This window comes from Plectropomus leopardus, chromosome 24 (genome assembly GCF_026936395.1).
Source record: "Plectropomus leopardus strain MGB_pleo_1.0 chromosome 24, ASM2693639v1, whole genome shotgun sequence".
Lineage (NCBI taxonomy): Eukaryota > Metazoa > Chordata > Actinopteri > Perciformes > Serranidae > Plectropomus > Plectropomus leopardus.
Window position 1 is genome coordinate 12,321,461 of NC_142199.1, and position 144,179 is coordinate 12,465,639.

The 144,179-nt window shown below is 39.5% G+C and overlaps 1 long non-coding RNA gene across 1 annotated transcript; it reads right to left on the bottom strand.

The window, feature by feature from the left end:
- Positions 1 to 24,409: 24,409 nt before the first annotated feature.
- On the bottom strand, positions 24,410 to 103,714 carry LOC148185506 (uncharacterized). The gene is made up of 4 exons (XR_015775865.1): positions 103,646 to 103,714; positions 91,016 to 91,153; positions 30,847 to 30,951; positions 24,410 to 24,540 (listed from the first exon to the last, which is right to left on the bottom strand). It is a non-coding gene; the product is annotated as an uncharacterized LOC148185506 (long non-coding RNA).
- Positions 103,715 to 144,179: the final 40,465 nt, after the last annotated feature.

Below are 144,179 nucleotides of genomic sequence, written 5' to 3' on the forward strand. Positions count from 1 at the left end.
GTACTTGCATATGTGAATTACCTAAAATGCCCATCGGTAGTAATTATCCTTTTTATAACCACATTAGACACTTTACCTACAATAGATACCGATGCTTCACAGGGCATCAAAGCACCTGTATCAGTCCCTGTACTTTTTTCTTGTACATGATGAATCATCCAGGTAGATGCAATTGTGACTCTAGGTTTAATCTCAACTTGTTAACTTCACTTTGAGTTTATGAATTTCCTGAGGCAGGAGGTTGTTGAATTTATCACGTAAACTTCCAGCGGACATCGGGAGCTCTTCCTGATTTTATCAGGAGCAGTTGTTCTTAGGGGTCAAGTGTCAGTGGGGGTTTGCTGCTGAACAGCTAGCATTAGCTGAAGCCTGTGTGTGATGCTCACACGGTTCAGTAGTGTGAGTGGGCAAAATGAGTTTACCCAGCGCTCCACTGCGCAAACAATAAGAGGACACAAAGACAATTTACAGGTCACCATCCGCAAATAATGGAGGTGGTTCCCTGTAATTCACCCTCTGTTACAGAGGATATGGTGGATAGTATGGGCAGACTTTTCTCTGTTGTTGACAGAAGCACTGATACCAGTCATTAGTGCTTCTCTCTATAACTGCAGCCATGAGATACGCACTATGCATAGATGCTTATGTATAACTTTCTTTTTCTAAAATTGTTTAATACATTGTGTTGCATGAGAGGAGGAATCTAAACTTAAAAAAAAAAAAACGGGTTCCTGACTGACTATAATTATCTCAATGTGTTATCATAACCAGTTTCAGAGTGTTACATCCATGACTCAATTATACCCATTGCATATTAGAAAATAAAAAAAATCATGAGTCACAATATAAGGCCATCTTCGCTTCTCAAAAGGAGTAAACCGAGCGTGAACTGTGACATTTCTTGATATGTCGATGTCTATAGAGAGCAATTATCTTCAGTGTCACTGGAACTACTTTTCATCTTTTCATACACAGTACATCGTTTGCCACAGCTCTGTTCTTAAGTGACCTGTCTACTTGTTTCCGACACGACACGAAAGAATTAATTCCTTTTTGGCCAACTGCAATGGAGGTATGCCTTCAGATTGTGCATTTACTTAAATACAACTAAAACTCCCAGGACCTAAATTCTAACCTCTTCCACCAACTTAATCCATTTTGAGCCAAGTTCAGCAGTTAAACATGCTTACTAACCCTCTTGTGTCCACATACAACACTTTGTGTGACATGATGTTTTTCATTTCTGTTATTGTTTTTAATCTCTGTGAGGCACTTTGTGTTACTCTTTGTATGAAAAGTGCCATACAAATAAAGATTTGATTGATTGATTGATTTCAAACAATCAATACAGTAACTTAATGTCTCTTGGGATTTTGCTGCTCAGCTCAAATGTACCGCAAAAGGTTGAGGCCCAACTATTATATTAACCTTTGTCAAGCGAAGGATTTGCTGAGCTTGTGTGTTGTCTTTTCTACACAACCTTGGTTCACATACACACCACTATATTCACACTTGAGACCTGTGAAGGTCCAGCAGCTTAAAGGACTCGGGCCTTTTTTTTGTCTCAAGGGCACCTTGAATAGACTTTAGCAAGAAGCAGAAACTGTTGGTTCAACTTTTCCCTATGGGAGTTTGAACCACTGACCTTCCTTCACTAGACCACTACACACTCCTTTAGGCAAACACTGTCCCACTTTCGTACATTGCTGTTTGTGCTGCTAACCATGCACTTGTATGGGCAGTCTGGGGGCTCTGCCTTCCCCAGGGGATTTTCACAGCCTAGCTACAGCACAAAGAGAGAGACAGGACTCCTAAAGACACAGCCTCTGTGCTCCTGGGAGAGCTGTGCATGTATTCTATATCTATGTATCCTTGCTGCAGAAATCACTCCACAGGACAACACAGCAACCAACAACAAATTCCTTTTCTACAGACACATTTCCAGCCTGCGTGTACAACGGCTTATCAATTCTAATCATATAATCACTTTCCTCTGTATAGACCACAATCAGCGGTCAAAACTCAGACAATTAAAGAATAATGGCCAATAGTAAATAAAAAGAATTGTGAACACAATCGCGGGTACAACAAGCATTATAATCCACATGCATTCAATTTGACACTAATTATAGGATCAACAGTGAAAAAAGCACCAGCCACACCACACATTCGCTGATGTAAAGGAGATATGATGCAATTTTCAAACACTGCTTAGCTCACAGAGTGGGTCACAACAATAACAATAATCGTGTTTGTAGTTTAAAGTTACTCAAGTAAAAGTAGTGTATCTTTAAATGACTTTTTACCCAAATAGAAACAAAATCACTTTGGTATATCTGTACTTAAATGATAGTAAAAAGTAGATTATCTGAAATGCATTTGGACAAAGCTCAGCCAGTTCAACAAAAATGACCAACAATACATTAAAAGAGCATCATCATCGTCAACAAAGCAGACAACACAGAGATATACAGTTGAATATGCAGCCACAATCACTGGCACAGACACAGCAAAAAACAGTTTGTTATTGACTTACCTTGCAGGACAGGGATGAGTACAAGAATATTGTACTCAAGTGAAAGTACTGTTTCTTTTGTGTTGTTTTTATTCAAATAAAAACAACATTACTTTGTTAAAATAATGGTAAAATATAGGTAATCTAATATGCACTCAGACCAAAGTCAGATAATTCAACAAAAATGACCAACACTGAAAAGAGCTTTGGACACCATGGCGGGTGCAACAACCAATAATAATCCACATCTTTGAAATATGACACTTCTTCATCAACAGCAGGATAAAACATCAGCAAAGCATGATAACAAAGAGATGTGTAATAAACTCCACAGCAGCTGTAGCCACATTATGCTCCTCCTAAGCAAAGGAGAAACTGCAGTTTTTAAAACACACTCAGCAACAGATACTAGCTTACTAGTCAAAGCAATAGCTGTTGATTCTCACATCTGTACAGTCAGTAAGTTACAGCAATATTTAGTTTGTTATTTTAGCCTACCCACCTGCAGGGTTATCCTCAAGCATGTATACTGTTACTCTATAGGATTTTTACTCAAGTAAAGTTAGTTTTTTTTTTTGAATAAAAATCACTTTGAGGCTGAAAAATTAATTGCATTAAATACCAATGCATGCATTAGTGAAATAACATCACAGCACAGACCTCTGATGTCAAAACCAAAAACAACTTCCTCCTCTGCAGTCTGTGGATACAACTAATTATTAATTATAGCTGTACAAAAACCAGCCTTCCTTTGTAAAGCCTGACTACAATCAACCAGAACAGACACAAAACTCAGACAGTTTCAGAAAAATGATCGAAAACAAATGAGAAGGACACCACAGCAGGCGCAACAAGCACTATTAGTCCTCATATATTAGTCCTCATATATTAAATATACCACTAAAAACACTCATCTGTACAGTTACAACAAGAAGCAAGTTTGTTATTGAACTCCCCTGCAGATGTATTATATACTTACAGCAGCTGCAGCCACACAAAAGCATTAGTGACCTCAGAACCCTAATGTTCAAACCAACAAGTTTCTCCTCTATAGACAGACATTAGCAGCCTGCGCACAATAATTTACCAAGTATAAATGCGCAGCCACCTTCCTCTATACAGCCTGACAAGAATCAAGTAGAAAAGAGCCAGAACTCTTCACAAAATTAAACCACATAAATCAAAGATGATACTTAGCATATACAGCAGACACACAGCTGAGCCACGCAAAGACAGCTTTAGTTAGCTGAAACAATAAATAACTGTGTTTTTGGACTCACTGGTCTGAAGGTCGCTCTGAGTTTCCATACACCTTGTAGCCCTCCACAGTCTGCTCCTGGGCTCCTCCACTGTCTGCCGAAAAAAAACAGTCCACTTAACCTCTCTGTGCCATTAAAACCAGTCCATTTGTCCCGTCTGTCCCATGGTAAGAAGTCCACTTGCCGTTAGTTTCTGCGTCACACGACGCTCTGTAACATTTTCCGCTCTGCAGTCATAACTTTGACAGACAGTGTCAGTCACAGTCTGCAGAAAGGCCTCACGCACCTCAGTGGACATAAAAGTTCCTCAATGAACACAGAAATCCCCCAAAAAACGGATGCATTTTCGCGTTTAGCTAAACACAACTTGCGTGTGTCACATAGCGCGCGCCCCCCACCAGGTGACTCTTGTCAGGTAATTAACTTATCAGCTACATTTACAGGGGCTTAGCGCGTGCCATATCTGCAGCAACCGCGGCTGCGGGCTCGACATATTATTGGTATTGACTCTGTCATCATGCTGCATGTTATCATATTTCGCTCCCCCTCTCACGCTTAGTCCATCCTGTCATTTTAAGACCGAAAAATAATGTTACTAAATAAATAAATAAAATAATAACAATAATAATAAAATGCATTCCTATAGTGCTTTTATAATAAGTGTTTCCATAATAACAATAATAGTGATGATGTTGTTGTTATCGTCAATTTCAGTTTTAATAATACTCAAAAAGGAATAGGCAAAAAAAACAAACAAACAACAATAACAATAACAAAAACACTTAATTCAGTTCAATAATTAATGAATTCAATACTTTCCCCTGGCAGTTACACCACATCCAAGACATCCCTAAAGACATAAAATAATTATAATTGATTAGTTTCTGTGGTGGTAAAATAATGTTGTTTATTGCTACAAAACTTATTTTAAGCTACAAAAATAATGTTTGCTTACTTTTCATATATGCTGGTGGGTGGCTATGCAAAAGCCTCTCTCTCCATGCTGTCGCAGGCAGAGGGAAATCAGTCCTCCAAATGTCCAGTAGATGTCACTGTTAGGATTCAGAAAAATAACCATATAAGGACCCGTACACAAATGTCACTGGATAACGGACAGTAATTGGGAACAGAATGACTATTGAACTTCTCTCTAGATAGATCTGGGGTGCGTGTGTGTGTGTGTGTGAGTGTGTGTCTAAGAAAGAGGCATTTCCGAGGAGACAAATCAATTGATTATTATCAATGGTAATTTGCAGTATTCATGTATTTCAGCATTGCTGGGGCTTCATAAAACAAAAACTGATCATGTCAATCTATGACATGCGATATCCCATCTCCTCATATCTGCTGATTTCAACTTTATTACACTGAGCAGAATACATGAATGGAATGCAGCAGCTGTACGTAAACGCATTTGGATCTCCATAAAGCATTATCTGATGCCTCTGAGTCACTATCTATTAAATCCTCAATTTGGTTGGGGGACTGTTACTCACAAGTCATTGCTGTAATAGAGATCATAGTTGTGTCTGTTTGAGAATGGGCAGAGAAAATGTGCTAGAATAAGTCATAATGCTTGACTGCAGTCGTAATGTTTCATGAGTGTTTTGAAAAGATCAATATGCAATCAGGAGCTTGTTGGTCGTTATTTATTTTTATTCCCAAAGGGAATTCAGTTGGTGTATTTGTGTGTCAGTGGAAGATCTCAGCCTGGACTCCCATGCTTATTGTAGGTAATATTCAAGTAACACAGCATTTACAAACTGAAGGCAATTTTAGCTCAATGAGTGAAGTGGAACTCCTTCAGGTCTAGTGAGGAGGAACTTTATCATTCCACCCAATCAGTATCATCATAATCAAATATTAAGTCTAACTGAGAGGTGACTCATTTGAATTCACACTGGTGCAGTTCACTCATGTGGAACAAATCTTCAAAAATTGGGATTCTGGCTATATGTCTGTAGCAGCATGCTGCCCTTTAAAGGTGTCCTTGAGCAAGACACTGAATCCATACCACCTCCACACATGCTTTGTGTTGGGTTGTGCCTTTTATCCTCAGGGGTGCATTTATCACTATCATAGTATTATTAAACATTACATACTGAATAGCCACTATTTGAGAAATCCCACACCCACTCTGACAATATAATTGCTAGTGTGAAGGTAAAATTACCATTATTATGCAAAAGTTATTAGCTATTGTGGCTAACGGGTTCCAGGTTAATGATTAGCAGAGAGGGTGAAAGGGGCTGCAGCGTGAGTGGAGGGTGTTATGGTCGTCTAATTTGCCACCGAGGGCAGTCGACTATCTTTTTTGATACTCTGTTGCTATTCTTGCTGTTACTATTCCAGCTACTGGTCAAGCATCTCTGTGACCACAACAGCTGTGCAGTCTGCTGCCAGCAAGAATCCTTGAAGGCCAGGGTGCTGACGCTTCAGGACTTGGTCCAGATCTAAAGTGACCCTCATTACTTGGCTTAAGTACATCTGGGAGTCTGTTGTAAGGCTTTTGGCTGCTAGTTTGGCCTCTCCTGTGAGGAGGTGGAGTAGCCACAAGGGCCCAACGGCTGTTTGGACAGTCAGACCTACTGCTGACTTTGCGAGAATCTTCCAAGAAGGCTCAGAGCTTGCTGCAGCTTTATTCTCCAGACGTTGGGTTGGAAAGCTAAAGAGAGAGTAGCCCACTTATTTAGCCCACAATTAGCCCTCACTCAGTCTGTGCTAATTGCAGGCTAGTTGTTGGGGGATTTGGAGGTTGCAGGTATTCCATTGCTGCCTTGCAGCTTCTGATCAATGCAAATTTGTCTTTTCCTTTCAGGTATGAAGCTCATAGCAACACTTGCTTCTTAAAAATCTCCTTACTCCAGTCTCAATTCCAAGCTCACCATGCCCTGAAAGATATAAGGTCATTAATGACAATGCGAGGTGCCGCAGCTTCTTATCAGGTATCCCCTTACCTCCCCGAATAACGCTCAGCTGTACCCCCTTCTTGCCAAAAACTATTTTGAATCTTGTGATAGCATTTTTTCGAACGAGACCCTTCATTTTGTCTTTATTGCATTTGATCTTAATCAGACACTTGTTATGTATGCTCCAGCCTTGCATTCTAATCTGTTGCACCAGACAAGGCACCAAAGGCTTTTGTGATGAACAATTTAGTGTATTGATCAGAAAAAGCCTGGGGCACAATTAAGGCCCAAAGGAAGGAATGATCACTTTACTAATGATGGGGCTTTTGGAAAGTTCAGCAAGGAAGTAGAAAGTTAAACTCCACAAGCAAAATTGATGCTTTATGTCTAAATGCTGTTTATTGTCATGCGTGTGATTCGCTCTTGCATCCTATTTCCCTTCATCTTTTGCCATCTTTTTCTTCTCCAGCAAACTGTATTCCTCACTTTTCCCTTTCTTGTGTCTTCTCAAAACCCACTCACATGCTGCATTCCTCTCCCGACCTTCTCAATCACTCACTCAATCCTTCTTTGATAGTCGGGCAATTTTTTCCAGACAGCCAGTCAAGAATCCAATTAGTTTGCACCTCTCAATCATAAAATCTTCAGTGGGGTTGAAACAAACTTGGACAGACATGCTTTTACCGACTCGCTGCCTAATTAAGAGACGATAATTTATTGCACTCCAAATGGGCAAGGGCTTTTGTGCACTCAAGTAATTGGAAAAAAAATATATAAGGGGAGACAAGAGAGGGGAGCAACCAAGCGACGAGGAACGATAAAGGCATGAATTAAAAGGTAGCAGACATAGCCAGGGTGTTAGCTAGGTGTTTGAGCCAGTTCTGCTCATTTCTCCCTTGACTAAGTCCAAACTAAGAGGTGGACATTTTTCTAAAGAAGTGCTAGTGGGGCAGTGTGCAACACCGGTCCTCCAAGGACTCAGGTGCTTTTCATCTCCGTGTTTAAAATTCAGGAGAGTGGCGCTTGTATCAGCAACACATCGCCTTTCATTTTTATTGGGAAAGTACTAGAGAGCATCTCTGACCCGGCAAGGTGGAAGAACAAACACGGCTGTAAGTCTTTGTGTGTATGCGTTTGTGTGTTCTTGTACTTTTGAGAAACAAATTGAGTTTTAGACCTTTGGAGTGACAACATTCCTGAGACGTGAGTATATTTCTTTTGGTCCTAATCTGTGAAAATTATAATTAAAGGTTGACTCCATACAATAAATATTTATTCCATTTACATTCGGTATTACCATGCAATCTGTATCTGAATATGCCCTCCTGATAAGGAAAAATGCATGTTCAAAACACTTTGTAATGTGACCTTATCAGCCAGACCACATACTTCCCCACTGCTGACAGTAATCAGGAAAAGCCTAAAACACCCAGTGGAAAATGGAGAGAGAGAGAGAGAGAGAGAGAGAGAGAGAGAGAGAGAGAGAGAGAGAGAGAGAGAGAGATGATTTCAGGATACATTTCAACTCCAGGATTGGGTTAAACCTCATGTATAAAATGAGTCGATTGCCCCTTTAAGTTTATCAGAAGGGATGAATGTGGTCAGTGGAAAGACCCCTTTAGGACTGAAATATAACCAATTCAGCCATGTCTTTGCCCAAAAAATAGGTATTTTTAGTAGATGCTAGGACATGTCCAGTCATGTTTGTGGCAACCATATTTTTAAAATTTATTTTATTTTCAATAGATTCTAAGACATATCGTTTTGGCGACAAATCAGGTATTTTTTTGTTGTGATGGCACCCGAAGTGGGCATTTTCATTTGTCTGTTAATGAGACATCAGGACATTTCAAACTGTGTTTGTGATGACTAAACAGTTTAAACTTATGTCATAACGAGGACATTTCCCGTCATGTTTATGGTGACCAAATCGGGTATTTTTAGCCAAAACATTATGTTTTCCTAACCCTTGCCACATTGTACGTACAGTATTACACCATCATATTGTCACAACTTAAAACTGAAAGTTGAAACAAATGGCAATTTAAAGTTTTACCATATCAACTACATATGAAACATGCTATTAAATGTACAAACATAACATATCTGTGGTTTTCAGAAATGTACAATGCCAACATTTCTTCTGGCGATTGGGTTGGGGAGAAAGAACGTGAGAAGAAAGAATTTGAAGAAGAGCAGAGAGAGTATGTGTGAGATTAGGTGTATTTGTGTGAGAAGGAGAGAGGAGGAGGGAGAAAAAGGTGAGAGGAATGTGCATTTGTGTATGGATGTGCCAAGTGCATGTGTGTGGGTGTGTGGGTGTGTGCACACTTTTGGCGGCGTTTGTTCTTGCCTGAGTGCATTTGCACAGAGGAGAACGGATATGACAGGCCTGTCTGTTGTCTCCCCAGAATAATTGCTTATGGATTACCTGAGGCGAGTCCCACTGGAGATACTTAGAAATGACACTCCCAGGTGACTTCTTGAATCATGTTCATATCCGGTCTGAGCGAGAGTTTGATTTCGCTTTGCCTGATGTGTGCGTATCCCTTTATGCACTTGTGTGTGTGTGTGTGTGTGTGTTTTTGTGTGTGTGTGTGTGTATGTGCAGATACAAAGGGATACGTTGTCTCCTTCATCTAGCTGACTTACACAGAAGTAACTCCAAAGACGTCACAGCTGTTTATTACACACACTGACTGTGTGAAAACAAACACCTACTTCCTCCAAATCCATCATCTATGACTCAGCTCAATTCCATGTAGCTGACAGACGTATTACATTGAATATTCTTGGTGCTTATTGTGTTGACGTACAGTACGTCCAGGTGGTTTGTAATACATTTTCCTGCTCGAAGCCTTTTCAACAACAGTCTGCATGTTCCAGTATGCATTTTTGAGTCAGTTCTCAACTCTAAACCCTGAAGGCCTGGGGCATCACGATTCAGGAGGCCAAAATCTGAACAGGGACCTGAAAGATAATTGCGGTTATTAGTTGTGTCACAACTGCTGTTTTGTTGTGGAGGGGTCCAGGATTTCTTGCTCAAGCCATCCAAGCTTGAGAATGAGTGTTTACCTGGCTGCTAGAGTAAACTCTGTCACGCCTGCCTTCTGAAAGCAAGTGTTTCTGCTTGCCTGACAAATACACACAATAGAGTTATTACATGTGTCGTACCATTAAAATTCACAAAAAGCAAACAATAGCCATTGTTTTTATTTGGACAGTTGGTGAGATACTGAATAGCCCCAAAATTACCTTACTAGCTACTGTCATTACTAGCAGGTCTGCTATCCATTCTAGAAATCATCAAAGAAAGAGGAAAAAAAGAGGAAAACTTTTTCCCCCCGCATGCATCCAAGGTGAAATAGGTCTGAAAAAAAGAAAAGAAAAAAAGAAAAAAAGACAAGAAAAAACCAATTGGAGTGAAAGGGGACCTGAAGTGAAACTTAAGCATCATTAACTGCACAGAAAAAAAAAGAAAAGCATTCATACTCGGGTATGGGACAGGGTTATTTATCATGATTAAATGCGATTAATCTTGATTAATTGTGATGAACTAATTCTAACTAAAATTCTGCAATTAATCATGATTGTTAAAAAAAAATATTTGACAGCCCTAGTTTAAGCAAAAAATGCAGATGTTTTTGTGTACTGAGCAAATGTCTGGAAATATAGATTATACTGCATGAGTTGTGTTAGAGTGTGTAAATGGATGTTTTGATATAGTTTTGTTGTTGTTAAACACGGACCCTGTTTCCTTAAGTTCATTAAAAATCATCAAAAAAGTTTTTTTGGATTCTCTGTTCACTGTTGAGGTGTGTGAGAAAAAAAATGAGCCTCCACTAATTCACCATAACATGGGGTGACTAATTGATATACAAATGATTATTTGCTGTATGAAGTATTCCTTTAGTACAGCAGATAAAACATAGTTCCAGACAAAACACTTTTTTGTAGGCTGTTTTTCCTCCATGCATTGATGTAAACATTGCACACAATTAATTCTTTATGATGTAATTCCATTAAGCCAGTAGAAATATGTAACCCGCACTATACAGGAGGGGAGAAAATTCACACTCAAAGTATGGATATTAGCATATCACACCAAACGCTCTGATCCAGCTCGTACTTTACTGTGCAAGCTGTTGCTTTCTTTTCTATCACAGCTGTCATTTACGGGCGGCGGAGGGAAAATATGGCCAAAACATAAAAATAAAGGTTGCTGCAATTTTCTCAGGCAGCGATAAGCTTGTTTTCTGATTTATAGCAAATTAGGATTTCAAACAGTGACAGTTGCCGCTATCAGCAGTTACTCCCCAGGAGGGTTTTCAAAATCCCCATGTGTAGAGTAGAAAGTGTAGAGGTCATTTTGCTGATTCAAATAAAACGTTTTTGCAATAATGACAAAGAAAAAAACATAATCCGCCTTGGTATAAAAGTGTAGAATGGAGGTCTTTTTTTTTGCTGGAACATTTATTGATTTGATAGTCAAATGTGTCCTCTTGAAAGTACCTTCCTTATAATTGACTGGACTTAAATAAACGCCCCTCAACTGCAAGGTGAGATAGGGAAGTGAATGACAATGTGTAATTCTTGGTGAAGTTGTCCCCGAGTTCACACATTGTATTAAACACCATCCTTAATTTACTTGAATGTACTTTGCAGAAAAATCCAGGCCTTTCTTGGCTCATTGTAACCATTCAAAATCTGAAAGAGAGAGGGAATTCTGCAACAAATGGAAGGTGATAAATGTTCTGCAACAAATGTTTTTTATTGTCACATAAAAGCTGAGGGAGTTTGGCAGAAATCCCCTCATTGAGGCTACATGACAGAAAGAAAATTGTTCTAAAATACCTTTCCAACATAGACATATCACTCAAGAACTACCTTGAGTAACCTTAGCATTGCTGACCCAATTTGAAGTCAAATGATTATGGTGAAGTGACCCCAAAAGAACCTAAAATCTGAATAAATCTGCTTCTGTTCTCACAATATCGAAACAGCTATCATATTATCTCCTCATGTTATCAAAGATAAAACCAGAAAATCACAGCTGATATGAATGAAGCGAATGATGCTCATACTGACGGATGCCTTTACACCCACAGGAGGCTGTTTGTGAGTGGGGTGTTTGATAGAGTTTCACTGCTCACAGGATCCCAGCGAGACTGAAAGGTATAGGTAACATTCAATTACATACCTCTCTACACACAGTATGTGTTGAACCGTGGCGGGCCTGAAGTAGATGAGGGGTGACAGGGATATGCTCAAAACTCAGTGGTCCTTGTATTTTTCACTAGCACAGGAACACAGTGGGGTTGTGTGGTTGATGCACTGGCCTGTGCCAAAAGTGTGGCCTTTGGTGACACCAGTGAGTGAGACCTGAAACTTCTGTATTGTCTTGGTCACACTTGAGAATTGAAACATGAGATCTAGGTTTGCAAATGTCAACATCTTCTTGTAATGTGAATAAATAGTACTGAATACTCAATTCCAAATTGATAACGTAAATTCCGTATTTCACAAATGACAAATGGGGCAACAGCCAGTACACTTGAGGTTCCAGTGTAGCCAAGGTAGGGCTGTACCCGACTCCGCTGAATGCCGCTGACAACGGCATTTATGCATAATAGTTAACGGCACTGGGAACGGGTCGTAATTGTGCAACAACGTTCTTTTTTCTGCATGTCCGCAGCTCCAAAGAGTAGCAATCAAGTCAAGAGCACTCACTCTGTTGCAAAATGACTTGCAAAATAATAATAACATTTTCAAAAAAATGACTGATCAACTTGAAGCAATCTCAGTCAACTGGGGGTCTCCGATTGACGAATCGAATCTCTGACTTTCAAGGAGCAGCCCTAAAAAATGAAACCCAGATAATAGATATAAGGGTATCTTGTCCAAGACTTCCTCTTTTGGGTGCCACTCAATGTCACTCAACAGTCCAATTAGCAACTGTGAGAAATGAGAAAAGTTTAGCGATGACCACTTAATGGAATTGTTTCACAAGTAGCCAGCTGATAAAGAAACCCACTTGCACTCCCAACTTCTCAAATACCAACACTTGGTCAGTGACCCTCAGTGGCAGACATAGATGCACAGAGGCCCCCCAACTCCAGCTGTATGATACGCACCATGGTTTCCTACGCTGCAGACCACTGTCATAGTATCAAGATGGAAAAAGTCTGTATAAGGTGGGTGTGAGTGGAAGCAAATGGGTCAGACTTTAACCCTGGAGACCACTGTTCATGTCCTGTGTAAAACCAAAAGTCAATCAAGTTATTTTAATAACAACATAGCGTGCAAGTATGTGTGGCATGCTCTGCTAGTGACGTTCCATTACAGCAGTAACAAGCATAGTTTTAAGTCAAACCATGATGTTTCTTTTCTACAGCTAACCACCTACTTTTGTTTTCTACACTTAAGAAGGTAAACCTAAAAATTGACTGTTTTACCTACACTGTAAGTTCATTTTGAAAACGACTATATGCATTTACCAAGCAGAAACTTTGTATTTCCTGTGAAAATGGAAGTGTATTTTGAAAAGACACAATACATGTAACAAAAACATAAATGGACATACAGCCCCTGAATATTCAAAACTGATGCAGGAGGTTATCCTATTGGCTCACATTTTGACATGTAGGAATGGATTGAGAGAGTGTATATAGGCCAATGCATCCAGCCTCTTTTGCTCTCCAGATGGGGCTGCTTACTAGCAAAGCCTGCTCAAAAGTGACGCTCAATAGTACTACTTTGGACTACTAACTAAAGCCAGAATACTTCCGATACTCACCTGCATGTTTGCATTTTGGCTGATAGGTGGGTACACAGTAACCACTCAGAAAAAGAGGTGGGTGTAGCCACCATGCCTGCGTATCCCCTTCACTACACCACTGCTCATGCATATGTTTGAGATTACTGAAACTTTTCTAAGGCATATTATTAACCATTGGGTTTAACTGATGCTGGCTTTACTTCTAGAATTTGCAAAAGCAATGATTTCTTTTCAATTAAATTTTCTCCTTTTCCTCTGATTTACACCCAAGAGAGGTAGACACATATTTAAGTGTAACACTTTTCTTTGACACAAACTGAGCTTGTGGATTTAATGAAGATAAAAAAAAAATCAGAAAGTTCCACCAAAACACTGGAAAAACAAAATAAAAGGTTTCTGAAACAGTTTAAAATCCTCCATCAAGCTGCTGGAGTAATTTTAAGTATGGCTTTTTGGGCCATTAAATAGTGCCCATGCTCACCAGGACCCCAAACAGAAGATTGAGGTCAGTGTCAAGCACAAAAAGAACTGCAGATGAATTCAACTAACACTTGTGAGAAGAAAAGGGCAAAAAGTGCACTGCTAGGATTGAGAATGACACAGAGACAATATGGGTCATTGAGTGGAGCTGTAGCACTGCAGTTCATACAGTCAGCCAGCAGAGAGTGATACACACACTCTAATGGAGCTTTTCCAGACTGCGGCTTTGGGGGAAAGCTGCAAGCTACTCTCCAACCCTCTGCAATGGAGAGGAGCTGAAAACTGTGTCTGTGTGTGCACACCCGTACATGTGTGTATCTGTAAGCTTCAACCCTCTCCAGCACACTGAGAGCTGGAAGCTGCCGCCTGACATTCACAAACAATGGCCACGCAAGACAATACAAACAAGATGCCTGGGATCATTTCCCTGTCCCCGTGTGCAACAGCTTGCAAAGCTTTTGCTTCCTCCACCCACCCCTTTCTAGCTCCAACATAAGACATCGCCCAAGGTGTGGATTTATGTAACCACGTACGCAGATCCCTTTTCCAACCATCCTTTAACCAAATCATCCCACATTCAAAGCACCTTTATATCTCTGCTCCAAATCAGACATGTTAACGCTATAAGAGCAATCGGGGGTTTTTTTTCAGAAAAGCCCTGCAATTACTCCAGGGTGGTTTGAAGCTGGCTGCATTTTGCAGTGCAGCATAAACATCCTAAGGGTGTTGTTTGAGTCAAACATCCATTTGGCTTAGTAATTTTATGGGTCAACTGCACACCAGAGGAAGGGCGTAAATACTCTGGCAACACCTTGAATAGTAATGCTCACTGGGCCTCCTCCAAAAGACTGTTCATATATGTATGCATGTGGGTGCATGTGTGTTTATGCGTATTTGTAGAGGCAAACAATCTGTCCAGTAAACTTTTGAAATACTGCCATGCACGATTAAAGCTGAAGCGCTAGAGTTTCAATTCGATGAGTCATGGTGCATTTAGAGGTAAAAGACGCACTGGATGGTTATTTGTTATGATAGTATAATTTTGAAGAGCAATTGCTGCTTAAAGCGAGATGGACAGTGGGATACATGAGGTTAGAAGTCTTCCAGTTCATTTCCACAAAGCTGTGAGGAAATCTGTGCCGACAGTAAACAGTTGACTGTTGAATTTGAATAATTCCTTCCAACTACATTTCGATTTGCTGTGTCATTATGCATGACAAAGCAGAATTTAACTATTTTTTGGTCAGTATTTTGCCAGGCATTTAAATGTCTGTCTGTGGAAAGATTTTATAGGTGTGTAATTCACATTACAGTAAGGGGAAGTTTAAAGATTTGTTCTGATCCTAGTAAGAGCGTTGGAAGTAGGGGGGTGGAAAGTAGGGGAGGAGCCACTGCCCCAGCCTCAGGGTCACAAGCGAGCTGGTGGTCAGTGGCAGCGCTGGGACAACACTGTGTCAGGGCAGTAACATAAAGTTTTCTGATCTGGCAGGGAATCAGGGCCATCCAGTATTAAACCCCTGGCACTGGGATTTGAACTGGCCAAATTCAAGTTTATCAGCCACTGACTGAAGGTCTGTGAAAGGACTGGCGAAGTGTGGCTACAGGGAACCGTGGTTTGGATTGTTGTGCATTGTATGGAACAATTTTTTTTTTTTTTTTAGATATATTTTTGGGCTTTTTCAATGCCTTTATTTGATAGACAGATATAGCGTGAAAGGGGGAGAGAGAGAAGGGATGACATGCAGTGGCCACTCCGTATGGCACCTACAACATTATAATTTTATGGCACTTCCAAACACACCAAATACGAGCAAAAACAAACAAACTAGTGAGAAAATCATTCTTTCAACAAAATAACACACACACTGCACTTACACGTCTTTAAATAGCTGTGGTTATAACAGCATTCACACACCATGTTTACTCTGATGTCTTCTGATTTTGTGCCACATTCACAGCTTTAAAAGAGCAACCCCCCCCAGCTTTAGCTTCAAAGTGATTTTTTTTTTTTCTGGTTGGAATGCTTTGTGTTGAAGAGCCTGCAATCAATCTTAAGAGATCTACTGCAGCATATTTTTACTCTATATGTTCTTTTTTGATTGTGGCAGTGTAAGGCATTAAAAGATACTAAAGCTATTGTCATTAACACAATCAGTGGATTCTGCTTTGTTACTGCTTTTGTGCTTCTGGATGTGCAGAAATACAGTGTACATAGGAAGATACAGAAATATCCCACCTTGCATGGGTCTCAGGCAGTAACACGTATAAAGAAACAACATATCTACGTATGATGTATCTTTTATTTTTAGAGTTTGAATTATTCCGAGCAAAAGTAATAATTACATGACCAACTTGGATAGCAGCAAGTTCTCTCCAGTTGACATCTGAGTGTGTCTGCTGCCCATCCTCGAAGGTGTTACTATGGGGACGAATACTGTGGAAGTAATGTAGACTGAAGGCACATTTCAATCCGGTAAGTCGGTGTGTTTTGAGGCAGAATCGATGCCCTTATATGCTATGCTCAGTTAAGTAATGGAATTATTGCCCTGATGGATTGTAGCTCGTGGCGCATAGCTCACAGCGCCATGGAAGTGCATTTCAAGGTAGAGATTTGGGGATTTAGGAGCATTTCAGGGTAAGAAGTGGAGGGAATAGTCATCTGTGTAATGATGGTAATATTATTACGTTGGGGGGGGGGGCTAAATTGCAGCGCAGCCGGCTGGAAGTGAAACTCAAGCCACAGAATCGGATAGATTTTCAAATGCAGGAGCATATTGGAGTCAATTAAAAGTCATTTTGGGCTATTTAGGAACTTTTCTAAACAAGATTAAATGAAATAAGCAGCATTCAATTACTATAATGATAATGATCATAATGGACTGATCATTATCAGTTGCACCCACATTTCTAATCAGCTGAGTGGATTTAGAGCACATGCAAGGCAATTATATAGAATTCAGGTTCAAGATTGTACTTATGTGCAGAAAGGTGTAAGAGTGTGCACGGTGAGGTATTTTCGCATGTGGCGGACACGCGTCTCTGGGCTCCTCCCCTGTCAGCATGTCTGGAGATCTGTCTCCTGCAGATTGCCAGAGCTCTGGGTAAGGCACTTCAAAGCGCTGTGAGAAGTAGTCAGACTGAGAGTAAAACAGGGGGAATCAGCTCCTATGCTCCAATCAACCGGGCGCAGCTCATGAGCCCTGCTATATTCCACTCTACAGAGCCAAAAAAAAAGAGGGATTTCAGCCCCTCATGGATACCTCGCAGCTTGTAAAACCTGCCAGAGTTAGCTACCTTCAGAATACCCATGAAGCATGATAAGAAGAGAATATGACAATTTAGGGAAATAAAGACAGAAAAAAAGCCTTTCATGCCAAAAACATGGCCTGACTTGGGGTTTATTCACCACCTCCCCTCCTGCTTCGTTGCCTTTGAAGAGAGGCAGCTAGCCGCTGGTCTTGGTTATTCTCCAAACACAGACTGCTGTGAGTTTGGAAGCCTTAGAACTGAAGTTTTGGAATCCACTTCTTGTTGGGATAGATCATCTACCCTGCTTTTCCTTTCTCCCCTGATATGTTTGCTTTTTTTTTTTCTTTTTCTAAAACTTTACTTGGAAGATTGTTGAGAAAGTGTAAAAAATTAAGCTCTCCCCCCCAAAAGAATATTGGAGCAGGAAAGGAGCGAAAAGGTAATAAAAATACAAATAAAGGCTTTCAAAAATGCTGAGTATTAATTCAAGCTTTTTCTTTTGTAATAACACCACAAAAGCTTGGCGAAAATGAATAATGATGGTGAATCGTAGTCATTAGTCATTACAAGAAATTTGACAGTGTATGTTTCTGCAAATCACAAGTACATTACATTTGCATGTTCGTAACATATCATATCAACATATCTAAAGTGACGTATACAAGCTGACTTTGTCATGTGTTTTAGACCAAAAAAAACCCCAAAATGGCTATGATTTAGTGAGTTATTGTTGTGTTTCCACTGCCTTTTAAGGTATGTGAAAAATCTCTTTTGATCATAACTTCACTGTTCTCTTTGCTGGGATTAGTACCCCCAAAAGCAATTGTTTTTACCTAAACAGCAGTGCATTTCATGTTTAGGTATCCATGAATAAAGACAAAAAGGGTGTTTGTTTTTCACCGGAATTTTGCTGCTCTGTCTGCCGGGATTACTGCCACAAAAAACAGTTGTTTGTTATTGAACATAGCTGCTTTTCCTGCCAGGATAATGCCATGAAAAGCAGTTGTTTTTTACCAAGACATCGCGGCTTGTCCTGTGACGATATTGCCATGAAAAGTGGTACTTTTTTGACTCAGAAATCACTGCTCTTCCTGCAAAGATAGTGGTGCAAAAAGTGTTTTCCTTTTACCCAGGCATCAATGCATTTCCTGTGGAATTGTGCCCCAAAACTGCTTTTTTTAAGCCATTTTTATTGTGTCAAAACCAAATCACACATTAACAACAATGTTTTTAAAGCATATAGTTTCAATTTGTCTGACGTATAATAATGTGCAAAAGTAACATATTTGTGGTTTGCAGAAAGGTACACAACAACATTTTATTCTGGAGACTGGATTGTGAATCATCACTCTCTGTGGTTGCAACATCAAAAAATAAATAGATAAATAAAACAACAACAACAAAAAAGCACAACTGACTTAAAGCCCAAGGTGGGTGTGTTTTGAAAAACCTGTTTGTATAAAATGCTCATCAGCTGCCATCATTTTGCTTTGTGCCGTAATATGATTGGCCTTCTTGTGTCCCATCACAAGAAAACAAGGACCAATCCGCACCTTTTGATTCCGCCGTGGACCTTAAAATGAATCCATGCAGATTCAAATTGGAGGTCCAATTTGTCTTCAGCTCAAAATGGAGCAGGTGGATAATCACCGGCGCCCTACAAAAGCTAACTTTCATTCTCTCTAATGATCAAATCTATGTGGAGGCCATTAGCCTGCTATTCTACTGAAACTCCATCAAAAATCCTGTCAGAGGCAACCGAATATTATGATTTCAATTACTATGGTTAGATGTGTTGAACACTGTAATAACACTGAATATGTTTGTGTGTGTGTGTGTGGGGGTGGGTGGGTGGGTGGATGATGGGTGGGTTGTACAATCAACTATTACTGTCTTCTCATCACAAAACTACAGTATTCAGCCAATGCACAGACTTACAGGGACAGGATGATGCAGGTTGTAGCTAAATCCCTTTCGATAACATGAAAAAGTGGATTCCTGTGGCTGTTGCTCATCTCAATGGCACTTTTGCTCAAAGTGGTTATCTATGTAAAATCTCAAAGGAGAATGTAGTGGCTGGTATGTAAAGTGCTAGCTTTAAAATGCTGAAAACGCTAATGCCAGTCTTGCTTAATTTATTGCTGACAGCCTTGACAAGCCTGTGGAAATGTCAAAGGGGGGTTGTGGAGTGTGTCCATCAAGGTGATACAGTTGCACTGAATTCCATAGCAACGTCATACCGGACACAGCAGGTTACCCCGCTCACCTGCACATGGAAATTAACACGTCAAAGATTTAATAAGTTGGACAAGCATTTCTTAGCCTGTATTACATCAAAAATGTCTGCTTCCTGTTTCGATGTCCTTATATGAGGTGTCCAATCAAATCCAATAGTCCTAGCGCCAGCCTTGTTGCCATGACCATTCCTGAGGGTTTGGCAAACAGGCTGTATACAGTAATGTAAGATTGCCACCTAATACTAAATTTACTCTGAGAGAATATTAACATCACCAAAGGTTAAAGACAGACTTAATTGCGCAATTTTTGTTGACTATTTCTGGATTGTGACTTCAATTATTGTGAAAAATCTAATCTGTGGTGAGAAATAAATAAATAAAACAAACACAAAAACCCAAAGCTGCATCTATTGTTGCAGTCTCCGATTTTGCCCACTCCAGTGTTGGGAGATAGGTAAAGGGGGAGTAAATTTGAACAGGATCCATTCCAATTGAGACTTTGCCGTGTTGTTTTCAATCAGACTCCCCTGATGCAGTTGCCAGCCCTTCACATTAACCCTCCCTCCCTGTTCTCTTGACCCCTCCATACCTCCATCCCTCCACCCTACCCACATCCCACTCTCAACCCCAGCTTGCCTCCAAGGGATCAATTGTACAACAAATTCAATGAATTCTTTGGCAGGGCCTGTATTTCCTCTGAGAGCACCAGTTGCTCTTGAGCTTTGAGTGAAAAGGCGATGGGAAAAGGATAGATGTGGAGAAACAAGTGAGTGAGAATGAGAATGAGGTAGCGATGGGGGCACCTTTGAGGTCACTGCATATTTAGCAGCGGACTTTGGCGAGGCTTGGCAAAGAGAGGTGCTGCGTTGTGGCGTCTAAATGAAAGGAGCGAGACGGAAATTAAAGCGGGCAAAGGATAAGATCGGGAAATACAATAAGGGGCTGTCTTGTAAACACGCCTCGATGCCAAAAACAGATAATAAAAAGAACAGGCTGATGAAGCAGTACTTTTATTTTGCTTGACAGAGGGGTGTGTACAGGTCATTATCTTTTGGGGATGGGTTTGGGAAGTGTTTCTAGCATTACGCTGACACTGACATTATTTATTTGAGGAGCTAAATAGCTCTTTGTAGTTTTGCAATATTTCCTCCCTCTCTCTTCCTCCACCTCTATCGCCTTTCACAATCTTTTACTGTTAAACTGCAGAAAAAAAAAGACCTTAACAATATAATCAGAGAGAGACGGAGTACTTGTTATTCAGTGCTGTGCTGTGAATTAAAAGATCCCCCTGAGCCACACACACAAAAAACACACCAGCTAATAACATTCATAATGCGTATGAGCAGAATAGGTAAGTAAAGATTTAGCATTATTATTGATTTTATTCATACATTCTGTAAAAAGGCCATCATCACAGTTAATTAGCTTCAGTTGGCCTTATACATTATGTATCTTCTCCGATATAGAACAAAAGAGTAGATGGTGTTTCAAAAAATATGCCTCCAAATGCTTAACAGTGGTATGAAGGGTAATTATACACGCTTGTGTGTGAACTCTCTACTTTTGAAATTAAGATATGTGTGAACTTTCTTTCCCCGGAGGGACTACCAAAATGGCAGGCCTCGGTAACTGGACGGAACATATCATGTATACCAAAGGATGTTCCAGCACGCTAATGAGGAGAGGGATCACCGTAACCCTCTCACACAAAGGAAAGACTTAGATCAGAGGAACATTGTTCTAATTGCATCTAGTTAATATACAATAGGGTTTCTATGTAAACATATTATACTCCGGCTACAGCATCTAACAAATAGAGCGAGAGGATATTAAAGGGATAGGTCGCTGCCTTGAATAGTTAGTTTGTTTGTGTTGTTGTGTGACTTTGGAGTTTAAAAAAAAAGTTTGTGCAGACTCACAAGAGTCACACAATAACACAAATAAACTGTAACTAACTGATCAAGGCAGATTCAATGCTTAATTACTTTAACACTTTATTAACATTATGGAAGCAGGTAATTTTTTTTAACTGTAGTTCATTTAATAATTTTGCATTTTAGTAGTTTACAGTAGTTAAGAGGAGATTTCAAAATATTATGATACATATTGTGTAGTGGGATATAGAGTAAAAATATCATGATATTATTTTAAAGCGATATCACTCAGCCCTAGGTGAGTCATAAAATATAATCAAAAAGTCATTTTTGAGATTTTTCTGATACCACATGACTGCAGCAAAGGGCTGCGACGGTAACTCACATGTTTGCTACTTGCCTCTCAACAACGTAAGATCTTTGGACACTGGCAGCTCTGTAATAACCTATTGAGCTCATAGAGCCTGCCAACATTAAAGTAGAATCCTGAATCAATGCGTTAAAATAAATATATTATCTTCACTGATGTAAACTTATTCATGATGAGCAGTCATGCATTAAAGATAAATTTTGTCACCAGTGGATGTGCATAAACAACAGGGGAGTCTGATACACTGACATGTATCAACTCAAAGAAACCAATGCTGTGAAAAGACTCAGTCCGCCCATCAATGACACACAGACTATGAATAAGTACCTTATTCAAACCCACTTCAAAAATTCCTAACTATGCCATTAAGAAATTATCCAGATTACAGACATTATCCAGATTTAGGACATAGATTAATGTGTCCTGTTTGGATTCATGCTGTTTTAACACTACTGGTGCTGCGTTCTTTAAAACCACAACCGAAACAGCAGATGAATAAAGCTGTATCTTTTCCCTCTTCATGCCATGTAGTCGCAGTGCACAAGTCGTCCATCACAACAGACAAGATCAGCAGTGGCTGATATGTAGAAAAACATTTGCAGTCATGGATGGCCAACTCTGAATTTGATGTAAACATCACACCATTGCAAGTAATGTGTTGAAAACCAATTTTAATGTTCAAGCTCCGACCGGCCACCAGTAAACACTACGCCTGCTAAACTACAGCATGTTAACACTGTCACTGTGTGCCTGTTTCCAAGCTGCCAATCCTTTTATTCATACCCTTGCCTTATTTTGACTGCATACACAATAAATAAAATGAATGTGACAAAGATTTGCAAAACTCAGGTTTAGCCTTTTTTTTTTCCTTTAAGTCTTATCGTTCAATCAAATAATAAATTGCTAGGATCAATATATGCCATAACTATTTTAATTCAAAGTTTAGCTGATTCATACATTCTTAAACAATTTACTTCATGTCCTAAAATGATATCATTCTTCTTTGTTCAAAGTCCGTTCTTTACACTTAATTATTATACATTTTATATTGTCAAATATGTTCAAGCTGTGGTGGAATGTAGTGATACTCATGTACTCAAGTACTGTACTTAAGTACAATTTGTACTTTACTTAAGTCTATTCTTTTCATGCCACTTTGTACTTCTACTCCACTAAATTTCAGAGAAAGATATAATACTTTTTATTCATTACATTTATTCAAAAAATTAGTTTCTAGTTACTTTACAAATTAAGATTTGTGTATAAACACGTATGGAACAATTTTTTTTGATAAACATTACAGTCATTTTCTATTTTTTTTGATACATTTTGTATTTATGTTGACTTTTCTGGAAAGCTTTAGTTTGTAGTTACTTTACAAATTAAGATTTTTGCATAAAAACATACAGAACAATAGAACATATATATATACATATATATATATGATGCTGTGTTATAAATTAAAATATCAGTCAAAAGAAGTACAGTTGAAACAATTAAGCCATTTATCAATTAGACTGACAGAAAATAAAACAGCTATTATTTTTTTCTATAAACATTACAGTCATTTTCTATTTTTTTTTATTTTTATATATTTTTTTCATTTATTTATGTATTTATGTTGACTTTTCTGGACTGGGTACTTTTTGTTTTAATACTTTATGTACATTCTATTGATTATACCAACTTAATTTTACTTGTAAGTCATATTTTCAGTGCAGAACATGTACTTGTAACAGCCTTTTTCACAGTGTTCTATTAGTACTTTTAAATACGTAAATGATCTGAATACTTTGTGCAACACTGTCTTCAAGGGATGTTAACACGATAGATACCATTTTATTGTATTTTCTATATTCATGCACTACATTTAATTTCCAAATCAGAACAAAACTATAAATTCTAAGCAGCTCATATCATGTCGAGGGGACAAGGAAATTACTTTGTGAGCAGTGAGCAAAATGAGGGAACAAAATTAAATTATGAGCACAGAAATGAGTAATTTAGGGCACAGATTTGTAATTTTAGAGAAATAAAAGATTTATCCAACCCTTCTGATCTTTGTAGAGAATGACTTTGGAGGCAAGGCTCTGTCTACCTTATGCTGCTTTGTTCATCTGCTTCACTTCACTGAATTGTCGGTAATATAAAGGACTTGCCTTCCAACAGTTTGAGTGTTGCACAGTGACAATTGCCTCTGTCTGTGTATAGATAGAAACTTTATGGCGATATGAAGATTAGCAGATGGTCAGCACAACCTGGTGGAGCTGACCACCCACACAGCCTTGAGTGACGCAGGTATAGAATATTTCTGCTTCTGCTATACATCTTCTAATCAAAACTGTACTGTTGAATGTTGGCATTTGATATTAGTACCGCCAACAAATTTCATATTGTGTGGGAAAAAAATGATCTTGTCTGTGTCATAGGTGGAGAGTGGGCTTAGTTGGAAAGGGAGTTGGGAAAGCAACTATGCCATTCGCAATGCTCATACTCAGACACACTCTCTTTCAACCTCAAAGCGGAGACCATCTGACTATTACTCACATTTATTCACGGTTTCGGAATTGACAGCATGTGAGTGATTTTCTTCTATATTTTTGGAAAGCTGATTTTTTTTTCAGATGAAGCTAATATATCTGATTTTTTTTGTTGAGTCCAATGTATGTCTGTTCTCATTAGGAGGGTAGGGCAGCTACCCTTTGGGCGGTTGGGAAAGTAACTTAAATGGTTCCTACCTTGAAGATGAGATGAAATGAGAAGAGTGAGCTGAGGATCTGGATGTGAAGAGGACTTTGATGAGCTCATCCTGGGCTCTGGATGCTATGATTGGAGGTGAATGGGGTGGACGAGGGCGCGATGATTATGCCTAAAATGTCAGTTGACAGCAGACAGGAAAAGAGATTTAAAGTTCAATAGCAGCAACAGACTAGACATAGTGGCAAAGATTTATTGGTTAAATAGGAGAGTGAACGTCACTAATCAGCTGATTGGGGGAAGCAGTTGGTATGAGATGGAGAGAGAAGTGTGAATGCATGAAGCATGAAGCTGAGCTTCATTTACCATTTAGGCTGTTGGGACAGAAATCTTTAAAGGTTCCTACCTTGGTGCAAAGCAACAACAAAAAAAAGTAGACAAAAACAAGACAAATGCTTCCCCCTTATTAAACTGTAAAGTCACTGAGTGACGGTTAAATCTATTACAAGTTTTCAACTGCTAAGGTGATTTAAGACACAATGCAAAAAAAATCCAAGAACTTTATTTTGGCTTACATGTCCCAACCTACAGTAACCACTATCCGACCTTTGCCTGGGTGGCAGAATTTGGGAAAAAAACTGCACTCCTTGTACATTTTACAAAACTGTGCCTTTAATGTTTTCGTTTGACTCTAAAAAATGTGTTAAATTGTACAGTGTACAGTGTTTTAATTACTTTTTAAATTACAAATTCTTTGTCCCCTTCCTAACTGTGATAAAATGAACACAACTGTAGCTGTAAGCTGAGATCCACAGCTGGGACAACTGTCAAGCCCAACAGGTATAAATGAAAACCAAAAGGATTTGAAAAGACTGAGCTGACCTGCTTAAAAAACAAAGGAAGAGTAAAACAAAACATGAAATGCTTCTGTTGGTTTTTGTTCTTGATAGCCATCCTCCCCAAGTTAGGAATGAATATAGTACAGTCTAGTAATGCTTGATGTGTAAGTGAATCGCCCATTTCATTGCTCTATTTTGTTTGGTCATTAAGATAAATGTATGGCAAGATCAAAGATACAACTTACTACAGCATCAAAAGGAACGGTCTTTTGTAGCATGCAAGTTGTACTGTATCTTACTCTGTATCTTATACATTTTTAAAAGGACAGCATGCTGTGTGTTGTGGATTACAAAGTTACCAAAACACCCCGCATAGATCTACACAGGGTAGAAGCCGATAGAAATTCTACTGTGAACGCAGAGGTTATGTATTTTACACCGATAAAAGCTGGGTTTTATGAAATTCTTTCCAGGAAGGATCGATTTATATATTCATAAAGCAGCAGATCAAAATAAATAGTCTAGGAAACACAATATGGATGTACTTCAGAACATGCAGAGATGATACAGAATTGATTTATCTTTATGATGCTTCAGAGAAAAAAAAAAAAAAAAAAAACATACATGAGACTTCTGAAAGAGAAACTGCTTCTGAGGATGCTGACACCACACTGAAGCCACACGGCGGTGACAAATGAAGCAACCCACGCTACGCCGGACAGCTGGGCGTGATACATGAACCTCATTGTACACTACAGGCAACCGCATTCATTGCCGATTTAATGGTGTGTTTAATTAGCTTTTAATCATATTTTGATTCAGCCTCTTTCACTTCTGCGGAGTAAACCTGGATTTCTCCCGGAGTTCATTAACCTAAAGACGGATGCCCCGTCGCTTTCGATGACATTCCTTGGACCTCAGGTGACCGTCTTATTTCGATCAGTCGTGAAGATTTCGAAAAACACTGACAAGCCACATCGTGAAAAACATCAAATCAAGTCATCCGCATGAAAACGCTTCAGTAACCATGAACCCAAACACCTCTGCCAGCTGTATTTCTCCACTTACTGCTGAACCCCAGGTAGGTGCCAGACCACCATGCATTTCAAATTTGCTTTGTCTCCGGGATGTATAATGCAGGCAAGGTGTCGAAATGAGATAAACGTCATGCTCCGGAGGTAATTACAAATTCTCTTTCCAAGTCTAGGTCATTCCTCCAAACTCTCATAGAAGAGAAAAAAATATATAAATAAAACATTTTTAAACTTGGGCTGAGCCTGTCCTTTGTGAGAGTGGTTGTTAACTCCCCAAAGTCACTTTCCCTGTCTGTCTTAAGAACGGAGTTAGCGGAATCATTTCCGCCTCATTTCCTAGGCAACCTCTGAAACCGACTCCTGTGTCAGGCCAACCTGTGCTGACAGCCCCCCGCTGGAACGCACACACGCGTGCACGTGCACGCGCCTGCAGTCTGAAATCCAGCATGATGTCTTGGATCTTCTCCCTCTCTTCTCAAATCTTGATTGACTAGCTTCTGCTCACAGCCTGCCAACCCTCCAGGGTCATTTATGCTGCCGAGAGAAGAAAAGAGTTGGCGAAACGAGACAGATCAGAAAGAAAAGCCCAATAAGGGGAATGAATAGCAGAGGTGAAAGAAAAAGGAGAGGCCAGTCTCATCTCGAGCTGTCAACAGCCGCTGCTTTGAGAAGCTGAAAAGCTTGTCTCTTTTTCCTCTTGATTTTATTTTTTACTTAAGGAAGCTTCCTCTGAGGTTTTGTCATTAATTTATTTCTGTGCTGCTTGAAACAAACAAGAGTTTGTCAACCCCGGAGCCAGGGCCACACAGGAAGACGCTTTATATGGAGATTATTGTGCGAGATTTCAAGGGCAGATATAGTTTTTGTTTGAAGTATAAAAGAAAAATGATCACTGAATAAAATCTTTTCAGCATAATCAGCGTGGAGCCCTCTTTGTGCTCGTGATATCCATGCTTTAGTCAACGTTCGGGACTCAAAACTGGGTTCTGTAACTGATTATTCCCACACTCTGATCTCCAGCTCTCTCCAAATATGTTCACTGTGGATGGGCCACTCCAAGACATTCACAGAATTGTTGTCCTGAAGCCTCTCCAACCTCGACTTGGCTGTGCGCTTGAGGCAATTGTCCTAAAAGTTGAATCTTCATGCCAGTCTCATGCTGTGGGTGCTCTGCAGCAGGTTTTCTTCAAGAACCCTCCTAGATTTGACCCAGTTTACTAGCTAGGCTGAGGGTGCGGGGTGGTCTGACCCGCAGTTTGAAGAGTAAAAATAATTTTGTCAGACGCAGAATGAACAGTTGAACCACTGCTGCAGAACAACATCATCAGTAAATGTCACATCTAAGTAATTAGCGAAACCTTGCATAAACCACAATACAACATGACTCAAGTCACTTGAGTTCACAGAATAGTTTTGGTCGCACACTAAAAGAATAAGCAAAGACTAGGGATCTTGCAGGGTCACGATCCTCAAGACTTCATTTATTTTGAGATTATTTCTCATCCTCGCTGTTAGAAATATGACATTTTAACCCTTCCTAATGTGCACGCAAAAACACATAACTCCATAAACGCAATATAAAAGGCATCATATCTCAACAGTATTTGTCCTGTCGATTTGGCATCAATATAATCTATAAATATAAATGTGTTTAGAGTACAAACTTCATATTTTGGATTTTGTCACCTCAACTCAGTTATTGACTCTGTGCCAGCTGGCCACCAACATTATTAGACATTTAGATTTGGTTTAATTTACGTTAGGATGTCTAACGCTAATGTCGTTTTCACTCAGAATGCTGACAACAGATGATGTTGATGTTTTGTTGGTTTTCAAATTATGTTGTTTAGTAACAAAACAACTGTCAAATCACTTTCATGAGTTGCTTGTTGCAAGGCTGGCCTAATTCCAAACTCATTTTTTTAAAAATAAGGGGTAGGAAAAGGTTATAATTAACAGAAAACTAAAATAGAGAGATGGACTGTTGGTGTGCACGGAGAAGATGTAAATAATTATTGTGGGGAAGTGGCTGTGTGGAGATAGTTTAGGCAAAAAAGTATTTGAGTCACTATATTATTTGCTGTAATATTAATAATAAAATCAGTAACAACAGATGGATGAATGAAGGGTGTGTATGCCTGTGCTTCCATTTGGATGTCTACTTCTAAACTTTATATGTTTGCATTAGGTGTGTTTGTGTGGTCCTCTTTGTGTTTCTGTATTTGAATTAGCTCACTGTATATTGAAAAGATTTGAGACCCAAAGCTTAAAACAAAAAGCCATACTAGTCTTCAACCCCAACCACAGCTGACTCAAGTGACATCGCTTAAGGCAATATATCAAGATTTTCTCTGCAGCCACAAAAGGCTTTTTAAAACTTGTGTCACATATGCTCCTCAAGACCTGTAAACAGAGTTTGATGTGGAGCAAATGGGGCCTAAAAGCACACGGTAAAAACTTTTGCCAAGTTTTCTCAGAGGCTGCTTTACAAGCTTTAGGTGAGTGCTCTGCCTTTCACTCAGGAGCTGCTTCAAATGGGTCACTGCGCCATAAAGTCCTGATTGATTAAGAGCTACAGATGAGTTTCCCTCTGGCAGATTATTCCATCTCTGCAGACAGAGGGATTCTGAAGCTTGGTTAAAGTTACCATTATGTTCTTGATCACCTCCCCAGTTTGAATCATGGTGTTTTCCAGTCTCCGCCTTTTAACAACGGAGCTGCTGTGGTGGGAATATTGCCCCAGCAAATCTCTCTACTCCTCCTGGAACAATACCTTGACGTGATTCTATCTTGGAGGTTTCAAAGCTTTGTGTTTGCTGTTAGATGAACCGAATAAGCGTGGGCAGAATTTAGAAAAGTGTGTTCCTTTCTATATCTTGTCCAAGCAATTGCATTTGTCCCCAGTGAACTGCAGTCAAATTCTGGAGACATTTTAATGATCAAAAGGAAACAGGATGCATCTTAGATCAGCTGAGAGAGTCATAGTGAAGGGTATGTGAATGAGTTATTTCTGGGGAATTGAGGCTAGACTCACTTCAAAGAGATGCATTTAATACATTCATAATGAAATGTGAAACAATTTAAAGGCATCGGGATGGCTTTTGCGTTTTTTATGAGGAGATTGTCTCATTTAAGACTCTTTCATGACTTATTTTGATATTAAGGGTTTCTTTTCTCACTTGTTTTACACAAGGACATTGGACTCTGCATTTTGGTTTATGCGGTATAACTTCTCAAATAAACTCAGCGATGGAAGTGTTTAGATCCGTCAATTTAGTAAAAGTACTAACCCCAAATTTTAAATAAACTTCACCACAACTACTGCATTCAAAACCATAATTAAGTACAAAAGTATAAGCATCATAATATACTTAAAGTACCAAAACTAAAAGTGCTCATTTTGCAGGATGATATATCTTGCTGAGCCACGTCTATGATGCATTAATGTGTTCATTATTTTAGCTCATATTAAGTATTGATATATTTAGCTTAACCTGTTGCCATATATCATAATGTATGGTTGTATAAAAAAAGCAAGAAGCTGTTTTTTATACATTGGGGCTAAATAAAGTAACGGGGTAGGGGTTATTTAGGGAGTGAAAGACAGGTTTTCAGAGAGGGCATCTAAGGATCATTTCATCATGTTAACGTGTCTCTTTGCTTCCCTCACTCACTTACTTTCCTCGTGTCTTAGTCCTGCCCATGGGAAATGCAAGCAGAAATGTCCAGGAAGAGAGGTGAGGACGGAGGAGCTGAGGCTGCTAAATAAGAAATCCTTGGCTGCATAGCGTTTGTCTTAAGCGACTGGACCGAAACTGGGGTAAATCTTGGAAGGACATTTGTGCAATGCAGGGAGCTTCCGGATGTGAGAGTTAAAAATTGACATTAAGTTGGCATTCTTCTTGTTAAATCAGCCGTAACAATACCTCTTCAGTGAAAATAAAGATGTTGTGCGTGTTGACGATATTGATGTCAAAAAATCATTTGTGGGTAGCTGCTAAGCTTTAAGAAAAATGGAAAGTGATCCAGCTGGTCTTTGCGACAGTGGCTTCAACAATATTACCACTTCGCTAGTGGTGGGTAGGGTTGAAAAGTTGAAAATGTATTGCTTTCCATTTTAAGAAGAAATTTAAAACCAATTAACAGGGTCTTTTCTTAATATAAAGGAAATCTGTTGTAGGCCTAAAGAAAAGGCCTTTAATTAGTTAGATATGTGGTTACTTATTTACCTGCATTGTGTTATCTGCACGATAATACACCACCTATGTATGTGTGTATGTGTAAGGATGTGCATACTGTAAAAAAACAAAACAAAATTAGTTTAAAACTGCTGCTTTGTGTGATGTAACAATACTTTGCAATGAAATTAACCCATATATAATTTAGATTGATCACACACAAGGTGATGATGCATTAATTTGCAACTCACCGTGTAACTGTCTTCTATTATATTATCTATAAGTACTGTGAGATCAACGGTGTAAATAAAGAATAATATGGAGGAGTGTGTTTATACATCACTGAATGTTAAGAAAAAAACAAAAAAAACCTTATTGTGACTAATGGAGAGATTGATTAAAGACTTATGTGTCAGAGAAGACTTACGTTTCCTTGCTCAAACCTCCTAAAGAAGCCTTCTTGCTCCTCATCTCCTGCAGGTGCTTTTATGGGGTTGGCAGATTCTCCATGATGGCAGAAAGGGTATGATTTCTGTGAGAGACAGAGAGGAGGCGAGGAAGCATAAGTTATCGTACTAAAAAAGCACCCCTAGTGGGGAGAGAGTGAATGCCAAGGACTGAAAATATAAATTTGCCACTTCCACAAAACCAAACAATGACGGCATCATGCCACACTTGTCTGTGATTTTAGACAGTATGCCGGCATCACGGACACAAAAGAGATGTGATGGGCATGATGAGTAACAAAACAGTAATGGCCTCTAGTGTGACATATACCATACGCAGCACTTTCTAAACAATAACAATGGCAAAAACAACCAAAACAAACTTAAGATGACGGCTTTTTAGCAAGCACACAAGCCCATTATGACATAACTACATTACCAAGCACTTGAGCAACACTTTAACGGTGACAAGGTGATAATGTAGCTGGTCCAGGTCTTTCATTGTCTTTCAATGTGTGAATGCAGCATAGAACAAACATCAAAACATCTGTCCCATTAATATAGATCCCTATAGTTAATACCTCTTTTGCAGGCAAGGCGGCATGACGGCTCAATATTCCTGCCTTAAACTGGCAGTGTAATTGTGGCTCTAGTCTGATGCTGAAGGAGGAGAATGATCTTACAGTGTAACCAAGGAAGATTTTCTCTGGTTCTTCAAGATTTCCTGTTGCAGTTTCACAATTTCAGTCTCATTTACACAGCTGCTAGACGAGAGAAAGATGGAAAGATGTGATATAGCCAACGGTAATGCTTTTGGTGATAAGGCAATGAATCTGTCAGCAGCACAGCAAACATGCAAAACACTATTTAGGGTATATTAGGTGTCATTAAGGGCATCTTGCTGAGCAATTTTGCTGAAAGTGTCACCTATTTTATCTCACTCCCACAGTAGCACAGAGCTAAAGTACACGACACACATACAACCGACACAAAGAAGAAGAACCAAAATGTGTGCTATATGTTACAAATATTAATAATGTGTGGAATTAATTTGTGAGCGTTAATTTCGATGGAATCACATGTTTACTTTCACGTCAGCTCTCATTTTCATTTCCTCCTCCCTTTTATCAAGCTACGCCGGTGTCCTGCTGATTGTTCACGCTTTGAAAAAAAACCCCAAAATAAACAGAGCGAGAAGAGAGCAGCACATGGCAAAGATTTCCCTCCATGTGTCTTTTATTTTCTCAGCTGACACACACCTATGTTGACATACACACACACACACACACACACACACGCATATTGAGACTCAGGCTGATTAATACATAGAAACTCTCAGGGAGTATTTATTGTTAATTTCAATACACACACACATGCAGCTCCCACACTCACACTACTCCCACACTAATATTCATAAACACAGCCTCGCTTGGATCTCTTTTGGAAAGCCGAGTGTACTTTTAAGTCGTCATGCGAGTTGAAACTTTGCCCGTTCTTCACGCTCATTTGCCATTTCTCATTTGTACAAACCTCGAGACCAGCCTATCTGAATAACACAGTTGCTCCATTAAACTGCAAAACTAACACAGCGCGCATATTTGCTGGATTAAGTGCATTCTCTTGCTTCATAGGTATTTTAGAATGTACTTTCTTCTCACTGAAATGAATTTGAATTTGGCACCTCAGAGTCAAATAGGAATACGCGGCTGAAAGGAGTGAAAGGATGATAGCGAGGCAGCCGACGTCTTCTTGGCTGTTTAAAATGTAACATGAATTCTCATTAGGGTTGGAAGGGGCTGTTGCAGATGGAGTAATCCTTGGCAGCAGCAAGCGCGCTAATATTTCCAAAAGCATTAATACGTCAAGCACATTTGGGTATGTGTGTGTGTGTGTGTGTGTGTGTGTGTGTGTGTGTGTGGGTCTGGGAAGTAGGACGCCCGCAGAGGGAAGTCGACACACACAAACACTTGCGGCGCCGATGTGAGAGAGACAGACACCCACCTGAAGCTGAATCATCCGAAAAAAAGCGCCACTGTTGAGTTGCAACAGCCTGCGCGATTTCTTAATGCAAATTCAGGCCTAATCACACCCACGCTGACCTTGTTTAGAAGAGGAGGGGAGACATGGAGAGAAAGGTGAAAGGAGAGGAGGAAATCAGAGCGGCGTTGTAAGGAGGAGACGGCTGGGAGATAAATGGGAGAAGAAGAGGGAGAGATCTTATTTGCAGTTAGAAAACAGAATTACCTTACCATAGGGGAAGAGAGGAGAGAGTGACAAGGAAAAGGGATGAGTAACTGTGATGTCTAGCTTTTTATAAATTGTATATCCTACACAACACTGCAGGATTAAACCAAGAAGGGAGGTGGCCTCAAGCTAATACTGTGCAATAATGGGAAAATATGTTTTGCACTCATGCTTGAATAACCAAAAATTAATTCTCTGTTATTGGAATTAAAAGTTTTAAAACACAAAGGAATCCTCTGTTATATGTAATCTCTCATGCTGAACACTTCCCCTTCTCTTTTTGTGTATTTTACAAACTGTAATAACTTGTTAGGAAAATATCGGAGCATTTCTTTTGCAACGTCATCTTGTACCCGCTCGTCACATTCCTGGAGTCAGCAGAAGCCCCAGGTGTTGCTAAAATGATGCTGGGGCAGCCTTTTGTATTCTATCTTGACTCAAGAGGGGTAAGTGGATGTCAGAGGTTAGGTTGAGGCAACAAAGTGACTTGATTATGGTTTGGAGAAGATTGTGGTTAATGTGAGAAGACTCGTGTAAAGAGTCTGAGGTGCAGAGATCCCTAAAAAACACCTGGTTTTGCATGGCACAAAATGTAGGCTAGAAGGGCACATAAGTTACGTTAATGCAAAGAAATTACTTGGATATGGTTAGGATAAGATCTTGGTTGATATTTGTCACGTGAGGTGACATAATCAGCTGGCAGTCAGGGTTTGGAAACAAAACTACTTGGTTATGGTAAGGAAAACACTGTGGATGTGACAAAAAAAACCTTGTTCCCTCACCTCCCTCTCACTCTGAGTGGACTTTCATGCTCTTAAAACTATGTAAGTTGCTCTGAGCTTCTAAAAAAGACGCTGGTGCATTTCGCACAGAGGCTAAACGGTGCTGGGGGCACTGCCCAAGCGGCATATTTTGATGCTCTGGGAGTGAGATCAGGCTGTGTGTGTTTCCTGGTGAATTTCTGACCTTTGAAAATAAACAACCAGCTCTTAGAGCTGTATATGGCACCGGTCCAGGTACTGAACTCTGTGGCCTTGGGGAAATGCTAATCAGCCAGTGGGGACTGGTGAAAGGCCAGTATACAGAAGCTACGCCTGAGCTACTGTAGCCTCCAGCTAGCAGATAAGTCTACATTAGATGCTTAATATGATTCAAAACACTGATATAGTGCTCTCTGAGCCTGGTGCTGCTCCCTCGGCCAAAAACTCATGGAAATATACCAACAGGATGTAGCCTGTAGGGCATAAAGGTGACCACTGCTGATAGAGACTGATGACTGGAAGGGGATTGAATGCACAGGGTGGCCAGTATCTATGTGCCTGATGGGAATGTAAAGTTATAGTATGATATAACACATCATTTATATATGCTTTTAATAAATGTGTGGGTCTAAATGGGGTCACCTTGAAGCGATGTGTTTAATGTTTCAGTTAGGTGCAAAGGCAGCTTGTGAGAAACATAAAAAAAAGAAAAAAAAGAGGTGCTATATAAACAAAGAATGTCTCCAGTTTCATCAACAAACAAAAGGAGAAAAAAAAAGTTGAAGGTTAAAAGCATCACAGTCCTGCCCACACTGTTTGAGTGACAGGAGTGACAGGTGATCTCTGAAAAGTGCAGTGCAGAAATAGCAGTGAACATCAAGGACTCTCTCTCTCTTCACCTTTCTAGACAAACCTTGGCAACATATCTTTGTATTACTCAACTTTTACTGTCACTATCAAAACATCTACTTAGTTTCACTTACTTAACTTAGTTTGATTTTGTTTGATTGAATTAATTTACTGTACAGTTTTATTTCTAGTTGTATTCCTGATGTTTTTTCTAAGTAAAACCTTCCTTTAAATACTGTTTAAAGAGACAGTCCACCCGCAAACCAAAAATACACATTTTATCTCTGTAGAGATTTATGGTAATCTGAAGGAAGCGTTCATGTACTCGTGGACCAGTGGCTCATGCTCGTGACAGCCAGAGATGTAAACATTAATGCCATTCTCCTCAGCTGAACTGAAATGTTGTTGTGATGATGTACAGTGGTGCTGGTGATTTAGCAGTTGATGCATGCTTTTTTTCTGCACAGTCATACAGCTGGTAGTTGTGGTTTGGCATAAAGAATACAGGTCTTACATGAAACTACTCACAACAGGTTTGTGGTTCATCCTAAGTGAGCAGGTCATGATTTCTGGAAAGAGGCATTGCTGTTTAGTTTGTTTGAATGTGCGTTATTGGCACTTTGAGCACCACAAGCTAGTGTGGTGCCACCTAGTACTATTATATTGAAAAGGAGACAGACTTCTCTCCAAACAATTTCTCCAATACTCAGCAACTCACACCAAAACAATCTAGAGTGATAAAAAGCATGTCAGGTAACAAATTAATTAAATTTGCATTCAGTAATTAGCTGTCTATATAATGTAGCAGCATCCATTGCTACCAGCAGAATTTGATTTTATCTGCATTCAAATTAAAATTTGAATTTGAAGTATTTTACATCCAATCGTTAAGTTTACTTAAAATTTTGTTATATTTACTTGAGTTTTAGCAACTTCAGTAAACCAAGTTTTTTGTGCTATATCTGTATTCTGCTGTTTACAAACTGTTTTTTATTACATGTTAACAAAAGAGAGCTTGCAGAAAGCCTAACTATAACTTGGCAAAATCTTCTTTGTTGTGATCAAGTCAAGTCAGACTAACTCGGTTTACTAAAACTGCTTACATTTAAATTTCACTTGTCATTTTTAACTTGCAACAACTTCACAACATTAAGTAAATACAGCTAAATTTCTAGTAAACTTAACACGACAAGGCAATTTCAAGGCAATTGGATCAACAACAAAAATTGGCTGTAACAGCATAAAGTCTATTTAAATAAATTCAAATCTTGAAAAAGGCCATGCGATGCCATACCTAGCTGAACCATAAAGCAATATTATTTTGTCCCACAAACTTTAAAACTCTATGAATTTCTATGCAAATGATTTGTCTTTGTCTCGAGGTGGACACCTTAATCACGACACTATGCACGGCTGCTTGCACATCATGGATCTCCCAGCTTCTGTAGATTCTAGATGAGGAGTAGACTATGCCCAAAAACACATAATTTAATCAATTAAATCACAAGCAGAGTGTCACTTTTAATTTTTTACCACAGCTCTGAAAAACATTAGCATCATATGCCTCACAGAAGGGAGAATTTTGTTCATTATACATCATTTTTAAAGCAAGACAAAGATGTATACATGAGCACTCCAAGGGCAGTACTTAGAGTACAGCCAGCTCACTATTCCCCTCTCGCTCTGGATGCCCATTAGGCCTAAAAGCTATTGATTGATAAGCTGTAGCTCAGTAACGATCTAAAATTGCAAAATTTAGATTTCCAACCACAGGCATATAGTCCACCAACCCCCACATGGGAGGTTGAGTGCACAGAATATAAGAGTACAAGAGCTGGTTGGAAATGTATTGGAATACAGTCTCACATATCTAGGCCTTACCATGCAATTTCTCATTCCAGACACTTGACCAGCTTCAAAACAAGACATGTCAGTGGCAGAATAAAGACAAAAAAACACATTCTCTGTGTTCAGCCATGCATTCACAACACACTCTGCTACTATTTTCTCACACTCTGAAATCTACTATGCACTGTAATTGCACGGGGAGACGACTCTGGGATCGACACAGGAACAAAACGCTTTGCTTTGCGGTGTTTAACACAAACAAAAAAAAGTGCCTGCCATCTCTCTGTCTCTCTCCCTCCACCCCTTCCACTTTTCCTCGTCCTCAAAATCATCCACCATTCCTCTCTTACCCTTCTATCTGCTCCTACTATTGTTCCCCATCGCTGTATTTCTCCCCCCTCGCTCTCTCTGTCTCAGTGCTGAGTCGTCTATAGAATGTTAAAAGCCTCTAACACTGTGATGTCCCTGCAGAGCCTGATGTCCTGAGAGCGGAGGCTGAGTTGAATGCTAAATGGGCCGCGGCACAGTCGCTGACGCTTGCCACTGCCGGGTCCTGTTCGATACACAACCTGTGGCCCTGCCAGATGTGTGTAAAAGTGAAATAACGGATGTGAAGGGGGGCAAGTGTGTCAAAGAGAGAGAATCAGTGGATGATGGCGAGTGTGTGGGGAGCTAAATAGGGTTACAAAGGGGATGGCAAATGAGGCATTGTCCAGGCTCTCCTGTAAGCCATGTTAATGATGATGTGTGAGGAGAGCTAGGACTAAGACTGCTCTGTAGCTAAAAAAAAAGGAAAGTGTTTTTTATCCCCATACTCTAAGTGTGGCTGTTAAAATTAAACATTTATGTTATGCACACAAGAATGACTTAAGATAAAAAAGTCCACATTTATTTAACAGACAAAATTTCTGCAGTCCTTTCCTGTATGTGTGTGTGTGTGCAGCTATAACTTCAGACAAAATATTAGCAGAGTGGCCTTTACATCACAAGTGGGTTTGTCATTATCTTCTCCCTTTTTAGTGCACGGATACGCAGCCACTTTTCCTGGCAAACAACAGGTGTTTGAAACCAAAGATCAGGTAGCTTTGATGAAATGAAAATTTAATTTACAGAGCGGAGAATTGTCTTTTTCTTTTCCAATTTTAATTTATTTTTTCATCCAGGATGAAAATTGAGTAAATTTACTTTCAACCTCAGCTCCATGTCGGATCTGCTGGAACATGGTGTTAAACCACAAAATTAAATATGTCCAAAAAAGGAGTCTTGTTTTCGGGATTGGTTTCATAATCATTCATGTGTCTATTTGATTAATAACAAATTGTCAGCATGAAACAGCGACTACGAGGAGACTATATTTGTCATAATTCAAAAATATTAAGAAATACTTCATATTTCTTAATATTCTTCAGTCTTAGCATTTTGCTTCCTACATGGTTTATTTCCCAGTATATTCAAACCAAACTTTCAAAATGTGTAGTCTCTCTATAAGGGATACCTATGCTATTTAGTGACCTAATGTACCTCCATAAAGTTGAAGGACTCAGAAGAGACACATTTTAAAAGGAAATCAAAATGAATGCAGTTGAAATAGTTAAAATATCCTGACTTTAATTCCTCAGTAAGTTAAACTTCAGGAATGAGAAATGATGCCAAAGCTTAAGTGTCTATAACTGCAATATCTCTAATGGCCACATGTGGCTGACTCCAAGAGTGAGTTCATTTCCATAGACACTCATGTTAAAATGCTTTGTTTTTCAGCAGAAATATACAAGATTACAGCCATTTTTGCAAACAAAACATTGCATTAGCATTGCAACAGTTCACCATAGATGCACCACACTAACTAAGCTAGCCTTCTCTCCTCTTGCCCAAATATGGTCACCTCTGGCCCCAAAGATCCAAGATGATGGTGCCCAAAAACCCAAACTTGCAGCTTCAAAATGAGAGTCCACAAAAAAAAGGGTGATGTCATGGTGGCTACATCCATTGTTTTATAAAGTCAATGGTCAGTCTCCCCAAATCCAGGATCCTACACTTCCCACAATGCAACTTGAAAGCATTTTTGTTCGTCTCATTCTTAACTAGTGAAAGCCTACATCCTTCAAGTTCCTTGCCCTCATTTTTAAACACAGGATATCTATTAAACATGTGCTGTGTGCAAGGACGTTCTCGGATTTGACAAAGCTTCTCCAGAGCCACAGAAGACATCGCACATACATTACATTACATTACATTACTCCTCTTTTTTTTTTTTTTACAGGTTGTGTAGTACCCCCTGTGACTGGTAGATTGAATTTGACATATACAATCAGTGGAGTGCTTCTTTAAATTAAAGCCAGCAAGTCATAGGCAGCAACAACTAAAGGCTGACAGGTTATCATCAAACACTATCATGATTTATTATATACTGGAAAAAGACCCCAGCCTGTTATTAATACAAAAAATGAAAAACTTCAGGGGCCAAGTAAAAATTCTAAATAATAAATGAAGCATCATGAAAATATCAGTGCTGTGGCAAACAACAGCCAAATAAATGAACAATGTGTTTCTGAAAACAACTGTCATCCTCATTCCATCACTTGGACACAGACCAGCGCAACGATTTAAAAGCAAATGATTGGCCCCAGCAGCCGGCACAGCATGTGGCAACCTTGACCAAAAAGCAAACTGAGGAGAAAATTTAAAAAGAAGAAAAAAAAGAATGGTTTGGAAACATCTGATGTTACGGCCAGTGAGTCATCAGGATTCTGTCAGAAATACCAGACAGCCATGGCCTGTATGGCAAGGATGATAAGATCCTTCAAACAATACAGGCTTCCAGACCCATTTATGTCAGGTAGCTGAAACATTTAGACTCTTTTTGTTTTATTTTTATCATTTTTGTTTTACATGTTTGAAGAATGAAATGTGTGAATTTATTAACCAGTTAAAAAAGTTAAAGAAAATCACAGGACAATATATATCTCAATTTCTTTTTGAGCATTGGACACCAGCCTCTCTGAAAGCTCCTGTCATGATATAATCTGACGAGTAGCACCAGAAAGTCCACCAAGTCAATGTTTTGCAAATTGCAACTGAGACTCAAGTCTTTGCTCTCAAGTCATGAGCCAAGTCAAGACTGAAAAGTCCTAAATTTTAAATTTCAAGTTGCAAACAGAATCAGAAACCAACTTTGGGAAAATATATATTTGATGTGCACTTTGAGTTTTGAGTGTGGCCCTTGTCCCACACAGTAACGCAGAGGGGCAGGCTTTATGACTTATACAGTAGCCACCCATCAGGGGGGTGATTGAGAAGTTTTGGCTCCACTTTCAGTATTTTTGAGTCAAAAGGCCTTATTTGATTTTGCCAAGTCAAGTCTGAAGTCATGAAATGTATAAATCAAGTCTGACTTCTGACACAATGTGACTTGAGTCCATAGCTCTGAGTAGCACATTTATATTTGAACTTTACTTTCCCCAAAAACCCCAACTCCTCCAGTCACACGTGTGGGAGGAGCCAGGCCCGAGTTTGTCTCTCAAACAACCGAGTAAAATCTTTATTTGACCACAGTTGGTTTTCACGGCCTGGTAAAAAGAGAGATGCATATGTAAGATGTTCTTAAATAATGACTAAATATGAATGTAGAGGTTGCTAAAAATGCATAGGCTGGGACCTGGGGATAGAAAATGGTAGCAGAGAGCTTTTAATGCAGCCTGGTGACAAATGCACCATCCGTATATGAACAAATACAAACTTCTCTCAAGAAGATGCATTTACACCTGGGTGCACACATACACTGACTCCTGCCTACGCACACTTTATTGCGCACACACATTCACACCTAAATGAACAGCTGCTGTGTTAAGCATTATCTAAATACAATCAGGATGCACTCACCAACAGCACAATTTGCATCTCTCTCACTCTGTCTCGGCATTTCGCCATGGCTCGTCAGCACTTTAGTAAAAGGGCTTTTCACGCACAAACACAATAAAGCCCCCAACAGGCGTCTCAGGTGGGTAGCAAAGCTGTAATCCTCTTTCCATCTAAGCACCTTTTTACTGTAGGTAGAGGAGAGAGAGAGAGAGCTGAGAGACAGAATTTGTCACCCCTTTCCTTCCCTCAGCTGCAGGAGTATTTGCATAGCATATACACAAGGTGCGAGGATTGATTTAATTGGCTATCTTGTCTTCTTCACCAAGATATGATGCTGGGGGAAAAAAAGAAATGAGGTTATGTGGCGTGTTTGAGAGAGAAATAAAGATTTCCAGCCTTTTTGATAAATGTGTGTGTCTGCCTGTCTGTGTGTTCCTGCTTACGTGGCTGTCTGTTTGTGTGTGTGTGTGTGTGTGTGTGTGTGTGGGCCAGTGTGTGCAGCAGTGCTCGCTTGTGTGCGAGTGTATTCACATGTGCGGGGAATTTGTGTGCGTCTCTGACAGGAACGAAAACGTTTTTTTTTTTTCAGAATGAAGCGGCGAGGCCCGAGACAGGAACACACACTCTTTAGCTGAGAACACAGGCCTCATTTAGGTTAGCACAGGATTAGCCACGCCGAGCCGCACAAGCACAGGAATTAAAATGCAAATGAGGACAAGGATTGCACAAGAGGAGTGCAACAAGACGAGGATAAAATAGCACGGGGAAGGATGGATGCTATGTGTGCCGTATTGGTATTATTTATATTGTTGCTGTTTTTAATTGCTACTGTTGTGGAGATGTCACACTAGCTGAAGCAGATCGAAACATGTATTATATTAACAGGACTTAAGATATCAAGCATTAAATGATTTTTGCTTAATAAGAAAATATTCGCAATTAAAGTGGTTGTTGTGAACAAAGAAGGAAACAGACGAACATACAGTAGACTGCTGGAGCGCTGTTTCTGCTCGGAAAATGCCATTTAAATGAAATAATCCCAATTTGTACGAATTGTTGGCTACTGGCTGCAGCCTGGAGGACAGACAACATTTGTGGCAGTTAGAGACTGGCGGCTCCTTTGTTCAGCAAGGTAAAATGACTGTTTTTGTCATTTGGCTTTGTAGAGAGCATAGAAAAGTTTTAGTTTTAGTTCAGCTCACAGGCGGAAAGGACTATCTGTTTGGGAAGTAATGATCATATAACTGGATATATGACACTTGGATCATACTGCACAAGTTTGTAACAGGGAGCTTTGATATTGTTATGCTGTTGTTAAACGTGGACCCCTATGACTTCGATTTCTCAAGAATTTTCTCATATTTTAAATACCTCATTCACCCTGGAGGCATGCGAGAAAAAACAAGTATTCTTCACAAATTAGATGCAACAGGGGGTGAGTAATTGATATACAAATGATCATTTGAGCGGTTTTCCTTTAAGCAATACAGGCAAATGCATACATGTACTTTGTGATTTAAATGATATAATTTACTGATGTGTTGAAGAAATGGAGCCCCATTGGAAACATCCATTCTGAGCAAAAGTTGCAGTGCAGGCAGAGGTCAAGCTCATCTAATAGGCTAGACTATGAAAACGAAGCCAAGCAAGCTTTCATTTCCTGCAGGCATGTGGATGCAGCACAAGCTGGCCAAGTTTAACAGGCTGGCTTTGTAATATGTCTTTGCAAAATGCATCATAAATGAAGACACCATCATGAGAGTGATGCATATTTCATATCACATTAGTTAGCTTGCTATAGACTGAGACAAATTTATTTAATTGACTGTGCCACTCAAAGGCTATGGGCAGCTACCAGCAACTTTTAAGGTGGAATGTTTTCATGCATGTTAGTCAATGCATGAGTTGAAGTCATGAATCAATCAACACACCTTAAATGTCAATATCAAAAATTGGTTTGATTTCTTTTGGAAAATGGGGAGAGAAGGCAACAAGCAATTTAACAAGACATCGCCCAAAAATTAGCAAAATAATTAGCAAAAAAAAGATATAAGAAAATCACCTGAAAATAAGCAAACAAAACAAAAAAACAACATTAAAAGAATAATAATAATGATAATAATAATAATCTGTTTCATATATTTTATTTTATTTTTTCTGTGACATAATTTTAAATATCAAATTATTATAATATATTATAAATATATTGTCATATGTGGACATTTTCCCTTGTTTGTTAGATAATTTTCTACTAACCCTCCCCTCTTTTTGAAAACTACTTTTAGTAACATTTCTTGCCCAGTCAGTCAGTGACTTTTTCACATTTTTGAAAGAGATCAAACCAATTTGCTTGGGTTTCAAAAGGTCAAATAGCTTGTGAAAGGCCTCTAAATTCAGCACAAGGGATGTAATATTACTCCAGGTTTCAGGGGGTTAAGCACTTGAAAAATGAATATGAATTTCAACCAGATTAAGTGAACTGTGAATATTCTATTTCTTCACTGGAAAAAAAGAAGTGGTAGAATGTTTTTCTGGTGTGCTCCGGCAGCATTACACCTATGTTCATAACAAGAGAAAATGTCAAAAGCTTGTCACCGTCCTGCTTTTTAATGTAATGAACTATGTAAGATAATGTATACTAATATCACGATGCAATATGTGCAAGATAATTAACACTGAGCAGGAAGCAGGATAGAGCCACACTGGTTTCTGATCACTGTCTGTGCTGCAAAATATACTGCACTATTCCCACATATCCCACTGGTGCATTTCTACAAAACAATATCTTTCAGGTGTAATAAAAGTGTTCCAAGCGCTGTTTATGAGTGTTATGGGCACTGAAATTGTTTTTGTTATGTATTCTTTTACTTCACATTCACACAACGTAAGCAAGAAAAGCCGTATGCTAAATAAGCTGTTTACTTTTGGGAACCATCGTGTTCATTTATGACCTCAGTCATGTGTCTTTGTCTGTCTAGGTAATACCTACATGTTTGAGGTTCTGTTGTCGAGATGCAATGCATCATTCTGTGAGACATTATCTCATGAGTTACTAATAAACCCAGTGCATTTCCCCAAATGATTCCAAAACATGAGCGTTTTAATATGAAGCCAAGTATATTAAGAGTTTTCCGCCTTTAACGAGATATAAGATAAGATAGGGTTTTCTTATTGAATTTTTAAACTACTCTGTATCGGAATGAAAAGCCCTCACAAACCACAAAACATCAGTGGAAGGGGAATAACTTAACGACCTCACAGTGTTTTTTCGACTGTATCTGTTTTCTGATTAAATCCCTCCAAGATTAGGCATTATTGAATAGGGGCTCTCTATCATAGGATTGACATTGAGAAGGGTACGCAGCACTGAGGCAATTATAAGTTTTCACTGCTTGCATCTGCCCTCCAGCTAAAAACACAGTGGCAAATTAATCATCTTAAAATGGCCAAAACTAAAGGTTAGCCATAATCCTCCACATCATTGTCCATACGCGAGCATACAGACACACACAGTCACACACAAGCTCCTCTCCTACTTGTCTCCTCTCGTGTCCTCTGAGTGGACATAATGAAAGTTAATGAATAAATCCATAACTTATATTTTAAAAATGGGACACCCTGCACAGGCAGGAAAGGACAGTGCACTGAATATGTGCATAGATTTCAATAGGGCAAGAACACCGCCTTGGGAGGGTTCAGGGGAGCAACCAAAACAGCGGCCAAGAGAGCAGCAGTGAAACAGCTGGATGGAGAAGGAACAGGGATGAACACAGCACTGAACAAAACTACCCAACCACTTAGGTTATGGCTTCAGCAAGGGTTTGATTAATTGGGTTTCAAAAGGCCAAGGATGCAGAGACAACACTTTTTTTCCGCTTCAACAGAACTTGATTGTTCACTCATGAGATTCTGTGAGTTCAGACAGTCAGAGAGACAGTGAAATTTCAGAATTACAATTTGTCCTGCTCAGAAAAACATTCACAATTGATCCTGGAAGGTCTGGTGGAAACTGCTACATCTAGCTGCTCTACTTACAGTTCTTGTTTTATGTCTTACTGTTGCCAAAATGACGCCCAAAATAAATTGGGCCACACGTGGTTGTGTGACTCATGATGAATGATACCCCAGTAATGGGCCGGTTTTTCAACACTGCCATCACTGGGTAGCTTTGGTCTCTTTTAGACTAAGACATTTTGTTTGGGGGGGAGGCAGTCACTCGTCTTGAGTCTTCTAAAGGATATGCTTTTGTAGATTACATCCCGCAAAAGAGGAGGCCCCTCTATTTGTGCAAGACCAACACGTGTTTTTCTTTGACTAACGTAATGGTCATTGAAGCTAATTTGCTCAGATCAAGAAGTACCTTTAAGTATTATACTGGTGAGACATGCATTTGTTGGTCTGGTGATAAGAGAGACATAAAGGGTTGGGGCATATGACAGATCACAGCGTCTTCATTTAATTAGGCTTTCCTCGAAATTCGGCATCTAGTTGCATTTACCATATGTTTGTCAAAACATTGACCTATTGCATAATGATTGAAATGTCATAGTGTCAGTGTCCCAGCAGGGTTGCAGTCCTCCAGTCTACCCTCTCAGCCTGCACAGCCTCATCAGATGGTGAGTATGAAAAAAAAACATTATTACACATAAGTTGTAGAAATCCTGCTGCTAAATGCTGACGACTTGCTGGACAAAATGAATGGCATTCAGTGTAGCTTTGGCTGTACATTGTATTAAATGCAATTTATTAACTGTTAGCATTAAAAAGTAAGCTAGTGGATATATAAAATATTATACCTGCTAAACATCAGAATAATATGATTATTATTATATCATTATTATCACATAAAGAAAGTACTTTGGGCATTCATTTGTTATATAAAAAATAGCACTTAATACATGAACATTTTTAAACATTAAAGATGTACAAGTAAGCCTAGTCAGTGTCCTCCATAATGTAATTGGTTAGAGTGGAAAATACACTTTATCTTTAGTATTTTTAGTATCGTTGTTATGGAGCTGTAATTATATCAGAACATTACACAATGATTATTCCTAATATCAATTATTATTTAGTATTGAGTGCGTACAATACCGTCTGATGTTATCTGTTTAACCATATATTCTATCTACAGTTGATATCACTCTGAAAAAGATTCTGGATCAGACAAAAGGGGGAAAAAACCGTGATGGATCATCCAAGCATGCTGCCCGCAGAGCTGAGAATTTTTTCCAAAGAGTTGAAATCCTACATCACAGATTTTGATCTGTATTCAATGCAGCCCTGAGATCGAAGCATTTGCTGTCCCGGTGTAAGCAATGGAGATTTACGTCGGGTGTATTTGTCGGCCCCGGCCTAATCCATAGGCTTTCCTCAGAATGGGAGCTTGTCAGATAGACCGACAGTCAGACAGACTTTTCTCAAGAAGGCTTGCTCGTCAAATTGCACACACAATCAGGCATTTGCACACACACGCTCTCACCCGCTCACATTCTTTCCCCAGCAAGGGGTCACATACCCAATCAGGTACACACAAACATATACACACACATAGCAGTGTACTAGTTTGATATGGCGCTCAGAGTGTGATGACAGTATCAGGTCCTCGTGTGATTGAGGTGACGGAGGCAGAGACAGGATGGGGGCTGTCATCAGCTGTGAGTGACAGGAAGCTGAGGTGGGGAAGGTGGTGGTGGTGGAGGGTGACAGCTGAGTTCATGGCATGCAGTCTATCCCTCTGTCTGTCTGTGTGTTTGTCTCACCCTTTCTCTCTCTGCCTCTCTATCCATCTATCTCTTTCTTATGCCTGCCAGTCTGTTTCAACCTTTCTGTCTTCTTTGTCCTGGCCGTCTATCTCTGTCTCTCTCTCACTTTCAAACACATATATTTTTTTCCCTCTCTCCCCCGATAATGGGTGGATGAATTTTGCCCTTTCTTGCCTGTGTCAGACACTGCATCAAGAAAAACAATAGGAGACCCATAAATAGGGTTTAGGGAACATGCACCCAATTTACTTTGACAGTGGGGGAGGTTGTGTTTGTGTGTGCGTGTGTGGATGTGTGTGTGTGCACGAGTGTAAGTCACTTTGACAGCTGCTGCAAATGAGGCAATATTGCAGGTATTGACTGACATCGTCAGCCTCGGGCCCTCTACTCACTAAAAAAGTGGTCATCATAAATCACAAGTTGTATTAGCGACTGATGCTCCAGTTGGAGATGCAGAGACTTAAAGTCTTAATCTAACATTACTCTAACAATGACATAATAAAGTTTGCTGAAGCTAAATAACAGGCTTTGGTCATGTTTTGGTAAGGAACGTGTTTTCATAATCAAATGTAGTAATGGAAGTAGGGCTAGTCAACGAAACACTCATTATCTTGCTAAAAAATGTCCACAATACAAATATATATAAAAAAAAAAATGAGAAATGTTCTACTTAAATAACCAACCAATACACCAAAGGGGGAACAAATAAATGTTAGCTGCAATAAAACTAGCTGTATGGGTAGTCGGCAGGGAAGTGTGTCGGGTTTTGAAGCCAATTTTTGTAGTTGCCAAACAGTAGAAATAAAGCCTTCATGTGCTTCCAAGTGGCCCAAAAATACTTTTTCTTACATGGTGAAGGAGGCATTGGAGAATCAGTGGATACAGGTTTTTAAACATCACAAACTCCCCTGAGATGATTTGTTTCACAACCAGAATTTGTGCAGAAGTAGTGGCAATCTTCTGATTATTTTTATTCGCAGCTCTTGTACTTTTTTGGCTTCATGCTCTACTGAGCAACTTTGATAGGACCAAACGGGGTCCTGCCTCTGATACTGTATCCAGTTCTCTTTATACATCCGTGTAGCTGACTCATCTAATACTGATGGAAAGTTAGCAAGTTAACATTACATTAGCCAACATTACTTGCCACTGTTTCATTGGAATACAACAGCATAATGTGAATAAATGTACCGTGAATAAAACTTTAATACATCCCATCATCCATAAACACGATTTCTACCTCAGGCACGTCAGATAGATTTTCATCACTAATGGTAACAGCGTGGCCCCCGCTACTCCATGACATCATCAAAGTCTGTCTCATTATTGTTCTGATTCAGAAATGGCAGAAATTACATATTGTGCAATAAAAACTACTACATGAAGTACTGATCACAGTTTTTCTTTTTTCTATTTTTTAAAAAAAATACATTGTCAGCTAAAATACATACAAAACATTTTAAACTGTCTGTACCAAAGGTTCCACATGGACCCCTGACCAGAATTAAGAGATCTTTGCTCATGTATTCTATCATTTTGATTTTATTCATTTATTCACTTATTTTTAATTTGCCTCACGCTGTGAAATGTTCCACTCTTGGGCAAGTGTTTATCATGTTCTGCAATAAATAATAGTTTAAATCCCAATTAACCATATGGTTTCACCAACATTGTCTTTATCAGCCTTTTGACTTGAAGGATATGACGATTTGACATTAATCCTTATTTATCAATATCAACTGACAGAATACATTTTTTATATATTTATGAAAAAACATTTATGGCCCTATCACTCAGCCTTAGCTAGAAGTGTAAAAAAATCCCACAGGTTGCATCCTTAATAAGTAATAATCAATTAGACCACAGTGGTGGAATAAAACACATCAGTGTTGCCAACATTACACCTTTCTCTTTCTCTGTAGGCATAAAGTGTCAAATTCAGATCAGTTGGCGGTTTGATTCTTAAAAACTTTATCCCTGCATGCAATCTCAGGTTGTTAGCAGTGCTCATTTTTCAGAGAAAGAAAATCATTTTTCTACAATTGTGCAATTATCCATTGAACAGAACCTAAATAATAAAAGACAGCAACAGCATTGTTAGTTGCTGAATTTCTACAATATCAAGGAACTATTCAGATGTATGTTTGAAACACTAAAAATCAGGGGTATTGTGTATTCTCTGCAGAGGTCATGGACCACCTGCGGGTTTTGCACATGCTTGTCTTGCAATCATTGTGCAAAAAATAACAACATTAAACCAGGACAGTCATAACACAACCCTGGATTTACAGTACATCATGACCTGTTTATTAAGAAAATGCAGCTTCAGCTATCAATTTTCACACCTTAGCTGCAAATTCTTACACAAACCCTACAATCTGAGATTCAGCTATTCATCAACCAAAGCACTGCGGACTTAAACGGAAACCCTGACAGCACATTCATGTCAGGCACGTCACATCAAGCTGGCTACTTTCAGGTATCCCAGCAGCACATACTATTCTTAGGCTCCGCTGTCATTTTTTGTCTGCTTTGCTTCCTCTCTTGTTCGGAACAAAGACTGTGAGATGAGGGTCATCTTTTCTGACAGCAAGGGCGGTCAGCCCCACTGAGGTTGTCATACTCTGCCGCCTTTAACAGTGCGCTGCTTTGACTGACCTCTTTGCTCGGGGTGCGCGTTCCCGTGCGCTGTATGCATGTGTGCGTGAGAGGAAAGGTTGTTAAAACCCTGATCTTTTAACACCACCCGGCTTCAACCTTGCTGTGCTTGCGTGCATGTGCAGGGGAGGCCGTGTTGTCACAGGACTGCCCTTTTAACATCACTCTGCTTCTTTTGTTTTTTGTGCCCGCAGTGTAAACGTCCCACATTAACAGATCTGAAATCCTCTGACAGGGAGGGTTCTGACCTTTGGATATAAATAACACTCTCTATTTGACTTGTGAACAGAACGGACGCTCGGTTCTCCAAGCGACTGTTGGTGGCCGGGCTAATTGCTTTTGTGTGCTTGTCTCGTCGGCTGCCAAGTTGCACTCTGCTGAGCCACGGAGTTGGCCTGCGCATGAGAGAGAGTTGGACAACAGGGCTCTAAAATATGCCAACATCCATTTGACTGCTTGGCAGTAATACAAAAGGGATGGAGATGGGAGGAAGAGAATGAACGAGAAAGAGAATGAGACAGAGAAAGGTGAATGAGAAACTGTCACTGACCAAAGAGGTTGCGGAATAGTAAAAAACAGTAGAGACAGTGAGTAGTGGATAATATCCCCTCGTCTGTTTTAGCCTTATTTTGGATCCTGATAGCTCATGACTGAACAAGCGCTCCTCTGCTGCGTAGAAATTTACATAAAAATCAATACCTATTGACTTGCCATTAAATTTATTCCCCTTTCCCCTGAACTATTTTCCCTCTTCCTCCTCCCCTTCCTAATTCCTAATGATTGCCTTACAGCTCAGTGGGGAATCTGCCGAAGCCTCCAAATTTCCTCCCCTGCTTGGTTTGCATCAACTCCACAGCAGCTCATGAACCCGCCTGTCATCCAAATCAGGCAGGAGATGAGTGACAGCATATCAAATCCCAATCTTTTAACTGGTTCTGGTTTGGAAGAAGAAGAGAAAAGCTGATGAAAGGGGGGAAATCTCCCCGAAGGCTGTCTGTGGAGTCAAAAAATCTTGGCATGCTGGCAGAGGTTGATTTGTGTGTGTATTTTCTCAGAGGCTTGTATAATGGCTTTGACACTGAGCCTTCTCATTGTGACCATCAGTAGTAAGCCTCCGTGTTAGGTCACCGACCATATTTCCTCTCTGGCAGTGGTATTAAAAGTGTCAGTCTGTGAGCGCCAAGCAAGGAGCGATGATGTCCTCCCCACCATTTCTGCTTGACAGTAAACACGCTATGTGTTGCATCCATTTCAAAGCTGTACCAATGAAGATGTAAAGGCTATCTCTTCAACAACAAAGTTTATTTTATAAACTTTCTCTTATGGGATACACCAATATAGCGTCTGTTGGGAAAGCAAGTGTGATGGCTTGGAGCTACAAACAGAAATAACAAGACTTTACTGTAATCTCTAATGGCAGTTGTGTCGTGATGATTAGTGATCAACTGAGCTGCATTATTCGTCTGAACTGCCAAACATCTAATGGATCTTTCGGTTGTGATGTTGCAGAGAAGAATCCCTCCATCCATACCAATTAATTCACTACAGAGCAAAAAAGCTGATAGCTAAGAAAATTTGGACTCTTTCAAAGCATCTTTAAAAACTTTCCCATCAATCGTTCTTTTGTTTTATGGTTATGAAAGAAAAGCTGCTGGGCGAATTATGCCATGGAGAAATCTATATATCTTAGACCAGTGGTTCCCAACTGTTGGGTTATAGTCCAAAAGTGGGTCGCAGGTAGACTCTGAATGGAAAAAAAAAAACAACACAACTGTTCTTCGAATTTCTGGGACAGAGCATTTATCTTGAATTGCCATTTCCTGCTTTTAGCAACATTTTTTGACCCATTCTTTGTATAACTTGGCCTATTAACACAATGTGCCTTTGCAGGGTTTTTATGTCACCAATCTTAAAGAAGTAATACACACTTTTTTTTGGTTGAAGCACTGTTTACTGAATAAGTTTAAAGTAATTTCACTTTATTCTTGAAATCTTTTTTTCTCAGTGTGTTCCTAGCCCACGTGTTGTATAGAATTTGTGAAATATAACTGCATATTTGGTAACTTATCTTATGTGTTGACCTTGACAAAGAAAGGGCAAAATCTTGGCCCTGTGGCTGGACCAACTGTGAACCACTGTCTTAGACAATGGACAAAAAAAGGGACAAAAAAACAACAACAAAAAAAACCCCAAATCCATACCAACAAATGATTATGTTCACAAATTTAACAAGCTTAACCTCATCCCTGTTTAATTTCCGAAGCCTTTCACAGGGTGCCAAAGTGTTTCTGATTAAATACATCTTTTAGGATTTGGATGATGTAAATACTGCTGAGTGAACCATGAGCCAGAACCCGGGATCAACACATGAGGGGGAATGTCAATTACTAAATCACACACTGTAAGAGGTCACTGTAGAGGACAAATTTGTTGGCTTGAGGGCTCAATCTCTATTAAAGAAAGACTTGACTTTACCCCATTGTAATGTTACTCTCCATTCCCTGTTATTATTGTCATTGGTCAGATTTCCCTGTGTGAAGCAGTGTGACCATGTAAGAAGCGTGCCCAGAATGGCTGAAAGTTTGCAGAAGACACCAAAGGGATGAGCCAATTCTCAGACTGTAATGAGTCCGCCTGCTAGGGATTTGTGACGACGTGAAGCAACAATCTGTCCCTTCTGAAAAGACAAAGGAGCTGGAAGTTGGCAGCAAGAAGCTACAAAGTAACTGCAATTATGTGCTTGATGATGAGCTTGTAGATGACAAAGCAGGCAAGTTCCTAAAAACCCCAAATCATTTGCAAGAAAACCTGAGAGGGCTGAACACATAAAAGCAGATCTATGTGCATGGCCTCTGCTTCCACTGTCTTGCAGAAGAAAGAATAGGCCCACTACATCTCTATTGCTAATTCCCACCTGTACGGAAGATTTACAGGAAACAGTGTGGGAGGAAGGCTTAAAGCAACACCGGCAATCTAACCCGCCCAAACCACGAAGTGTTTTGTCCCTCGCTGTCTGGCAAATGGCACCACAGCATTTCAACTCCGCAGCAGATTTTACCCTGAAGCCATAAGACTGCTGAGGAAGAGCCTCATAAATACACCCAACTGAACTTTACTAAACACTGAGCAAACACTACCCTCAAGAACATACACAGTACATCCTGCTGATAGTTTTAAAGTGGCAGATTGACATTGCCATTTGTCATCATGTTAAAACATGTAAGTAAAGACAATAGATTTTGTCCTTGATATGCCATTACATATTAGATGTGCACTTGCATGCAATGTCAAGAAGAATTCACTGCCTGTAGGTGGCACAAGACTAGAAACTCTAGTCTATATTTTTTTCTTGCCTGTAGGTGATGCCTAATAACGTGGTAATCACACACTGTATACGATAACAGACATAGCCAACATGAAGTCATCCACTGGTTTGTGTTAATCCTAACATTAACTGTTAACTTTGCTAGCATGTTACATTTGCAGCTATGGTTAATTTTTGATAATGCTAATGTTCACTGGTGAAAAACAGGCCTAAAACCATTAATCCAAAATATATTTACTAGAAAGACTGAATCTCCCAACTCTTCGGAGGGTCTTTTGGGACAAAAACACCACAATTAACTTTCAAGATTTGAAAACACACTCACATAGCAACATACTATGTGTATCTGTGGTTACACTTTGATTATATTACCAAACTAACCTTGTTGCGTAACCCTAGTAACAGTTCCACCCACAGTAACAGATGGCACCCACAGCAGGCACAACCCCTTTATCATGCATAACTTTAAGTCTTAATGACATTCAAAGATGTCAAGAATGGGAAAATTAGCTCGAGAGACTCAATCCATTTGTCCGGACAAGGCTGAGGACATTTTTTTCTTCTGTTGTGAATGCTGGGCATTTTAGCACGAGAGTGTCGCTTTAATCGCTTTTGGAGCCATCTTCGAGGAACGACAATTTTTGGCACTTAGGCGTTGGCTTCTTTTTCTTAGCCCTGGAGGTTCCCGCTTGGTGCTAATGGGTTCTGCTGCTAATTGGTAGCCAGTGCAGGTAAGGCTCCTCTAAAAATACAGTTACTGAATGCCGAGACGCTTCAATGACACTTCGTGTTCCCTCTTACATAAATCCACTTCTACATATAGTCTCAAGTTCACACTAACCTGATTATCATGCTAACAAGCCCATAAGGGACATGGGGAACAATAATCTGCTCATTTTTATTATTTTTTTATTTTTAAAGTCACCACACTCAAATGTATTAAATAAATTTCACACAAATGGAAAAAAGTCATGAAATAAGGTGTTGTGTTTCAAAGCCTAGCATAAACAGACACAATAGGGAGTACAATAGGGAGTATTTTTTGTGAAGGCGGTTGATAATATTTTTCTTTCTAATTTTTGTCTCACATTTCCATAAGAAATGGAGTGATGATATTATTTCAAAATATTTCTGCTCTATTTGGTTATGTCATGCTCAGCGGAGAGTGCCAGGAAAGATGGGGAAATAAGGACACTCGGAGTGATGAGTCGGATTAACCTATGACATCATGAGATCAGCAAACGCACCCTGCCATTGTGCCATGTGAATCACTGCTCTTCAGCTCTGTGCCATGAAAGAGCATGCAGGTTTTCCTTCCAAACAAACTGTACATCGGCTGATTCCACTAATTAGTTCTCCTGTCGGATTGAAAGTGTTAATCAGCTGCTCTACAGTTTGGTTGGAATGAAAACCCTCATATTTTTCCATGGCAATGGAGACACACTGGCTTGGGAAATCAACATGGGACTGTACCGGCCCAAGATCCAATGTGTCAGTGTTGCACTCCTTTGTAAATCCACAGTGAATCACAGATTGGGGTGTGACCAGGAGGAAAATATGCTTGGGACTATGAACCCATTGAGAGCAGTGCTGTGTGTTGTTTCTAAACTTTTACTGAAGAAAAGATTTAGCTAGTTTAGGGGTTTAATTTGTCAGCCATTTATAAAGGTACTGTTTGTAATTTTTTGTACGTTTTTATTTTTTATCTCACGTATATCATGTTACTGTTTTGGCCAATGCTGTGGTGTTCAGTCGTGCAAGCCTGCAGTTCACTTATATACCACTGATAACAAGAATATCCTGAACGTTACACACAGAAGCTTTAAATCCATCTCAGATACTAAAACAACCATTTGCAGCATCTTTTCTTTTCATTTAAATACAATCTGATTTTATTTTAAAATCAAATTTAATTTTAGTTATATTGTGCCTTTTTAAAATAAAGTTACCCTGATTAATGTTTTTGGTGTCGCTACAGAGTAGTGCTTTTAAAATTGAGTCCCTCTTTTGTTTGCATCTTAGACATGCCCACAAAGTTACGCCGGAGCGAGTGGGTGCATTCTTTCCAACAGTTTCATGCTTTCAGAAAATCAGAAATGTACAGTGGCAAAGCACCAACACACACAAGACACAAGGAGACTGCTAGCCAGCAAACAGATGTAAACAATATAGATCTGAAATTATTCCACCAGCCTGGTCTGCAAATTTTTTATGAGAACGAAAATGCAGCACATTTATGAGGCCTCAAGGATACACAGGATGTTTTTTGGTGAGTGAATGTAAAAATAACTTTGTTTATAAAAAATCCTCAGGCTACCTTTCATACCTTTGAGTTCCAGTGGTATTTTGTGGGAAAATGGACTTATAAAAAATATATATCATGGGACATATCATCCCACAGATATGATATGTCCAGCAATTACAGAATGAGCCAGCAGCAGTTTTCTGCCCTGTGTGATTCAGTGTAGGTTTACGCTTTAACACAGATGCTGCAGCCATAATAAATGCCATATGACCCAATCCATCATAGTTACATGACATTTCAGGACTTTATAGTGGCTAACAAGGACTCATATACATCATGCCCAGGTCTGAGATAATGACTTGCCCATATGACATGATAGGAATCAGCAAAAAAGAAATATGGCATTCTGCTTAGTTAGTGGAGTTCTCAAGAATACTGGACCATTGGACATCAGCAGTTTATTGAGCTGTTTTTTTTATATTTTTTATTTTTAAAGGCCCCGGCCATGCGACCCCCCACCCCCACCCCACCCCCCACACACACACACACACCAGCTTCTCTTTCCCCTGCAGAATCTGCTTCGACAAGATAAGTGTGGAACTCGTAATTGTGCGAGGGCCCTCATCTCTCCACATTGGCTAATAATGGTGCTGCGAAAGCCTTGTGCTCATTACGCTCGCCTTTGTTGTTTTTTATTGCACAGCTCGGTTGATTATTTTTTCAAGAGAATTTTGAAGGTTTAATGCCCTCCCTGGTTTCCGTAAACACAGCTGCCACTGAGGCGAGCAAAGTCCTGCAAAATAAACCAATAAATAAATGGATGATTAGAAAAAAATCCCATTCTTTAGAAATCAGGGACTTATATATGGGATTCTGTAAAGCACCTTCTATATTTGCACACATCCACTTGGCATAAAGCACTTGCGTAGCAGTCCTGGTACTGACAGAGGGACCTTCAGACTGCTTTCTAACTTGAGTGAACACTCCAAATGGTGCTCACAGTATTAATGGCAACAGCTCAGACCAATTCAACCGCAACAGTGTGTGGAAGCACAGAAACAGAGATAAACTCACCACATTCATTTTCCTTGCATGGAAAATACTTAGTCAATAGTTTGTGCTGGAGCGTGTGTGTGCTTTGGTTTCCCATTATCTTTTTGAAAAATATGAGATTAAATCCGACCTCGGGTTTAGCAGCCTATCATACCGAGATGCAGACGCAGACACAGTCCAAAGTCATTCCTTAGAAGTCAACCTTCTAAGAGTTGTTTTACATTGCTGAAGCAGTGAGCTAAAAAACATTTGAGTTTTCAAAGTTTGCAACTAATCATTCATAGATAAAGCATAATGCCTTGAATTTTTCTGCTCACTGCCTCCCATATGCATTTAATAAACAAAAACAGATCACGTCCACCTCTATGTATTACTGAATCAGTGCACTGTAAAACACAGCCCTATGTATTTATGTTGCTTTATTTCTTCTCTTTAACCGAAAGCTAATCTTTTCTTGACAATTTAAGTTGTTAAACTACACCCTTGGTGAATGTCATTTTCTAGTCAGTGTTTTGGTAAGAAATCAGTGAATTTGCATGTCTTGCAAACGTGAATGCAGTACCCACTGTCTGAGTCCTCACAGTACAACAGTGATGAAAAAAAAAATGCAGAAATACAAAACGATTCAATAAATTACTATAAAACTCCAACAAAATTCATGACTAAATGATTGATCCCTTACTGGATCCTTTTCATATTCTGTACAGAATTCCACATATTTATCTCCCGAACGGAAATAAAGTTGTCTGTCCAAAAACATTACTTAGGGCACACTACAATTCCCCATAGGCAAAGAATGAGCACCTTAGGAACCTTGTCTAGGCATTTAAATATGACTTTAGTATTCAGCATAAATTTCTCTTATCAATAACTGTAATGAAAGCATGACTTTGAGCATGCACCTGATTGCATTTATGTTTGATATTACTAATATTAAATTAGATTCATTGCTCATGATGGTGTGTAATTCAGAGATATTAAGTTGCACATCCTGAACAAATTTTGTCAAAATGTCCTCGTTCAGTCTCTTACACTCATCTGCCTGGCACATCACGACATCAGGCCTCACATGTTAAAAAAACAACCATGCCTCATCCTAAGGTTGAAAATCTATTCTGGGAAGTTTCTCCTCCCTCATCGGAAATGAAGAAAAACTACAGTCGCAGGCTCTGTCTGAATTGTTCCTGGCAAGATGATGCTCCATGATGATTACAGTAATGATGCTGAAAGAACTCTCAGTCGCCTATTGGAAATGCTCACAGTGCTGCTCATTGTATCTGTTGCTCTGAAGGACAAAGTGCAGAGGCTCTTAGTATACTTTATGTGACACAATAAGATTCTTAATGGAACATGCGATATATATTTTTTATCTGTCTTTACTGTTGGATCGTGTCCATTTGCGCTTGAAAATATTGTTTATCAACATTTAATCCAGCCTTGTCAACTATGAAGCACAGAGGAATAGGTTTTGTTGGTTTGGAATAGTGCACGATAAATGCGTACGTTGTTATTGTTAGTTGTTAGTTGTTATTATTATCAATCTAAAGCACTGAAATGGAAAACACGGTTAAGTGGTTGAGACTGATGTAGCTATATGACGGCTGGGAGATGCACAAATATAGGCAGTTGTACATAGCAGCAGAAAACAAGTGGCCATAAGTATTATTAACCTAACCAAACTGCGACTGTTTCACAATGAATAAGACTTGGCTTTGTTTTTGTGTTGCTAGAATGTAATTACATCAAATATTTCAGCCTTTCAACATGTGATGCATTAATAAGAGGTCATGCCCATATCATATATTTCTGTGAGAATGTGTTGTACTTGTCCCCATACAAGTAGACAGTTCTTTTTTTAATCCTAAGGATTTTAACTCTAATTCGGGGACACCTGCAGTCACTTGTGGCAGCTGCAAGTGCGTTTTAATAAAACAATTTCTGGAGAAATATCACAAATATCAAACATTGAAGATACAAAAAAACACACTGATAAAGTGTAAGATTATATCCTTTTAGTTAACATATTTCACTTCATATAGCGACAATTAAAAAGCTTATTGTCATTTATGGCTAAAGGAGAGTACATTTAAATTTGAGTGAACAGTAATAATTGAGTCTAGTGACTGTTTCATGGTTTAGAATTTAAACAGCTACTATAACACATTATATGAGGAAAGAAGTAAAGTAAGTGCATGTAACAGCTGCATTTAGAAAAGGATTTTGTCAGAAATGAAACCGCAATGAAGCGTTCAGTGTAAAGGCTTTAGTTCTTTTCTATGACAGCACAACTAGTAATTTCTGCCAAATTGTCATAATTTAAACAGGAACAGAGTTTAAAAAGAACAAAAATGATAATAATAATATGGCAATGCACAAAACCAATTTTTTCATGTTGGTCAAATGTGTAACTCACTACCAACCCTTAAGTCACCTCTAATTCCCACCAGGTCATCAACCTTCCCTGCTTCCTGCCATCCTCACCTTGTGTTTCCCAGGATAATGAGAAGTACTAACATGTAAAATAAGCTTGAGAATACTTAAATGATTGGATTATGTGAGAAAAGAGTGTGCCAAAAGTAAGGACAAGAAGCACCTCAGCATTATCCCTACTCCATAAACGCTGCCAGCAATCTCCTGTTATGAGTTCCTGTTATGCACAGGAGAATAATAAGGCCGTCTCCTCTCACCGACGAGAACAATAATGAGTTCTCTGCGCAACAGTCGTCATGGTTCAATAGCTGCACCTTTGATTTAGATGACTCTCTCTTTTTCCTTGTGGTCAGAGACTTTTCTTTCTCCTTCTATCACTTCTATCTCTTGCTCTCTCGCAGCGAGGAAACTCCTCTCTGGGCATAAATTCCCTGCAAATACGATTAAAGCACTGAGTCATCGTTTGGACCGCGGGGTGCAGTGGCCAAAGAGGCGAGGCTGCATGTGTGTGTCGGAAATATGTGAGAGAGTTCAACGCTGCAGTTTGGAGGAGGACTCTATTGCTCTATCCAGGCACAAAATGGGCAATCCCATCCCACTCATATCTCTGTCTCTTTCAGATTCAGCAGGGAGGGGTAAGGCGTGACCAATCGCACCCAGATATCCTCACCCCTCTAACTTCTTCTCTTTCCATTACCCCTCCCTTGCCCCCCCACCCCAGCTCAAAATGTAATTGCAGCTGTTTTTTTTTTTTTTTTGCAGAACTTCTGTGGTGAAGTGTGGAGGGTATGAAAGAGGCGTCAGTGAGGAAATGATGCCAATTATAGCTTCTCCTTCCTCCTCAAAGGAGACCTACTGTACTCCACAGCAACATAAATATGGAGCTTTTTTGCTGTCTGTCAGATGTACAGAAAGAAATTTGGCACTACAATTGACAGCATCTGATCATGTTCTTCTTAAGATCAGAAGACCAAGGTAAAGAAAACTTCTGTTGATTGCAACAGCCAGCGACAGACTTGTTGCTACGATGCTCCAATCAGAGCACAAAACCACATTCTTGGTGACATATCATTTTGTCTCAGTTTGGACTGCTGGTAAACAACAGACATTTTACCATGGCTGACTGTCAGCTCAATGAAAAGAGCCACAAAACTTGGTTTGTTTTGACGGGTAACACAAATTAGCATTCTTACCAGCAGCTGGTGACACATTAAAATCCATGCACAAATACACACATGGTAAAATGATGATCTTAGGCAGCTCCAACTGACTTTCCAAGCACATTTGAAGATGTTTATCTGTGTTCTGTTTTACTATAACTCATGAGTCAGTGTGCTTTGTCCTGCTGTGCAAACTCAGGGGACCTCTACGAGAACAAATGCTTTGAATAAAGTTCATCCGTCTACAGACAGTGTCTGTGCTCGCGCTGGATCAGCAGCGGTACCCCTCTTTCTGTGTGTGTACATCTGAGAAAGCCTTCTATGTGTGCAATGACTCCAAACTTAAGAAATGAATGATGAATTTTGATGTGGCTAAGCTAGAGGCGGTAACAGGGACATTTGCTTTGCTCTGATTGAAACGACACGACCATCAAATGCTGATCTTGCTCTGCTAAGCCGCTCCCACAGAGTGCCCTCCCCCCAAAAAAACGGCCTAATAGGTCGTCTGTGAATGCATCTTATTACGACATCACAAGGGGAGAAAAGGAGACAGTCAGGCGATGTAATAAAAACAGAAACAAAGTCTGTGTAGCAGGGAGGTTGTGGTGGCTGGATGGGCCAAACAGACAGAAGAAAATTACCCAAAAGATCAGAGGACAGCCATTGTTCCCAAATTCAAAAGCCCAGTTCGTGTGAAACACTGTATGCGCCATTGGAACAAAAGTCCATTTCTCTGACAGTCCGTAATTGCAAAATCAAACTCCTGTTGCTCCGAAGTCCTGCTTTTCCTAAAGTACACACTACCTGCAGTTAGAAAACCCAATCACCTGAAAATAATGTTTGCATAATACATTTCTGTAAAACATGGATATGATACATTTATCAACAATGCTGTAGTGAAGGTCTGGTTAGGCTTAGGCAGAAAAGGTCATATTTTGGTTAAAAACACCCATATTTGGTGGCACAAAAGTGGACAACAGGATGTTGAAAAACACAAGAATCGTGGCTCAAATGCTGCTACAAAACAAAGCAAAGGGTCAATAAAATGACCCATGATTGATGGGTCAAATGTCTCTGGGAAACACTGCGGAGGGTTAGTCAGAAAACATCTGGGATACGTGACTCAAATGCTGTTGGGAAATGCCGCAAAGGGTCAGCAAAAACACTCAGATCATTGGATCAAATGCTGCTTGGAAACACCGTGAAGTGTTGGTAAAAACGCACAGGATCACTGGCTCAAACAACGCTAAGACAGGCTGCGAAGGGTCAGTAAAAACAACCGGGATCAGTGGCTCAGACGTCTTTGGGAACCGCCGCGATGGGTCATTTAAAGCACCCGGGATCGGTGGTGTGAAACGCCGCTGGGAAACTAAAACTAATTGCAGAGTGTGTGTGCTTTCAAAGAAGTGAGACTTAAGGGCAATGACCGTTTGTTTTCGGGATAACAGGCTGAGGGAGAAATGGGCTTTTGGCCCAATGGGATACACTTCGGACAAATTGTTCTATGGAGTTTTGGGCTGTCTGAACAATTACATGGCACCAGACATTATTGTTCTTGTCCTGTGTGAAACCAGCAGTCAGTGTTAACTTAGAACTGACGTATTTGAGCCAATTTACGAAACAAGCTTAACTGACATCATGTATGTAATGTGCCGAGCTAATGTCATAAGTTACACTACACAATTTCACAATGTTAACCACATGTTTAAAACTGTGACTGTACATACAGCTATCGCTGATACTCTCCCATGGTCTTATATGTTATTTTAGGAGTTATTGGCAATCAACCTCAACTGTCACTTAGATTTGAGGACACGTTGCCCCTCAATATTACTGGATAGAAGCTGCCAAAGTTTGCATTTAAATTATTCACCATGCAGGTCAAGACCAGAGAAGAGGTTTTCTGGGGGATTAGGGAGGTCTGTTGATTGATCAGGCCAATCCTCAAAGCTGCAAAGAAGTCAAGAAGATCTGGCCTGCTCTGCTCCCGCATGAACTCCTGAAGCTGAACTCATCTTTTTTTTGTACATTTTAATTATGAATGACATTTGCTGAGCTGTGGAGCTGCTGGATAACTGCCAGAAGAAGATGGAGGCTGTTCATAGCAGGGCAAAAATCAATCATTCAATCAATCAATCATCCACATGTCCATGCAAATTGGGGAAACTAGGAGGCCTTTTTTGTCTTGTCTGCTTAAATATTTATCGATGAGACTTTAATTTTAAATAAGAGCGAATTTGATTATGGACAAGGTTTATAGCATGCATCCAAGCACAGTCCCTTTCTAATAATCCAAGCAGCAAACCTGCGCATAAACACAGCTGGCACCACTCCTGGGCCTTCCTCCCTGCCAGAAGCTTGAGGACACAGGGCCAGCCGGTGACGATTAGACAAAGTGACACGTTAGATAAATATATATTTGTGGAAGCAGGGCAAAAGCAGAGCTTATCAATAATGAATATATAATTCATCAGGGCAATCAACTAGTTCTCCCCTCCACCTCAAGCCAAAGCGACGCAGATAACATCTCCAGTGGCCGGGGTCGCTTTAATTGATGGGTGATGTGACCGCTGAGATCGAGGAAGGAAGGAAGCAGGAAGTGGAGGGGAGGATGGATTGGAAGGTGGAGATGTAGATAAGGGGATGTGTGTGGGTGCATGTGTGCTGACTCAAGCTCACTGTTGGTGAGGCATTCAGATTTTACTGTTTATAGATTTTACAACTGTACTACAATCTGTGAGGCTAGCAGCACAACCGGTGCCGGGGCAGTAAAATGTGGTACTTGAGAAAAGGACAACTATCCATATCATCTCATAAAGACAGAGAAAACTTCACTCAAACCTTGAAAGAAAACAACTTCAGCTCAACAATGGCATGACTTAAAATTTGGGTATGACGGTATCTCGATCATAAACCAGATTATATGACATTGCTCTGGTGATTTAGTATTACGCTTCCATATAGTTGTGAGACTTGCAGGACATAGATAACAATCAAAACAAAACAAAACAAAACATGAAGGTCTTATAGGTCTTTATAAAATGTCTTATAAAACAACATCATTTTTATTTCTGAGTATGGATCAAGCTCCAAAATACTGGGCTCTACAATCCCCATAATGCAACTCATCAACATCTTAGACCCTCCCTGACAAATGTGTTTATTTATCTTAAAAATGTATTTTCTCCTAACCAAAATGGAGAATTCACTGCAAGAATTAACTTCCAGATTCAAATGTAGGGCTGCCACTAACAATTAATTTAAACATTGAACAAATCTGTTGGTTACAATCAAGTTGATAAATGAATTAATTCATTCCCCAGGGCCTAAGGTGTCATCTTCAAATTGCTTTTTTTGTCCAACCAAATCTTAACTAAAATATATCAAATTTATAATTACACTAAATAGAGGAAAGGTGCAAATCCTCACAGTATACAAGCTGAAACCAGTGAGTTCTTTTTGCTTAATTAATTACCCAACTAGCTGTCAAATTTGTAAACTTACAAGAACAAAGTATGTTGGAAGGAACAGTTAGATATTCTTGGACATTTTAACGGCGGCCCTGAGTGCTCAACTAAGAAATCACGTGTAAATAGACACAATGCAGGCAAATATAGAAAGATCATATATGATGGCAGAGGAAAACATTGATTGCTCAACACATGCAGCATTTAGAAAAAGCGCTGCAAGAAGCTCACAATTCAATGGAAACTGAAAAGTGATGCACATGGCTAGGACATGCAGTCAGCTATCTGTCAGTGGTGTTGTAAAATTACCTGAAATTTAATTTCCTAGGGCATATTTTAATGTTGGGGTCGCAGGATTTAGATGTTATTGCAGATATCTGCTCCTGTGTCTACTCTGTGTAAAGTTTTAAGGTCACAGAAGCAGATTGCATCTGAGGCTGCTAAGCCACCATAATCAGCATCATATAATAGTCTACTTTATAGAAATCCTAATTTCTAGGCTGATCGTCTTTCCAGGTTGCATTTTTGAAATGCTTATAAGGCCTAAAATGTTGCCAGAGGGACAGATGTAAAGCTCTGGCAGCCCTGCACTAAAACCTTCTCCATATTTATCAAAGACCAATATCTAAGTAAGAAAGGAAACGTATCTCCCGGCTATGGATGGTTGTTCCTGAACACATGACAACACACTGTCATGTCCTGCACAACAGGCACTTGGGAACACCTGCAACAGTGTTATTCTCACCTTTGAGCGTGCTTTCCGCGCTTCTACATTAAAAACAATGGATCTGCAAAAACACGCACCCCCTAGCCTTTCGCTTATTATAATATGTGAATCATTTGATCATAATAGCAGTGACAGATACTTCACTTCAATACGCCACAATCCATGGTAACAACAAGTGTGTCCCTGTCAAGTCGCCTGAAAACTGTTTCCTAGGTGTTTTGAGTTTCTTGCAACACTTTTTTGGTCGGTGAATATGTCTCTCCATTTACTTGTATTGTGTCTATTTACTTTTTTTTTATTTCAAATTTGCAGTCTTGGTCTCAGGACCATTGTACATTTTGCATTTTTTCAATTCTTGCAGAGAATTAGATGGAAAGATTGATACCTCTCATATTTGTTGATGTAAATCTTGAGCCAGCAGTTAATTAGCTTAGCTTTGATGAGCTTAGTATACAGACTGGAAGCAGGGGGAAACAGCTAACCTGGCTCTGTCCACAGCTAAGAACATCTGCCTACCAGCACCTCTAAAACCCCTCACTTTAATCCGTATAAAAACAGAAGTCTGGTAACAACACCTCTCTAATGTCACAAAAAGAGATCAGACTGACAGCTCAACAAGGAATCCAGCCCACTCGTAACCTGGCTTAGCTCCCTTATTTTAATATGTTTGCTTTTATTTCCATGCACAAAGACAATCCCGCAGACTGCCTCTGCAAAAACACCAAAGTAGGAAGTCAATGCCACCACAAGTGTCCATCAAAAGAAAAAGCCAATGTAATATGTGTCTTTTTTTTTCGTTTTTATTAAGGTCTCTTTCGTATCTTAGCAAAACCTACACTTGAGCAAACCACCTTTGCCTGAAAGCCTGCTTTATTTTTATGTTGCAGGACAGACTTTATTGCTAGAAGATTGCAGCAGATCCCCCCAAGGGCCTAATTACAGCTATCAAAGCAAGACTAATAGGCAAGGTATCAAACTGCAAATGCTCAATCAAGGACATATGGTTGGAAGGTCAAAATGTCTCATCATATAGCATCTCATCATTTCTGTCGCCATGGCACGTGTGATCCAGAACACAATTTGTTTAATGAACCCTACTATTTGTTCTGATTGCGTGATTCACATTCATGCACACACACACACAACACAGCCACATCCCAATCCACCCGCCCGCAGCTGTCTCCACCCCACTGCATCTAGAGCAGGACAATTAGTAATCCATCACGGCTGTTTACAGTCTGGGTGGTGGCGCTCCGGAGAGGGGAAAGAAAAAGGAGGGATGGAGAGGTGGGGAGTGTGTTAAAGGGGTGAGAGAAAAAACAAAAAAACAGGGAGGTCAAAAAAGCAATGTTAGGGGACAGAAAACACACAAGAGACAGAGGACGACGGGGACAAAAAAGTGTTTTTATCTTCACTTGCAACTTCTTCTCTGTGTGTGAGTCCTTGTTTTGAATCATTGCAGTATACGGAGAAGATTACGAGTCACTGCTGCGATGCCAAATCAGGAATCTGTGCAGGCGCACATGCAGTGCCGTACATGCATATTAATGTGCATGGGCGTGCATGTAGGCGTGTGTGATGAATGTGTGTCTAGGAAAAAAAAAAAAAAAAGATGGAAGTGTGGCAGGGAGAATGAAGGAACAATGACGAGAAAAACAGAGGGAGGACTGGATGAGGAAAGAGCCCACTAGATGGCACTGTTGCGTGGTGGATTTCACTCCTCCTTTCTCTCTCTGCGTCCCCTCTTTCTCTCCTCCCGTTTCTAGGTCTGTTTCTATCTCATGTTGTCTCTCCATTTCTCTCTCTATCTTTTTACCTCTCCCCCTTATTCTGTGCGCAGCATGTATGATGGAGCCGGTAATACAGCTGGGAATTGAACACAGAGAACTGTAAGGTTCCCTGAATTGAAGCTGGGTGCTTGAGAAACCCTTATTCAAGGACAGTGTCTGTTTGTTTAATTGACTGCCACCCTTACACACACATGCACCTATTCATGCTCTCGAATATGTCAGCATTTGTGACTAATCAGATACACAGAGCCTCATCTGTATGAAAGATTGGCCTATTTTGCTGGCAACAGAAAGGTGAAAGACAAAGGATGAGGAGTGCATGAGTAATACTTTCCAATCAGAAAGGAGGTACAATTTCTGAGGGTGAGTGAAAATGGATGCATGAGTGTGGGCGAGCTGTCAGTATATAGTGGAAGTTGAGCTTTTAGGTGAGTGATCAGTGCACAGGGTGGGAATAAAGGGGCAATGGATGCCAGGATTTTTTTGCGGTGTCTTGAGCACACTGAGCGACTTCACTTCATCGGCGCCGATGATAATCAGCCCCCCCCTGCACCTTTTTATCTGATCCTGAAGCCAGGTCTTTATGTAGCTACAGGAGCCAGCAAGCATCAATCAGTGTGTAATGGTCAGTGACATTGTGTCTCGCTTAACCGGTCATTTTAGACACAAGTACTGCAAATAAGCAGCAAACAAATGGCTGAGGAAGAAAGATTGGCAGAGTGACAGAGAGGTGGTGTTGGAGTGCTATTACATTCAACAATCTTAGCAATGTTCTCTGGTGGTCACAGGCTAGCTGCATGGTGGCACCAAAGAAAATCTTTTCACCAATACTCTTTGCAATTAAAGCATTTCATTTCCAGTTGCAATTTTGATGATGGGCTTTAAAATCATGAATATAACACCAGTATTGTAGTATAATTAGTATTAAACCTAATTCCTGCCAAAATAAAACTTCCTGCATGCTAAATTTGCATAATGACTGAGCATCTGGTGTCAAAATCTTGTCATAGGATCCATTAACTTGAGCTCAAGTACATCATTTCCCTCAGTGATGAAGTTAGACTGGCTAATGGCACCATTTGGAAGCATCTCTAAGTACCATTTTTTAGCCAGGGATGGCAATTTCGGTCTGTTGGTGGGTCAGCCAGTCCATCACTGTGGTCCTGACTGATATATCTCGACAGCTCTTGGATGGATTACCATGACATTTTGTTTTTATGTTTATGTTCCCCTGAAGATGAAGCCTACTGACTTAGGTCATCACTTTCTTTTTAACTCGAAAAACTGTGAGGTTTGCATTAAAGAACAATTAGATTCTACAAAAAAAAAAAAAAAGACAGCTAATGGATGGAATGCCATGAAATTTCCAACCTCACAGAGCTGCTAGCATGGCTGTAGACTCTCCACAATCCACTTTACAGATCGTTATAGTTATGTTATATTAACTAAAGCTTTTACTATATGCAGAGGTGGATGAAGTATTTAGATCCTTTACTAACACCACAATCTGAAAAAAGTCTGTGATGAGTTAAAGTCCTGCATTAAACTCAATTAAAAGCAAGGCGGTATAATCAAGAATATGTACTTAAAGTATTAAAAGTAAAAGTAAGGAGTCCAAAAAATATAAATAAAAAAATAGAAAACGACTGGTATGTTTATCAGAAATAGTTAATAGCTATTTAATATTCTGTCAATTGTCTAATGGATTAATAGGCTAATTGCTTCAGCTGTTGACTGTTGGATAGTTTATTTATAACAAAACAATATGTTCTATAAACTGTTATTATGCTTTTTATGCAAAAAAACTTGATTTGTAAAGTTACATCAGCTTTCAGAAAAACGTAAATAAAAAGTAGTTTTTTTTATTTTTGAAATGTAGTGTAAAGTGGCATGAAAAGGATACTTACAACTACCTCAGATCTGTATTTAAGTATAGCACTTGATTAAATGTACTAATTCACATTTTACCACCGACTGCATGGGAAATTAACCTTGACAGAAGTACTAACCCAATATTCATTTGAAAATTAGTTGATCATTATCAATACACAATACAAATTAAGCTTTATTTATAAGCTTTTTTTTCAGCCTGGACTCTATTCTCCCCTGTTTTTGTGTCTAAATGAGGGCTACAGCCAGCAGCGATGAAACAGGCTGCAGCGTAACCACTCTGGCATGCACACAGTATCAGTTTATATCAACTGAAAGTGCTTGTTTTTGTCACTGACAGGCTCAGATTATTATTGTAAATGTCTGACAACGTTATAGAAAAGAGATAGACCATTTAATTAAGGAGTAAGATCGTTTTTGTTTAACAGGAAAAATCACTGTCACCAAACCCACCAGACTCCATTTAAATAATCCGTAATTTTATGATCATAAAACACACTTAATTCAAAGTCGACAGAAACAAAACAAAACCCACCAAAGCAGTCTTTGCTCGGCTTTTCACTGTTCAAACAATCTCCAACTCTGGTTTGGTCAAAATAAACCTTTTATTCACCCAGTAAGATGTAAAAATATGCTGGCTGTACATGCTGTTTTCCCCTACTACTTCTCTGTTGTCTGACCTCCCTCTCGCTCCCCTCCTGTTGTTTTCACTTCTAACAGGGTGAATTAAAGGTTTATTTTGACCAAAATGGAGTCGATAAATGTTGGAACAGCGGAAAGGCACACCAACATAGCTTTTGTGAGTTAATTTTGTTTTTGTCAACTTTGAAATAGGTGTGTTTTACAATGATAAAACCACTGATTATTTTAATAAGGCAATTTTGGCAAATTTTGGGCTGTTTCTGGTTTAACAAAAGGATCTTAATCTTTAATGCAAAGGTCTATCTCTGTAGGAATCCAATATCTCTATGAACCAGTGAAGTTGTTATAACAGTTTAAATCCATGTTTCTGAAAACGTGGATGCTTTAAACACATCAATTCAGGATTTGTTTTTTGCAAAACATTATAGCGTATTGTCATAATTAACCTATGAACTCTTGAATTGTGGCCAAGAACACGTTTTGTGAGGTCACAGTGACCTTTGACCATCATATTCTAATCAGTTCAGTCATGAGTCCACGTGGACGTTTGTGAATCACATTTAAGGAAACTCCCTCAAGGCGTTTCTGGGATATCACATTCACAAGACTCAAGGTCACATGGACTTTGACCTTTGACCCTTAAAATCTTCTCAGTTCATCACTTAGTCCAAGTAAAGTTTCTGCCAATGTAGAGAAATTCCTTCAAGGCGCTCCTCAGATATCATGCCCACAAGAATGATACGGACAGACAACCAGAAAACATAATGCCAAGACTTATCACCGCCACAGGGACATGAAAAGGCTCCAGGTTGACAAATACCACCGTTATCAATTATATAGAAATTATTATGATGAGAACAGTCAAAAAGGTTTTTTTCTGCTAATGCATTTGTTAAAGTTCAAGAACACTGTGGCCCAGACAGCATCCTTCTGATTTTAAACTGCTATGTAAAGTAAACATGGTCCTAAGTGGGCAGCCAGTAGTTCTGAAATTCTAATCATGTCCCATATGCAAGGTCATCATTGCGATTTCGAGTCATGACCAGACTTAAGGTAGGATAGTTCCCATTCCAAATGTCTCACAAGAGTATTTTAACCCTTATTTAAATAGACAATAGGTACTGCATGCATCACCAGTTACCTGTGCTGGGGATTAGAGTCATAAATATTTATACTGCTTTAAAAATGTGGCAAGAAGAGTGAGTATTGACCCGTACCCCTTCGCTTATCACACATTAATGTTGCTGCTGCCATGTCAAATCTCGCCATATCACACTGTACCGTATTCTGTTGTATCTTGTGGAGGTTTCTTTTCCTTCCTGAGAAAAGGACTTCTGCCACTCATTCCCAGAAAACCCCTCCAGATCATTTACACCTGCATTCATTCCTAGCCTTGGATCCTCTCTGGGACTCTATCATTTTGATAGAGGATAAGGGCTGCGCGGAAACCCTCGGCGACAAAGCAGAGTAGTCCTTTGGCAAACTGTATGTCTAGACACCTAATTCAAATATGACCATGTGAGTGATGGCTTTGCCTGTGGATGAGACTGAGTGCTGGGGAGCTTTTCTCCTTCGTCTTCCTCTTCTTCTTCTTCTCCTTGCACTCCAGAGAACTAAAATTGAGGAATAAGCTCTGTGACAGATTCAGATAGCAGGGAGAGATACTGTCAGCACCTCACCTCGGGCAGAAATCCATAGCTCAATATGTTTTTTCTGTTGATTTGAGATTTTTTTTCCCTGAGACTATAATTATCATTGAATTGGCAGTCGTCCTCATGCCTTTTCAGCGCCTCTGTTTTGCTCACTCTGTTTCCCTCTCGCTTGCTCCCTGCTCACCCCCCTCTTCTTTTCCTCTATAGTGCCAAGTAAATTATCAGATTGTTTACGAACTGTAACAGAAACCTATTTCCAATCCACCCGCAGCTTTGAACCACATCGCCATTATGGAAGGATCTGATAAAGTAGTTCAGCTGAATCATGAATGTTTGACTAAAACGACCAACAACCCGTTTTCACTTCCTATCTGTGCAGCTGCGAATGAGACTTAAGTTCGAGTCAGTCTAATCTCCACAACCCGCTGCAAAAATTGCTTCTTTTACTTGACTGGAGTGATTTTGGCCCTAGGGGCAAAACCTGTGCTGAAAACTTGTGCTGCATATGAAAACAGCGTCTGCTGTGAGGTTTTGAGTGCTTACAAGGTATTGGGACAACAAGGAAGCTAGAAATGTACAAATTGAGACTTCAGCTTTTGTTTCAAAATATGTATAATTTATAAGAAGCTAGCGTCACAGCTTTTAATGCTTCAAATGATCTGATGAACATTTAAAAAAATGAACCATTTGTATCTATCTCTACCTGCAGACAGCTAAAAGAGACAATTGTCTGGCCTACATTTTATTGGCTAGAAATAGACCTAAAGACTAAGATTACGCATCACTTTTTGTGTCATAACTGGTATAAAAAAAGGTATATACGCATGCAAAATCACAGGTAGACTATACAATGAGAATTATGTCACAGAGAAGATCCTGACAGAAAAAAAAAAAATAATCATGATAGTTCTATGTACATTATCCAATAACATTTTGCTCTGCTCATTTATTGCAGTTTATGCAGAAAAGTTGAAGCACTATAAAAGCGCACTCAGCTGAGTGGAGATCTAAGAAGCTAATAAAAACACTATCCGCCTCATCTATAGCATAGCCTGCTTGTTCACTTATGGTAGAAGCACAAATATTAAGGAAAATGACCGAATCAACAAAGTCTGCAAACGTGCAAAATCAGTCAGGCAAAATCCTCTCCTGAAGGAATTGTCCCACCTGGCTCCTTTGCAGTTAAGTTAGTGGAAAAGATGGGGACAATTTAGTCTCCTGTCATGCCTAACTTTGGTGGATCATAACATATCTGGTGTGGAATTAATCTGCAGATGCTCAGGTTAAAAATGAAACCAGGTTTTCTTTTTTTTCCCCCAAATGTTAGTTTTTGAGCCACAACAAAAGCCAAAATGTGGACTGCAACAGACAGTGAGGCTTGTTCTTTTGAGACGAACCAAGGTTTTTCAACAATTATAAATCATCATGAGCACGAGAGGCCCTAAAGCATACAGTCATAAATGTGCCTACAGAATATTATGCTGATTGGTCCAGTAGTTTGCAAGACAAGCTGCGAACAGACAGATACACACACTCACGCATGTACACTCTCATGCACACAAACAACCGAATGCATGATTTCTTCCAGGCTTAGGTCCACGATAAAAATATCAAATATCAAATCTTTCTATAAAGGTGAATGGAATAACCCTACGATTGAGGCAAACCTTAGTTAAGCTTTTCCCTTACACCACAAGCCCGATCAAATGGAACACATCTTGCAACGTAACATTTCTTAGTTTTTCTAATTTAAGCATTGGATAATAAAACTGCAGTACAGTGCTAAATAAATACAGACATAATGAGCATTTGGAAATAATATCAAATGGCAGCTCTTTAGCTTGATACTGAATCATCCCTGTAAGTTTGTCCATGTATTTCCCTGTGGTAGCATAGCGCTGACTACAAACCGGCTAGCCAGCATTATAGCATCTTACACAGTGCCTAAAAGTACCTCCGAGTGTTGTTCTGTTTTTTTTTTTTGAATCCAGGCACTTGCTCTCATGGCCCCCTTAGTGCTTTCCTGCCAGTAAAAGATGCCCAGTGGACACACTGCTTAAGAAAAGAATGAAGAGCAGTGCTAAATGTATATCAGCCGGGGCGATTTTCTTATATAACTTTGACAACAGCACTGTACAAGTCTGAATATATTTACATTATTTACACAGGGGAAACAAAAGGGCACAAAAATGACATGGTCGACAAGTTGTGGGTTCCTCAAACAGCTCATCAAGACAAGTTTTAAATGTTGTCCTGCAAAGTTTGCAAACTGATTTACAACATTAAAGCGTGGGTGTCATAAGTGGAAAATCAAGAAATGTGTTAAAAACTTTTCCTTCAATCCCAACCTCCTAATATGCTTTCTGATATCTACAGTAGCAGAGACTGCCGTTACTGGCTTGGAGCCCAGCCCCTTGTTGGCCTGTCTGAGACCAAAAGTCTGTAAAAATCTGCCTCCCTCCAGAGGCTACAAGCACGTCCATCCCACTCGACACTCTTCACTTAAACGCAGCTGAGATGAACAAGAATTTAGTGGACCTTAAAAAGCCCATATTGCATAGAACACTACTCAGGAGGCAGAGCAGGGCACACACACACACACACAAAATGTATTTTTCTTTTCTTTTTTTTTACTGTGGCGGTCATTTTAGGAAGCACTGTCAAACAGGGTCAGTCCTGCAATAATATCGTTTCAATATCTATTTCAGTATCCAAGGTTCTCAGTTCTGTCGAACAAAAGCAACTCAAAGGAAACACTGGATGTTTGGATACACTGTATCTAGAGCCGATGTGTCTTAAGTTTGACATCTCGGTCAATTCTAGTTGTTATCTTAGACCATTATTGAACTGTACTTTGAATTTCTTATCTGAACTCCAAAGGTGGGAGTAAATCAAACATGCAAGTCAAAAGTGAGTCCCAAGTTACTGTGGTGAGAATCAAGCAAGTCAAGTCCTCACTGTAAGTCAAGCAAGACAAATCGAGTCATTAGTCAGGTTATGAAAGTCATTAGTAAAGTTGTTGGCTTTCTAGCAAAAGTTTGACTAGTGAAAAGATGCATTCACTTCTTTCTTTATGGGTAAATAAGTGACCAATGAAGTTGGATGTTGTGGTGGCCATGTTACAAATTTTTGAACTGCAGACATTGCATACCACCTCTCTCTTGATACTACTGTTATCAGCAACACAGCTGATTATAGCTGCCTCATTTGTTTGCCCCTGCTGGTCTGCCACATGCACCAGAGATCATCCAGTCATGTTTCAAGAACAAAACCAAACTTCTAAATATCTAGAAAAAATGTTTATAAAAAAGTCAAGTGCTTTTGTGCTGAGTCTTTTGTCACACTTTGTCAAGAGAGTGTTGAGTCCTTTAAAATTTGCAACTTAAGTCTGACTCGAGTCAAGTTAGGTGACTCGATTCCCCATCTCCAGAGCTTTTGGCATTTCTGATAGGTCTAGTCCTGAAAACAGATGAATTACTGTAGGTGATTTTTGTATTCATTCGGACATTGATAATAATCGCCTTAGCACAGTGTTTATCTCATTATTAAATTTGATCAAGCTTCTGTCAGAGTGCACATAAACCAACTCGCTGTTTTAACCACACCCTTGACCTTGTTCTAGCATATGGCATTGAAATTGAACATTTAATAGTCTTTCCACAAAATCCTCCTTTATCAGACCATTATTTAATAACTTTTATATTCCCATTACTGATCTACTCTATTAAGCAAAAATGCCTGTCTGACGTTGCTGTAGCTAAATTTAGGGAAGTATTTCCATCAGCATTTAATTAAATGCCATGTCTCTCTCTCTCTCACTCTCTCTCTCTCTATATATATATATATATATATATATATATATATATACACATATAGATACATATATATATGTTATATGTTACGCAATATATGTTCGTCTCTTCTGCCACTCTGAAAAAGAGGGTAATAAAACAAAGAAGGTTAGCTTCATGGTGTAACGACCAAACCCTCAAATTAAAGCAACTATTGTTAGAAAAAATCATATATATATATATTTCAAGATATGGCGTTCCACCAATCTGGATGAATCTCGTATGAACTGTCAAGATGCTCTTGACAGTGCTGCAGAACATTTACTGAAAAGAACTACTAAAAGAGCTTTTTCCTGCTTTAGCTTCTCTGCATTGGCTCCCTGTAAACTCCAGAAATTAATTTAAAATCATTCTCCTCCAGAAATTAATTTAAAATCATTCTCCTCCAGAAATTAATTTAAAATCATTCTCCTTACCTAAAAAAACAATAATGGTCCCTCTCTCTCTTTCCCTCGCCCTTTCTTGCCTCTCAACCCAACCTACTAGTTTCTGCCTCCAAAAAGGACGTTTTCCATAGTCGCAAAACAGCTTGCTCATGGTGGGAATATCTGAGTGAGTAAATTAAAGAGGATGATCTAGACCTGCTTGATATGAAAAGTGTCCTGAGATAACCTTTGTTATGATTTGTCCCAATAAAAATAAAACTGACTTGACTTGACATCTTTAACCTTTTCACAGAGCTGTCTCCTTCAATACACCCTCCTTTGTTCATACATTTGCCCCGTACTCTTGCGACCCCCCCCCAACAGGCTACGTATTCCTCTCTCCACAGAGCTGTAAGTAGCCTGTCTGGTCACCCAGGGTCAGTCCAGTTTGTTGATTTAATCCTTGTCTGATGTTGTCTCAGCTCGTAGCGTGGGCTCAAATGACTGCAGCGCCGGGCTGACTGGGCCTCTTCGTTTAGCTGTCTGATAACACCTCTCCTCAGAGCCCGCCACTTCCCATCTGATCTGAGAGCTGATGAGAAGCAGCCACAGTGAGGTACCGGTGTTTACCAGAGACGTTTTAAGATTCAGCATCCAGCTGGGTGGAGTATTATGGAGCGGAGAAGATTATAGTTGAAATATTTAGGCTAGTTTCGAATGAATCCCAAACAACTGTCTGACATATTAAGCTTCATTTCAAGGGCGGAAGTTTCAGGTCAACTTTGGGGGAGTCACATATTAAGTGGAGGGTCTGGAAGTTCTCCCCCAGGAAATGTTCAGTATCAAACACTCCACTTTCAGCATTCTGGTGATTTTTTATGCACCAATTTGTCCCTTTTCTGCATCAATTTGTGGTGGAAATGTCTATTTATGTAAAGGAAAAAAAATCAGCAGGTGGCAATACAAAATATAGAAGTATAATGGAATGTAATGCAGAGAATTTCTCTGACTTATTCTCTATTCCTTTCAAATAGTGATTTTCTTGTAAATCAACTTTTCTTATCTAATAATTAGTAACCTCTTTAAATGTGCATGTGGCACCTACATTAACGATACATGTATTAATTTTACTTCATTTATAACAAAATCCTGAGCTCTTACACCTCATATGTGTTTCAGAAAGATTACTTATGATATTCAAAACTTTCTGTACATCCAAAAAATATCAAAATGACCTTTACTGGCCAAGTACTCTATTTTTTTGTTTTGTTTTGAATGTACCTCTTGGAATAAGGATGATATAGGTATGTGAAAAATGTTTCTAAATATATTATATAAATGCATATAAAAAGCACCAATGACCAACAATAAAAAAAGAAAGACATATCTGTGTTATCTCACATTTTGAGAATACAACTGTAATATTTTGAGAAATATGTCATAATATGATGGCAATAAAGTCATATTGTAGTGATAATAAAGTCATAATATCTCAAGAAAAAACAGACCTGCCCTACAGTCCCGTGTGCATTACATTATTCAGACCATCAGACAGACACAGACCGTGTTTGGGACTCTCGATGAGAAAAAGTTTAAGGGAGAGGCTGTGTGCTGCTCTTTAGCGGAACTGGAAAACTAAAAATAACTGAAAAAAGATCAGGCATAAATATCCCCATTGTGTCGTTTATTGTCCACACAAATGCCAACGTCACCACTTCTGATAAAGTGAAGTTCACAGCCGCTTCCCTCAGCTTTTCACTGGGATTTTGGACGCACATCTAGTTGATGGAGCTTTGGTGTTTCTCATGAACAAATGTATCTACAGCCTCTCACAAAACAGCAAAGCTAATCCTATTAGCAATATTGGGTTAGGAAGGCTCGACTCCAGAACGATCTGTTGACTGTATGGGTATCAAACATAATGTTGGTATTTTTTTTTCATCAAAGATATTGCTTGGGACAATTCATTTGTCAATATTGGTACATGTCATCTCTACCAAATTCTACGCCCTTGCTTCATGCAAACCAAACACTGAAAAAAAAGACTAGCATTCAGCACATACACAACATTTGCTAATGACTATTGAAGCAGTAATAACACACACACACATACACATACACACACACACACACCGCTTACATACCCTGTGCATGTTATATATAATCTGCTAATGCTGTTAAGTTAAGTCATTGGCTTATGCATGCAGCTCCTGCACACAACAGCCTGAGCAGATTACAACTTTATCTCCCATTATAGATGCATGTAAGCATTATGTGTGACTTTGTGAAAGTGGAATCATACCCCATAAGTGCATTATTCATGTCCTGAGTTTAATGAAAAGGAAAAGATATGTAATGTTGCTCCTCTAAGATATTCATAGCAGATTCATCACTCACAGTGGTTACGTTTTTGTACTTTGACAGAATTATTAAAACTGAATATTTGACTTGTGCTATTCACAACTGGGAGCTGCCCAGTACAAGAGCAGCCCAGTGCTGCAGGCCACTGAGCAGCTCTGGTGGAGAGGATTAGATGCATTCCTCAATGGCATCTCAGTGGCGGTTGTTAAGAGAGGACGGAGCATTAATCATTCATCCCCTCTGTCCAGTTTTTTTTTGCCAGCCTGTCGGAGGATCTGAACTGGCAACCGTTTGGTCACAGATGCACTAGAGTCTGTTAAAATAAATACTATTTCTTAAACTTTCCTCTGGATTGTCACTATTCAGTGTAACTGCATGAGTAAAAGCTTGGATTCAACAACGTCCTGCTTAAGCATGCTTATATATAAGTGTGTGTGCATGCATGTGTGTGTGTGTGTGTGTGTGTGAGTTTGTGCATCCTTTCATTTTGGTAATGGAAATGCTGGGAAGCCTTTAGTAGTTGCCACTGGTAATGGAATGAGAACATATGTATAATTTAAGGCTCTGCTACAGGCTCCCAATGGAGCCAAGGCACGTTCGCACACATACACACACACACACACACACACACACACACACACACACACACACACACATAAAAGCAAACACACATATCCACAAGAAGCTTAATCACTGGCAGTGTTTCTTCATCTGAGTGAGTGAAAGTGGCACTAATACAGCACTGTAGTTTCAGCTCTCTTAAAGTCCCACCAAATATCCCTCTCTGCTTATTATTCTGCCAGTTGGCCTAGATGAGTCAAGACTACATAGCGATAATGCGGAGCGAGAAAGACATGGTGAAAGCAGAGTTCAGCTCACTTTACGGAACAGCATGGAGAGTTACAGTAAAAAGGGAAGGTTTGGGATTTGCAGACGCCTCTCCTATCGATCAGTGAGCGGGCCGCTTATGAATGTTTCCATACCGGGATTTAGGTTAGAGAGAAATTGGCACCACTCTGGCTTGAGCATTTGTTAGCAGGGCCAGTGTGAGTGTGTGTGTGAAACAGCAAGGTTTCATCAAGACCTTTATCTCTAAAATGTCAGTGATGCCTCGTGGCTTCACGCTCTAATGCTGTGAGTGTGAGTCCGTGTGACCCACCCCCCCTCCTCTGGTGCTGCTGCTATGGATTGTCTTAAAAAAATAAAATCTATTAAGAAGTGGATGGTTGTCCATTGGCTTTATCAAATACATAACATAGTATACCGAATATAATTCACATTTTTGTGACTTAAACTGTACGGATTAGTATTGTGCTGCGCAGAGTGACATGTTAGTTACTGAGATTTCCAGGGTTCCAGTGAACGTGTTGTAAGCTTAGAAGCTGTGAAGCCTATCAATACACTGCCACACATTTCCAGAGGGTCATAAGTGATCATAGAGAGGAAATATTGCAGTATAAGTCTATCCACTGTTTTTTCAAAATATCTTGCATAGTTTAGGTTAGGTTTTTATTGTTTAATGTTATTATAATATTTTTATGTCAACTGGGTACAATGACAAAGTTTAATATTTAAGTGTCGCTTGTAGTGCTGAATCCGTCAAACCTAGACAATTATCACCCAAGCACCATTCATGACAACTCTAGACGGTTTGAATAGCTACATACCTCACCTAAATGTTTTCAAGGTTTAAAGTTACACATTAGGGGCTTGTCTACTTTGAGTGACAGGTGGGTGCCATCCGTTAACAAGTCGCTACCACGGCAACAATGATGTTAACATAACGTAACCATGCAATATAGGTACTGCCTTAGCTATCATTTTTTTACTGTGTTTTTTAGCTCATGAAAGTTCATTTCAAACTTTTGGTTGCAAAAAAAAAGTTTTTGGTTTTGTTTTGTTGCTTTTTTGCAAGCATGAACTAAGGTAGCTCCAAGCATTAGGGGTATGTCTGCTCTGTTCTCCAAATATGGTCACTTCAGGCTCCAAAAAAAAACAACTAAGATGGTGACAGCCAAATTGCCTAACTCAAGGCTTTCACAACGTGAGTCAACAAACCAATGGGTCAGGTTACAGCTACGTCTATCATTTTATACAGTCTATGGTTTTAAGATAGAAACATTACTGTTTCCAGACACTCTAAACCAGCTCTACACTACCTGCCCAGCAAATGGCAAGCAGACAGTAAATGAGTAGCTGGTGAATGAACACAAGTATATAGTAGACACAAGGGCAGATATTTCCTTAACGAAGCTGGTGGAGACAAAAACAACTCTAACAAATGTCATCTTTATAAATGTCCCATTTTTTCTAAAAAAATCTATCCAAATTTCAGTACATAGTATTCGGATGACTCCATATTACAAATGGAAGTGTAATAGAAATTTAAACACATCAAAGAAGATACATATCGGCATAAAATATGTTGTCAGCATCATTTATACTCAGAGAGCTGCACACGTTGCTCTTTTTGCCCTTTAATTGGTATTTGCCACGCAACGTTTCAAAACACATTTGACTGTCATATCATTAACATCCACTCAGTTTCCCTCTGTTTGTGTATGCAATTTGCATTTGATTTGTACCATCAAGCTAAAATTTATGTGTGCGAGTGAACGAGTGTGCATGTGCTTGCTGCAATATGACGCAGGACGCGTGATGAGTCAGGACATCATAATGACTGCACGGCATTATGGAGAATGGTCTTCTGCCTCACATCTCGCCCCCGTCAAAACAGCTCCATTGTGTCTTGTCTTCGAGCTGGAAAGTCCCCTGCTTGACAGGCAATTCAGATTCCAAACAGCGGTCCACAAAAAGGGCCACATCGTTCGGTGACTATGCGCTCTCTCTTTTTCCCCCCTTTCTCTTTTCTTTTTTTTTTTTGTTTTACAATGGAGTGTGAGAATGCAATCATCACGGCCGTTTCAGACGGAGGAAGACAATTTGGAAAGGGAGAGAGGAGGCACTGTCCCTGGCATGTTTATAGAGAGCTCTGCCAGACGTCGGCAGGGAAATGAAGGAAGGAGAGGACAGAGAGTGGAGCGAAAGGATAAAGAGACACAGGCAGAGGGACGAAGACAGAGAGCAAGTAGAGGAGAAAAGATAGATGGGAAATTACACGAGCAAAGGATTGATGGATGAATTGGGGGATGACTAGGGGAGAGAGGCTGGAGAGAGAGAGAGCATCTCCTCTACTGCCGTGGCAACCCCAACGATGTCATTTCCTCCTGGCTTGTGCCACTGGTGCTAACAGACCGCCCCACCCCCGCACCCCCGGCCCCTGCAAGCCCTATACACACTCCATCCACCCTCATACATTCAAACAAACAGACACACACTCCCCTTCTCATTCTATTAATCTCCCCTCTCTCTCCTCCGCATTAGCATGGGGTCCCCCTCGAGACTGATTACGGTTGGTCTGTGCGTGCGTACGTGTCTACACAGGAATGTGTGTGTGTGTGTGTGTTTTTATCTCCAGTTTTCTATTTCTCCCATTTGTTTCCCCCACCTCATGGCAGACACTTGCTGTAATAAAGCAAATGAGGTTGGGAAATGGCAAGACTCAAGGTGATATTTCAGCAAGCAACTCCCCAGCAACAACGCTGTGGGGGAGGCAGGCAACTGAGCGTCTGAATGAGATATCTGTGTGTGTGTGTGTGTGTGTGCGTGTGTGTGTGCACAGGATGTGATTGTAGTATTTGCCGAGACTTGTTTTATATGCGTGTATGTGGAGAGTTTGCACGCTAACGGCTGAATGCTCGGGTCAACCTGCTGGGGAAGGAGGGGGAGTCTTTTGTCTTATTACAGACAATAAGGCTGTCCCTGAAAAATCAACCCCAATCAAAGGAAAAATAAAATCATTTCCTCGCGTCATATTTTTTTTTTTTTTTTTAAAACATGAATGCTTCCCACACATCTTCAACCTTGCAGCACAGACGATGTATACATTCACCACAGTTTCAGGATAGTGTTACCAACTCACTATCTGACCAAATGTCTGCCCTTCTGCTCCTGAGTTATGGTGCTAAATAGAGGCCAGAAAAGTGTTTTGCACACCATTATAATGTCACACTGAAGTTGACCTTTGAATTTTGGAGTATACAATGACATCCCCTCATCATGTAATCCTATTACACCTTTGTGTAAAATGTTATCATAATTAACAAATAAATAAATAATAAAAGATATGGCCAAAACCATGCTCAATTTCAACTTACTGCACCATGTGGGGTAAGTTGAAATTCTAATCAGTTCATCCTTGAGTGAGTCAAAGTGGACATTTAAGAGAAACCCAAAAACCTGAGTGCTAGGCATAAGCCATAATAGTAAGCAATGGCATAGGGAGCCAACATGTGGAGGGGAGCAGAAAAAAAATAAAATAAATAAAATAAAAAAATAAAAATAAGGGAAAAAATCCAGATGATTTATTATTTATTTATTTTTTTACAACTATATTATTTAAAAAAAAAATGTTTTTTGGATTGCCAAGTCTATTTTTCTGACTTGCCACATGCCACCGAGCCGTGGCACAGACCTTTCTCATTCGCACAGAAGCAAATACTGCTCGGCGCATTATATTGATGCCTTTATGAGATGTACTGAGCTGTCAGCTAACTGCATTTGGGTAAACCCAAAGGCCTAAATATTTGTCACTAAGAACAAATGACGTGGTAAAAAGAGTCAAAAAGTCGACATGAGGGGAGGCTGATAGGCCAATCAAAACTGGACAGGGGGCCGTGTTTAGAACGCTGTGTGAAACCAAAAGTCTGCGCTTTTTTAACATAATTTTACACAATTAACATGGTTTGGCACATGGATGTCACTAATGCGACATATCTACGTTACGAAGCAAGTGTATTTATTTAAACGAAAAAAATGATCATTTTTCTAAACCGCAGTGTTTACACCTAAGTGTGACCATGACAACATTAACCACATGTTACAATGTGTTTCAGCTGTGTGTCACATTGATACGTTAAAGTTTGCCCTGTGTGTTGCTGTCAGACAAACCACTGACATTTGACGACTTGGTAATGAGAATGGGTTGGGCAGCATGAGACTTTGAATTATCACCAGCAGCAACCTCCCAAGGGAAGGGGGGCATGTGTGCGATGGGTATGAGTTCAAAACAGGCGAATTGAAGAATAAGTGACAGCTTAAAATGTCAGTTTCTGAAATATATCAAAACAGCAGTCCTTTTTCATATTCATTAACGATGAAGACAACCCAGCTGTTTGGTGCAGCGGAGAGAGAGCTATCTATTATGACGGCATCATTATTACCAAGCAAAGCTAACGTTTGATGTCTGCGTCCTGAACAAATTTCGCCCAAGGCCGGCTCCAAAAATGCTGGAGCAGTATGTGCAACAACAGCATCTGCATTCACAACTACAGCAACTTAAGACTTGTGCTTTCATTACTGCTGAAAGGAAGCCCAAAGAAATGGAGGATATATTCCTCCAGCCAGCAGAGAGGAGGTAGATCACACCAGGGTGACAGGGTTCACCAGCTACCTGAACACAGCTGAAGAAATCACTTGGGGTTGAATTATCTATGCCACACACACTATATCTTCACACAAGCAGTTAGACCCACGCTAAGTGCTAAGTACCAAGCGTTTGTTGTATAATGAAAAAAAATATTGAAGCTCTCCTTCGATATTTACCACAGAGCCCTCCTACCATTTTTCTCGTCTTACTCTGGCGTTTCTGGTGCAGAGAGGCAATTTATTATGGAGCTGACTTTTATTATACCTCGGTGTGTGCCTGTGAGGATGCAAGAGGAGTTAATGCCAGCACCAACAACAGCAAGGACTGCAAATTTGTCCAATTTGAGTTTTGATGGACATTTTTTAAATAAATAGAGACCTGTGATAACAATTGTAACGTGTCCTCCAATGAAAAAGTAAGGCTAATGATGTTTTAAGGAGACTTGAATTTTGACAGGAAGCCTGTGTTATGACCTGGAGGTGTGGGGTTTGAAAGAAGTAAATGGGAGGTTCTCATAAAAGACGCTATTAGGTTGCATTATGGGAAATGTAGGGTCTAATATTTTTGGAACTTAACACTCACCAAGGACTAAAAGTTAAGTGCTGCTTTGACTTTGTTGCAGTCCCTTGTCAAGTACTGGTTCCTTACTCTGGGCATGAGCTTTCATATTTGAAACTCTTAGGACACATTATTATATGTAATGATAGCTTTTGCTATTTTAGTACTTATATCACAAAGCATGGATGACAAATTGTTTTTAGTGCTTCATTATCATTTTGTTCTCAGTGGGCATTTTTAATGCCTGTAAGTGCTACTTAACAGCTTCACTTCAAATAAAGGCCATTTGACAATAAAGCTCAAATCACCATTTTATTTTCATTATAATATCTATTTCTTTCTATTCAAAGTATTTACTAATACGTGTCCTCAAACTTCATATATAGCGAGGTCAATTGTTATGGTTATATATGGTTTCCATTTTGGAATGGATATAAATTTCATATTTCATGCCTATGCATCTTTTGTGCAGATACAGTCCATGCAGTACACATTAGATAAAATTAAAATGGCACATTTTGAATTACTGAATATGGCTAAAGTTAATCTGTAAGGTTTAAAGGGTTAGTTTGGATTCACCAAATTCATTCACATAACAAACAAACTACAGGTCAGGGTAGTGGTACACAGGCAACTCCCATGTTCAGTGAGGTATATATATTTTTTTTTTCAATGGAGTCTGACTTTGCAGAGGCATTAGAGTACTTTGACCTTTAGTTCAGTTCCCTGTCAAAACAGCCCTCTCTCTTTCCCAACTTATCAAATACTGCTTCTTGCAATGATTTCGGCGTCACACACAGGCGATGTAGCAAATGTAGGTGTGAGAGTTCACGGAACAAGCGGCGATATTTGAAGACTTTGGATGAGACTGTGTTGGTTGTAAAGGGCTGTCTGTTGAGGAAGTAAAGAGCATACGACTGGATCACTGAGAATTGGATTAGACTACAGGAGTTCTGTGAGAGATTGTGATGTAGATTTGCTGTTAACTGCAGTCACCTATGAGTTCAATTCATAGAATTTCAAGAATTTTCTCAATTTTTAGATTCTTTGTTCACTGGAGGCATGGAAGGAAAAGGTTTTTCTGACAAATACAATGTTATATACTTGATATAGAAATTGCAACTTTGTAGGGTGAAGTAATACTTTAAAAAAGGGTCACAAATGTTATACTTAAAAAAGGCATATACATTTTCAGAACAAAAGATGGACACCTAAATTTGCAGCAATTGCTGTTCTAACCAGAGTTTTATCTTCAGAGTGACACACAGGTGGCGCTCTCATGAACATTTACAGGAGCAGGGTGGTATTTATGGTATTGATTCAACTAAAATACAGGCCCCGTATTCTTTGTAATGACAGAACATGTCAACAACAAGGCAACAGACCCATTTGTGTCTTCAATAGCTTTTGGAAAACCTTGGGCACATAAGTCTCTGCCTTTTTTCTACATAGATAATAGTTAATAGCATTAAAGTGTTACAGGATTTGGTCATTTCATGGTATCTGCTAACATAAGAAAAATATAGAAATTGCCACCAGACTTATCTTTGAAAATATTAGTAATATGATAGCTTTTGGGGAAAAAAATTATCATACATTAGCATACCACAAGTTGAAACTGATACATCTTCATCAAACAGACATTGTCTTTGTCCCTGTCCTTGTACCTACTGCCAGCTATGCACCACCGTGCTATTCTGCTGCTTGTTTTCTCCCAGCAGCCAGTTATACAAACAAGGATACACTGAAAACAGCAACTATCAGAATTTCCTGAATGAAAGGTCAATGCCTCCTTGTGTCTAAAATTAGCCCGAGTCTGCTGAGTCTCGCCACTTTGCAGTTAAACATGGTAAGAAGTGAACGACTCTCACCTTCTCCTTCAATTAAATGACAGTGGAAATATTTTAATGCGGTGAAAATACTGCAAGTTTGTGTGACTTTTAGAAATTAAATAAAATAAACTGAGATTAAATTGTGCCTCTGCAGAGGAAGGGAGGGGGGGACATTGTAGATAAGGATGCAACACTATATAAAAGATACAAAAAAAAAAAAAAAAACACAAGCATTTCAAACATGTGAACTTGCAGAAAATACCTGCAGGGTAAACCATCTCTACATTATTAATGAATGTACTTTGTTTGACAGTTCCAGTTTCAACATTTTTTTTGCTCCCTGTAGGTGAAATCCTGTCATTTTGGTTATCACCAGCACCAAAACAGCTCGCCATGTGTCCCTGTGTGTTTGTGTTCTTAAAGATTATGTAATCATTTGTGATTTTTGGACCCCTGGCTGCTTCAGCTGACAAGCTCTTGCAAAGAAAGGCACTCTGAATTCTTCCCCTCCAGGGGGCAGGTTGTGCTGTGAGCTGGCTTTAGCCGACCGTTTCCATGAGTCCCATGCCTCCTCATATCCCAGTCAGACTTTCTCGTGCTCTCAAAACACCCCCCACAAGTCTAATGCCACCACTCAGACAATTCTGCAGTTCACAAATAATCTCTTTACATACACAAACACAGGCAATAATATGCACATAACCTCATTTGCACACACATAAACTCCATGAGCAAAGTTGCACACATGCTTATGTGCCCTTAGACACAAACACACACACTTTGACATTCTACATGATGAAATGACAGACGAGCGGAGGGGAATGTCATGCACAATAGACGTCCTCTCGCGTTTGGGCCTAGTTTGTGATGCGGAGTGACACATCACGCAGCTCTGTAGGTATGCCATTTGTAAAGATTACATCGTGATTTGGATGATACTAGAGGGCACGTCCAATAGATAGAGGAAAGAGAGGGCAGACACACGCAGAAGAGAGGAAGACAGAGACCTGGGGGGAGGAGGAGAGACAGATACAGAGAAGAGAGATCATTACTTGGCATGTCCAACAGTGAAGCAGGCAGCCTGTGTGTGTGTTTTCTGGGCATGCAGCTTCCACCGTTCCCCTCAAAGTCCTTTTCAATAATGTAAATGTCCCTCACTAGCGGGCCCGTCTCCTCTCTGTGCTTAATTGTTTTTGGCCTGTTATGCCTTTGCTCCCTTGCATCCAGTCTGAGATTGTTGCTTGCTCCTGTTTATTGTGTGTGTGTGTGTGTGTGTGTGGCGTAGATGGTGCATGACTTTGTTTGTGCACCTCTGTCAGCAAATGCAAGGTTTAAAAGAGAAACTGAAGAGAAATAAATCATGACACCCACCTTAAAATCAGCGGGAAAGTCGTATGAACGCAGCATTAGTAGGACGAGAGCAGTGTAAATGAGGGGACGACAGAGAAAGCTGGAGAAAAAAAAAACAAGAGTTAGAGGAACAGTCTGTACAAAACTAGAAGCAGAGCTGCATGTAGAGAGCCGTGGAACTATAATAAGGGAAAACGAGGAAGAAGCTCAGGGAATAAAGAGAAAAGGGAAGTGAAACAGTGCTGGAATGTGAACAGGAACAAGAAAAAAGGGGGTATAAAGAAGGGGGAAAGAGAAAGGAGGGGGGGGCGGGGGGGTACGATAAGGAAGAAGTCTATTTGTTTGGCTTATGTAGTGCAACCTCCCCAAACACACACACAGACACACACCACCACAAACCCGACAGACAGGCCTCCCTGCGGGTTGTTAGCCATGCTTGCAGAAATACAGCTTCATTTCTGTTGACAGCCGGAGGAAAATAATTGGCCGATAACAACTCATCAGAATGCAGGCGATATGTATGATTTTCTCACCCAGTTGTATCTGAGACAATCAGCAGCAGTGTAAACAAGCGAGCGGAGGGATCGTTTCATTTCTGTCAAGGCGGTGTCGGAAGTAAAGTTTGGATTTGCCTGCACACACTTTGATTTTATTGATTTCTTTGTCTGGGTGATTGTTGTGTGAGGTGGTTCACTTTCAGGTGCAGACAAACAGGGGATTTGGCGAGGGGCCTTTACATTTCTCATGTCTGTGGAGTTATTTTAAGGAATGCTTGCGCCACTTGTTTATCTGTTGATAGTATGCAAAAGAAGTACAAGTACCTAAAAACTAATGAGCCAAACTGGAACGAAAAACCGCTGATTGAAACCCAAACAGCCTGCAGGCAAACATCTGTAAAAATGTGCATTTCAGTTTTGAGCAACTTGATATTTGGCTTGGTCAACTGTTAATTCTTGGAGCCAAATCAAATAACTTTCACAGTCAGCTAAGTGTTGGGGGTGACTCATAGCTAGCCAACTGCTGCGCAAAGCTATTCATTTCACAAGTTGCTTGAATGTTTTCAAGGTATGCACGAGCAATGCTTTCAATGATATGATAATAACACCAGCTACATCCAAGGGTCCAACCTGAACATTTGGACTTCCTAAACTCTCATTCCTGAATGATTTAAACTCTTTTTGCAAGGTCCCATCTGAAATCTGGCAGGGTGAGCAAATTAGCACTCTACCCGAGCCTGAAAAGTCAAATTGGTTGAATGTTATTCACATTTCTTGCAACTCCCACCACAGAGATGATTCAGTTCTGTATCACTTGACCTGCTCTGGGTTTACTCATCAACCAGCAACAGCTACTGGACTGAGAATCTGAATCTGAGACATGTCTTCCAAAAGGAGGAAGAGATGTGTCTTAAAGTTTCTCTCTGGGCATTGATTACACTCCTAACAAAACGGATCTCTGCTCATCAAAACTACATATTTATATGTTTTGACCATGAAAAACACCTTGCTTGGTCTGAACTACTTGTTGTGTAATATAGCAGCAAACCACTATTTGCTATGTAAAGATATAGTGGAGTTATGGCAGAGCAGAGAATGAAGTCGTCCTCCCTCTGTGTGTGTGGTGCTCTGAGCTTCTGTTGTGGTAAGCTGGTCTGACTGTGTGTGCTTGTTAGTGCATGTGCGTATGCCACCAGCTAGCTCATCTAGCCGGTGGGAGACAAGTAGGGACGTGGTGGTTATGCTTTTCAGTAGCGAAGCTGATTTATTGACTGAGTAGTGCGGTAGCTTCCACAAAAGGTACCGACTATTTTCACGAGGAAAAGCTCTGAGCTGCAGCACACTCTTTTTTCTGCTGAAGTCTGGATAAAACTAAGGATAATAAAACTGAGGATAAATAATGTGACTGACACCAGCACCACACCAAGGAACGTAGACGAGGAGAGCACTTCTTTATAACATCCCATACTAATCCCGTGCTTGCTGCTTCACAACTGGCCTTTCTTGGCAAGACCTGCCCTACTCTGCCTCTGATTGGCTACAGTGATGCATCTGTCACATGTCCTGCTGATGTAAACACAACTACACAACAATGACACACAAGTAAGACAGAAGGGAGCAGACTTCACTGAAAGCAGATGGCAGGTGTCATCTACATGTCAATGTTTCCTTTTAAAGCAAACCGAGACAGTGCTGGACTGTAAAAGAGGGATAGTAAATATGGCTGAACAACAGGCCGAGGGCCATGTGGACTGCATACTTATTACTGACTCATTTAGTGGATTTGCAGTGGACTCTAAAGGAATAGACAAAACAGACCACAACAAGGGCCAAGCAAAGATCTATACAGTCAGATAATAGTATAGTGGGAAGAGAGTAGAGAGACAGTGTGACATACTGCTGCTGTGTGTTATTTGCAGGACATATTTCTGTTCTAATGTCCCCAAGAAAGAACAGATTTAATTAAGATCTGTTCTTTAGCTTGCCTGTTTGTTTGGTGCTGCTTTTCTTATCACTGAGATTATGCTGATTGGACATATTTGTTGCTTTATGCCCTTGAATCTATATTTTTGAGACTATAATTTGTACATTGTAGTTCTATGGTGAAAATGTTGACTGCTTATTTTGCTCATGATCTGCCTTGTAGTATATTAAAAAAAAAAAAAAAAACAACACTATATGGACGGTTAACAAAGTTAAAAACTTGATTTGCACAGGAGGAGGTCTTTGATGTCGGCAACACTGATTTAGAAGAGGGGATGCATCGCTGTGATTGATGCCTCATGAGTTGCATAATCACAAGCCTTGTTTGTTGATCTCGTTTACTCCTGTCAGTCTTCCTCATGACTGGACAGCAACTGAAACTGTTCGCATTTAAATTTACCAACCAATTAGCAATGACCCTTGAGTTTTCAGCCAAGCGTGGCTGCATGGAAATAGCTGTTGAATTTCATCCTTGCTACACTTTCTGTAATAGAGTAATATAAGTGTTTATATGGCTGCATCCCCTCTAAAAAAGGCAGTATCTCCCTTATTAGGGGCAGCCCCTCCACCTGTCCGAACAGCTCTCATAAGAGGGTGACCTGTGCTAATTTTGTTTCTCTAAGCTGTCCCTGTATAACACTAAAATCTCTTTTCAGGACAACACTTGTATTTGGGGAAATGGAATATTGAGAGCAAATGTATGCCATTTAGATGTATAATTTACCTCTCTTGGCTTCAGCATTACATTGCAAGCTTTTCCTTTGTGATTTAACTCTCAGTGAGGGGCCCTTTGCAGATGAAATGCCTCTTTGTAGCTAAAAAGATGAGCCATTCAGAGAATCTCCTTAAGTATTCACACACAGCATGTATGGTTTTGCACAAAGGTGTGCTGGTATCACATGAGTGACTTTAAAGTTGTGATTAAAAAAAATGTCAGAGGTGTCTCTGTTATTATACTGTGCAGTTAAGTTCTACAGAAATCGTTTTTGAAGCAATCAAATATGATTTCCTCATTAACTTGTATACTTTGGTGTAATTCTCTTCCCACCTGAGTTCCATGTTGCTCCATTTGTTTTTCTTTATTGAAGATGATGAACCAGCACCGCTGCGTGTTGAAGCCAGTGCAGAACAGGTTTTAGCTGCATTATGATTCTTCAAATCTTTGTCACAAACCAGCTGTTCATCCAGATATTATTTCTCATGTTCGTACAAGCATAGAAACATGCTCTCATTTGCATTTTTTGTAATTTGTTGTAGAAACTCTGTTGAAATCAGCACTACTATTGACCACCGTAATTACATCTTATCAGTCACTATTTGTATTGCATATTCACAGACACCTGCAGAGTGCAACCTTCTACTTTTTCCCCCATCTGCCTCAGCCCTCCCTTTAATAAGTCAGCTCTCACCATTCACAGTCTTTGCCCTTCCTTGCGTGTCTATAATGATACCTGCACCACTGATTGATGCATGACAGGAGCACTACCTCCAGCAGTGGTCATTTTTGAAGCATCAGCACTTCCCAACAGCGGATAGCGCTACCTGACCACACCTGCTGCGCTTCCCTCAATTAACGTAGCTGTGGGCCCGCGCCTGTGTGTGTGTGAACTGTCAGTTTCTTTGTCCGACTTCACCGCGCCTGCCTGGCCTCTCGCCGAGCTCATTTTCCCCTTCACTCTGTGTGAAGGCCATCTTCAGAGAGAGGGTAGAGAAAGATGGAAAGGAACAAATCAGAGGGAGGCAAAGATAGAGCAGGCAGTGAAGAAAGAGAAACAAAGGCTGGGGGGAAAAAGAGGCTGTTTAAAAGAGAATGAGCTAGCTCAAGGAAGATAGAGGAACTGTGAGAACCAGATAGAGAAAAAGAGATAAAGAAAGATAGAAAAGCAATGAGAGAGACTTCTGCTGTCCGGCATTAAAGTTATTTGTAGTTTCTGGGCTCTTCTTTAAACACACATCTCAGTATAAATGATTGAGCGCGGCTTTAATCTTTACAGGCTCGCACAGACTCTGAATGTGAACTTTACAGCACTATAGATGGATTCCTACATGTAATGGCAGACGTGCTCCCAAACACACACAGAACGCACGCTTCTGTACAATTTTTAGGACTCCACTTTAAACAAAAGAGAAAGCTTGCTTCTCTGTGTGCCTTTTTACAAGAGCTGTCAAAGCCAGTGCTGCAGAGGATTAGGAACAGTATAGATCTGTAATGCATCACAACAGGCCCGAGCAAATAAACAAATTGGAGAGAAAAGCACTGCACAAAAGACTTGCCAGGAACTATTTATCAAAATTTCTGTTGTCTCTGACCTATAAGAGCGCTTTCTCCCTCTTCTCTTTTTTTGCAGAATACCTTATAGATGCAAGCTGACACCGCTGGCATATAGCCTCCAAGAAATTACAGCTCAGCGCTGTGCTCGGCGACTTTTACCAACCTGTCAGTAATAGCTATTATCTTGCGTGATGCCAGCAATGTCCCTGCTCTAAGCCATGGATAACTTCCAACATAATTGACCTCCGTTTTGAGGTTACATCTTTTACTTTCCCCTTACACCGGTAGCTCATCTCGTCTCTCCGCTACACAATGGGGGTAACCTATATGGACATTTGTTACCATGGCAGCGAGAGGCAGTTGCTTGAGTGTTTTATTACTTGTTGAGGGTGAAAAGCGCTCTACATCAGGCCCTTGTCCCTGAGTGTGTGGCTTGTCAGAGTGTCCTCTTCACCCCTGCGCCACTGGGAAAGTGTGTAAGTGTGAAATGTATGTTTTGTTATAGTCAGCCTCTCTGCAAGTGTATGCAAGGCTTTGAGAGGACACTTGAGACAAACACTCCTTTTATACGAATTGAATCATTAAGAGGAAACCTCCTCTTACAGCTGTAAGATTAAAAGGGTGGGCCAATGCCCCCCTCACCCCCCCAAAAAACAGCACATTTTATCAGATACCTCTAGAGTGATTTAGATAAATTAAGTCAGCTTTTAGGCCTCTTGTGGGCCAGTTTTCTTTGTCTATATGGATATCTTTTAGCTAAACAGTTCAATTACAAACTCTTGGAACTGCTTATAAACAACAACAAAAATGCCCCTTTGCAAACTGGACAGTGTGCTCTGTGCAATTCCAAATATCTTGAAAAAAAAAGGTAAGAAAGAAAGAAACACAAACAATTGTCAGAATTTGAAAATACTGCCTCCACCTGCAGCTCTACCCTCTCTTTCCTAAGTCCCTCCTGACAACCACGGGCATTGGCACTCGCTTCATACAGTAACGCGTTCTTTTGGATCTTATTTTATTGCCCTGTTTTTTTTTTCTCTCTATCAGACCAAATGTGAGATAAAAATTAGTGAGGTAACCAATCAATGATCCCTCCACCCTACCCCCACCACTGTGGAGTTCTTGCAGGGAGGAGAACATGCAACAGCTCCAAAAACAGACCTTCAGTTCGTGGTCCAAGTGGCTTGTATTCGACCACTGCAGACCCCCCAGCACCAGGTGTCACTAACCTGAGTAAAGGCAGCAGCAGAAAGTTTGCTGATCTGGCAGGAAGTTGGAGGCGGGGTAAATGCTGGCTGGATTCAGGTTGCTGCAACTGCTGACTGGGGTCTGTCTCTGGTTGTCTGCCCTCTTCCTGTAATCGGAGTCTGTAAAGGAGAGGGCCACACTATGAATCAATTATCTCGCTAGCCTTATAATAATCATGAGTCTTACACTCCGGTTAGCATTCTCTGAAACACTTTAGTTCATTGACTCAGATTCTAGACTCTATTTTAGTGTCTTTTTGAAAAGTTGTCTTCCTTTTTTGGCTTGCTTTGAGGTGTAGGCAGTTGTTACCATTGCTTGAATGGCAACTTCCACCGCAGAATTCTCCACCATTGAATCAGGCTTTCACAGAAAGAATGTGCATGTGCATTTGCATTTGTCAAACAGTCAATAGGAACACCCTCTCTCCGAAATGACCCGAGACTGGCTGAAGTCTCTCCTTGTGAGCTAGATTTCCAACCCTGAAAACAGAGCCGAGAGGTGGTGCAGAACTATAGTGTTCTCAGTCCACTTAAAGTGCAAAATGCTTAAAAAATTTAACATGGGAATTATTTTTGCCTACTCAGGCTTTGAGGTTGTAATAAATCATATGTGAAGTATGTTTCATTTTGGCCTTAGCCCCAATACCATTTCTCATAAAATTAAGGGATGAAAGAACATCAGAAAATATCAAACTGTGAAAGAAAATGTATTTTTTATGTCTACCTGGGAGAATTTTTTTTTTTTTATGTCCTCCCAGGATTTATTCAATTTCATGAAGTTTTTACTTCGCTTTCACTTCTTCATTGGAATTGCAGACATGTAATTTGCAAAGACATGAATTCAGGAACTTTGTAAAACTTACACTCTTTGAAGATGGAGCATTTTCAATTAGAAAACAGCTGGCTGCATGACGCGTACTTGGAAGCACTCATGCGTGGAATGTTTCAAACAGACTTCAATATAATACACCTGCCAGCGCCTCCCCCTCCCCACTTTGATAGCGCCCACCAATCTAAATGAAATGTGTTGTTGTGTGTCGACAGCCGTAGGCACTGGCCACTCAGTCGGAGTAAACACCTGTCTGAAATTGGCTGGAATTGGTACAATCCAGGGCGCGGAATCATTACACCGGCATGAGATCGCCATGAAACGCCTTCTGTGTTTGTGCTGCCAATTTCATTAGGCCTGGGCGTGCTCTCTTCATGTTACTTTGACAGCGTCTCGCTTTTTTCCCCCCCAGCACCGTCTTATTTATATGGTTTCTATGGTGGAGTTGGACAGGCTCCCTCCGGAGACAGAGCTCTCATTGTGAGAACTCTGAAGAAGACTTGTAATAGAAGCACACTGACGCGCCGCCCTGTCAGTTGTAACACGCAAATGTTGCCCACCCACACACAAAACATCATATAGTGTTTTAGCTATATCCATAAGCCCACACTGATAGTCAAGCCATGCTGCCAATGAGAAAGCTAAAATAATTGGTCCACGGGGAGTCCCGTTTTGTCTGTGTCATTAGAAACAGCTCAGTGATAAAAGGCAAGAGATGCACAAATCAAAAATAATGTTGCAACATTGCGACCCTCAAAAAAATCCGAGAGTGACTTCTCTTTGAGGACTGGAGGAATTATCTCCGAGAGCAATAAAACGTGCACATGCTCAGCCATATAAATAAACCACAAGCTGTTCTGGAACATCGCAAATCCTCTGGCTTTAAGGTAATTAGAAAAGCTCAGATTTGATTTTTCTTAAGTCACTCTCAACCATGTACCAGTGCCTTTTTTTTTGTTCTTTGAAGAAAGGGTTCATCTTTGAAACATGCCAATTAGCCCGCGCGTTTTTTGGAATAACTCAGAGCAAATGTGCAGTCCGAGAGATGCCACTGTTCCTCGCCTCTCATGCACTCAATTAGAACAGCAGTCAAAAATTGGGAGTTTTCTTGCCATCAGCAACTGAAGAGATCTGTGGCATTTCTGGTCTGTTGCACTCTTTAGTGAAGAATATCACTGTGTGGCTCGTGCTGCCAAAACTTTTTTGGGGGGAGATGTGAGAACTTTCTCTGATTGAGGGCGCTTGATTCTTTGTTCTTTGTCTCGATTCGTATTCAAATGATCATCTACAATTATTCTTGTCTTGTCGAAGATACAGTGTGATCGTCTTGAAGGGGAACTATCCAAAGACCACTCCGACAAAAAGAACAAACCCACCTCTCAGAGTGCTTACAGTGAAGCCAAGCCTTATTTGCATCTGGATTAAGGATGTGCGAAAGGCGGCATTGTGTACTCTTGCATGCCATGTTGCCTTGTAGACTCAAAGCGTGTGATCGAGGAGAGACAACAGAGGGAGTCCACGAATGGAAATGTCGGAGCACATTTCCAGTCTGAGCATCTGAAATGGGACGTGAACAGAGCCACCTCCTACTGGAGCCAAAGAGAGAACATTTCTTATGTTTTTTTTCTAGAAGTTCTACAAGACAACATGATTACAGTGCAGGGACTGAAAGGGAAAATGCACAGAGCCATCAATACAAAATGAAACCCGACAGACAGTATAGTGCTGCTTCTTAAGCAGGGCTCATTACAGAAGGCCGTGCTCTTTTCTCTGCTCTGCTCTCCTTTTCTTCGGCTGTTTCTCTCTGTGTGTCATTTCCTCTTTTCATCTCCACCTTTCCCTGCAGTTTCTACGCTCTCCATCCCTACTTATGTGACTTCTCTCCGTTCTTGCTGCCCGTTTCTCACTACTCTTCTAAAGGTTAACACAGCAAAGGTTCATGCCCGAAAGTGAAGCTGCCCCCTCAGATCCCCGATCTGCTCCCTGCTCCGATAAAACTAAATGACTAGAATGCTTGGCAGAGTAAAATCACAACTTCTTTTTAATCTTCCAGCACTTCTGTGGGTGTTGCTCAAAAGTTTCTGTTCTGTATCCTTGCCTGGCTTTATACAGCTGCAGGAAAGACCAAACGAGGGGCCTCGTTTCGAGAAAAGTAGTGCAATCAAGTATGACCTTAGCAGAAGTGTACAGAGAAAGTGATGTGAGATAGCTATAGCTGGACTTTTACTTCATGTGGAAAAGATTTTAGCTCTCTGTGGGTCTTCACTAGACATACCCACATTATTTGCCTGTTTGATGAATGTTGTAGATATGTATATGGGAAAGAACTGCATGCAAACTTTAACTGTGAGCACTTAAATTGTCAGGGGGAAACGAAGGCAGGAAACATCGGTTGTAAGCGCCCTCGCAGGGCAAAAGGTCAACATATTCTGTGGGCGGTAAACAAAGTGCATCAGAATGGCTGCACCCATTATTTCTATCATCCACACGTCTGCATTATATGTTTGAATTGTTTCTTATTTTTTTATCGTATAGCTTCAGACTGTACACTGTACCTCTTTTTATTTTGTTTGGCTCTAGTCCTCTCTTTTATTATTTATGTCTTCCTCGATCTTCTTTTAAATTAAGCATGTTTACCAACACACAGTATTTCAAACATGCTCACCCCCAACAATTTCTGCTTGCTCGATCGAGCAAGCAGATATTGTTGGGGGTGAGCATGCAGTGTCTTCAGAAGTCTTTGAAGACTTCAGATATCCCAGGAAAGGTTAAGGCAGCAACAGAGGCAGAGCATGACTTCATTCCACACAATAATGAGCCATGTGCTTCGGGCAATCTGACAGACAGGCTTTTGATCCAATGGTACATTTTTTTCTTAAAAGTATTTCAATCACCATTTGATTGATACCTTTATACATCCAATCCTTTTTAAGGCTTAATTTGCAAATACTAAAATAACAGGTGTTTACAGCTTATAAAACAAACAGGACCGAGAGTCTACAGCCATGCTGGCAGCTCTATGAGGCTGTACTTGAGCTACACGCTAATGAAATAGCTACATAATTTTGGTCAGAGCATTGTCTTGAACAGCACAGCTGGCATGTTGACTTCTCACTGAGGTCCAATGCCAAAGGTTTCAGCCTTAGCACACAGACAGACACAAACACGTTCTCTTATCTTTGGTTTAGAGTCTACAGTCCTCCTGACCTGCATGTCGTGGACCGTGGGAGGAAATTTAAGCGAGCCCAGTGAGAAAATGCAAACAGCACACAGCAACTACCCACAGCTTGGACCTTCTTTGTACAGGGCAACAGTGTTAATGACCGAGGTAGTGCGCTCCATATGCACTTTACTGCAGGCTTGAATACAATATAGATAAAACAAGTAGTTAACTAACATTAAATGCTAATATATGTAATTACCAGTGACATCTCCCCAGTGGATTAAGGATGGAGAATTAGGCTATGCATTGTAACTTAACCACAACTGTACTGTTTATTCTCTTAGTCTACTTTAGATTCATAAATCTTGGATGAGGCAGATAAGCATATTTCTGTATGCGTACGGCCATTTTAAAACCACTGCTTGTGTCTAAAAGTAAGCGTCCTTGAACATTAATGATGAGGTTAAATCATTTATTAAGGAAGCCCCAGGGCTTGCTGATCTTACTCCATGTAAATTTGCAGCCTTCTGACAATTTCACCCTCAGTTGGATGTCAGAACATTAACTGATTAAATTCATTGATTTAGGCCTTATTTATTGATCCGTAAAACTGACAGTCCATCAGAAAGCCCATATTTCTCATATGTCATTCAGGTGCCATGGGTCACACAGAGAGGATTGTTAATCGCTGAACATTTAAATCATTTTCAGTGGAATCTTATAATGTAAGGGACACTATATGGTTAAAGGGCCAAGTTGTAAGATATGGCCAGAATTTTAGTTTAAAACATTTTAAAAAATTAACTTGCAATATCAACAGAACCCCTGTCCCTGGCAAGAAACCATATTCATCAGCAAAAAAAAAGTGATATAAAAAGAAGCTAATCAAGAGTAAACATTGGTGGCTTTTCACCACTTGTGACTGCTCTTAGCAAGAAAAGAGATGATGTAACTTTTCTTTTAGACTGCTAAGTAACACTAAACATTGGCTATGTAGCAAAATTTACCTGTAGTGCAACTAATGACAAACAGATTTACATTCCAAATGGAGCCATATAAATGCTGTTTTCTTGCCACGGTGGTCTTGCTAAAACTGAGCTAAGTAGGCTATAATGTAAACTACAGGCCATAACCACCTGTGAGAATTAGGCTTATTTTGTCTGGATCTTAGAATTTCAGCAGTTCTCACCTTTAGATGTTGAGTGTTCTTGCCCTGCTGTTAGTCAGTGGCTGACTTTTCTTTTTTTATTATATATTAAAAAATACATAACTGATGACTGTCAATTTAAACTGTATTGACCCAGTTGTAGTGGACAGGGGCATGTGGGATGAAAAAATAGGTTTTTCATGATATAAATAAATAATAGCAACTTGTTTAAAAGAGGTGATGTATTAGACAAGTAACATTTGGTAGTATCCCTTTCCATAAGCTATAGAAATGTCAATGTTATTGTTATTGTGTTATGTTATTTTGTTATTTTAAAATGTTATTTTTCAAGACTTTCCTGTTGAGTTTTTTGCCAAATTTAGCAAACATTTTTGAAACAGTCCATGAGCTATCCATTCTGTGTGCATTTAAAAAAAAAAGTTCATGCACGACCCTGGCTCTGCTGGCTATGTGGTTGTTCAGAGTTGGTAACCGACCAGAGCACAACGGAATCCGATTTAAGTTTAGAAATGGGGTTAGGGTTACTTGATACTACTCCGGCATGGGTCTGTGTTTGGACAGAAATATCTTGCCTGAGCTGCGCTTTCCTCTGTAAATGGGAAACATAGTGGCTCAGACTGAGCTGCAGAGCACTATTCCAGCCACTCTTCAACAGGGGGCATTTGTGCTTGTGCATAGAACTGGGGAAAGGTCATGGATGTATATCAGGATAGACACTGGGAGCAACAGAAGATTAACTAATTTTTGTTTAGTCTTAAATAACAAAAAATCAAATAATGTCAATACATTATTGTAAAACAGAACTGGCATGATATGCACTATACAAAATATAATAATGTCATGATACAAACTATTGAAATATCATGGTGAAGATACATAAGTATGAAAAAAAGTAGTTTTTCTTAATTTTAAAAAGTTGACTTTTCCAGGAAACACCCCTGAGAGTGTTCCGCTGTGAGCCACTCATCAATCATTTTTGCTGTAAAGTTTCCGGCTTCTTCACGGTGCAGTGAGAGTTGAAGCTGCAGGCTAATGTGCCACCAAACTCTCACTGAAAATCAGGAGGCAAAAAAAAGACCCTCCGTTTCCACTTCCCTGCAATCATTTTCCACCCAGAAACAGAACAGGTGGCACATGGGTCCCTGGAGACATGGTGACAACCAGGAAAACAAATGTTGAGCCTACTTGAGTGGTAGAGTCTGGCTGGCAAATAAATATGCTTGGGCTTAATTTCCATGATCAATGAATGGTTTCAGGGGGAAATCTGCATGTAAAAGAGTAAAAAGCCTGGTACATAACAAGAGGTAATTCCCATTTGAAAGTGTAATGGCTGTTGCCACAAACTGTGCTCACTTGGCATCCCCCAACAGCCCCCCCCCACACACACACACACATTGGTGCGCTAGCTGTGAATCCCCAGGGAGACAATTGTTTTTGCGGCCATGTTTACTTTGTGAGCAATACTTCCAAAGTCGAGATACATCAGTACTGTACAGGCTCATTTGCAAAACATATGAGACGAGCAACCTGTTCCCTTTCGTTTGGCAGTCTGTCCGCAAGCTGTAAACACACAATAAAATATGCAGTGATTATAGAAGCAGTGCTGACTTCTCTAAATATGTTAGGCATATTACATTCCTTTGTTTCTCATCAAGGGCATGCTAGATCTTAATTACTTGGTATTTTCCTCAGTGACTTGTTAGTCCATCTCATTGATTTACTTCCAATTTCATGCAATCAGCAGGTTTAAACATAAAGATGGAATGCCTCTAAAATTACACATTCCTTTAAATTCCCTGTAAATTATATGAATATGCAGGCTTTGGGTGAGGAAAAAAAATGACAAATTACTTGTTATCCGGCTGTTTTAAACAGCTGGGACAAATAATAGACACACCTAATATGATGTAATCAATTGCTAATTTCAATAGATAAAGTCTCTTGTGTTTCTGATTTTGGCAACTTTTATGCATTGACCACACAGATCTGACTGAGAATGAAGGATTTAAAGCAACACATAGACCACTTTTTCACTGAATTCATACGTCACCACATGGATTCTTGAAAGTAACCTATATAAATACTTGCTCTGTGATGGTTGTGAAGCTCAATTTTTATTTGACACACTGTTAAGACTCAGCCCAATTCTGTTAAGTCAAGCTCCATTAAGAGACTTTTCCAGAGTTTTTAACTGCTTATTTCAGTCAGTGGATGGCAAACTTAGGGACTGTCTGTTACTTATGAGAGGGAAAGAGGCGTGAGAGACAGCAGAGGCATGTCAAATCATTTTTAAGGTTTACATTTTTAAAATCTAATAACAGCCACCTTGCCAAATAATACTGATATTCTGTCCCCTGAACCACTTTTGTGTATGTTATGGTTTATTTTGGAAAAGGGTGATCATATGCACATACTGATAATGGCTGGCTGTGTGCATGCTGTTATGTGTGCGATGCATAGGCTTATTAAATTTTGTGTGTATTTGTGTAAAAGTGTGCAGACAGCTTGTGTGATGCTACGATTTGTAGGGTGGATTTGCATTTTGCTAAAGAAATTAGCTGTTTGGCGACATTTTGGTGTGAATATAGAAAAAAAATCAAACATGGTTATTTAGGGTGGAGGGAGGGTCATGCATTGAAAGCTCTGGAAAATGAAGGGTTGAAAAGAAAATCACAGTCTACTTCAATTTTCACATTTGCATGACATTGTGATTATCAAGATACAACAAAGACAAAATACATTTTTTTAAAAAATCAAAACATTTTAAAGTGCATTAAATGTTACTAGCTTCTTTAGGCTTGTTTTTTATTTTTCAAATGTAGCAAAATATCAGTTTTAGGGCGAGCTCATTTGTTGTAGTAGTCTGCTGAAGCTTTCGTTGTAGGCCTCTCTGCCCTCAGACAGTATTACTATGTGATATATTGTTTAAGGCTGCCTCCAAAGCAGCCTCTCGAGCCCATTGGGCAGAAGTCTTAAGTCATTGTCAATTAAGTCAGCACTGATGCTTTCTCTGGCTTACAGAGTGAGAGTGAGTGCACTCTTGGCCCACTCAAGGCGAAGCTTATAACATGGAACCTGAATGGCACCACATGAGGCCAAAAAGAGCGGTTGTTATGCCTAAGAGTGCTGAGTTCTGCTCAAGGCTTCCCATCCTAAAGCCCACAAGGAAGGGAGGAAGGCAAAATTGCATCATCTGTGCTCCAAATTGGCCTGTTTGTAAGCTCAGCACTTGCAAGCCCTGTATACAGTATATGTATGCTGTCCCCTGGCAGTGTTGCTGTGCTCATTTCACTCACAGGTTCTTTGCTTAGTGTTGAGAGGAAAAATGTGACAAATGTATCGTCTCAGCGTGTTACAGTGCCAGATATACCACCCACCACCTTATGTTTGGCAGGCAAGATAAGTGAGGTTCCATCTGACCCACTGCATGGTGACATACATTCCCTGACTCCGACTCATGTCATGAAGAATGGCTGCTTTTCTTATTGGAAGAAAGTGCTGGTTTGCTTTTGTGTGATCAACTATAGAGTCCCTAGAAAGAGCAAAGCCTTTGCCGAGTAAGAGAAGAGTTAAGTATTGCAATACTAGTCCCATAATCACAGAAAGAGCTGTCTTGCAAGACATCCTGCTGTGTTGCAAGCAGTTTTCATGCTATGATGATTTTAGGCATTACCATTAAAAGGGCCCAAATGGGGTCCACACGCTACAGGGAGTACATCCTGAATTATTGCCCGAATGCCTGGGGAAAAGTGTCCTGTTGCTGGTGACATGCAGGTGCAGAGAGCAGAAGTGGACTCCATCTGCACAAGGATTAACAGCAGCAAACAACTGCATGCAAGGCAACCGTCTTTTTCAAGGAGAGAAGAAGCTGACGCAGCATCTACAGTGTGTAAGATCATCAAGTGGGGTTCTTGACTTAGGATTTCAAGATCCTAGACGCTAGATCCAACACTCAGTCCAGGCATTTCCAGTCCCGACATGAACCCTGTTGTCTGAAACAGCCAGACAAGTGGTCCTGCTGGGATTGACTGTCCCTTGAGAGGACCAGTTGGAGGAGGCCTCCAAGAGATAAACAGAGCCAAGTACATAGACATGAAGATGGTGTGTGCAATGCATGCTCATCGAGTTGGCTGCAGAGGCTGAACCGGCCAAATTCCTATGCTGGGCCTCAAGCTCCTTGGCAGCACAACACTGTGCGGAAAGAAAGCCCTCGAGAATGTCACTGATGGCACATCAAGGGAATCAAGATGGCTGTGGACTATATGCGCTATACACAGACACATGCAGGGAGCTAATAAATCTTAGGCTAGGATGTTTGAAACACCTGATGACCTCTGGATTTAAATCAAGTCAAGAGAACCACTTCGGAGATAAAGCAATTACCGATACAGTTCATTTATGACATTTTTTATTGTCTAGTAATTGTCAGTAACAACCCAATGCCAATAAAATAAAACTGCAAACTACAGATTACATCTGTACCTTATTATTTAGGCACACAAACCACTTGGTTATGGTGAGGAAAATGCCATGGTTTGGGGGCACACTGGAAAATGTGTCGCATATTATATCCTGGCAGGGAACACGGTGATATCTTGTGTTATGATCGCCACCTGGGTGTCAATATAGCAACGTCAAAGTCAGAGTTTTACTTTTACTGAGGGCAGCTGATTGTCTGAGCCATTGTCAGTCACTAGTTTTTGTGTAATAAACCTCTCTTTGGATGCTGAAATCTTGACCTGACCAACATCTACCAATACAAAGGTACAGAGATTTTTGCCTAATGTTCACCCATCCCACTTAAACAACTCCTCTGTGATCGACCATATCTCCACATTGTAAAAAAAAACAATAACCTAATTTTGTGGCACTAACCCTGGTGAAAACACAGCAATGACTCGCTAAAAACACCCTGTTCTATTTTTCGTTGGTGTCAAACAGTGGTCTGCAGCTTGGCAGGCATGTCTCTTTCAGGTGACACACCATTCACCATTCTCTACACCTTCTGGCTCCTTAAGAAACATCAATATAATAAGTATGAAACCACCAGATGTTGCATATTCATGGTTTGCAGAAACCCACAATGCCAACCTTTTCTTCTGGAGACTGGTCTTTCAGTAAACCGTTCCTTTTTAACACCCTTAATGGCAATTTGCAGCAAGCAAATATACGCTGATTACAAAATTAACCTCACAGTAACCTCTCATTTACCTGCTCCCTTGACATATTCCACCTCAGTGTCTTCCAATCAATGTTGAAATACCATCCACGCCCTTGAATGATACTAACAGCTAAAGTACTAAAAGTCAAAGACAGACAAAAGATCAGTATGTCAACAAACGGGTCATTTATCCAGTGAAATTTGTGAAACCTTAAACACAACACAGTGTTGACTTGCATATGTCTTCATTCAGTCAGTTGTACACAGGCTAGAAAGAGTCTTAAGGTCAAAGCCAATATGTGAGCTTAGGTAATTTTTGTCCCCGCTGGCTCCCTTGTTGTACACCTCAATCTCTCCAGAATTTCTGCTTTCACCAAGCTTTTATCATTTTGTCTCAGTTTGAAGTGCCATGCTCATTGTACATCCTTATTAATTTCCCCCCAGATTCAGCCCCATTTCCTGCCTGTTGGCTAGGTGAACGAGACCTAATCATGGAAGGTAATTCTCATATCAATTCATTTAACCCCAACCAGAGTGCCATGAATTAAATATCTCCCCAAACACACCAAAATCATTTCACATCTAAATCTGAATTAATCACGTCTAATTAGACAATTATGCATTTATTCTGTTTTGCAGTCAAGCAATCAAGGGCCAATTAGCAAGATCAGACAAATACATACATCCAATTGCTGGGAAATCTCGAAGCATCCTCAAATCGTTTTTTTTTTTTTCTTTTTAGTGAGTGAACTTAGTCTGTAAGATCTCAAGTTTTATCTTAACCTCAAAGATTTCCCATCCTCTCATGCATTCCAAAACACTGTCCATGAGTCTTTGGTCCAAAAAAGACAGATGATCTCATGAGCAAAAGTAAAATTATTCAGAGGGGACTCAGATCTCATATTTTTAATAGCAAGCCATAATGTGTTTTGCTTTCATGCCAGCAATAAATTCATCTTTTTGGTATTGATTTTTTTTCTCCAAATGTTGAGTTTTGCATTTTGAAAGAAATTGTTGTGTTACCCATTTATCTCCCTAACCTCAGACCTATTCCCCTTTGCCTCCCTGCTTCCATCTTGTTTACTGCAATCACATTTGTTCACCTCCTCTTATCCTCTTTCCCATTTTCTGCCTAACCTCCAGCCCCTTAAATTTAAGGCAGCTGTGACATGCTATATCAGCATTAAATTTAAGATATTTTAGTGACTAAATACTTGACCAATGCCAAGATCTTGACCTGAAATCCATTTCACTGATTTTCCTTCTCTAAATGCTTCTGAAAAGTCTCCATATTTGTAATTTATAGATGTGAGCAGACTCTGCTACCTCAGACAGATCTTAATTTTTGAGAATATAATGTTTGAAATGCACAGTAAAACCTCCCATTTGTTTGAATAGCTGAGCATTTCCACTGCTAATGTTTTCACATGAAACCCTGAGTCAAGGAGTCTGTGGTCAGATTTATTTCTTTAGGTGGGTGAAAAAAACACCATTTGTCTGACATAGTCTGTTCTGTGTATAATAACAAAACATAATGATTAGATCTGGGTTTTTTATGTTTGTGCAGTATTGAAACCTCACTATGGATTCATGCAAAAATAGATAAAAAGTTTTACATACATATTTAAAGAAATAACACTAAGTTGATCATCACAGTTAAACCAGAAAGTACTTAGTTTATCAATCATTTTTAAAGCATAACATTTTTTTGCATAACCTGCAGGCAGACATGCTGCGCCCTGAGATGTACAGAGTTTAACTTTTGGAGCATGCACTGCTTGTCATGTAACGAGGAAAAACAAATCGCAGCCAGCAGATATCTCTCACTTCTGTAAATATCAGGAGAAGCTGATCATTTTAATGCAAGGATACCCTGAGCTTTACATCTCTCCAAAAAACTATTTCAGACCCAATACACACTAAAGAAACACCTGTAAGAAGATCAGCTCTGCACTTAGGATTTCTGGTAAGAGGGCTCTGATACGGTGCTGTTTATGGTCGCTTACGTAGCAGCCTCAGACACAACTTGCCTCTGCACTCACGAAAGTTGGCACATCACCCAGCGCCCCACCTAACGTTTTCCAGGCACTTAAAGATGGGGCATGTTTACGGCCCGTAACAATGAGATAATGTAGCCATGCAGCAATGTTTGTGGCTAAGTCACATAAATAACTGTTTTAAGAGAATGGGGAAAAAGTAACCTTTGCTTTTACTGCATACGTAAATTCACATATTGATTTAAAACCACAACCCCCAATGCATTTAATAAATAGAATAGACATTTTACATACCTGTCCCGGAGGAAGAGGGCCATACAGGATCAGTTTTGAGTCTTTTCAAATCCCGCAATTCTCTCCATCTGTGGAATGAGAGACTAGGGTTAACTTGTCAGATCAGATCTCATATTGTAAATATGTTTTAATATTGACATTGAGGTATTTGGTCAAAGATATCATGCTATATGATTTTTTACATGCCACTCAGACCTAATCAGAGGGTAAACTGTACAGGATTGTTTGTTATGTCAGCTTATGCCATCAGCATGTTTTGCACTGATCAGTACTGACAAAGGTTTCAAAAACTATCTGGCTTTCCAAGTGATGCAATATATCTGCTTCTCCTCATCAGCCATCTTCTTACAGTGGCCTTCTGCCAATCTGGACCCAGACCAAACCCAAACAATGTTACCAGCAACAATTTCACATTACTGCCGAGTCATTTAATTCAATGTTACTATCAATAAATACTGATTAATGTAGCTTTAAGTAAAGGGGAAACAAACAAGCCAATCCAAATCCAATAATCCAGGGAAAGGCTACAGCAAATGTGGCTGGGGCCTTGTAAGTTGGACTAATCGATAGGAATTTTGAGAGAATCAAAAGGTGGGCGAAGAGGTCAGAGCATCTCAAGAACAAATTGATTTCCAGGCGCCTTTGAAAAATTGAGGTTAGTATCGAGAGTCATCAATGTCAAATGCAAGGCACAGCTCATGGGATTAATACCTGTCCTTCCTTCCTCAAGCAAATGGCATTGATTACACATTCTGTCCAGTAGTTATGCAGTTGGCTATTGACACAGACACACTTGTCTAATCTTTCTGTGCTGTTTTAATCAATCACCAGGCACCCTCTTCTGTTGTTCGCCCTCTCACACCCACACAGGACTAGACCTGTAAACGTGCACCGTCACGCCCTATAAGCCTACTTTATTTCTAATGCTGTGAGACTGTCTGTGGCTAGTTTGGAAGTCTCTCTCTTTACTTTCACTTTGTCACTGCCAGGGTCAGAGAAATCATGAAATAGCACAGGGCTCCCAGTGGGGCACTTTGTTTTCTGTGACACAGAGAAAGTCGTTTGTCATCACACAGCTAAAGAGTTATCCTGTAAAAATAGAATCAAATATATCTTCACCTCACACTCTTTTTCACAAGCCGTCATCCTGTTTGCTGTCTCATATTCTTCTTGCCCTCCCATACTCTCTCAGTTCTTACCTCTTCTCCCTGCTCCCTCCTTCCAACGCTGCTTTACCTCCTGCCTAATTTAGTACACGATCTGATATTTTGATGTAATTAGCTTAGAAATGACTCAAGAGCTGGATTGCACTTTAAAGCAATTTAGTATGTTTAGCTTCATTTATTTCTGCCTATCAAGATGTGAGGCACAACAAGTTGTTCCACTTGAAAATACTAAAGTGTGTGCAGAAAAAAAAAGTCTGGTTCAACACTGCACTCTGTTTACTCGCCTTAGCCTCTGCAGTATCCTCACCTTCACTTGGAACAATCTAGTTTGGGAAGCATTTTCTTCTTAAAGAGGCCGCTATACTCCAAAAAAAAAAAAAAAAAAAAATGTCTTGGATGATCGTCGTTTTGCTTGACAGACCCTTCCATTCCTTTGCTGAATGCTGACATTCTATTTTTGCGATCGGAGCTTGAAAAGTGCACCTAAAAGCCTGATTTTGTGACATGACAACTACGGGAGAAGCCAATCATGTTACATATTACAATATGCAAATTTCACAATGTGTATCCTTGAAAATCACAAAAAAAAATCTTCTGAGAACAGACTTTTGGGGTTTAGGCTTGGACTGCAAAATGAACAGACAAAGCCACCAAGACGCTATCTGGTCTCACAAACTGTGTTTTCCTACAAAGTTCTGCACCTAAATTCGTACATATGCCACATATTTTGAAAGGCTGCAATTGCGTGTCAAATGCACTGACAGGAGTAAACAAGGAAGCAGTTCTTAGTGGAAGGCTAGGGTGGTGGATGGGTTCTAAAAATCCAGACCCGTTGGGCATCTTAACACTGGCGTCTATGGGGATTGACTTGCTCTTGGAGTCAGCCTCAATTGGCCAGTAGAGAAACTGCTGTTTTAGGCATGTCTGGTTTATCTTCATTTTTTAGCCCCAGAGATTGCTGCTGGGGCTGGAGATAACTTGTGTCCATTGGTTAACTTAATTAACTTCTTAAACTAATCATCTTGTATATTAATATCATCTGAAGGGGGTCATTATTCTTGATTCTTGAGTTTTAAATATCCCATTGAAGATGTGACTAATAAATAAACTTAAATGAGCTTGATACAACATCCGATTTGTAGCACAATGGGGTATTCTGGTGTGTCTCTCTGATTGCTGAACATCATTATAAAATGGCAGCTCTGACCTCCATTCTAATTGAGCAATAAGTACATACCAAGTTGTCCTGCCATAATTTGAAATATTATGAAATATATTTAGTGATCATTGCTATGAGGTATGGTTATTCATGCCTTAACTTTGAAGGACTTGTCTTTGTTTCCCTTACCGCATTGCAGAGAGTTGAGAAGAATGACTAACTCATCATAAAGAGTGAACTGGACTGGATATTAACAAGTCCAAGAAATTATTCATCATGCTAACAAAAAATCAGTTAAGACGAATAAATGTCCTCCTGAAACCTCTATAAATTTGAGGAAAATGTCTTTTCCTCCTGGATTACAGTTAAATGTTGAGATCTGCTTTCCAGATATAACCACCCAATTCCTTGAAAAAAAGAAATGCTTCCATTGTATGTCTCTGCAAACTGTGGATATGTTACATTTATACAGTATTTTGTAGTTGAAACGTTAACGTTTCTCAACAAGGCTACGGTGAAAGTGGGGATATGTTTACACAGTCGTGGTGCATATTTGTGGCACATGAGCCACTGGGTTATGGTTAGGAAAATATCATGTTTTGGCTTAAAACAGGCATGACTGGTGGCACAAAAGGTGCTGGGAAAAGAGGGAAGGGTGAGTGAAAAACACCCAGGCTTGGAGATTCAAATGCACCTGGGAAATGCCCTGATGTGCCATTAAAAACACCCAGGTTTGGTGGCTCAAACGCTTCATGGAAGTACTGTTATGTGCAACTGAAAAAAGCCAAGATAGATGTTAACGCCAGTAGAAGTGAAGTGAAGGGTTGCCAACAAAACAACTGTTTTTGTTGGTCTTAAACACTAGTCTGCAACTTGGCAGATGTCTTGCCTCGGTGTTGCACAACATTAAATGCAAAAACATTTCTCCTAGCAATTCGGCTGGATAAAAAAGAAGAAAATTATTAACATTTTGTTTGGAAAGGAAATGCTCAATTGTAAGACAGGCCTCAAAATTGTCAAATTGTTCTTTTTTTTTTGTTTTTCTTTGTTGTTATTTGTGTAAAGTGACCATGTGACTGAAATATTCTGGAGGACATAGCTACAGAAAGCACACTGAATTCCCTTAAAAGACATTACAACCTAATTTTTATTGACAAGTTGGATTTAAAACAACCATCCATCCATGATCAATTCATCCAAACAATAAATACTTCAAATAAACCTCTTCCACTAATGTTGAAAATGTTGTCTAGTACCATGTCAGGTATAGGCTACAGTTTGTACTGTTCTTAATGCTGGGTAAAGACTCTAAGTTGACTCTAATGTGTTTGCAGGAAGAATGTGAGTGACACATGCAGCATGAATACATGTGGTTTAGCCCACTTACTCTCCACGTCAGCAATTGATAAACACATCCTTGAGCAGCACATCTAATGTGAAATATACTAGTAGACTGTGGGCTGTGTTATGGGTTCTCCCATTGTTAGGTTGTCAGACTCTGAACTGCTTTAGTTCAGGAAGGACAAGCACTAAGAAAATTCAAACATGAACATACATGAGATAGTGTGAGATTTGTATTTATCGAGAGCCCTGCATAGTACCATGCATTCTGTGCTCTGTGACTGAGCGAACTGTAATAAGCACAATGCTTCACATACATCAGAATATAACAAAAGGGAGACATTTTCTGTGTTCAGACACAAATATGCACCATGACTGTAGCGTAGCTGAATCATCTGAAAGTTCTTTGCTGTTTGGTTACCTAAGCAATGCACAAATAGCCTCCTGGACAAAGAGAGGATGCAGGTGTGAAGTGTGATTTCAAATTGTTTGCATAATTTGCTCCTGTCAGTGTTGTACTGAGTTGTGTGCTCACGTTGCTTATCCTTTAGTGATTTGGTTTTAATATGCACAATGATTACCTAATTGCTTAAAAGCTTCAGGATGCCAAAATGGATCTTTAAAAATGGAAAGTTGAATGGCAGAAAAGCAAAGAGCCAAGGTAAAATGTGTATAAATGGGCTGGTGATGAGTCTACCACAGTGTGAATGCACAACTGTCATGGGCAGATTATGAGACAATGGGCATAGATATGCAAAGGGCCCCGCCACCTCTCCTACATAGTAGCAAGACACACAGGCTTTGCATTGGCTTTGCATGTATTTGTAGCCATTATGCACGTGTTTGTGGTTTTGTCTCTTTGTGGTTATTTTGTGTCTCCTCATGGTTGTTTTTTTTCTCTTTGTAGCCGCTCTGTGTCTCTTTGTGGTAAGTCAGCCCATTTTTGTGGGTTCTTTTTTGTCTCTTTGCAGTTCTTTTGTATCTCTTAAAGTTTGTCTTGTGTCTCTTTCTGGTCCTTTTGTTTCTTCTCATGGTTGGTACATGTTCATTTGAGTGAGATTTTGTAAGTGATTACCAAGAAGTCCCCTGACACCTTGGGCCTCTGGGCCTGTGCCTGATACACCTGTTAAGGAATCAATCCATGAAAATGTCTAAGTCCTATATGTACTGACTTGAAAAATAGATTAAAATATGGCATCTATTGCAAATAGAGGTAGTACTAGACAGTTAAGATGCAATTAACTATGCATTTAAAAAAAAGATTTATCTTTATTAGGGGGCTGCTTTCTTTAAAGAACAAAGAAAATACAGTTAAGCTGCAATTTATGATATATTTTCAAAGATTTAGATATTTATGGGATGTTGGATTTTTATTTTGATAGCACTGGGTTGGGGAGGGAAAGAAGGGATGACATGCAAAAAAATGCAATATTTAAAAAAAGCAATGTGTGTGTGTGTGTGTGTGTGTGTGTGTGTGCCCGCACATTATTGGAATTAGAGGCAAATGGACAACAGTTATTTTCCTAGCTGCTGCAACAAAGTAGCTCATATAGTGAATAATGTATTGGTTGTTACTGGATGTGTAACATGTGTGTACTTTAACATTATGTGTTATTGTGAAACACATCTACGACTCATGTCCTTCAGTCATCCGTTGAGCTCGTCACACCTTTTGACGGCTGAAGGGAAGAAAATGAGAATTTTCTGCACAATTAATCTCAGTGATAGAGCAATTATGAAGTTCCAAATTGCAGTGGCATGCAGTGCACACAGAACACGGGACTTTGAGAATGGAAACCAAACCTATGGCAAGAGCACGCGCAGAACTGACAGTTCATATAGATTAAGACACCTCAATTTATGGAGTCAAATGAGTTGTTATCGACTGAACGCTCGTTTAAAACCTTGACACAAACTGAAATCCTCCGTCTCTTAATTATTGCATTTTCCTCCAGGATCCATGTGGGTAAAGGCTATAGAAACATTGCATTTAGTTATGCCAAATCTATACATAATTGATCATCTTGGCTTGAATTATTTATTCTTATCAGGATATAAATATTGCATGGCTCACATGAATAATGAATCACTATCAAATTCAATTCTGTGTAGCTTTGGACTATTGCAAGCACTTGGCTATGGGTAATTGTATATTGACTGGGGGTTAAGCCAAATGTTTGTCAACTGTGAATAAGACAGAATGACTGCTGAGCTTTTGCCTGATAAGGGACAATTCTTAGGCTGTTGTCTGTAATCCAATACCAGCTGGTACAAAATATTGAAACTTGTCCCATAAATAGTTTACAAATCCAACTTTTTCATCCATGGCGATCTGTGGACTGGAACTGATACTCATTATGTGAGCACAAGACTGTTCTCCTCAAAAAGGTCAACCACATACATCATTTGTAAAGCAGTATTTAAGTCTATTATGTATAGAGAAGAGATCAGGGTGGAGAGTCAGGTCAAACAAACACAGGGCTTTGACCCCACAGACCCCTGTTTGTGTCCCCAATGAAACCAATGTCTCCCAGTGTTGAATTTTGGTGTTTCAGCAAACCACAAATATGTTATATGTACATGTTAAATACTTTGTGATCAGGAGTCGGAGGGGATGGTGGAAGGCGTGACAACTAGGAGAGATACCTTCCAAGCTGCAAACCACTGTTTGAGACCAAAAACAAAACCAGTTGAATTGTTATGTTTCAAGAGGCTTTTCAGGCATTAATCATATGTGTTTTTAAGCAGCCTGTTTTCCAGCTGGTATAGTGCCACAAAAAGCAGTTCTTTCATACTGAGACATCACTGCACTTTCTGCAGGATCAGTGGCATACAAAGGGTTGTTTTTTACCAAGACTTTGTTTTTCCAGTGGCTTTTTTGGCACCAAACATGGGTGTTTTGTTGCCACCCCTCACTATTTGTCCAACGACTTTTTGGTCATCAATATTCGTGCTTTGTGGTGATCTGTTGCTGTTTTTCCAGCAAAGACAATAACATAAAAAAGCAGTTGTTTTTTACCATGACATCACTGCTTTTCCAGGGGGGACTGCACACCAAAATCCTGGCATTGTAAGCAAAATCATGATTTTTTTCTAAACATTACCAAGTGGTTTTTGTGACTAAATTTAACCACAAATTGACAATGTTGTTTGAATGTAAAGTTTCAACAAATCTGTCACATAATAACTTGCAAATGTGACATATCTGTGGTTTGCAGAAACTTACAATGCCAGTGGGTTTTTCTGTTGTTGTTTTTTTTTTCCTTTTTTTCTTGTGTTGGGGTTAAAACCAAACGTCAGCAGTGAGTTATTTTAACTTATGTAAGTAGGTTTAACTTACCTAATGTACTTAACTAGAGTAACCTATATAATGTACTTAACTTACATCAGGTATGAATTGTAAGTTAACTTATGTTTGTACATTAAGTCATGTAACAAAAATGCTTATTTTAATCAAAACCCTCTTTTCTAACACTTAACAAATTGTTGCCTGAACCTAACCAAGTAGCTGAATTGCGACAGTTTCACAATATAAATCATGTCCTTGAAACTGTGACTGTTAATTGTCACTGGCAAAAAAGCTACGGTATTTTGTCATTAAGCAATGAAGATGTACTTATCTCATCAGTAGGGACACTTTTTTTTAAATGCTCCACTTGTGTGGTTGTTTGGGTTGGAGGATTGTTGGAAAGTATATCTGACCAATTCCAATTCACATCGGCTGTGAGAAACACAGGCTTGCACATTGATGGCCATGTATTCTAATGCATGAAATAGTTTTGAAGATCTAAGTGGGAATTCAAATCAGCGAGGCTTCACTCATATTCTACAGCTGAGGTGCCCTTGAGCGAGGTGTTTAACCTCCTACTGCTTCACAAGTGCCAAATGTAAAATGTAAGAACTTATGTAATGAAATCAATATAAGGTATTCTTTGAAAGAAAAAAAATACACAGTGAACAAATATTGGCCTCAAAAGTCTCGTCAGAGATAAAACAAAATACTGAAAAACAAACTGACAGCTTAGAATGTAAGATACTGTAATTTGCATAACTTTTGCATATCCTTATGTCAGTTCAATCATTTCCCTGTCAGGATTTAACAGCTGTGTAATGGTTCCCTTCTCACTGATGTATTAAAGATCAAGAACGACACGACTCTGTTCCATTAATATGTTTTGAAAGATAAACGTCTTCGAAAATCTGCAGGAATAACATAATTTGAAGTGTTGTGTAATAGTTGAAAGCAGATCATATACTGTATAACTTCATAGCGTTGTGAGGCAAAAGCAGGGCAGAGTAAAAACTCCATCTGTCCATCTGTGCTCTTGCAACTGATACTGGGCGACCCATTACTGAATTTAAAACTTGAAATGTTGCATAATAGCTCAAAAGAAGCACATGCTGTACTGCATGTTCCAAAGTAAAGAAAAAGCAGGGCACAGTGGAAATAGTAACATTATTGGGCGGATGGGACGACATCTGTCCACCTGGGCTCCTGTAATTTAAAATGGATTTGTATATAGGATGCTTGCCAGTTAATCTCAGTATAGGATTCATATTTGCTTAAGGGACCCAAACAATAAAAGAGGGACATGATTAACTCAATAGGTAACGTGGAGTCAGATCTCGTTTGGGGTACTGATGCTGAAACTGTATACATGCACTTCACTGTGCTGTAGTAGATCTGCATCATGGAGTCAGGCAGCACTGTGTGGATTAACTTTAATAAAAATAAATTGCTTCATTTGGGAGCCAGGATTTCAGACATAGTGATTGCCATATTCACGACAGACTCCTGACAGAGCGCATATCTGTCAGTCACTCCCAGCCAATTAAACTGGGGTTTGGAGTGAGAGGCTATGGGAGCCACACCATTCCTTGTTTTTTTTTTTTTTTTTTTAATCGTCATGAGAGTAGATCCAGTCTATATATTCAAATTGCCCATATTCTAGATGGCATACATTAATGCTAATATAGCAAAAGAAATACTGGTGTAAAAGCAATAATAAAAATATCCATATGTAAATGCCAGAAGTCTTGCATATTGTATTATTATATCTAGACTATATATATATTTACTATTTTTCAGCCATTTTACACTACCACTTGCAAAAAAGTACTTTTTATTAGTGGTTGGTTGTCATGTTTCAGATATGCATGGTATCAGTGGTTAGGACTACGTAGGCTGTATTGGACAATTCTTTGACAACTCCTCGTCATGTCTCTTGATAAAGTTTGGGAATTATCGTGTTGCAGAAGTGTCGGTGGGAGGGGATGTTATACCGAGGCTCGAGTACCTTCATCATATGCTGAAATCAGAACAGTACACACATGACCCAAACTGTGAGAAGCAAACCAAACATTTTTTTTTTATGAACTGTTTCCTCCCTAGTAGTTACACCTCCAACCAGCCAGCTTACGTTTTGATACGTCACTAACAACCTAAGATAATGATACTTTACTTTTCAAATACATTTTGCTGATGATGCATTTGTATATTCATTTAAAAGGGAACCTGTTTTGAGCAAGAGAGCTGCAGCCAGCAGTGGGAAAATAGGTTATAATGCAACATTTGGGTAAAGTGCTCCCTGTAAATTAACACCCACAACGAAATGCTTGTTTTTGCTGCTGACAGGCTAAGTTTGTTTTTGTTAGTGCCTTTCAACATACTAAGTCTCACTAAAGGAGAGAAGTCAGAAGTCTGACTCTAAAATCTTGCTCAGCTCTTTCGCACTCTTGAAATCTGTTAAATATTCAGGCATGACATTGGGGCCATGTTCACCAAAGCTTTTTTGTCTGAGGCCAGTGTAATCTTTTTAATGATTTGGAATGGGAGTACTGTGTATTTACACAAGGCTACAAACGCCAGCAGTGCAACGAAGCAACGCGTGGGAATTCTGCATTGAGCCTTATCGGTTTGACTTTCTTTTTTTTCAGAGCGCTGAGAGTTGAAAAATGGTCAAAAAACACCGTGCTCTTCACTGTAACCAACTGTCCAGTTACAATGGAGGAGGGATAAACAGCAAGTGCTGAACAGTAGCAACAATAGAGGAGAAGCCTGTTCGTGATAAAAGAAGAACTTTTAATGGGTGTTATTTGACAAGGCACACCTGCTTAGAGTGGTTACACTGCAGCTTGTTACACAATGTCAATCACTTCTGCAGGCCACACCCAATCTAATGTGATAAAGCAGCATCATAGCACATACAGACAAGTGTAGATTTACTCAATTAATTTAGAACAGACGGTGTAAGTAAGTAAATAGCCACCGGCACTGTCTTTAATCTCAAGTTTTCTTGTCAAATAATGTAAAAGACCTTTGCAGCCAAAGCTTATGACTCATTCCATAGTGTGCTCAAGTTGGGGTCTTTGGTATTAGCTGCTGCTGCTGCTGCTGCTGCTACTGCTGCTTTGGTAGGCTGACAGCCAGAATGTAGAATTAATTTTCCTCACCTAGACCTGCTTGTGCATACTGCCAGACTCTGGGAAACTGATAAAAAGGCAGAGCCTGGCACAGAGTGCATCTCTCTGGGAAGTTACTATGTTTAGTGGATGCTATAGGGCAAAGCTTGCTCAGCCAAGCTACAGATATTACATTCATTTTCAGGGGGCGGGTTGCCATTTACAGTCACGTCTGCCCGCTAGTGTTGAAGACAGCTAAGATAAGGGAAAAATGTTCAAGTAGCAGGGCAAGTGAAGGCAGGGCTTCGCAGCTTTGATTTCAAATTCTGTCGTATCCGTGATCCCGATGAAATATATCCCCCTCAGGCTCCTTATACACAGCAGGCTGATCACACCACTGAAAAAGTCAAGGGCCAACTCCATTCTTTATGTCAAGAAGTCCATGTATATTTTAGGTCGCAGCAGAATAGTGCACTTCCAGTTGACCACATTTTGGATCTTTACAATAACAAAATGTTTTAAAATGCGTGTCTTTTCGAAACTTTTTACAAAATCCTCTTTATAAGATCACAATCCTGTGTCCCTGCTTTAAATATATTTACCTTTTTTTTTGTTACCCATTTCCTCAACATCATCATCACGCCATTATTGTCCATCTTCTCCCTCTTAGAGCACTTCCAATTATAAATGGTCAATTTCTTTGATTGGACTCCACAGTAAACTGCACTAATAGTAATAAAGATGTTTTATGAGGCTGCATTTTACTTGAATAGCTTTTTCTGATCGGTGATTTTTATGTCGGCCTGGTTAGCAGAATTACCAGGGCGGCCCGTGTGTGAAAATTTGCCTGCCGCTGACAAAAGATGGATGTTAATACAACCAGGAGAATGGCTGCTTTGTAACAACAGCCTGATTATTTTGGACTATAGATCAGTTTTTTTAAGACGCTGGGGATTTGGATTTGATGAAACCTTCAAAGATGATGCAGCTCACCTTTTGGATTTTTGGGAGCTCACATTAGGCTGATTGGGGGTGTCGAAACTGCGAGACAAGAAGACATATGGGCTATCGATGAGTTATGAATGGGACTGCAGCATTCGTCTGGTTAATGGTGGATTTTTGATTTCTGCACACTAAGTGCAGAATAATTGGAGCACCTGTTGCCTTTCAAATTCAGTGACATTATCAGATGTGACCCAACATTCTGTATCTGAATCAATCATGATATTTCATTCTAAATTGGAAGAAGTCCTGTTATATTAAGTGCATGATACAACCGGCACTGTACTTGCTTCAGGCAACATTTTAATCATTTTTGCAAGGCCAGTCCATAGTAAAATTGGACTCTTGTATACTTATCTTCAATTTGCATTCTATCAAATCCTAATCACAATTTAATATCCCATTCATTTTAAGCAAATTAATTTGTATGATTAAGTATTTAAACATATTTAAGTGACATTTAAATTTAAATTAATTTTGCAAGTAGGATGATTGGTTATTAACAATCCCTGAGTGTGATCTGCCAAGATATGGATTCCAAATAGCACTATTTTTCCCCTTTGGTGTTTCTCAATGTTTGCTCTCAAATGTGTTGATAGAAAGTGCATTCTTAGATTAGGATTTACAAAGCAAAATTTGCTTATTGGATAAATAGTAGAACAGAGTTAGATACTATAATAGATACGATAGATACGATAATGCTGTTGATGTATCACCAAGGATTTCAAAACTTTATGGTAAGGTTTCAGGTTTGACTCCATAATGGTAATGTTGATTTCCATTACCACAAGTGAAGAACTGGATTCATTTAATATCATATATCGCTTTCTCTGAACTCTATACACATCTTTCAAAAGCAGACTGGAAAAAAAAGACTTCCTCGTCTCTCCATGTTCCAGTTCCTTTGTGTCAACTAGCAAACCTCTCGATGATAGCATTCAATACTCTGATTCACTTTGATGTGCAAAGATACACAACACAGCACACTGATACAGAGGGCCTCTGGATGTTTGTACTGTACTGATACTGTATGCGCACTGCACATATTGGAAAAGGCATTCATTTCCCGTCATGGTTCATGACACAAATAGCCCAAGGTGAGAGATTTTTCACCAGTAGAGTGTGCAACATGATAGACACCATGACCACCGAGGGGGGTGGGGTGCTATTGGAGACACAGGTAAATAATTCTAACATTAAATAAGTGCCATATAATATTCAAAGCATAAATACAGCAGCAAAACACTATTTGCTTTGTAAAGATATAGTGGAGTAATGGCATCCTGAGCAGAGAATTAAGTCCCTCTACCTGTGTGTGTGTGTGTGTGTGTGTGTGTGTGTGTGTGTCTGTGTTATACTCCAAGCTTCTCTGTGGAGGCTCTGACACACCAAAACAACATCAAAAGACCAGCGTAGACAAATCTGACTTATGCGTCGCCTCCTGTCTTCTGCGTCTTGGCCAAAACGTTGCACAGGAACAAACAGCAAAGACTACAACCTACAGCCAACCAGCATGTACTGTATGTTCTGCCTGCATGTGAGGTAATAACAACCATACCAGCAGATGGCGTCTGTAATTGCCATCCAAAAAAGAAAGAAGGAAGACTGTCTTGATGCTATTCTGCTGTACTCTCCATCAGTCTAAAGCTCACCCTAATATACCACAGCTGTCCATTGATAGTGTAAAGAGGGAACTGTGAACAATATCCAAACTGAGAAACAGTATGAAAGGCCTGTATCTTATCATACGTTTTTTTAAGGGAATTCAAGGCTTCCATTTCTGAGGAGGCGTACACTGTGTTTGCATTTCGTTTGCATTCAACTCCAACTACAGTTATTATGCTCAACTATGCAGAAAGATAAGGAAATAAATCTTGCCTAAAAAGCAAAAATTATGCATTACAACAGCTACTTCTAACAGCAGGCTACTTGAAACAGCACGCCAATATACAATCTACTTCCTGCCAAACCACAAAGATACACAGTGTTAAAGCATTTGTTTTGACAAATACATGCAAGTTTATCTCATGTATTTTGCAATTTTTTTATTTATTTATTTATTTTTTAAGCCGTGTTAAGGGAGAGTGTGGGCCATGCTTTCCCAAAAAGGTGTTACTATCACAGTTCCAGACCAGGGATACATATTAATGCCAAATGTGCTAAGAAAAATGGGTGAATATCTAAAATATGCTGATCTCAAGTTCTAGGATTCAGCCAAGGGAAGGACTTCATGCATTATTCAAAGAGCCGCTGCTACACTGACAATGAACGTTTATGTAAACCCAAAGTGAGATAATATGGCAAAAAAGGCAAATGCTAATTCGCCTCACTAACAAAATGAAGATGATCATTTGCATACTGAACCACTGTATCAAAGGTTAGAGTGGGAAAGAAGTGGAATTAAATGGAAACGCTCTCTTGATAGGAAGATAAACTTTGTGGAGAGAGCAAAGCTGCATGTCATTCCCCCTGTGTGGAAAGGTCACCAAAGAAAGAGTTTTGAATAGACATAATTAACTGCAAAGGATTTCTTGAAAATTGCTCATTTGAGGGGGGGTTTATGTCTTTTGTGTAATTTAGTTTTTTTAACGTAAGCCTCTGGCAGCAGCTTTACCAACATGTTTACCAGTATGTTGAGCTGAAACCAGCTACAACAAATTGATTTCTGTGCTGTTGAGGTCAAAGTTACAATCTAGCTGAAATGATGCAGATTTACTTTGGCATTTACACGTGGCTGTCGTTGTGATACTTCTCCCAGTTGCTGGCAGATAAAAATATATTGTTGTCAAGTCCAATTGTACTGCATGTTCTTTTGTACAAAAGACTCAGAAGGCTAAATCCCAATGACTGGAACATCAAGGGCACAAAAAGCAGACAAAAAGAGGTCTACATATACTCTCACACTAACAAGCTAATGATGAACACCTGCACAGAGAGGTGGCTTATCACAAGTCAAGTGACCTATAAAGGCGGGAAATCTGGGACAGGTGTGGAAACTCACAAAAGTCTGTAAAAAATGCTGCCATTTTGAGAGCTGAAAGAGAACCTATGTTCTTTTCAGGTCCATACATAAATGTTAGGTCTCTACTAGAACATGTTTACATGCTTTAATGTTCAAAAAACAAATTATTTTTCTATAGCCGTCTGTGCTGGCAGACCTGTATGGTCTGAAATGCTCAGTTTGATCTTATTGGTCAGCGCTTCTGGGTCGCAACATCTTTGTACCATCATTGGAATGACTGTATCGGAGTATAGGAGCACTTTCTACCGTAAAAAAGTCACCAACAACCAATGCTTCTAAATCAAAACATGTTACAGCAGGAATCTGATTAGAAATTAGGGAGAAATTAACAATACTTGCAACAAAGATTGCATGTTTCCATGACTTTAGCATGCTGTTACAAGTAGTAGTGCATTTGTAGCCATGAAATGACTGTAACAAAGTCAAGTGGTTGCAGCGTGATTTCTGCTGGGGAATGAGTGTAACAGAGAAAAGCAGCACCTTCTTTCATTAAAAATAATCAAGCAGGTTGTTCTAGCAGGAATCTGCTGCCAACCAAGATAACATATTTCCCTGACATTAGCATGTAGCTACTAGCTACCTGTAAAGATTTGCAGCAGCATGGCTGGAGCAGATGGCCAAATAAAGAGATGAGCTGACGTCAGCTTCTTTTGACAGTAAAACAAACCGCTGGAACCATTCAAAACAGAAGCCTGAGGTTTTTACAATATGCATCATTCAACATTGTTACACTACACATATCACAGAGGGTAAAAAAAATGCATAACAAGGTTCCATTTATGGTCATGTTCACATGAGCAAGTGTTTCACATTTTTGAAAAAAATGAAACACAATGCATATCATAAGACAGCTTGAGAGCATATTCAAAGATAAGTGTATCTCAAAATTTATCAAAGTGTACTGTGCAATACCATTCAGTGGCTGACAGTAGCTAAGATGATGAGGGAGCTTATTTCATCGTGTTCATGATGTTGGAGCATGATTTCAGTCAGATGCTACAGCATTAGATTATACACATTTAACATATCTATTTAAAAAAAATTTTATTTATGACTCACTGCATTCAACATTAGTCATAGATGCATTAATGCATTCATGACTAATGTCTGACTTAGAGTTAAAGACATTAAAATATTCAATTCACTCAGAAACAAGGTCGGAACAATTGCACGACATATACAAGTGTCTTATATCATGTCCCACTTGTCATAGTACTCGATGCATTTACTGAAATATACATTTATCCTTGACTGCTTCTTTTTCATCGTATTGACAATGCTGTGAGGTTGTTTCTTGACAGCTGCGTACCGTATGTGCATGAGCGACAGTATGACCCCATTAACCGAGTGTGTTCCAGTGTCTTACAAAAGAATTCTCCATGCACTTGCAGTCTTAACAGGCACTTGGGCCATGCTGCCAATTACCAGATCTAGATCACACAAGTAGGCACCTGACTAGCTGCAAAAACCACAAGTGAGTTAATGGAAATGAGTCAGCGGCAGAAGAGCAGGGAGACAGAGCAGATGTCACCTTGACTGTACAACCTTTGAATAATGGCTGGGGAAAAAAAAGACACAAAACACACAAACATTTATTTCCTTTACTAATTTAAAGACATGCAACTGTTGGACCTAAACATTTATGCATAAAAAAATGTATTTCACTCATTTTACTTGTGTTCTTGTAATCCAACATTTCCATAAAAACAACTCCTCCACCTGTACCTAACCACAACCCTTACCCATACTTGCAAGCTGCAACCACTTAAATTATCGCTTCACATATTCCATTAACTGTCTTTTTTAATACGTAAGTTCCAAATAAATATGCAAATATCTTCCTCATATAGCAACTAAATCCCCAAGCACGCTCATCCTCACACACCATCACATATACATCCATCAAACAAGCCTCATTTGCTTCTCTTAACTTACACAGCCACTCAACCCGTGTACTGCTACTCTACTTCCAAACTGTGTGCATGTGCGCTCGGGTAATCCAATCCTTCTCTGAGCTTTAGCTGTGTAAGAGACGCTGCTTCCCTACAACGCATCCTCTTAATAAATCATCTTCTTGTCCCCTCTCATCTCTCCTGCGGATTCAAAGACCCCCGATCAATCCGGCACCCCTCTGAAGGAGCTTTCAGTTAGCGCTAGAAAAAAAAAAAAAAAAAAGCCTTGGGGTTAAAGTGTGCAGACTCTGCGAGGAACTGAAAGCTAGACGGTGGAGAGACCTGGGGGGAGGACGACATGTGTTTGATATCGAAGGAATGCTGCTGAGTTGGAGGCATGTGTGTGTGTGAGCACATGAGGCACAGAACTCCTCTGTCGCTCAATTAAGAACATTCACCACGGGCATAAAAAGGCCTGGAGGCTTATTCTACACGCGCACACACAGCCTCACTGTGTAGAGATCATCGCCCCATATTGTAAATGTCAATCAATATTAGCTCCACAATGCTAGATATAGTGCATGAGGTGGGGTTTTACTCCGCGATGGGTCAACCAAACAAAACTCAATGGAACCTTTGTGAACTCATCAATGCAGAGAGAGCGCATTTCATCTGTTCATCTGCTTTATTGTACCTTTGCATTTGTCTCCTGGGATGCACCAACAAGCACAGACTGCATTGTTGTCTTAATCAAACTGGTAGGAGTAAAGAGGTAAGTTCACATACACGTAACATCTTTCTTCACTCAACTTCCTCGCTCCCCCATGCTGGCCTCTATCATGTGAATCCCTTTTAAAAAGAATCTCTGGAGTTGCATGAACACACGCCCACACATCCCGCACACACGTGCAGAGGACACACTGACAAGCGCCTCTGCACACTCCCACAGTTTCCAGCAAACACACACACGCTGTCGACCCTCTCCTCATAGCCAACGGGAGGTAATCAAAGCCCTGATATGCTCTAACCAGATCCATTAAGGAGCTAATAAAGGCTCGGGATGAGTTAATTAATGACCCCCAAGAACATCATCTGCCTCCAGTGCTACTGCTCCCGCTGCCGTCTCTGGCTCTCACTGAGCTAATCCCAAATCAAAACAAAAACAGCAAGTGTGATGTAGGGGTAAATCCACTAATTCTGGCATCTGGATGACCACAGAACAGGACAAATGATTTAAGCATTGATTGGATGACAAGGTGTGTGTGTGTGCGTGTGTGTTTGTAGCCATCTCTGTGCACACTTCACTTCAATGTACTTGATATGCACCATGCTGCCAGAAAAGACGATTCCTACAGAATGCCTCACAGACACAAAAAAGTAATTGATGCTAATGTGGAAAGAGGACAAGAGGGAAATCGAGCAAATCAATTAATAAAACATTTCATTCGTTTGGTGAAGCCTTGTGGAAACTTCACAGCTTCTTCAGAAGGCAACCGTTCCCTATTCTCTGTCACTGCAGATAGTGCTGTCAGTTCACTCCATAGAAAACATTTTAAATGCTGTTTCACACATGGATAATCGTGTGTTATTTATACTTATTGATTCTTCTGCACAGCTCCTTGGACTACGGTAATTAAAATGAAGAAGAAAAGAAGTTTGAATTTTTTAATAATGATTTTGGGTTCTGTCAAGTCTAATTGCATTTATTTTTTGGCTGCCATTGTTGCAATACATGTTTAACTGCAACTACTTAAAATCTGTTCTAAATCTAAACTGATGATTGAGAGTTTGTTCCATAGCCACAGACAAATGACTTGAAAATGAATATTTGACAATTACAATATTGCAAAATTAGTGTCCATGATTGGCAAACAACAAACAAATTAGGATTTGCTCTCCATTTATTGTGGCAGTGATTACAGTTCTTGCTCTCGAAGATCTGCCTTATTAATTATAGTCATAGCACGCTCAGAAATGTATTACGGCATTCATAACTATGTTTTCATTAGTATGTAATCGCTTAAAAGTAAGAATTGTTGTGATTTCGTTACCTTTACATTTACCTATGGAACAGGTCCTCGTTCACAGAGTCTGCAATGTTGTTTCAACAGCAGTATCGAATGGAAAAACAAAAGAGTGGCTCTCGAAAGGGCCATTCAAGTTTTCACATTTTTGCATCAGCCAATATAGTTCACTTACACACTGACTACTTTAAAAAGTTTAGTTTCTGTTGGTTGCATTCTGCAGGTGCCACTAAATCCTACATACTCGACCTTTAAAATAAATATCACTTTACAGAACTACAGAACTAACCCTTACCCTCATTTGCTAAAGGTATCATTTTCATTCAAAGAGAAAGAAACCAGCACAACAAAAAGGAATTATGCAGACAAAAGCAGAATGACACTGGACCTAATTAAGGGTTCGGGGGTACTCCACAGCCCAGAACGGGGGAGTAAAATGGTTAATAAAAGAAGAACCAGTGTCTGACTCCCACTAAGTTTTTAGACATACAGAAAAACTACATGAATTAATTTTGTCAAAGGCAGAACTCAAATAAATCTATTAAACGTTTGATTCCGCAATGTATCAGGTGTCCAGCAAATTGGCCTCCATGAACAAGTGTTCAAGATGTAACAGTGTCTATCAGCATATTAATATCTATTCATTTACATTTTAGGGTTTCTCCTGCTATTTTAACTTTAAAGTTACAACTTAGCATACAATAAATTGCTCTGTTGTTTCCCCTTTGCTCGACTCGACTACAAAACTTTACCCCTGACCTCATGGTTAGATTTTTGCCTCTGTATTTTGTGTGTTGTTTCCTCACATTTTGTTGTTGTTTTGTCATGCATTTGTATTTATCTCTTGGTTAACAAAAAGGGACAACAGTTTTTTTTTCCTGCTCCTGTGCCTTTATTTTTGCAATAATATATTTCTTATCACATTTATCCACGTCTAGTTTCATTTATTAATGTATTTAATTTGACATAACTGCATGACATCACACCTATAGTTGCTAAATAAAATAATATAATTTTGGTTATATAGAGAAAATGAATATCTCCATTGTGAGGCCTCTCATCGAATGCAAATAAAATGTCAAATGTTTTCATAGGGATGTGAAGTACCCTTTGACCCCTATTAAATGTGCGGCTGATTGAATTCTTTTATTGCTTTAATTTCAGTGTTTGGATCCTGGTAAATTAATTCACTTATCAAAACATATCTCTGTGTGTACGCACAAAAAACCTTGACCCCGGTGAGTTATGGATTTGAACGGACCTCATACCTGCTGTTATTGTCTGCCGTCACATCAGGATGAGGGAATGATAATGTGTTGCCTCACACACCAGATCTTTTCACACCGTGGTACTCTTGTTTTCTCTCTCTTTCTCTCTCTCTCTCTTGACATTTAGCAATGTGCTAGCTAGGCAGCCAGCGCTTGCTTGTTTACAGGGTCGTTAACTGTTTCTCAGAGTCTCTGCACCCAACAAATGTGGTGATTATGGTCTACAGAGAGGCTCCTGTATGAGAGAAGCTATAAGAAGCCTCACTATCATCACAAAGCACAGGCGGCATTATAAACATAACTGCCCCCCTATCGTCTTATTCATTGTCCTTTTTGTATGCAGACTCAGCCCTTATTTAAGGGTCCTACTTCCCGTAAAAAAAAGAATGACACTAATTAATTAATTTGCTGTTTATTTGACATGGCTGGGGAAACACTCTTAGTGCATCCACATATGTAGTATTTGCTGGGAGGGTCCGATTCATCCTTCTTTGATCTTAGTGATCACCAGGATTGCTTGAGTGTGAAAAGTTTCTACACATGCATGCAAGAAATAATGCACAGACACACACAGCTACAGTTTGGCTTCAGGGAGATTTAAAGGGATGTAAAAGAATAAGCTTTGATGCACAATCTCCCCTATTGGGAATGTAGTTCCTGTTTTTCTATGGTGTTGAAATGGGGGGACACGTAAAGGTGGATAGTGTATTAAATGATCAAGCTATGAGCTGTCTGTCCCACCAAAACATGATTTTTTGGGGTTGTTTTGACATTGATCAATCCATTTACAAACCCCCCTTCTCTTTTGAATGGTCACAGGGCTGAAGCCAATCCCAACTCACGCTGGGTTAAGCAATCCAATGGCCAAAAAAAAAAATGCTGGCATTGTATATATTTTGTACACATTACATCTACATCTGTACATTATTATCCAGCAGATACATTAAACTGCTGTGGTTAACATCGGATTAGGTCTAGGCAAAAAAACACACTTGGTTCTAATTCGGAAAAGATCATGTTTTGACTTAAAATAACTTGCTTTTGTGGCATTATCCCAGCAGGAAAGGCATTAATGTCTTGATAAGTAACAGCCACTGTTCGCGGCGCTATCTCAGTTTTGCGGGGCACTGCCCCAACAGAAAACACTGCAATGTCTTGGAATGAAACAATCACTTTTCATAGCACTAACCTAGCAGGAAACACTGCGTTGTCTTAGTTAAAAAACAACCACTGTTAGTGGCACTACCACAGTAGGAAACATTTCAGTGTCTCTGTATAAAAATGCTTTTTATGGTGTTACCCTTGCAGGAAATTTTTCATGGCAATACTTATGCAGGAATTGCAGTAATATCTAGATGATAAACACCTTCATTTTGTGACACCATCCCCAGTGGAAAAGCAGCGATGGGTCGGTAAAATCACTCACATGTAATGGCTAAAACACAGCCAGTTTTGTTGTCTGTTGATCTCAAACAGTGGTCTGCATTTGTCTGCAACTTGGCAGGGGTCTCACCTTGGTGACACCAGCCGGTTCTCATTCTGAACTCATCAAATACTGCTATGTCAGTGATTGCAGCATCAGACGCCAATGTCAAAAGCCACCACTTGCAGTGGTGTGATACACCACTGTATGGCATCAGTTTGAAACGCTGCCGGTAATAATGTAATTTAAGAAAATGTAAAGTCCTTATAGGGTGAACAGGAGGGGAGGTGGATGGGTACAACAAACCCTGAACTTTCACCTGGGAGTCCGCTGTTTCATCATCCCATACACCTACCGATTACCAAGTCAGCTAATAAGCTATGAAACATTAATATGATATGTATGAAATGTGCAAATTAACAGTAATTATGGTTTGCAGAAATGTACAATGCCAACATTTTCTCCTGGCAGCTGTACTGGGTCTAAAATGGGGCACAACTTTGTAGTTTACCACTGTATAGTTTGCCAAATGCCAAATTTATATTGATATACACCATCCACAGAGCTCACAAGATTACAAACTTCCTTCAGAATAAAAACATGTGTCTACAAAACAGTATCTAAGTTAAGATTGGAATTAGCTGAAACCCACTGCCAGTTAGTGGTAAACAGTATTTTATGATACAGTTTTCTAAAATCCTTATGGTTTAATCAATGCTCCGCAGACCGGTAAATTTGAAGGTCACTCTGGCAAATTAAAATCCTCATCACTATAGGTTGTGCAGTGACTGGTGTGGAATTATAAAGCTGCTGGCTCACTTTTGCAAGTTATGGAGGAAAATGAAATAGCTTGCCTATAGTTAAAATCCTTTGCAATGATCCCAGCTATAGACTTGTGAAATGCTGCTGAAAATATTCTAATGTGGCTTATTGTTGCCAAGCCCCTTTATTATCATCACTGTGTTAAAGCAGACAGCTGGCATTTATTTTTCTTTTGCTTTGTTAGGGCTTCCTCCTTGCCTGTCTCTGTTTACTTATCATGTTTGCGTGCAAACATACCTTGAGCCCCACAAGCTCTTGATGTGCAGAACCATACGATGAGGTAACCAATATGCTTGCTATCTAGGAGACGACAAAGGCAGGGAATCGAAATAAAAGCAGACGCTGAATTAATCAGCCGCTCTGTGGAAAATGTTACCAGTCCAAATAGATTTTTTAACCTCCATGCTAACTTTGAAATCTCTAAACCTCTCCTCATTTGGTGACGCTTGACCTACTCAGAGGGACAAAGTTTATATCCTGATGTTTTTTTGTTCAGGGCCACTGCATTTTACTGTTTCATTAACATTCAGGGCCTGTCTGGGAAAAAAAAAAGCACCAGAGTTGGGGCCATCGTGATCGTTGGAACTGAGGACACGGTGCATAAACATAAATACAACCACAGGGGGTGATGCTTGCCATGCAGGAGCAACTTTCAGTGCAATTTCAGTCTGACTCCCACTAAGTAAGCTTGGCCAGTCAGAGGGTTTACATCTCTCTCTCTCTCTCTGCCCTACACTGCAGTGAGATATCTAGTAGAATTTGGAACATGTATATTAAACAATATATTTCTGTCTTTTTAACCCTACCCTTTATTAATTCAGGATTAAATTGAGTAAATCCCATTGAGATAAAGTTCTAATTTTTGAGGAGGATCTAAATCTCAGTGGGATTTATGTGTTGGGGTTCAGCCTGTTTAAATGGGAGCAGGTGGGACTGTTGAAAAGCTACAATGCCAGGTGTTAAAGTATATTTTGGTTGCTATTTTCAGACTGAATGTCACGTGTTAGAACAAAGTGGGAGAAGACTCACAAAAAGTAGGGCAATTTAAATGGGGTGTGTCACAAAATTGCAAAATTATATACATAATTTTGGTATTTGGCCAGTTTTTCTTTTTTTTTTTTGTTATCCGTCTTGATTATTGCATCCCTTTCAATAAAATTGATGCAAATGGAATTTGTGGTACTCACATCATTGTGTCATCCTAGAAGCAATGTCTTGGTAATCTGGATAATCCTTAAACTGAACGACTGAAAACCAGGCCACATCAAAAAGTGACTCAGCATAATTCATCCACCAAGAAATAGTTGTAATAAACTCTTAAGACCAGAGGTGTGTCTCGTGTAACAAAATTTGAGACTCGAGTAACACTTGAGACAAATTTGATGACTTGACAAAATCAAAAAAAAAGACTTGTAACACTACTTAGATGTCAACACCAATAATCTGTGACCACACCTGGACTGAGCCTTTTGACTTGAAAATACTTGATTCTTTTCCTTCAAGCCCAGAGAATAAAAACTATGTTTTTTAATAGGAAATGTGCCACAAATCTTTTTTTTTTTTCATAAATTAATGAATCGACTAAGATTAATGCTATTTATTCCTACCAAGTCGACATTTAATTCCACAAACACACAACACACAACATCTAACAGCATCCAATCAGACTGCAGGAATGAATTAACATTAGGTTACTGAGCGCCAGATGGAAAAAAAATGTTACCAAATACAGTTGTATTTGTACAAAAACTCTTCATTTGCCAACAAACAAAACCAACTGCAGTATGCAAAATACGTGGGCCAAAAATTATAGATGGAAATGCAACAACTTCCACCAAATCTGCTTCAACAAATATAGTAACTCTTCAAAAGTGCTCAGTTTCTATAAATTGATTATACATCTCTCTGTTGTTAAAATGGAATTAAATTTGATTAGTAGCACATTATGACTTGTTGAGGACTTGTGGAGGAAGTGTAGGACTTGGGACTTGACTTGGGACTTAGTTGTTTTGACTTGGACTTTGAGTGCAAAAACTGGAGACTTACTTGTCTGACTGGTCCCGACTCTGCTCATTACAGAGATGTTTGTTGTTTATCTATCACAATGGGGATAGTATTGCCTCAAGGTATTAAATAATGAATTGTTAACTTAGAATATTTCATATAATGTAGTTGTGTTATAGTCTATACACTGCCCACAGTCACCCTTAAAGATGCTATTTTTCAATTTCTCCTAATTAATATTCAGAAGCTACTGTACCTTGCTAAATACGATTATTATCCTTGAATAAAAGAGTAGAATTTGAAAACAGGATATTGAAAAAAAAGAAGAGGAAGTCCAAAGTACTGCCAGCATTCTTAGTACCCAATTACGCCGATAAGCTCAGTCTCTATTCTTCTCCTCATGATGAGAACTGAGCATGTGTCGATACAAAGGCTCTCGTTACAGATGAGGGGACTCAGTGCAGCCTCTCTTCCCTGTGTGAGGCATCTGCCTGGCATAAATAAGTAAGGCACTAACACGTGTGCATGTAGTAAACACACTTTTTCTTCACACACAGGTACAGTAGGCATGCACTTGTTTCGGATAAAACCCACAGGTCATTGCACACACTATATATAAATATATTTATATATATATCACGCCTCCATGTGCAATCACTGAGACACTTCTCTCTGGAAGGAACAATGGGGCTGAATCTTTAATCTGCATTCAAATAAGAAAACTCTCTGTACAGTTGTATTGCTACATGTAAGGGCAGAAGTAATGCACAATAAAACATGGGAAAAGTTAAAGTCAGATCTCTTACAGCTGGGGTAGGCAGTTTGATTTAGGTGTCATTGGGCTAAAATCCCAAAATAAACTTTGAGCACATTGTTATTCAAGTAGACTCAAAGAAACCTAGCTGTCTGTACCTCCTCTTGCCTTTGTTTTCAGATAATGTAGACACTAACAGAAAACTCTACACTGAGGGCTGAAGGCTGCAGCTTCAAATTCATGGTTATGTAGTGAACATTAGCAAGGGCCTCAAATCAAACCCTCATGTCCTCCGCCTCACTCCCCGCTGTGACTACCACGCTGGGAGGAGAGCAGACAGCAGCTCTGGAACCCCACCATTATAACCTTTATTTTAACAGGGAAGGCCACTGAGAGCAAGCTCTCTTTTACAAGGCTAATGGCTACCTCAAATCGTTTCCATTCAACCTCTGCTACTAAGAGTATGCGTATACGATCATTCAGTTGTATACAACCGCATGGTAGCCTTGTACACAGGGAACACACCTACAGACTCATAAACCAGCCATTGCAGATATAATTCTGGGTGCAAGTTTGTGATAATCATCATGTTTGATATCATTTAGTTCAAATAATTGTGTAGTACTCACCACTTTGTACCAACACTGAGCAGAGAGAAACCCATGGCGACGGAGTTACAGTAGAACAGCACAGTCAGTGGAACAGAAAAATGCCAGGGTCCACATTATTTTTTGAGTCCTGGAAAAAAAAAAAAAAATCATTTGAGATTATGAAAAAATGGTATGTCTTTCAGAAAAAAAATCTAATGTTTTCCTTTCCCTGAAATCAAGGCTCTGTTCAGAGAAAGTTCATACGGAAAGGTTTGGCTCTCAGTTATGTTTGTAATGACCCTAAAAATGTTAAGCTTTTAAATGTAGTCTGGGTGAAACTGGCATGATAGGAAGGAGTTTCATATAGCAGCAGAGAAACACTCATGCTGATTTACTACCAAAAAGTGAAACAGTGAAATATTTGGATCAAGGAGAAACAGAAAAAAAATTCTCTCAAGCTGAAACATTTTTTTCCATTCAGTCAACTCTGTGTGCAATAGTGCAATTTCTAAAATTAGTTTCCCTTTATGTCTGAACACACCTTTAGTCAGTCTTTTTTGGAAACACTGTCAGAAGCAAGTATTTCACGCTCCTTCTCTCTATTGCTGGAAATCTGCATATTTCTGTTTTATCACTCTATGATGTCGTACGTGATGCCAATACCCTTACTGTATGTGTGTGTCTGTAACATATTTAAATGAGACTTCCACAGAAATAACCTCAACACAATTGCTATCTACCAGCTGCAGGTCATTGAAAATGTGCTGGAAAATGATTTCTTGAAAGCATTGGGGGCTCTGGATGCAGCTGCAAAGCATGCTGGGTTGTTAAGAATGGCAACAGGTCACTTCAGGAGATGTGGGAAAAGCACTGAGGTAGGAGAAGACAAGGCAGCTGGAAGGAAAGTGGACACACCAAGGTTTCTCAGGACATTTCATCACAAAGCGGCCCAAAAAAACAGCACAACAGAATTCAAGGGTTTTTTTCACACATGTAGGCATAAACACAAACATACCAACATGCTTTCATAAACTCCACGGATCGTGACACTGACATGACTTGCTCTGAATGGCAGAATATCTGGGAACTGCCTGACAAATGGTGAAGGAACCCGCCTTGGGAATTTCACCGGTCGGTGGATGATGACTGAAAAAACACTTAGAAAACCAAACGACCTGTGAATGCTTATTGTTGTCTTCCTGATTCATTATGTGCATGTTCCCACAATGGGCTTTACGTGCTCTGCTTACGCCCGTTTAAATGCAAAAAAAGCCAAAGTTGAGTTCTAAACTTGTGGCACATCTGCCCACAAGAGATGTGCAAAGAACAAACATAAATCTTGTAAATATACTTGATCCCTGCTACAGGCATTGTTGTGCTTAAAAGAAAAACTGCTGGTGTGTGTGGATTCTGAAGGACATGAATGAATGAGCAGAGATTTCATTCTGAAATCATTCTAACCATAATCATACAACATTCAAAAGGTCCCCAGAGTCCACAGAATTACTTGTTTGCATTAAAATCCATGTTATGTATTCAACATTCAGCTACAAGATATCATCGTTTTGTTGCATCGAAATCTGATTTAGCTTAAAGAAATAATAAATAATAAATAATAAAAATAAATAATAATAAAAATAAATAATGAATAATACTTAAAAACTGTGTTGGCGCCCATCAGCAAAACACTGGAGCACCCTCTCATGCTGTATTACAGATGAACAGTGGCCAACAATGGAGAAACTCTGGATTTACTGGGCAGCTCCAAGTCATGAGTGTGTGTAAATGAATGTGAAGCAGCAGGGTGAAAACAACAAACAAACATGATTGACTTTGGTCATGCTGCCGCTTTAATAGAGAATCAATTTGGATGTCTTGTATGAATTATGTTTTATTTGTTTTTACTTTGCATTGACAATAATAAATTAATTTGTACTAGGTTGGATATCAGAGGATTATTACTGGACGGATGGATGTTTGATACAACACCACTAAATGGAACAGCATCAGGTATTATTTTTTGTTGCCTTGATTTAAGACCACCTATTATGCTCATTTTAGGTTCATACTTGTATTTTGGATGCCATGTAGCACCATAGTTGCAGGTGGGGAATGACTGAAATGGAGTAATGCTGCACTTTTTTCTATGAAAAAGAAAATCATCAATAGAAGATGCTAAACCAAAGTACAGCAGGAATGTGATCCAAAACAACACTGGCAACCATGATTGCATGTTTCCTTGACGTTGGCATGTAGCTTCATGTGTCATTAAAGGTGCAGCTGGAAAATGACTTGAAATGATACAGCTATAAGTGGCAGTGTATGCAACTCACAATCACATTTCTCTAGCAAATGGTCTTGTAAAGTCAATAACACGCTGATATCAGCGTGTTATTGTCTTAAAAGTAGAAAACAATGTTGGAAAAAGAGTATTCAGAGCAGTCTTTAGTCTGAGGTTTTTGTTCACAGGGATTACTTTCACATACGCCTATATATACTACATTACTTGAAACGTTGACCTTTGGACATTCTAACATTATGAAAGGAAATTAGAAAAGGCATAATTGGCTCCCTTCAAAGATTTTGATGAATAAGAAGCAATCTCTATGCAATTAGAACTTGCTTTTGTGTTACTTAAATGAACTGAAAATAAAAATAGACATGCATACAGCTTTTTGAATGTTAAATTACACATCATTCTGCAAAGCAGACACTCACAAAGCATTGACAGCCTTGCAGGACCCCCATAAGCATTTTGTAAATAGTTAGGGTTCAAAGCAAGCAATATCATAAGCAATCACGAAGTCCATAACAACACAATGGGCTGTTCTCAAATGTAGCGAACAAGAAAAACAAACTTTTTTTTTTAAATTGATATAAATAATGACTCTATATTTAAGTAAAAACTTTTTGTTCACTTTCTTGGTCTCAATTTTATGCTACATTACCACAGTAAATGTATTGCATCAATATCAATAATAAATGCCTCCTTAATCATTTATTCATTCAATTATTGAATCTGGTTGGCTGAAGTATTATAAGTGTGCGTGCTGCTTCACACTCTGTTCTTTCATCAAGCTGCATGTCTGCTGAGCTGCTTGGGGGGGCTGTGGCAGCTATTTTTTGTCTCTCTGTGGAGGAAAAAGCATTTGGGATTGAAGAAGTAGAATGGTACATATGGGAGTTACACACTGTCTGCAGAAAAATACCCAAATGTTAACCTGGTAGACTACTATGGAACCTTACCTAATGGTGTCTTCAAGCCGTTCCTCATGCAACACCTTTCCCTAACACTCCCCTGGGTACAGACAAATACCACACACCCATTACATAGTGACTGAAGAGAATAATAACACACATCGTGGCACTTGCTGTGGCTCACATGTGGCATCTAAGTGCGTCGACATTTTGCAACTAAAGAATGTTATTGTCTAAAGGCTTGGCGCGGATACATTCCTGTGCAAGTACAGTCACAATATGTCTCCCTAATAGTGCTTTTGCCTGAGCCTGTGCTGCACTAAAAATGAATTACAGAGACAGTTTTGTCTTCACACACAAAGCTACTCATGGGTGACAGTACAAAAAGGATCCACGTGCAACATGGCAACATGTGATGGATTAAAACACATTTAGGGTCTAAAAGTGCACCTACTTTTCTTTACAATCTGTCACATATGTAATGTTACAATGTCAACTGTTCATTTTAACCATGAGGTAAATGTATGTAAAAGTAATTCCTGTAAGCAAAAACATCAAGTTTCAGACTGTTTCTAATGTGTTTTTTTTTTTTTTTTTAACTTTCGAGACAAGCTGATGTCAGACAAGCTGATGTTAGTGATGTTACATAAATTTTCACTCCAGATGAGTTGAAATTCAAACATGTCTATTGCCACCTTGATTTTGTTCATCAACTATTCTTTGCTGCTCGTACTCGTACGCCATCAATGGGGGTCAGTGTCAATGAGAAAGGCCATCAGCACACAGATGATTAATGAGTGAAGATCTATTACACTGAGTGGCTTTTTATTCATCAGCCAGAGACCTGCTCTCTTCTGAGTTGAGGGACTTTAAAGCATATAAGTAGCAGATTGGTATCAACAAATTGCGATCTTCAGCTGCTCGGTGTGTAAAAGCTGACAGGTTCTGGGCTCTATTCCCACTGGAGCAACTCTTGCTAAATATGTATGTGCTAATGATACTGTACTTTGAGTTAAATTGCATCTGTTTTTCTATTAAAACCCTGCTTGTGTTATCCGTTGGAGCCTGCATTTACTGAAATGTCATTTACCTCACATTAGGGGTGCAGAAAGTGAAATCACATCGTTTTACTCAGAGTTATAGGTTGAATTTAAAAACCCAAAGCAGATGGGTTCCTTATGATTATAACACACACATTTTTTATAACTTATGAGCTGCAGAAACAGCATCTGCAGACTTACTTAAGAGGCTTCCCCCTACAAAGCTAAGCATTACCACATTTGCCTTCATATATTTCCTCTCATATTCCAGTGTCATTAGCTGGAGCCTTGGTAATAAGCCATGTGATATATCCCCCTTAGTTGCAGACCTTGGCATGCAAATGAGAAGTGGCACTGGGGGTGGGAGCATTGTGCGTCTGAATTTATCTGAACTGATCAGAAACACAATTATGCCTTGCTCGCTCATAATAAACCACGGTTAAGTGGGCTGGAGAATTCATTTATTTACATTAACTCTGTCGCCGTTCGACAGTAATGGATGCCTTTCATTAATGAATGAAGGATTTCGCCTGGCTCCGGCTCTCTTGTTCTAAAGGCCTTTGGATGGGGGGGAGGAAAAAAAAGACAAAACAATTGATAAATGCAAACTTTTAGAGAGATTGTATTGAGCGGTTCAGAGAATACTGCCAAGAAACAAATTGGCAAAAGAAATCCTTTTACCTCTCTCTCTCTCTCTCTCTCACACACACACCTCACACACACTCACACATACACACTTCTATTTATGTTCCATGCCTTTTGCGATCCGCTAATTGAGTAAAATAAAAAAAAGGTTTTCCAATTGATTTTTGTTCCTCGCTGATTTTAACAATGTAAAAAATGCATGGCTCCCAGTGGTCTACGTGAAATTAATTTCTTTGCTAATGGCCACCGATTTATAAAACTGAAGAGGGTGGTATGCATGTGAATGGGTGCATATGTGCACATGCACAGCTCTGCGTTTTTTTGTGCATCAATGTCACCCATTGCTCTCTCTCTTGGCCTAGTGTTACAGACAGATGTCTTATCTCCGCTCTTGCCAACCACTCCGCCCAACCCCGCCGCAACACATGCGGCCCCCTTACCAGGCACTAATCTCCGATTTGAATTAAAACATAATTGGGAATCATGAATCATTAATTTTTCTCATGGACAGCACAGGCAATGCCCTGTCAACTTGATGCACTGCCCTCCCTCGTATATTTATTAAATACCCTTTCAGTGCAGCCTGTGATGTTCATATGGCGGAGACGGAGTGGGTGGGCCTGGATGTTGCATGCAATGTCTTAGTTAATGGTGATTCACATGCCCCAGGGTAACAGCTACCTTGACATTGCTTTATGAAGTACCACACGGCTGTCTGAGCTCATATAAGCATGTATTATATATGGATTATCCAAGGTGAATGGGACTTATATGTGCTGCAGTGTGAACACTGGGCTGCTGGAATGTTCTGACTCCACTCTTGTAAGGAGGGAGAAGTGAGAACAGACAACTTTTTGGTACTTTTTTTTTCCTGTATTACGTGCAGTAAATACAGACTTTCATTTTATTTCTTATAATTATAACATTTTATATTATGTAGGAGAACTCAAAAAAAAGAAAATGTGTTCCTTCACTCTGCATGTTGTGTAAAAGAGCGTTTTGAAATCTACTGTATTCCTTGTATATGCCTGCAGCTAAAAGTGTGTTTGAACTGATTCCAAATCCCCCCCCCCACCCCACATAAAATATTGCAACCCGAGAAGTACAGATTTCATGATTTCAAGCATCACAAATTATTCTTAACAGCAAGTTCTATGAATGTCGTTTGAGACTTTAAGTGAAAATTAATGATGTGGTAAATGAGTGGAAAGGCACACCAGTGTCACATACTGAAGCTTAATGTCAAGTTGTATCATTTCCATAATATTACTGCTAGAGTACGCTATCATGGCGCTCTAACCACCGATCTGTGTCACTGATCAAGTTGGTCTTTCATATCTATGCTCTGACTGACACAACGCTGAAGTCTGAGCAGAACTTCAGTTCTACCACTACTACAGTTTTTATGCGGTACATCAAATATTTCACATTTCCATGCATTTATTCATGTATTAAAGATTGTTTGACAGTCACACATGCAGGGCTCCAACAAGCTTCAGAACTACTCCATATTGATTTTCAAAGACGGAGTTGTGTGCAACATCCCAGCTCATGTGGCACTAGAATACAGACTTAACACAGCCTAAAACTTACTTTAAGTGTGAAAAAATACGGCAAAGCTTAATGAATTAGAACTAAACCCAAAGTGCTGCTGCGGTTGATGGGACTGCACCAGATTTTAAGTTAATGGATGGACAGGATTTTAATCTGGACAAAAGTAAATGCCTGTGCAAAACAGTAGCCTCTGGGGCAGAAAAATGTACCCAACACGAAAATGCCCAACTTCACAGCAGAAATTAACATAACTACAGATTGATACAAAAAACTGTTTTGGTCTCTATAGCTTATTTCCCCGTTTATGATTACTGTATGCTCATACACAGCTCCACCCTCTGGTCCAAAAATGGTCACTTCTGTCTCCAAATAACCAAAATGTCGAAGGCCAATTTTCCAAACTTGAGGCTTGAAAAAAGAAGTCCACAAACTAATGGGTGATGTCACAGAAGCTACGTCCATAATTTTTACAGTCTATGGAACAGATTGAAAAAATCAGTTGTGCATCATCAGATTAATTTAAGAGATGCTACGTAAAGCTGCTTATGTTATATTGAAGTTTATAAACCTTTCCGTGTGGTTATGATAAGCTACTAAGGTGGCAGTGGGCTTACACTGAATATTACAGAAGCTAATAGTGATTCATATACCCCCCAGTAAATGTTACCCTTTGGCCTGTGAAGAAGCTGCAGCTGCCTTGCTTCATTTGAGAGAAACTAGGTGAAATACTGTTGCTTCTATCTTCTGAAATTCCCCAAAGTGACAGCATTATCAGACAATGTATTGATTTTCCTATCGCCAGTTGCTTTTACAGTATGCTGCTATTTTTAATGCTTTTTTAAAAAACTGCGCATACTGTATGGAACAATGCCAGCAGTCAGTTTCAATAAACCTTTACCTGTAAATGAATACAAGAGTAAAAATTTCTTTTGAAGCAGTAGACAGCATTAGTCTGATCATTGGTTTAGAGAGTGTGGGTGGGCCTGTGAAGGATACCATGTCGTAGTCAATACTGACTCATATGCCCTAAAGTAAAAGCTGCCCTGACTTCATGTTATGAAGTAGGGCACAGGCGTCTTGGTTCGTGCAAAGCAAATGATGTATTGGATGTGCAATGAGAACATGCACTTTGCAGATAACAAGGTTCATTCACGGTGTGTGCGTTTGGGTATATGAGGGAGAGAGAAGGAGTGCTTGTGTGTCTGAGGCAGGTTTTTTATGATGTATTGGAAATGCAAATGAACACATGTTCGGTTCAGGTAAGCAGATGGTATAGAAAAAAAGAGATGAACATATTTGGGAAATACACCTCCAGGAATCAGAGTATGTTTTGTGCAGAGGGTTTCTAACATCGACTGTATCTTAATGCTTCTCTATCAGAGACAGTGCAGATCTCGATTTAAACCTTCAAGTTAGAGCCAAGAACAAGGACCAAAAGCAAACAGCTTGGTGCATGACATCACTGCCAGTGTTAAGGTTTAATATGATGAAAGTAATTCTAATTTTGATTTCAGAAAGGCAACATACGCTTACAAGTAAAGGGTGTGATTACAGATATACTCTGGTTTCAAAGGCTCGCAGTAGTGATCGCGTTCTGATTGCCGATAAGCATACCACAAATGGCACATTACAAAAGATACAGTAGCCCCTTCCGCTGGCCTTCACAATGAACTTGAGCTTTAACGATCCATTCATTTTGTTTTCATATCCTTTTATTTCGTCCCACCTGGGGATCACTTTTTTTCTTCTTTTACAAACACAGATTTCACTAGTACTTCACAGCTCCTACCCGGACATTTCAGAGGCCATTTTTGCAATTTCTGCAAAGTGCTTGCTTTGATTTGTTTTGTGAGGTATAAATGGTCCAAGTTTAACTGGAAATCCCCCCTCAACACAATTCATGTTACCCATAATAGTAGGATTAATATTTATCAATATGAATAATACCCTCTAAAATCTAGGAAGTAGAGAGTCAAACATTTTCACTGAATTACCATGGCTGATACTATGCCCATTTTAATGCCAAGCTATTAAAACACATGATAATGTATTTTGGGGTAAATTCAAGTCAAGTCGTGACACCTCGAAGGCCAAACCAAGTCAAAATCCAGTTCATGGTCCCCAGTTGATTGCACCTGCTGACTATGGTGATTTTTGCCTTTTCATCTACAAACCACCAAAGTTTTGTCTTATCAAAATTTTGGTCAGTGTTTTTACTAAGAAACTATAAAGTCACAGGAGTCCAAGTTGAGTTTCAAGTCATCACATAACTAAACTGTCCTCCACTCTATGTGTGAATTGCATTCATTTAACACCTTGACAGAAAGAGGACCTTCTTAGCTTTCCAATGATATCATTCTTGTTTTTCTACTCCAAATATTATGCAAAATATGTCACATTACATAATGATTGTAGCCAAACCATGATTTGGGGTAAAATGCTTTTGTCACTTGCAGTACGCTGATGGCAAAGATACATGACAGCCCACTACCCTTGGCAAAATGCATATTGCATTGCCTTTATTTTTTAACCGTAACAGTTACACATTCTCTATGCTAAGACTTTGTTTATATAAAGTCAAACCAACCTCCAAAATGACCATGGCATAAATCCACAATTATGTAGAAATGAGCCATTGCGGCATCCAACTGATTTTGATAAAGCACGCCACACATGTAGAACATATCAATCCCATTTTACTGCAATGTGGAGTACACAAGTTCAAATTTACCCCACCTTATTATCAGTTTAAAGTACAGCTAAAGCCTAAACGTTACCCAATATTGCCAAAAACAGTCTGCACCCATCATTTCTTAAAACACGCACGCTATTCCATTATGCTAATCTGCATTCTATTATGCTAATCCCATTTCCCAAATTTCATTCTAGTTGAACCAACAAGATAAGTAAGGAGACATGATTGCATTAGAGAGCAATTTATTACTTTTTTAACCATAATGAAAAAGTTTTTAATAAAAGACCTTCACATTCCCCATGCTCTTAAACTGCACAACACTTTCTCTATTATGCCTGTCTGGGGGAGGAGGAAGAGACTGAGGTGATTTTCTTTTTTAAAACTTCTATACATTCTGGCTAAATTGTCCTCAGAAATCAAGAAGTGAGCGTCTTGCAGAGAGTTAGTCAGAGGACACAGGGACAAAGAGAAGAAAACATCTAACTTGGAGCTTAGAAAGTATAGCAGCACCATGTTTTGAGCCACAGGCATGCTGTTGATGAAAACTTCAACTCTTTTCTCAATAAAGCCTTTTCACTTTTAAATAGTTTACTGTAGCTTCCAACTTCAAGGTGCTTCAGGTACAAACATCCACCAAGACAAACCCATCTTCCCTAATACTTTTTTTTGTTTTTCCTCTCTGGCTGGCTTTTTATTTTTCTTGTTTTTTTGCACTTGTAGCGCTCTGCTTACATGGAAGAATAAGTGCTTCACCACAGCCATGCCTGTGGCTTGTTGGATTAAAGGTATTGTGCTAAACAAGACAGGAAATCATGTATTGCTCTTTATTTTTTTAACACTTTTGTTATTCATGAGCTTATGATCCTGTGTGCTTGTAATCCCTGAAAAGTTTCCCACTGTAGTGTAAAATTCGCTTTAAAAAGAGAATTCGCACAAAACATTCACAGTTCTCAAACAGGTCACTCGATATTTGCCGGCGTACACGATACGTTCAAGAGCTGGAGATCAAAGAGACCCAATTTTTGATCTGTTTTGTTACCTGGAGTCGAAAACGGCTTCTCCGTGACTGATTGGGAGCTGATTTCTTTAAGTCACAGCATGTTTGATTCACCCTTCAGTGTTTCACTCTAATCCAAGAGATGCTCACATTTCCTGTAAAATTCCCCTCAGTCACCTTAATGGCTCTCGGGTTGTTGTAGCAGTATAAAAAAAAAAACTAAAAAAAAGGAGGTTTCATATGTGCAAAATCTGCCAATGCCATAATTTATAGGAAGTGTGTTTTATGGTGCATCTATAATGCTGATATTAACTTCTGCCAAATTTCCTCTGGAGCATAAAATCTGTTGTTCAAACCCATTTATTTCTGTGTATGTATAAATCCAAGCACATTCAGTACAAGGAGACACTGTGATTTAGGGTCAGAGCCATAAAAGGAAAAGGAGGAAGAGTAGTTGTGCTTACGCAGGACTGACATCAAATAGCTCTTAGATATCTCTTCTTTCTTAACACGTATCATGCATTCCTGCTTAATGCCATCATAGATTACTTTGTATGGGAGGAGGTCACTGCGACACACTCTCTCAATACCTCTCTCTGTCACACACACACACACACACACACACACACAAACACACACAGACAAACAGTCAAATGTCAGCATGGATTGTTGGTCAATAAGATATGACATCCGTGTTGTCAGTGTTTGTCAGAAGAGCCGCCTCGCCGACACAGATGAGATCACGTGACGCGTCGACTTGTGGGCGATTTGTCAAGCCAGAAGCGACAGGGTCAGAGGGGGGATGGTGTTAGATCGTTTACGTCTGTGTGTGTGTCTTTGTCTCCCACAGTGAATATTGTACATTTCATGTCTTTTCACAGGAACATGAGTTTTCTGTCAGGAGCAGAAATGGTCAGACAGGAGTGGGAAGAAAAAAGACACGCATTTCCTCCCACTGCAGGCCTTTATATTTACCTCCATGTGTGCATCATTTATATATGCAGGGTTCCCACACTTTTTTTTCACTGATAAATCAAAACTTTTCTTCAAGTTTTCTATAATATTTTACATTTGAATATTCTATTTTAAAACGTGTAGGCCTGTATAGCAATACAGCCACACATAATTAAGCTCCACAGGCATTCACAGATTGAATATTTCTTCACTTTTTGCGAATTAGTGAAAGAAATAATTTCTCATTTGTTTTATAACTGTATGTATACCTGGATATTATGGGTGGATATTAACTCTATATAAGAAGGAAACCTGGACAAATAATTCAATTGCAGAATTTTTTTTTTTTTCTTTTTTTTGTATTTTGAAAGCCAGGACATGGAGAAAGACATCATTCATGCAAATAATTTTATTTTCGGGAAATTTCTACAAGAAGATATGGGTTGACTACAGACCAGACTTTAAACTTTTTTTTTGTTTTACAATACCTTAAACAACATGGCACCAAAAGGAGGCCTTAAAAACAAAAAGACAGTTAAGATTAGCAATATGAAAATGATATGAACTGATATGAACTGAAAAGGTGATAGTTTTGATTTGTTAATTGATATGTTAATTATTGTTTTTTGTGTCTTGATTTGTTTGTTGTATACAGTACATGTACCCCTGGGAAGTTGAGTTTGTTGTATGTACGTATATTATGTTTGTCAAGAAAGAATTTAAAATAAAAAAAAATTTAAAAAAAAGCTGCGCATGCCCTTTGTCAATAGGCAAGATCGGCAAATACAGGTACCAGAAAATTGTCAAGGCCATAACCCTTTCAGGGAGAGATAGAGAAGTCCAATAGCAACATATCCTAATACAACCTCTCATATGATACCCCCTGAAAATGCATACGGCACAAATGATTAATTAGGTTAAGCAAGTGATATTAGAGATGTCCAGATTATAATATCTGGTGATTCAATAAGAGATGTTCATTTAATTCAATCAGCGGATATTATTAGGCAAAGTGTTACCTTCACCAACCTGTTATAAACTACAGTTAACCTGTTATAAACTACAGTTAACCTGTTATAAACTACAGTTAACCTGTTATAAACTGCAGTTAACCTGTTGTAAACTACAGTTAACCTGTTGTAAACTACAGTTTGATAGGCTCAGATTTAATTGGAGATGGAGATTTGATTCTACTACACTGTATGTCTGTACTGCAGCAGTAAGCTATCAATCAGTCGTAACTGTCACCACCATCATTTAGAGATTTACCACACTGACACTGAATATAATATAACATAACAGGAATTTCATGGCCGTGGGAATCCTGCATATACCCCGACATGCAAGTCAGTACAGTACAAACCTGTATAATATGAAGAGCATCCTTCACTTTTACCTCTGTGCAGAGCAGAGACCAGGTACTGAAATTAAGTCAATATGACAGTTATCTCATGTGAATAATATACAGTACTGTATCTGCTATCGTCATGGCAACACTGATGGATTCTGGCTGGTGTTTGAATACAACTTGCATGTAGGTCAGAGGCCTTGGGATCCTTTTTTTTTTTTTTTTTTACTGCATAAGCATGTGGTAGAAATCAGGATTGGGGGAAATAAAACATCAAATGTTGACACCATGCAGCGTTTTGCTCTTCACACTCATCAGAAGCCATCAGATCTGTGTCGCACATGAGGGGAAACACTCGAACTGGGACAACTTTTGCCGCAGAGCGAGTGTAGACTTAGATGGAGGCAGGTGTTTTAGGCCAAGCTTACTGATTTAAGACGGGAGATTTTAGGTTGAGCTTCAGCCTGAATGGTTTTACTGTACTACTGTTGGCCCTCTCGTGTGTTGGTGCAGCCAGTCTTTGAAGGAGAAATGATTCAATTTTTGAAAGGTTTCTGTTTAAATTGGCAGGAACACCTAAGAAAGGATTATGTTAAGCGTCACACTGAGAATGTCACTTTAAAGCCCAGGCTGTGTGTTTTTGAGGAATATGCATGTGATTTTTTTTTGTTTTTCAAATTTCACAACCCAGGGCGAGTTTTCACTTTCCCTCTGTTACGCTGTTCCATGTCCCCTTCCATCTTCTGGCTGACTTATAGCCATTTGATTATTCTAGTGAAAAAATTGCAATAAATGTGGAAAGCCTCATCCAGATATACAGTAGGGAAGAACCCCCCCCCCCCTGTGACTTTTCCTTTCAGGTAATTTATTTTTCTTTGCATACAAAATGTGTTGCTCCGAGTAAAATATCAGTTGCTTCTCAGCCTGCTCCAAGTCAGACTTATATTTCATTCTGGATGGATATTTTATACATAATAATTAGAATTTACAAGGGTTCTCAGACTCTAATTCTTACTTTCAACACGACAGTGGGGAGTGGAGCTTAATTTTCTAATGAATGTGACTGAAATGGATGCAAAGCTGGCTCTGAAATGTCAAAACAAAGGGTAGAGTGGAAAATCAACACTTTAACCCTTGTTTACCCAGGCATTATGAATACAACGTGTTTCAGAAGGTGCATGTAGAGTAGAGATTACATGCCCTCGTACAGTCTCACATAGTTTGTGCAGCAAAATGAATTTGCCCTCATGTCTACTTGCAGGTGTTCTTACAGGGAAACTACACCTGTCATTCATGTTGTTCCTGTGGTCTAAGACAGTCCAGAAATATCTATAAACATGCACAGCTCTCTCCCAAAACCACTGTTAAATGTGAATTCTATTTTGTAATTCACTTGAGACAAAAAATGCTTATTTGTTTCAGTCAAATTTTAATCACATCAAACCTTCATACTTTTAGTCTAGTTTTGGCTTTAAACTTACTCGGATGGGCTAATACAGCATTGGAAATTGTTATCAAGGTGACGAATTTTTCAAGTGTTGAAATTTCATTTTTGATATATTATTTTTCCACAACAATTTCTACACATTCACAAAGTTGCATTTCTCCAAAAAGACATGTTTTAAGGATGCTTTACAAGCACACATATACTGACTATCAGCGGGAAAATTCAAAATCTTGAACTCTGAGACCATAAATTGCTGATGTGAGAAAACTAGTCATCCTATTTTTACAAAGGTTCATGGTAAACTCTGACTTATCTATCTTACTGTTAAAACACATTAAAGCAGATAAGCTTATTCTAGCCTGAGTTCTTTCTAAATCTGCAACACGTTAGTCTGGAGGTTTACACTCATGACCCCTCACAGTCGGTGATTAAAACTGCACTTTCAAATCCATCAGAGAAAACTCAGCAGCGTTCGAACTGTTTACAGCACAGCTTCACATGCATATAACCAAACCTCCCACCTGCCTGTTAAACAGCTACTGCTGCGGTTTAGCAACTAACAAGCAGAGTTATACATAGTGCATACACCGCTGCAACCAATAAACTCCACAAATCTTCAACACCTTCACCGTTCACAGTCAGAGACAGCTGCATTTTTACTGCCAAAATGTAGCTCAAAACGTGCGCTTACAGCATGATGCTGCCATGGCATGAGTCGCTTGCAATACATCCTCATATTGCCTGTGTTTACCAACCCGTTGCTGCTTCGAGGTCATATTGCTCATAAAACTGTTCTTGGCTTCCGGATTTGAAGCATATTTCTAATCTGTTTCATAAACCAGTTTACCTTTCTGTTCTCCCCTCTCCTATCATTTCAAATGTCAAACAATTTACTCTTATCTCATCAACGAAAAGAAAACACACATTTTAACAAGTATTTATCTCAAATATCTATTTTCAGCCCGTCAACGCCATGTCTTTGTCCTGTAAAGAAGGGTTCGAGATAAATATATTTCATCATAGTTATTTTTGTAATCAACACTGCCCAAGTCCAAAAACTAGAGTGCTAAAATTCTAATTTATGGTGTCATAGGGTCTAAAATCTGCAGTGGCTCCACACACAATACATGGTGAAAGATGTAGATGACACTGAGAGCACCCAGGGGCATTTTCTGAGTACACAGATACATTTTTTTTATTGCAAAGCAAAGAACACTACAAAATAATAAACCTCATTTGGGTATAAAGCCGAAAAAAAAAACATTAAGGCCCCCATTTTTTTGAAAATTGTTTTGATTTTCTTTAAAAACTGGCAACTTGGGAAAAAAATGCCCGGCACACTGCAAAAACTAGGTAAAAAGTGATAAGAAAAGGACTTGAAAATTAGCCATGGGGGGATTTTTGGATATCATCAAAAACAGGGGAAATGTCCAGAAAACCATATTTATAGTTCTTAGTTATATATTTAAAATGATATTACAGAAAAAATGCAAATATTTATTATTCTATTTTTATCACTTTCTTACAATTTTTTTGAGGTGCTCTTTCTTTTCATGGTTTTGAAAGAAGTCAAGCCAATTTGCTCAGGTTTCAAAGTATGTTATAATTGGATGATATCTCGGGTTTATTTTGGTTCATTTTGGGGTGCACATCAAATAAACTCATTATTGACACGTGGAAATGCATCACTCTGAATTGCAAGATTTTAACTGAAGAAAGAATGTGATGTCAAATACCAACAGAGGGCGATTCTGAAGCGCATAAATTGATTGGTAGAAAGAGTTGGA